The sequence below is a fragment of the Myotis myotis genome, unplaced genomic scaffold, assembly GCF_014108235.1.
Source record: "Myotis myotis isolate mMyoMyo1 unplaced genomic scaffold, mMyoMyo1.p scaffold_m19_p_18, whole genome shotgun sequence".
NCBI lineage: Eukaryota > Metazoa > Chordata > Mammalia > Chiroptera > Vespertilionidae > Myotis > Myotis myotis.
In genome coordinates, this window is record NW_023416322.1 from 19647669 (window position 1) to 19791847 (window position 144179).

The 144179-nt window shown below is 48.5% G+C and overlaps 1 protein-coding gene across 1 annotated transcript; it reads right to left on the bottom strand.

Moving 5' to 3' along the window:
* Window positions 1–24069: 24069 nt before the first annotated feature.
* LOC118673559 (voltage-dependent R-type calcium channel subunit alpha-1E) lies at window positions 24070–101435 on the bottom strand. The gene is made up of 40 exons (XM_036344540.1): window positions 101333–101435; window positions 96657–96710; window positions 96018–96107; window positions 94920–95129; window positions 94089–94201; window positions 92512–92624; window positions 92019–92150; window positions 91463–91535; window positions 90532–90649; window positions 88537–88604; window positions 87727–87824; window positions 83621–83677; window positions 81825–82478; window positions 81127–81431; window positions 79005–79161; window positions 77749–77878; window positions 77112–77171; window positions 76015–76121; window positions 69419–69430; window positions 67765–67861; window positions 65335–65495; window positions 64630–64767; window positions 63308–63509; window positions 62406–62570; window positions 61399–61509; window positions 57851–57934; window positions 57017–57142; window positions 53719–53784; window positions 49818–49909; window positions 49123–49288; window positions 44022–44149; window positions 39154–39250; window positions 37026–37131; window positions 36086–36193; window positions 35489–35589; window positions 35149–35255; window positions 31633–31744; window positions 27634–27814; window positions 26611–26801; window positions 24070–25146 (listed from the first exon to the last, which is right to left on the bottom strand). Exons 1-40 carry the CDS (start codon window positions 101400–101402, stop codon window positions 24616–24618), a joined length of 5691 nt encoding a protein of 1896 aa, XP_036200433.1. The 5' UTR covers window positions 101403–101435; the 3' UTR covers window positions 24070–24615.
* Window positions 101436–144179: the final 42744 nt, after the last annotated feature.

Below are 144179 nucleotides of genomic sequence, written 5' to 3' on the forward strand. Positions count from 1 at the left end.
CATAGAGTCCAGATGTAGCTCTTCTTAGTCCTTGCCTTATATGACATCTCTAGATCCTGCCTGGCACTTAATACAGTTTCTAGATTCTAGAAAGATCTCAAGAAGTGATTTCCACTTGGAATCAACTTTTATTTATTAAAAACATTATTTTTTTAATCCTCACTCAAGGATATTTTTTCCATTGATTTTTAGAGAGAGTGGAAGAGAAAGGAAAAGACAGAGAGAAATATCTATGTGAGAGAAACACATCGATTGGTTGCCTCCTGCATGTGTCCAACCAGGGCCAGCGTCAGGGAGGAGCCTACAACTGAGGTACGTGCCCTTGACCGGAATTGTACCTGGGGCCCTTCAGTCTGCAGGCTGATGCTCTATGCACTGAGCCAAGGGCTGGAATCAACTTTTAAATACACACACGCATTTGTGCTTTGGACCATATAGACCTCTACCCTACTTGTGCATTCCTTATGTACTGCCTTGCAGCTTTCACACAGAAAACAATGCAGTTCTTCAAAGCCATCTGCTCTCAGCAGTAACATTTGCTGCTGTGCAAGTTTAATCAAAGCAGGGGAGGCCACCGCTCCCCCCCCCCCCCCCCACACACACACCCCTGGCGCCCTGATTGTGCTGAATTTAGGAGGAAACGTGCTTTGTTTCTTATGGATATGAATACTTGCAGAGGAATATGCTTGGAGTGGTGATGCTGATCATTCCTGTTAAGCGCCACTGCTCCAGGCTGAGAGATGGCCAGGGAAGTCCAGGCAAATACAGATATGACCTGCCTTCCCCAGTAGCTTTCAGCTCAGACTAAATGATCAGAAATGAGGACTTTTAAAGGACAGTTTCAGGAGAGGTTATTTCCAGCTTTATTTATTAGCAGGCACTATTGACTTACCCATTTAGTTATTGTACACATTTACCAGGGCTGGGAATTGCTTTTCATTTCTGTCATTATCTCCTCCTCCTTGGTGCTCATCCAGGGCTGTATCCAAGGGTCTCTGCTGTCCTAATTTCTCAGGTTCACGGGGAAGGCTGATTAATCTCCAGGATGAAAGGGCTTTGGGGAACACCAGGATGGGTTTACTGCTCGTCACTAATGTAGGGAGTTACAGGCCCATGTCAAAACCTACTTCAAGGCACAAAACCCTATAGCTCACTTGTTCAGCCTAATTATTTTTAGCATCTGCAATATGTATCTAGAGGCCAATGAAAGGAAACCCTTGCTAACACATCTAAATAGTTCCTTTTTATATCTTCAAAACAGTGCTAAAGGGGATCAAAGGCAGGCTGGGATTAAAAGATAAGGGGCCTAAACCTACAGTTTGCAAACTCACCCTTTCACCTCCTCTTTGTCTTTGCCTATTCTTTCTTCTCTATTTACACTGTATATGAACTTTATACGAATGAGTCAAGATTGAAACTTTAGTTTATATGTAGAAATGGGTTAAGCAAAAGCCATGGTGAAAAAACAAGGACTGAGGCCAACCTCTTATAAAACAACTGGAAAACTAGGCAAAACATGTGTCTGATTCCGTTCAGGCCTCGATAACAAACTGACATAGACTAGGTGGCTTAGAACCAACAGCTCTGGAGGCTGGAGAGTCCGAGATCAAGGCGTCCACAGATTCAGTGTCTGGTGAGAACCCACTTCCTGATTCCCAGGTAGCAGTTTTCTCAGTGTCCTCGCTTGGAGGAAGGCGCATGGGCTCTCTGTGAGGTCTCTTTTCTGAGAGCATTAATCCCATTTATGAGGCTCCACCCTCATGGCCTAATCATCACCTGGAGCCCCCACCTCCAAACACCATCACTCTGGCATTAGATTTCAACAAATGAATTTGGGGGGAACACAAATCTGCAGTCTACAACGATTTGAAACAACCAGTTTCAGACACTGTACAATAGGTAGTATAGGACTGTGACCTCTAATAGCTCAGGAGAGAAATATTTAAGGGGAGCCCCAATAATCACCTTGGAGTTCTGCCTGGTGGCAACGTCTGGGCTGTGGGCATATATGGAGTGGGGTCAACCTAAGCAGGGCCCCATGGCCTCAAGGAAGTTAGGAGATAGAAAAGTAGAGCTCAAGGCAGTTAGGGTGGTTGGATGTTGTAGGGCAGCATTTCAGAGAAATGTGATGTGAGCAGAAACCTGAAAAAAGATCCTCATGAATCTTTGCTGAGGCCTGGGCTGCAGATTCACAGAGGAAGCTCTTCAAAGCCAGGCAAAGAACACCCAGAGAATCGTAATCAGAATAATCCCTAGAGCTCACACAGGTTGCTGAGATGTGCAAGCTGTGAGGAGGGGTTCAGACTATGACCAGCCAGCTTGGAGAGCCATTAGTGATCACACCAGGGCGTTGAGTGGAGATCCTAGGCTTTAGCAGAGGGGCTGTGCTATCCATCATACAATGAAGACTCCCCAAGATCTGCCTTAGAAAATTTTAAAGACAAAAGGCAGAAATCAGGTAAAAAGGAACAAAGAATATATAAGACAAATAGAAAGATTATAGATTTTCAACCACATAAAAAATTACATGGAGTATAAATGGTCCAAGTACCCCAACTGAAACAGAAATCATCAGATTTGATTTAAAAACAACAACAACAAGACCCAAGGACATATTTTTTTATAAGACACCTGTTTAAAATATAAAGACATGGATATGTTAGGGAGGAGGTAATATAAATCATACCTAAAGTTTTTCAGAAAATAGTGGGGGAGAGAATCTTCCCAATTCATTTTATAAAAAAGCATTAATCTTATTTCAAACCACTACAAAAAAGGAAACTATAGACCAATATTTCTCATGAACATAAATGTAAAAACCTTGATAAAATATTAGCTAATTGAACCCAGCAATTTGTAAAATCAGTCTAGCAATGTATAAAAGGAATCGATGCAACCCCAGCCATAATTATAGTAGGCTATTGTTGAGGAAATTGACAATCTAATTCTTATATTTATATGGAAACACAAAGGACTTAGAACAGCCACAATGATTTTGAAAAAGATAAAGAAAAGATAAAGTACTAGCAGCACTTAATTTCAAGATTTATTATAAAGCTACTGCAATCAAGACAGTGTGCTAATGGTGTAAATATGCACATACCGAATAATGGAGTATTATAAATGTTCCAGAAACAGACCCACATATATATGGTCAATTGATTTTTTTTTTTTTTTTTTTTTTACAAAGATCCAATATAATTTACTGGAAAAAGAATAGTTGATTTTGTTTTCGGGGGGCTTTTTTAAAAAAATGGGCGAAAAATGAACCTCAATCCTTAACTCAGTGCCATAAAGAAACAAAATATACAAAATGTTTGTCCTACAAGTAAACAGACGATCATTATGAGAGACAGGCAAGCTTCACCCATAGCCTTCTTGTATAGTAGGCACCATTATGGTCCTTCAGACATGCCCACTTCTAGTTCCTGGAAATGTGTTACTAGGTGACAGGATGTGACTTATAGTAAGAAATATGTATATATTTGGTCTCTGTCCCTGTTTCTGGCACAGAGCTACTAAAACCTTTGAAATGTCCTGAGTGAGGGGAGTCATAAAGGTGTCTTTTGTTAACAGGGGACTTTTGTAACTCCCCTAAGTAACCTAAGGACCTGGGCTGCTTGCTGGTGAACCCACCAAGAATAAAGGTTTAGAACTTCCAGCTCCATTCCCTGGTTTCCACGGAGGGAGAGGGACTGGAGGGTGAGTCCATCACTAATGGCCAGTGACTTAATCAAGCCTTCCTATGTCGTGAGGCCTTCAGACCCACCCTCCACCCCCAAGGGGAGTGTTTTGGAGCTTGGGATGATGAATACGCAGAGATTCAGGGAGAGTGGAGTGCTGGCGGAGGGCACTGGACCTCTGTACCTTCCCCCACACCTTGCCTGATGCATCTCTTCCATTGGGATGTTCCTACGTTCTATCCTTTTATAATAAACTGTAATAGTCTAGTAATCTAATAAAATGTTTTTCTGAGTTCTGTGAATTGTTCTTGCAAATTAATTGAACCCAAGGTAGGGGGCCTTTGGAAAAGCCCATCTATGTAGCCCATTGGATAGAAGCTCAGGTAACAACCCGAGACTGGCCATTGGTGTCTGAGGTAGGGAACGGGGCCGTCTTGGAGGACTGAGCCCTTCCCTTGTGGCATCTGTCATCATCTCTGGGTAGATAGTTCTAGTACAGCCGTGGGCAAACCATGGCCCGCATGCCGGATCCGGCCCGTTTGAAATGAATAAAACTAAAAAAAAAAAAAAGACTGTACCCTTTTATGTAATGATGTTTACTTTGAATTTATATTAGTTCACACAAACACTCCATCCATGCTTTCGTTCCGGCCCTCCAGTCCAGTTTAAGAACCCATTGTGGCCCTCGAGTCAAAAAGTTTGCCCACCCCTGTTAGTATAAATTCCCTCTGGCATTAGGGTTAACCTCACTGAATATAGCTGTTCTTTGCAGGCAGTGTAGCTTAACTATTTCTTGTGCAAAGGTTCTGAATGGCCAGCACCTTCCCAGGAATTGTCTAGAACAGCGGTTCTCAACGTGTGGGTCGCGACCCCTTTGGGAGTCGAACGACCCTTTCACAGGGGTCGCCTAAGACCATCGGGAAACACATATATAATTACATATTGTTTTTGTGATTAATCACTATGCTTTAATTATGTTCAATTTGTAACAATGAAATTGGGGGTCACCACAACACGAGGAACTGTATTAAAGGGTCGCGGCATTAGGAAGGTTGAGAACCACTGGTCTAGAATCTTTGTACTTAAAAAAGAAAATGTTTTTATTGATTTTTAGAGAGAGTGGAAGAGAGAGGGTTAGAGAGATAGAAACACCGATGAGAGAAAAACATCATAGATCAGCCACCTCCTGCACACTTCCTACTAACTAGACACAACCTGGACACATGCCCTGACCTGGAATCGAACTGGTGACCTCTTGGTTCATGAGTCGACACTCAACCACTGAGCCACTCCGGCCAGGCCCTTGTGTTTTGTTTTTTAATTTTAGTTAAGGAATGGCCTCAGCAGCTGTAACAAAGAAACCCCTAAAAAGAAGGACTCAAACACGTTACAGGTTTATATATTCCTTGTGCAACAGTCCAACGTCAGGCAGCCGGTCCGAGGCAGGTCGGGCAGTTCTATCATACAAGGTCACCCGGGAACCTGGTTCCTTCTCTCTTGCTGCTTCACCATCCTTTGCTGTGTTTTCTGTCCCCGCAAGTTCTGATCTGGCTCACCGCGCGCCCACCCCCCACCCCCCCAATGGCCTTGCAGCCCAATGAAAGAGGGAAGGAGAAAAAGTAGATGGCAAGCATTTCGTCACTTCAGCTTATGTTCCCGTGGTAACCACTTAGTCACAGGCCACATCTGAAGATTGGTTGGGAAATATTTTCTCTGGTTTGGTGGTTAGGTGACCTCTAAAAATGTCAGTGTGAGGGTGGGGGGAATTCTAGTCTTGAAAGAATAAGGGGGAATGAATACTGGGAAACAAGCATCAACATCTTGCACAGTTTCTACCATTCATCTGAAAATACTATCACTATATGCTAGGTCCCCATTGTGCCCAAATAAACAATGTTAAAATATCACAGTTACTACCCTACGTGAGGGAAGCTTGTATTCTGGTGGAGTGGATGGACAAACTATAGTTTTGTGTGAATATCTGACGTTGTTACAATAGGGAAACCGCCAGGTGCTATGGGAAGATATAGGAGAGATGTTCAACGCAGACTTGTGTCCTTCGGGGAGGTGTCCTGCTTCCGTTCTTCCCAGAGGCTGAGTAGGAAGCCGGGCAAAATACAGTCGGGACAATTTTTTCCAGGCGAAGAAAAGTGTGTGTTTATGTCCTGAGGTGAGAAACGTAGCACATGCTGCAATCCTGTGACCCTCTCAGATCACGTGAGGACATTCTAAGTGAACCCTTCATTTTTCTTAATAAAATACTTTTAGTGCCTGTTAGGAACTGAGTGCCCTTCTGGGCACGGGCAAACGGGAATGAGGGTTAGGGGACCTTGTTTTTAAGCCAGGAACTGCCGTCCCATAGCTGTGTGTGAATTTGGATATGTTACCTCTCCGGGCTTCTTTTCTTCTTTGTGTTCATTTAATAAGACTAGACTGTCTTGTTTTTCTTCCAAGTAAAATATTCAGTCGCCAATAATTTAACAGGGACTTTAATTCTAGCCACAGCCTCTCAACACATACTGACCTGCTAATAGGTTAGATGTACAAAAAATGCCCACGATTCATGTGATCATAGAGGGTTGTTCTGGTAGAAGGCCAGTATATATAAGACTAAATTATGTAAACAATAATTAGCAAGCATTGATGCAGAGCCAGGTCCTGTTCTAAATGCTTTGTACATTAATCTATTTAATTCTTATAAGAACCATAGGAAGCAGGAACTATTATTGTGCGGGTTTTATAGGGGGAATTGACTCTCCCGAGGTCAGTACATGGTGGAGCCAGATGTGAGCCCCACCAATTTGCCGCCACAGCCCCTGTTCTTAGCTTCCATGCAGAACTGGTAAAAGTAGAGCTAACTCTGACGAGGTAGGAAGAGAGTGTTTACTTGAGGGTTCAGCTATACTGGGCATGTTTTTGGCCTCACAGAGCCCACACAGATTTCTTATCAATAAAACGAGGGGCTGGTTCTTGAACATGAGTTCATGAAGAACTTGTACTTAAGGCCACCCAAGGTGCTTATAAAAGTGCAGAATATGGAGCCCCACCCAAAGCCTAGTGAGTCAGAATTTCTGGCGGTAGACCCCGGATTCTGCATGGTCAGTAAACAGCCCAGGGAATTCTGATGCACGCTGAAGTTTGAGAACTACTAGATCAGGGAGTTAGTAACACCCTTTCATCTGGGACATGTTCTCATGTAATAGTTCTTCCACTGTGGACAACCTGGAGTGTCCCTCAAGTACAGATTTGGTGCTGGATCTTACCCTTGGCCAAGAGGCCTAGGGTCACCAGCAGTTGGTTTGCCCAGGACCGAGGGATTGCCAAGATGCGGGCCTTTCAGGCAAACGGAAAAAGTCTCCAGGAGCCAGTCATACTGGTTATTTATTCCCCTGCGGAAAGCGACCAGTCTCCAGCCATGCCAGGCGCTCCTCTGTGCCAGCCACCAGTACGCAGCGAGTGAGCTGGTCATTCCCTGGCATCCTGTTAGCAAAGGGCCAGAGAAACTGTGTATCCCGCTGGCGCAGGGATCAGCCGGGAGACCTCCGTGGCCCGCTCTGCTGGCGTCCATTCTGGGCACCGTGAGTCAGTCCCGGGCGAGGCGGCAGGGGGCCTCCGCCGGCCGCTCCAGCCATCTGTACAGTGTGCGATAGTGAGCATGAGTCATCTCTTCCGCATCAGTGGCAACCCCCATGGGGAGTTCGACCTCCGCCTCCTTCTAGAGGAGCAGTTAACGAAGACTAACCTAATTCTGACAAAAATAGGCCTCGATTAGTGTGTGACTAACCACTGATTTTTCTAATTACAAAAGAACCTTTCTGTCCTGTTCGGTGGCTAGAGTGGGATGCTGCTTGGTAATGTTGTGCTTTGAATGTGTTAATCCTCCTCCTTCTCCTTTCCCTCCCCCTCTCCCTCCCCCTCTCCCTCCCCCTCTCCCTCCCCCTCTCCCTCCCCCTCTCCCTCCTCCACCACCTCCGCCTCCTCTTCTTCTTCTTCCTCCTCCTCCTCCTCTCCCCTCTCCTTCTCTTCCCTTCCCCTCCTTTCTCTGTCTCTCTCTCAAGGGAAAATATGCTGCTGGTGACCAATCACAGTGCCTGGAAAGCCTCTATTATTCGTTCATTGTGGCAGAGTAACTGCCTTTCAGAACTTCATTGCCCCAAGTTCGCACCACCACCTATCAGCTCAGATCCCAGTGGCAGCCCTGTTAAGGATGCATCACGGGCTGTCTCCGTGGGGAGCCAAGTGGTCCTGGGACCCCCTGGTAATCATCCACCCTCCAGTACCTGCCTGGGAAGGTTTACTCGAGCCCATGCAAGATGACTTATTTTAAATTAATTATAAGCAGCAGCAGTTATTTAAAACTGCAGAGACTGTTCACAATGCATTCATGAAGCCCCTCTCCTCCATTGTCCTCAGTGTCTCACAGTTACAAGCAAAGCAAAGGCAGATTCCATGTACTGGGAAAATAGGAGAGAAAGGGGAGCTCATAGGTCTGGGGCAGAGGTATAGCAGGGAAAGGGGATGCTAATACTCTCAGTGGGGACTTCAAGTAAAACTAGTGAGCCAGTTTCTTCTCTGCCATTAGCTTGCTTCTCCTGAGACAAACGTTTGGGGTGTATTTCACCTTATGGGTGAGATGTGCTCCTGAAAGCTGTTGATGAATCAGGTTGTAGTAAACTCGATCGAATTTTCAACACAGAAAGGGGCCACTATGGTATGAAGTTTTGATGAAGCAAAGATTGCTCTGCTGCCATACATGAAGCTTCTGCAATTTATCTCCACCCCTGGTTATTCTCACAGAGGATTTGCTTCTTAGAAAATGAGACACCGGCCTGATTTCTTTTGGTCCTTGTCTCGCCCTATGAGACATGCTCTAAAGAAACAATGTGACAGAGCTGTGTGTGCCATGGGGGGATCCGTGAAAGTTATCCTACTGAGGGTCCCTGGGACCCCGTGGAGCAGGAGACAGTGGGGGCAGGAAGGTACCTCTGAGGCACAGATATGCAGAGCTGCCGCTGCTCAAATGAATGACAGCTACCCTCTGGGGAGGGCTGAGCAATGGCCCCTACGTTGTCTACACCTGATCCCTGGAACTGTGACCGTCACCTTCCAGGGCAAAGGAGACTTTGTAGATGTGAGTTAATGACCTTGAGATGGAGACCGTCCCGGATTAAAAGCAGGCTGATGTGATCACAGCGTTTTTTTCTGTGAAGGATGAAGGAGAAGCCCTCCGGGGAAGGCAGGGGGACGCTGGAGGCAGAGGGTGGAGTGATGCCCTTTGGAAAGGGGAGGACAGGGCCACCAGCGGAGGAATGCAGGCGGCCCCTAACAGCTGAAGAAGGCAAGGAAGCACACTCCCCTCAGATGCTTCAAAGGGAACCAGCCCTGCTGATACCTGACTCCAGGCCAGTGAAGCTGCTTTTTATGGTTTCAAGCCACGTGCGTGTACAATTTCTTTTTCTGCAGTAGCAAAATGAAAGGACTTCACCATTTCAACCACCTGGCTTGCTCACTTGTCGGAAACCACAGATTTGACACAGCAGCCGATCATCTTGTCTTTTCCTCCTCTGAACAGACTTCTCAGTCCGTTCCCCTTCGTTCTGTCTCCGCTGTCACCGTCCTCGCCCAGGCCCATCACCTGCTCCTCCGCAGTGGGCTTCCTCCTTTGTATCTCCTTCTTCTCTCAGCCAAACCGTGTGTTTTGCAAATCAGACCCCATCATTCTTTTGTGTCCAACCACCTCCCTGGCTGCTCCCTGACCTCAGGATGAAGCCTGGGTATAGAGTCACAGGGCAGAGGGCTCCCTGGAGACCTGCCCGTGTTGGGTTGTGCAGCACAAACCTCAGGGATTTCCATGAGCTGGACTGTGTTGGGCTGGGAGGCAGTGGGCTTGCGAGTGATAAATGGGAGCTGTTCCCAGCCTGCGGGTTCTGCCTGCACAAGCCCCGTCACCACCCTGTGGTTTCAAGGTCGATGAGATGTGCCAGCTGAGATGCCCCTGGCACTTCTCCAGACTCACCTCCGTGGAGAACGGCTTCGGTTCCATGTCGATGAGTAGAACCTGGAGGAGACAGCGAAGCCTCCACCCATCTGGCGTGACCCTTTACACATGATCACCTGCAGCTGTGTACCCCGCGCGTGGGAATTCGGGGGCCAGAAGCTAGCATTGCCAGATGTCTTCGAGAATATTGCCATTTGTCTGTGGTGTACGCTATCTGGACTTTCTTCTTTATCCTCTGGGAGAGCACACATGGTTTGGCTTACTCATGCGATGCCCGGGTCTAGTCTTCTCATGATTTAATCCTTGCCATTTGCCAACAATGATTGTGTGAAGGCTCAACTCTGAACGTGGCTTATGAGCTCTCCATTGACATTCCAGCTTTACTCTCCATGTGCCCTTTTCCAGCTCTGCCCTTGAACTATAGAAAGCAACTTTCCCCCACACCTGTACCTGGCACTCTCTTTCCCATCCTCCTGGCCCAGCGAACCCCCAACATTCCTCAGGCCTCAGCTCAAATACCAGTTCTCTTGGGACGCCATTTCTGATGCCCCAGGTCACTCATAGGGGCTTCCATATCACCCCAAAAGAGCCCCACCCTCACAGGCATCACACTATGGTGCAATGGTTTGTTCCTTTTTTCTGTAATTGTCTTGTTTTAATTTTTTATTTTCCCATTACATTTGACATGTACAATAGTATATTAGTTTAAAGTGTACACCATAGTGATTAGGCACTTATACGACTTATGAAGTGAACACCCTGACATACATAGTTATTACAATATTATTGACTATATTCCCTACACTGTACTTTACATCCTCATGACTATTTTCATAACTGCCAATCTGTACTTTTTAATTCCTTCACCTTTTTCACCTATCCCTCCCACCCCTCCCATCTGGCAACCATCAATTTACTCTCTGTATCTATGAATTGGTTTCTGCTTAGTTTGTCCATTTTTTTTTTTTTTTAGATTCCACACATAAGTGCAATCATATGGTATTTGTCTTTCTCTATCTGGCTTATTTCACTTAGCATAATACCCTCTAGGTCCACCCATGTTGTCACAAATGGCAAGACTTCATTCTTTTTATGTCTGATTAATATTTCATTGCATAAAGGTACATCTTCTTTATCCAGTTGTCCATTGATGGACACTTAAGTTGCTGTCATATCTTGGCTATTGTAAATAATGCGGCAGTGAACAAAGGGGTGCATGTATCTTTTGAAATTAGTGTTTTGAATTTCTTCAGATGAATGGAATTGCTGGATTCTGTCATGGTTCTATGTTTATTTTTTTGAGCCACCATACTGTTTTCCACTGGCTGCACCAATCTGCAATTGCACCAACAGTGCCCGAGGGCTCCCTTTTCTTCACATCCTCACCTACACTTGGTTTGTTGATTTATTGATGATAGCGTTTCTGACAGGTGTGAGGTAGTATCTCATTGTGGTTTTAATTTGCGTTTCCCTGACAATTAGTGATATTGAGCATTTTTTCATAAGCCTATTGGCCATCTGTATGCCCTCTTGGCAGAAGTGTCTATTCAGGTCCTATGCCTGTTTTGTGAGTGAATTGTTTTGGCTTTTTTTGTTTGTTTGGGTGTTATTTGTTTGTTTTTTGTTTTTGGCGTTAAGTTGTATGAGTTCCTTATATATTTTAGATAGCAACCCCTTATTGGATGTATCATTGGTGAATATTTTCTCCTAGTCTGTGGGTTGTCTTTTCATTTTGTTGATGGTTTCCTTTGCTGTGCAAAACCATTTCAGTTTGATGTAGTCCCACTGTTTATTTTTTATGTTGTTTCCCTTGCCTGAGGAGACATACTAGCATCTAAAAAATGTTACTAAGAGCATTGTCACAAGGCTTACTGCCTATGGTTTTTTTCCTAGGATTTTTATGGTTTTGGGTCTTATATTTAAGTCTTTAATCTATTGTGAGTTTATTCTTGTATATGGTTTAAGGAAGTGATCCAGTTTCATTCTTATGTATCTGTGCAATTTTCCCAGCATTTATTGAAGAGACTATCCCTTGTCATAGAGATATTGACCGTATAGATGTGGGTTTGTTTTTGTTTTTGTGCTTTCTGTTCTATTCCATTGATCTGTGTGTCTATTTTTATGCCAATAATATTCTGTTTTGATCACTATAGCCCTATTGTATCATTTGCTATTAGGTAGCGTGATACCTCCAACTTTGTTCATCTTTCTCAAGATTGCTTTAGCTATTCAGGATCTTTAATTCCCATAAATGTTAGGATTATTTGTTCTAGTTATGTGGAGAATGCCATTGGTATTTTGACAGGGATTGCATTGAATCTGTAGATTGCTTTGGGTAGAATGGACATGTTAATGATGTTAATTCTCCCTTTCCCTGATCATGGTATAGCCTTCCATTTATTTGTATCTTCTTTCATCTCCTTGGTTAAATTTCTTCCTAGGTATTTTGTTGTTAATGCAGTTATAAGTGGGATTGTTCTCTTAATTTTCTTTCCAATAATTACAGGTGTATAACAATACAACCAATTTCCAAATAGTAATTTTTTTCCTGCTACTTTACTGAGCTCATTTATTAGTTCTAATAATTTTTTGGTGGAATCTTTAGGGTTCTCTATAGTATTATGTTGTATGCAAATAAAAAGTTTTACTTTTTTCTTTCCAATTTGGGTGCCTTTTATTTATTTTTCTTGTCTGATTGCTGTTGCTAGGACTTCCAATGCTATGTTGAATAAGAGTGGTGAAAGTGGACATCTCTGTGTTGTTCCTGATCATAAAGAAAAAAAAGCTTTCAGCTTTTCACTGTTGAGTATGTTAGCTGTGGGTTTGTCACATATGACCTTTATTATATTGAGGTATAATCCCTCTAGCCCCACTTTACTGAGAGTTTTTATCACAAATGGACATTTGCTTTTATCAAATGCTTTCTCTCTGAATCCTATCTATTAAAAGGGTAATATGCAAATTAACCATCACTCCATCACAAAGATGGTGGCGCCCATAGCCACAAGATGGCAGTGCCCAGTCCTCAGCCCCGCTAGAGTCCCCCAGTCCTGGGGGGGGGGGGGTGGCGGCTGCTGAGAGTGGGCAGCGTGAGCGGCCTGGCAGAAGGCCTCTGGGCAGCAGGCACAGAGCTGCCAGTGGTGGGGGGGAGGAACGCTTGTGTCGTTGCCCTCGTGATGAGGCGAGTGTTCTGTGCCCGGCCGCAGATGGGCCTCTGGGTCGCGGAGAGCCCCTGGGCAGCGGGCGCGGAGCAACCAGGCCCCACAGAGAGCTACTGGCACATAGATTCGTGCGCAGGGCTACTAGTCTATTGATAAGATCATATGATTTTTATTATTCATTTTATTCATGTGCTGCTTCATGTTAATTGATTTGTGGATATTAATCGACCTTGCATTCCAGGAATAAATTTCATTTGATCATGGTGTATAATCTTTTAAATATAATTACTGAATTTGGGTTGCTAATATTTTGTTGAGGATTTTCACATCTATGTTCATCAGGAATATTGACATAATTTTTTTTGATAGTGTCTTTGTCTGGTTTTGGTATCAGGGTAATGCTGGCCTTGTAAAATGAGTTTGGCAGATGTCCCTACTCTTTAATTTCTTGGAATAGTTTTGGAATAATTTATATCTTTAGTTGCAGGACTTGTGTTCAAGTAGTCTTCAGGCGGTTCCCAATGATGCTTGTTCTGTAATTTAGTTGTAATTTGGACGTGATCATGGGTGAAGGTGAGCACAGCATTTACCTACTGCCATCTTGACTGGAGGTGCTGCAATGGTTTAGTTGTTGTCTGTAGCTTCCATTAGGCTGGGGACAACTTAAGGCCACTACTCTACCATGTATGTAATCACATACATGGCACTGTGGTATGTGATTAATAAATACCTTTAATAAACAGATGAATAGATTCATCATAGAAATCAGGTTTTATTAAATGTCTGCTACATAATAGGCACCATGCCAGGTACTGTGTGTGTGTGTGTGTGTGTGTGTGTGTGTGTGTGTGTGTGTGAGAGAGAGAGAGAGAGAGAGAGAGAGAGAGAGAGAGAGAGAGAGAGAGGAGAGAGAGAGGGAGGGAGATATCTCATCCTAAATACAGCTATGCAAGGTTGGTCTTGTTATCCGAATTCTATAGTTAAGAAAACCAAAGGTTAGAGGCTAAGTGAGGTGGCTGGGCTCATTATTTGATGCATAGCTGGAATTTGGACCCAGGTCTACCTGCTGCTTATGTTAGTGTATTTACTGAGCTATATTTATATGAAACATCCTTTTCCCCTTTCCACCCCCTCCTAGCCATCCAATCTGTACGCCTACCCAAGTCAAGCCATCTGATCTGGAAACAGAGTAAACTAGTGTTTCCAACATACTGGAACTGGACCTGGATTCCGTCCCTCATTCCCAGGCCTGAAGAGTTTGATCTGCCACAGCTCTAACTTTTAAGTTCCTTTGATGCAGGTAGCTCTGTTTTGTGCCTGGTCTTTCCCTAATAGCTCTCAAGATTCTTGCACAGGCTATGAACAGGCTCTGGGGTAGTGCTGGGGATGTGAAGACTCAGCTTTGTTTGTGCCCCTTGAAGACAGAGGGTCCAGTGTCCATTAGATTCTCAAAGAAGTCTCTGGACGTGGTGAGCAAAGAGGCCTCCTGGGTGTTGCTCTGTTGTTTTCTTCCACTCTTCCTTTTTAGGTTGTGCTAGGGTTGCTGGGACCACCTCAAGAGCCTGCTATGGCTGTCCAGATTCACAGGAGTCCTTGGAAATTCATTTTAGATTTTTTCTAAATCTCAAATCCCTTCCCTGTGAAATAGACTGGGCCATTCTGCTGTCATTCTGGATCCTACGGTTGCTGTGTGTTGTTGAATCATTTAAATATCAGCAGATGGAGGCTATAGTTATTTTTATGTATACCAGTACATACGGTCTTGCATGCAGAGGCACGGGCCAGAGATCTGGGAGCAGTGAGGTATGGGAGTCCCTTCTCTGGATGGACTTACAGTGGTTGGCTTCAGTCTCACGGGGCTGCTATGCCTTTGTGGTGTCCTGAATATTTTTCCAGCGGTCTCCTGCAAAGCATTGCACAATTGATTCATGTTCAGAGCTGATACCTTATGAATGAATAGTTCTTTATTAAACAGCTAGGAATGGTCTTTTAAAAGAAATATTCTTGTTTTCTTTTAATGGAGCAACAATCAGGCCATTGATGCTGAATTTATGATTCACTTATGTGTGCCATTAATGTGTGAGTTGCTTGATATTTCAAATTGCCTTGAATATTGCTGTTCATATGTGTATAGTATTTTTTGATGCCGCCATTAACTTTATTGCTACTTTTACAATTACTATCGCTCACTAATGTTTCTTCCATTTTGTTAGTAAATGGATATGGAAATTAGAAGTAAAGAATAAGCACATTAGGGCTTGCTTCTGAGACAAGAGCGGAGGCACTATTTAAAAATAGATATATAATAACGATTTGGTTGCTTTTCAAAGCTAATTTATTCTCTTCCTTAGAAACCTGTCTGAGGATCAAATTGTCCTCTGGGTTTCACTAACAGAAGGGGAACACCCACTCTTCTGGTTAGAACGTGTCTCTAAATGTTCGTGTTCCGCGCATTTGGGGAATGTACTTTGTGATGATGGTGGCATTGATAGCGGGACCTGACTTTTATTGAATGCCTATAATGGGCAGACACTGGCTGTTCTCTTCATATGTGATAACCTGTTCACTCCATACAACCACCCCATGAGGTAGTCGCTACCATTGTTCCCATTTTAGATGAAGAACATTTTAGGTTCAGTGGCTTGCTCAAGGCACACAGTTAATGAATTGTGGTGCAGAATTGAATTCAGGTGGGTCTGAGCCCAGTTCTTGCATTTATAGCCTCATCTCTCTTCCTTCTCCTCGTTGCCTCTTATGTAGAGGCATATTCACCTGTGACTAGTCCCAATATTTTGTGTTTAAGGAACTGAAATCTTGTTTTTTGGTTTGAGAATTTTCCTAGATAATTAACAAAAGCATGTGGTATACAAGTAAAGACAAGTTTGTAATACCTAGAGGCAAGATTTCTGATTAAGGGACATGTTTTAGGGTAACCAATAGAGGCTCAGAATCATAATACAGAAACACCAGAGAAAAGATCATAGTGTTTATTTTTCTTTGTTTCCTAGTACCATTCCCCTGGGAAATACTATGGACCTAAGATCTAGATTAGAAGGAAACAAACAAACAAAAACCCCATCAATCAATGTAAAAATTCCTTACAGACCAACCTTTGCCGAAACCAACCAATTAGTCATCCCATAAAAGTGTGAAGTTAGGCAAAACTGTTCAAGTCTGCCTTTGCAACTCTAATGGTGATGGAAGGCATGGGAAAGAGAGTGTGATTGGGACATAACACAAAATCAGAACTGAACTAGATCTTAGAGATTTCCAATCCATAGTCTCCAAGAAATCTGACCATTTGACAACCCATTACTTTTTTTAGGTGGTTTTGATAAGAAAATTCTTACCCCCAAAAATCACATCTTAGGGCTTGAGAAGCCATCTTTGAAGTCAACTTGAGAAAAAAGGGAATTATCCTAAAATGCTGGTTTCTATTAATTTGATAAAATAATTATTCAGATTAAAATAAGAAACCCAACACTAGGACTAGAAGAAGACGTTTCCTCTGGGAGAATGAGACAGTAAGTTTTTCTCAGAATAGAGAATCAAAGGGACCAATGGATCCTTCTTGCCTTTTATTAAGGAAGCTATTATGGTTAAATGAGGACTGACAGAGGCAGAAGGAAAGAATGGACAGTATCTCCTGGAAAAGTCTTGGGAAGTCCATTCCTTTCCGAACTTGGCAGCTAGGCCGGTGCCCCATATTCCTTCTTGCCCTCAAGCGAGGAGGCTGGGATAGTTCTAGTTATGAAGCCCATGATCCATAAAGAGGTCCTGTGCCTATTTTAAACTCCACACCCAGAAAGAATATTTTTCTGATCTGAAAATCTGTTCAACTCTTTCAAGGAACAGGTTTGTTTGGAGCCTTTGTCCCCCCCCCCCCCCCCTTTCCTTCAAAACAAGGACACTTTCAATTCAAGAAATATTTCAGGGCTGGGATGTCCTTCAAACTTTGAGAAACTCGGGAATTCTTCAGAACTGGTTGGGCTGAGCAGATGTCAACCCACCCACCGCACTGCGGCACCTGCTGCCCACTGACCCCGAGTCCTGGCGAGGGCTCACCCTTTGTAGGGAGCAAACAAACCGAGTGAGTGAGGGCATCAGGTCAATTAATTCTTTACAACAAGGTTTTATTTATTCTCTTCTTTGACCCCCTCCCAAAATAACATTCAAGTTGTTCATCTTTCTTTTATTTTTAATGGTTTTCCTTTTGGATCCAAACGAGCATTTATATTACAGAATATCCATCTGGCCAACATGCAGTGCTGAGCTCTGGCTGTAGGAGAGATGCACCGATTCTCTGGGTGGGCCAGCACTGGCTGCTGTTCAAACATTGATGAAGGGCGCCAGGCTGGCTGCCCACGAGGACATGTCTCATGCACCTTGACTCACACTTTTTGCAGTGCAGGTGGCAGCGTTTTAACAGCCTGAGGAAGTGCACCCAGTACCCTCTTGATCCCATGTTACATGCTCATCCTTTACGAGCAAACCAAGGAGGGAATGGCCTGACCTTGGGTCCCAAAGGACAGAGCTTGGCCTGGACACCTGTCATCTACCCCCTTGCAATGTTGTCCTTCGAGGCTGTACCGGTGCACCTTGCAGAGTTAGAAATCTATTTTTTATAAAGCCCATCCCATGTCCCACTCATTGCCCCTCTCTTTTCCCATGGCGCTCACACCACTAGGAAGATCATTGACATCTCTCCGCTATTGGCACTACCATATTGAAGAGTTACTAAAGTCATAGAGATTGTCTTTGGGCTGCATTAAAGCAAAAATCTCTTTTCTCTCCACCTCCCAGATTTGGAATTCTTTTCAGGGATTAAGCCTCTGAGGCCCTTAAGTCCACTACCCTGGGTGAGTTAAACAGAAAGAACCCCTCTGAGTCCAGTATCATGCTAGCCCGTTGACTGTGACCTAATAAAGCAGAGGACCCCAGGCCACACACCTCCATGTCTTGCTCTTCCGGGGACTAGCTGCTATTTTCCAGCCCAACCTTGTCTTTGGTCTACAGCTTGTCTTCCTAGCCTCTACCCCAGTTGTCTCAGCTATGAAATGCCACACACGTTTAGTGCGATTTTTCTCCTCCATTTGTTTTTCTGGGCGAGTTCCAAATGTTGGATTCCATTTGCGTGGAGTTGGACTGCTCTCTAATGTCCTGCAAAGCATTGCACGATTTATTCCTGTTCAGAGCTGATACCTTATGACTGAATAGTTCTTTATTAACCACCTAGGAATGGTCTTTTAAGAGGGAGGTTCCTCTGCAATTGCAGCACTTAGGGTGGCTTTGTATAAATGTTGGCTTGGTCACAAAACTCCAGGATAGAAAAACACTAATTGACGTTTGGCCTGTGGGCTGAGTAGATATCCCCATTGGTAGCCATTAACATTCAATACCTATGTTTCTACTAAATCGGCTGTAGGCTGCTTAATGTTATGCAACTCCGTATCAAATGTAACAAAGAGCAGGACTGCTGTATACTTCAATTGGCAGTTAGATTACATTGTTTAGCCCTCATTTCATATCACCTTTATTTTTAAAAATTAACGGCACTTTGAAATTTTCGAGTGTGTTTTTCCTGCTCATCGCTTGTGAAGGATTCTAATAGACTAGCTTTGAGTGGCAGTTTCCATGTAATACAGACCATCTCTATAAGAAATCAGAAGACTGGAAAGAAAAGTGAGTCACCCAATTAGGTCAGATCTGGATTCGGCAGTTTTGTCTGATTTAGTCTGCTTTAGGCCCCCCTCTGAGCGAACCAAGGTGGAAGTGGCACTACCTGGTAAACATTTTGGAACCCGGCTCCAGAAGAGAGAGCGATCCATTCCTATCTCTGACAAGCTGGCAGAATGAGGGAGGGAGAGGCTTATTCGGATTTCCACCGTTGAGCAGGTCTTGGTGAAGAGCTTTCGTGTTAGCTTGTGGCTATTTGATTTAAGATCAGCTTACGTGTCCACAAAGAGAAGATAGTGGGAAGCTCTGAGCATGAAAACTCGGCTTTCTTCCTGGACTCAGAAAGAAAAAAGTCTGGATAGTTGTTCTGGTTAGAAAGCTAAGGAAGAAAAAGAGGGGAAATGGATAGAATGTGAAATTAAAGCAAATCCTGGATGTGGGTTCTCTTAACCATGAAGGTTCTTTAAAAAGTAAATGTTCATAGCAATGCTAAGAATTTTACAGGCTTTTTTCAAGTTGATTTCAAGTTGAGACTAAGGGCTTTAACTGATGAGTTATTAACTTAAAAATACTCGACACACCCATGAGCTAGCTACAAGTTTCCTAACCTAAGAAAGTAGAGATGGAATACCCTTGCTGGAGGCACAAGTGCCTATAGAAGGCTAGAATATAATTTTTTATTTTTGACTCCCAATAATTTTCACTTACCCAATTACTATACTGCTTTTAAATGGTTTGATCTTCTCATAAAGACACAAGCTGTGTATTTATTGGTTAAAGATGTCCTGAAAAATTCTGTATTCATTCTATTATTTCCTTGGAAGTTTTTCATTAATCTAGATTACATTTTAGGAGGAGAAGAGACAAAGAGATAGGGATAGAGAAACAGAGAGAAAAGGAGGAAGATAAAAAGAAAGCTCGAGAGAGAAGAGGAGGCTGGTGGTGTATAACCTGGGATTTTGACTCAGTTGGTACATCATTCAACTGGACAAGAATTAATTCCTAGAGACACTGCAGAGCACACATTTATCCTTCTGGGACCTTGTAGAGCAGCTCTATTACAAAAACCCAAATAAAAATAAACACACATCCCCTACCTCTTTTTACCTCATCTACTCAACTCCCAGAAATTAGAACTCAAACCTCAAAAACGTATTTACATAGTAGCATGGCTTATTATAAAATCGGTTTTTGCATTTTGAAGGTCAAGATACTAGCCCCCCTATTATTAGCTTGGGGCCCAGAGCAGAAGGAAGCAAGACTACAAAAATAGAAGGGGCAGCTTGGGGCACCAGCCTCACCTGCCATGCGACTACTAGACTCTGCTGTGAGTCCCACTCTCACTTCTCAACTGGCTTGAGTTCTGTGAGAGCAGCTTTCCAGGCCCTTTGGGTAGTGGGGACAACCTGTGAATCTATCATCTTTGGCTTAGAGTGATCTCTCTGGGATGCAGAAGCCACAGAGGGTCGGAGCAGGAAGGATGCAAGGGAAGAAAAAGGTAGCCATCAGAAACCAAAGATGGTTGTTTCTGTCCCTAGGCTTTTGTCCCCCCTAGTGGTACGTCCATATTCTATGACTGGGTGAGAAGCAGCTTGGGACCCCAGCAGTCTGTAGCCGAGCCTGTGACTGCAGCCAGCAGAGGAGCCATCGGCTGCTGCTCCGCTGGGTTAGGCCTTGCTACGGTGTACTAGGCAGTTCAGAGAGGAAAGGTCAAAAATCAAAAAAGACGAAGAGGTTAATCCAGGCAGTGCTTGTGAATGTGGGATCTCCTCATGGATCGGTTAGGTCCTAACTGCCGAGTTCATTTCCTTTGGTTTTTGTTGAGAGTCTCAGTGTGGATATATAGTTATCTGAACCTGGACCTGATTCTTTATGGGGCTTTTGAATGGAGTTAAACTGTTATGCCCTGACTGGCCCACTTTTTCCATCTTTTCTGCATCTTAATGTCCTCAGTGTCCCAGAGTCCAGGAGGGAAGGGCAGGTAGGATGTGTGTGTAGCAATGAGAGAGAGTCTACCCCAAGACATGGCAGTGCCTCTCCTCACTACCATTCTTTATGCCAGGCTTTTGAGGATCTCAAAACACAGCAGATGTAAAGCTGATAAAAATAGCAAAGTTCCTTAACCTTCAAGTCTCACAGATCCCTGCAAGGTGGGTTAGGTTAACTATCTGCCCTGCCCTGCCTTATTTTTTTAAAAAATACAACCTTATAATATTTACATCTAATATATTATAGGTAGGCTGAGAAATGGAAGCACCTCTCAACTTATCCCTGGCTCGACCCACTAAAGAAATACTCTGTCCAAAAACAAGACATCCAGAGCAAGCTTTAGAAATAGAATGTAATGAAAAATTGAGAACGTTCTTTAAAAAACCAAATTATTAAATTTTGTTCCATTATGCCAGAGACCTAATTTCCCTGCCGAGGGCTTTCATTGCGTCTGTGGACATTTCGCACACATTCCCCGTTCCTCCGAACAATCCAGCACCTTACACTATTTCGGATCACCTGGCGAGTTCCCACCTGCAATTCATGAGAATAAAGCATTGTCCAGTAGCAGTGAGGACAGCAGAGGCAGGTGAGCAAATAAGCTTGGATTGGGTAGATTGAGCCATTTTAGGAGCGGAGCCAGTGTTTGCATGCAGCAAAACAATGCTGGGATAGAGAACAGAGGGCACTTAGTTTACCACACTTTGTGGGGGGTTGGGGGGGGGAGTCAGGAAGGGAGATGCTGGTAGATTTATGGAATATGGGGGTCTTTCTTTTGTGGCCTCAGAGTCAAGGGAGGGCAAAAGTCAGAACATTTGGAGTTCAGCTTCAGAGAAATGTTCTCAGTGATCTCAGAACCCCACAAGGATACGAATTAGGGAAGCCCAGGATAGAAATACATTCTTCAGCTAGAAGGATGGACAGGCCACCACCCCTTTATGGTGCAGTAAATGTTTCCTGATCTTGGCTAAGAGGAAGCCTGGATCTGGCATCTAGAGTTCATCCCGTGTCTGGAGGCCTGCTGGGAGTCTGGGACACCCCCCCCCCCCCCTCTCTTTTTCTCATTCCCTCTCTCATTTTGAGGAGATGCTAAGGACTAATATTACAATGGAAACTTGGACATACAGCTGAAGGTTCTCTTGAAGGGACCTACAGTGCTCAATGTTATCACGCTGTGTATCTCCAACAGCAGCACTCGTCCTCTATTGCTTGCAATTCCTCAAGATGCTGCCCTAATTTCGAATCCAAATACAAGAATGGGTTTTTCGATCTGAAGGGGCCTCTTCCCAGGAAAGCGAAAAGGCAGAATCTGAGACCCTGAAATATCCTGGCCGATTATTTGAGGGAAGGTTGGAGTATATGTTCTTTCAGAGGCGGAAGGAAACTTTCATAAGAAGATTATGATCATGAGTCCTGTGACTTAGCTGAAAATTCTTTGATTTTTCTGGTATGGATAGAAGGGCGAATGCAGGCTAAGGGATCAGAAACCTGATTTCTTGGTCAGGGAAAGGTGAATAGAAGCGTTCCTAAGTTCACTGGAACTAGAAAAACCCAGGTGGTTGGTCAGGGGACTGTATCTGCGGTGCTTTCTGCCTCTTTATTCAGGACTCACGTGCCGGTGTGCATTTAAGGTGCCCAGGAGGCTCCCTGGCTAGCAAGTTTAGTGTTCGCAATGCTGTTTGCAGGCAGGGTCCATTCCCAGCAACTGCTCTGCCCACCCGAGTTTCCCCTACTACTGAGACGGCTCAAGGTATCACTTCAGTTCCCTTTCGCCAAACAATGCAATAGACTCATTGGCTCAGAATGGTAGTCCTGGTGTAGGCCTGGCCCACGGGAAAGCTGCATTTCCGAGGCAGAAGAAAGCGATTTTGTGCACACAAAGCCGCCCCAAGCAACACTTTGGCATGAAATGACGCTGAGCAGAGGAAACCTTTCGAACAACACAAGGCCCAGAATCAGTCTTATGTAACCATCATGCCTGTAGGGTCCTGTTTGCATCCCCAATTCCTCCTGGGCTCACGGGAGGAGTGGGAGAGGGTCTGAGCTGGGAAGGCCTTTCTCTCTGCCTCACTGGTCTCCCACCCTGGGATTACTTTGGTTTGGGGGCAGACGGTGGGCCATGAGGCTCCGCTAATATCTAGATGAGAAGGCAGGGCCACGATAAAGGAATCTGCAGCCTCAGGGGTGAATTTGGCTTCTCACAGCTGACGGGGCAATGCCTTACTTCTATTTCAACTGAAAAAAGAAAGGAAACAGAGGCTCCTTCTAAGAGAAATAAGTCACTGGCTGCTCCTTACCCAAGAGGCAAGTCTGAAATGGAGGAGTTTAGGGGTGCTTACCCACTGGATCTTGGTCCAGGGGCCTGCGTCTTCCTCTGGAGGGTTCTGAGCAGCAGGCTCCCTCTGCTCCTGGCTGAGAAAGGAGGGCCCTGCCTGCACCCCTCTGCAGGGGACCCTTCCACCCACTGTAAGGTGCTGGGGGACCCGGGAGGGCCTGAAGGTGACTGCATTTCCACTGATCAAGACAGCGATGCGTTCCACCAAACGGACGATTACACAGATTTGCCAAGTAAGGGCTCTATTTTCCTTGATGCTTCTGAGTTTCGGGGGTTAGGAAGGAGAGCCTGAGGCTGTCTTCTGCTCAGCTCTTACTCTGGGAGGGGGCACAGCACAGTCCTGGCCCAGAGAAATAGGGCCCCGGTCTGTCACACTGGGTGACAAGGCCCCATTAGAGTTTGTTTCACTAGAAGTTGCAGCCCAGGTCTCAGCTGAGGTATATTAACTAATCACCTTCACGTACCCTGACACACGGGCCCTCCACCATGAGGCAGACACAGGAGATCCCGGTAAAGTCTGACTCTTACCGATGCTTCTGTTTCAATGTGCTAGCCCAGTGGTTGGCAAACTGGCCCATTGAATGTGGCTCTTCCACAAAATACCACGTGCGGGCGTGCACATACAGTGCGATTGAAACTTCGTGGCCCATGCCACGGGGCCAAAGAGCCGCATGTGGCTCGCGAGCCGTGGTTTGCCGACCTCTGTGCTAGCCTTTCCCACCTCTATCGTAGTCCTTACTAGGCGTACCGTCTCCTCGGGGGAGTGGCAGGGAAGGCTGGGCCCAGAGGCCCACGGCCGCCAGCCAGGATGGGCTGGTCCTGCAGCAGCACTGTCCTCCACTCGGAATTACTTCTATTCTGGGTGGAAAACAGACTCTGCCTTGAGGCCGTTGGTGCTCCTGCCACATGGCCCTGCCCTCAGGGCTCCGTCTGACCAGCCTAAGGCCAGACCCGGTTCTCATCAGCTGGGGCCCTGGCCATACCACCCTTATCAGCGCCACAGGCATGTCTGTGGACCCTGGGGGACCTCCTTAGACCATCTTAACACTCAAAGCACCTACTATGCGTGATAGGCCTGCCGCCCCAGCACCGCTGCTCTGACCGCTCCTCCATGTGGGCTGCTGGGCTATGGCTTTGCTGGTCCAGACCAGCCCTGGCTGCTGCTGCCACAGCACCCTGTCCCCTCCACGCCACCCCTCCCTCCCCGCCCCACCCCTGGCATCCGATGCTCCTCAACTTAGTCTGTGCTTCTTTGGGGAAGCCAGCCCCAGGGTGACGCGTGAGATGCAATGGCCCCAGCGGATGGTGCTGGTGGAAAACAGACTCTGCCTTGAGGCCCTTGGTGAGGGAGGGAGGAGACTCCCTTCCTAGGGTCACCACAACCCCCCGCCCCCCCAGTTATGAGCCAGAAAGGCTTCCAGGCGTCGCAGGGCAATGGACATGGACACAGGCCAGCTCACTTCCTCCACGGCTTTTAGCAAAGTGGGAAGGGGCAGTGGAAGCAGAGCGATCCCGGTGTCCCCTCTCCAGGGGCCACCCTCCATGTTCTCTCGTCTTCTTTCCCCAGCAAAGAGGCAGAACTATGGCAGTGCCCATCTTGCAAAGGGAAGTAAAGCAATTTGGTGGGTTCGACTGGTTGCCGTTGGTCCTTTCCTCCTCTGATAAGCACACGGTCCTTCCCTCCTCCTCCCCCCCGGGCCGCACTGGCTTCCCAATTCGGTCTTGGTTTTCTCCGTGTGAGAGAAGAGCATGCATCGGAGGGGGGAGCAGCCTCTAGCATTTGTCGTCTTCTTCCGTGTCACTCAGGAGGTCGCTGACTGCTCCACACATCATGCCCGGCCCCGGGCCCCCACGCCTCCGCCGCCGATAGTGCCCGTTGGGCATCTGCCAGCTGTGTCGCAGGGGCGGGGCTGAGCCGATGGTGTTGGCACGGCCCAGGCTGGTGGCCACGGCCGCTTCGAAGGTGAGCGTCTCCTCCTCGCCGCAGTCCGAGGCTTGGGCGTCTTCGTGCAGGGCCAGGTAGGGCTCGGAGATGTAGCGCTGCGGGGAGGGGTGGCCGTGCGGGGGCCTGGAAGACTCGGGCAGGCCTGCGTCGTTGCTCTCCGGAGCCTGGGAGGTCAGCGGGGAGCCGCCCTCGCTCCCATCCGCCGGGGGAGAGATGCTTCCCGTGTGTCGAATCAGCGAGCTGTAGGACAGGAGGGGCCGAGGCTTCGGGGGGACGGGTGGGAGCTGCCGACGACTTCGTCTTGGGGTGCTGGTGTCAGAGATGGAGGGGATGGAGCTTTCACTCAAGGAGCCCGTGCCCTGTACAGCAGGAGAGACGTGGCAGGTGAGACTGGGCTGGGCACGCTCCCTGCTTGGGGCCCTGCTGAGGTCCCTAACCATCTCCAGAAAGCCCTGGAGAAGGGGTCTTGGCTGCTCCAAGTCACATCCATGCAGGGATGACAGGAGAGTGAGACACCAATACCATTCAGATTGGGGCCTGTCAGCTTGTGATACAGGTTGGGTTCGGTTTTCTGGGAGTCTTGCTAAACTACAGGTCCAGGCCCAGAAGATCTGGGGGAGCCTGAGACTGTGCATGTCTAACGGGCTCCCAGGTGCTGCTGTCCACGGCCCACGCACGCTGAGTAGCAAGGATTTGGAAGCTCTATGTACAGGCGTGGGCAAAGCAAAAGTAGGTTTCCAGCTGTGAGTACGTGGTGAAAGTTTAATTTTCCATACGAACAACTGTAAGCCTACTTTGCCGCCCCCCGCCCCCCATGTAAAAAGTGGCCCATTGATTGACAGACCTGCAAGTGTCGAGAGTAGCACGAATGCTCCTCTGGGAAGTGCATCTGAGGGAAGGGCATGCCTCCCTGTCCTCACTGTCTCCCTGAGGTTAACAGCAGCTTCTCTACACCAAGCATGTCAAACTCGCGGGCGGCGGGCCACATGCCTCGTTTATTTACACCCTCATCTGCTGGTTCAGGCCTGACCTGACCTGCTCAGGCATTCCCCAGGGTCCCTGGGCTCAGGTGTTAGTAAACGAACCTGCAGGACAGTTTCTCAAGGTGTGTGTGACCTAGGAGCCACCGCCTCCAGGTCTCCCGGGGAAGGGTCCCTCCCCGTGCAGAATCCCGGGCGGCGGGCCTCACTACCGGAGCAGCCGCCTCAAGGTGCCAGGCGTGTGCCGTTTTAACAAGCCACAGCGGATTCTCTTCTGCACAAAAAACTTGAAAACCACCGCTCTAGAAGCGCACTTCCCAGGTCCTAGCTGACTGTCCCACTGCTTCGAGGGGGCCTCCCATCCGGGCTCTGAGAACCTCGGGGAGAAGTGGGGTGCGAGTGAGGGGTGGTCGTGAGGAGGAAAGCAGGCCAGAGAATGGCTCTGGTAGTTATTTCTTAGGCACAGGCTGGTGTTTCTACAACAGGCCGGAAGGAGGCTGACAGCCAGGGAGATGAACTTGAATCACTGTTCCAACGCATACCAAGGCTCATGTGACGGATCCATGAGCATTTTCTGGCTAATGGACCATCCTTCGCCTCTAAATCTGGCTGAGACATTTGTGAACTTATTTGTTGGGACTCTGTACCTCAAGATTTTGAGGAGTGGAATGATCCCTAGACACCATTGTCTTTCTTGGGGGACGGTCTGCTTTCTGTGAATTCATATTAGAGCACACGGCATCTAGGTCTGTGTGGGTGCTGGGTGCCCCCCTTTTGGACCTAACGTCAATGACCACCCTTCCTGGTCTTTCTGCAGGGGCTCGGCTTCCTCTCCATGCTCACCTGTCTATTGGGCGTCTGTGACCTGCCCTCACTGGGCGACCTGGACTGGCGACGCTCTGGGGACTCCCAGTCGGCCTGGGTCCCTCGCTCCTCTGAGTTGCAGCGGGAGACATCGGGGGAGAGAAGATGCTTTCGTTCTTTCGATCGTCCCCGCTCTCTGCCCCCTGAGCGGTGGGTGTCAGACTTGTGGCCTGGGAAAGATGACAAAAGCAACTGATCACAACTCTGAAAAGAAAGTCTCGAAGCCTGGGACTGGGCGCCCAAGGCCCTGGCTTCTCCGGGCGTGTCAGCAGGTGATCTGAAAGGGAGACGGGAGAGAAAGGCCAGAGAATCACCCCTGGGCTACCAGGTGAGTGGGCAAGTTGCCACGGGAAGCCGTGCATGTCCAAGGATGTAATCATTTCTCTCCTGCTGCTCCTGTTGCAGCATAAAGCTACAACAGTTTAGAATCGTTGCCAACAAAAGGGTCCAGCAATCCTCTAGGTCCTGAACATGGGTGTGTAACTTTAGGGGTGAAGATGACCGCAGCAGAAGGAAATTAAGACGTTGCTATGAACTAAATACCCTGGTATTACGTCAGCTGTGCCATTGAGAATCCTTGGACTTCAGTTCTAGTCTCAAGCCTGCCGCTTACTGGCCCTATGATACAGGGAAGTCACTGCTTTTTAAATCTTTGTTCATTTAGCAAAATAAGAAAGCTCCAATACGCAAAACTATGCCGGGTAGCATTCTCTGGGTTGAAGTGGACTTGGTGCTTAAAGCCCAGCCCCTGAGGGGGTCTCTAATACATTCCCAAGGAGCCCCAAGCATTCTGCAGACCCTCTGAGAACCTCAATTCTATGACGTCTGCAAGGAAGAATCTCCCGGGCCTGTTTCAGGGTGTGCGTCAGATACGGGACCCCTTGGGTAAGGAGCACTCTTCCTTAACCCTCATCGCAATTCTCTTCCAGAGACCTCCAGTCCTTGCCAGAACCTGCCCATCCAGGCAGGAGCCCGAAAGGCGAACAGGCCAGACCTCCTTACCGGAGTCCGAGTTCAGCCGGTGGGCTGACAGCCGCAGGGAGGAGTGGTAACTCCGGCGCCGGGACTTGTAGGTGTTTTCACTGCTTCGCTCCATGGAGAATTCCTCCAACCACGAGGAATTTGAACGCTTGTCCCGAATAGTGGAAAACGAACGTCTCATGGAGCTGGGGTCTGTTACTACCTGGAAACAGGAGCCCCCCCGAGGAACACAGGTAGGGATTAACCACTGAATGGGTCTATAAGAAAGAAGTGGGACTGAGGTGGCTGAAGACTGCAAACTGTGACCACCCTTGAATCCCTCTTGCTTAGACCTTAGCTGGAGGAGGCTATGGTGGAAAATGTCTTTATGTTAGGTCTTTACATCACTGGTCCCGGGTCTCGCCTTTATGCTCAGGAGAGCAAGCGGCTGAGCGTACTGTGCAAGCTTCCCACAAAGCCACCTCCACAGGGACTCAGCCAGGACCTGCTCTGATCTTTGAGCCACTTTGAATATGTGAGGGCAATTGTCAAAGCGTCTGTGCTATGAAAGCAGCGTGGCTTGGGCTTGGGCGTTCGCCAGAGAAGGCCTGTCCTACAGCACCAGAACGTAGAAGACCTTGTCATGGAGCAGCTACTAGGAACATGTTGCTCTCCATCATCCATCCCACCTTCAACCTTAAACTTGGGCATTTTGCTTTGCTACAGCAGCTAAAAACAGATCCATGTCAACTTCTTGTCTCTGTCAAAACTTAATGTAAGACAGACAGACAGAAAAAAGAAGCCAGGAAAACAGACAAAGAAATGAGGCGTGGCCTGCACTGGTTAGGACAGACAGTCCTGACACAGAGCTGTGTGTGTTTAAGTAACTGCCTACATGCTTGAGGAGCCAGGAAAGGGAAAAGGAAGGAGAAACACACAGCAGAAATCCTGGGAAATATTTCTTGCATGGCTGGTTGAGTCTGGAGGATGTTGCGCCCATCTGGAGGGAATTTTGCTATCTAGGCTGTTGTGCTTAGGGCTCCATTGGAAGCACGTGTGGAGGAGCAGGTTGTAGAGAGAAGGCCCATAAGCCAGGATTTGCTCACAGGGAAGGGGTGAGGGCAAGTGCAAGGCTCACCTGGAAATATCAGATGTTTTTCCATAACCCACCAATTCAATACAGCCCAGGATGCCACTGCATATGGTAGGTGGTTGCTTTTTACCTGGGGATCCACAGTCAGGCGTGGCATAGAGGATGCCCTCCCCGATCCCGCATGCTCCTGGGTGTCCGGAGGAAGGTAGATGCCATGGTTAGAGGGCTGCACGCTTTTTAATTCACTAAACTCTGGCTCCTGGAAATAAACACAGCCAAGCTTGTGGGACTTGGTTCCATCTCATTGTTTCTCATTTCCAGTGGCTGATCCTGCCTCCTCCACACCAAGAATGGCTTTTAGAAGAGAGACTTGCATCTTTAAGGTCTGTTGTGTGTGTGTCTATATGTGCAGATATGTGGTATACCAGATGTCTCAAACGGTAAAGATCACTAAGCAATGCCTCAGATTTTATAGCTTTATATAAAAACATTATACTTTTTGAGAGTTGGTACTGTTGGGTTTATTCTTTTAACCTAAGAAGCTATTTATCAACGATATGGAAACCAGTATTCTAAAGAAAGTCAGAAAGATCTGATGTCAAATGTATTTTCTCAAACTTTAAAACACATGATCTTATTAGCAAAGAGTTTTCTTATGATTGGAATCATCTCAAAAAAAAAATGTGGTGGGTGGACATCTGCCAGAGATGCTCTAGACTGGTACAGTATATAATAGAAATATAATGCAGACCAATTATGTAATTTTAAATTTCCTAGTAACTACATTAAAAAAAACATGAAAATTAATATACTTATGTAACCCAATATATCCAAATATCCTCATGCCAATATATAATCAATGTAAAAAAAATGAGACATTTGACACTTTTTGGGTATCAAAGTCTTTGACATTGGTCTGCATTTTCCACTTGGATCACATCTCAGACCCTCAATCGTCACATGAGGGCAATGGCTATTGTACTGGACTGTGCCAATCTAGAGCATTAGGAGGTGGGAGTGACGATCTTTAAAGTCCTGTCCAACCCTGTTATGTTATTTTCCTGGTCAAAGAATGTCAGTTTGGCAAATGCACCTGCTCTAAAGAGATGGCTAGTGTCACTCCAGAGAGAGTGGAGCTGCCTCAGAAATTTTACTTGGCTCACCAAACAGAGCGACGTAGGAATATCTCAGACATCTGGAAATGATACCAGAAAAAAGCTATTTTTGGAAATGACACTCTAAAAACACTGGTGTCTGAGTAGGGCGCTGCTGAAAGTCAGCCTCCATGACCATTGGCTGAGTTGAGCGGTGTCTGTGGGAGGACTGCATCCCAGGACCTATGATATGTGCACTTGAGGAAGTCAGTGTATGCAGGACATGCTTTATATAGTACACAAGTCTGACTCGAAACACATGTGAGAACAACACTGCAGTCTACGAGTGTCAGAGGTGGTGCAACACACACATACACACGTCATGGCCACGCCTCAGCACGTAGAGCAGGGCCCCCGAGGGATGGGCAGGAGTACACAGTGGTGAGTGTGGAGCACAGGCTGACACCTGAATCACAGACACCGGTACTGACAATGAGATGAACACATATCCAAAAGTCCTGGCACTACGGCTCAGCCCCGGGGGAACCCGCAGAAATAAAGAAATCTCCCTGTGAAAAGAAAGGACACATTATTGAGATTTTCCCCACCAGACACATCACCAGGCAAGCCTTAAAATGCTGAGAGGCCCTTTTAAGGATCAAGCTATCGGTACCAATTAGTCCGGGGGCCTTGTGCTAATTCGCTCAGATAATTCCTCTAAGACTTCCCACCCATCTTGCCAAGAATACCCTCAGGCGCTCACATGCTGGGATCCCAGTCAGAGTGTGGTCTAGCTGTCTCCCCTACCCAACCATGTACACTCCCTGGACTCAGCAACCACAGAAGAATCACCCATTTGTTTGAGCTACTGAAATGTTCTGCTCCCTCTGACAGGTACCCATTCCATCAGACATGCAGGTCACTGTCCACCCACACCGTCCCCTCAGGATAGCTCAGGGGTACACAGGAGCAGTGGGGAGGGGTCGGGAGAGAAAAACACAGATGAATTATAATCCAAGTGGCATGGAACTCAGTACAAGCTTTCTACCTGGACTTTTGCAAATGTTGGGTTTTGTCTTTCTCTCTCCAGGCAATAACCACTTGAGCTGTAATTTTAATCTCGGCGGGAATTTCATGGCTGCTGAGCTAAGAATAATGGTAAGTCAAGTCTGTTATCTTTGGGAATAGCAGTTTAGGGTTTGCTAATATCAAAGCTGAAGTTTAACCTGTCCTCTCTTCTTCAAGCTTAGCTTGGACTCAGTAGGCTTCTTGGGAATTTCACCATTTATTGTAATGAAAAACTTTGGGCTCAGAAAAGTGATTTTAGGGACCTCTCGGAATGTATTTGACCCTCTAAAATGGTGGCCAATTGGTCTGAACCTGTAGAGGCAAGAGATTCTCACATCTCCTGCTGGACACTGTCTCTCTTGGACAGGCTACCCTGAATTCTCCAGGAGGTGGGGCATCCCTGACTATGCTAAGCTGCCCAGTGGGTGCCACTCATTCTATGACGATTTCTCCTAAAACTCCTTATCAAAGACAAGATTTTATGATGCTCCAAGGCATTAATGAATAGGGGTTGGCCTGAAGCAACATAAACTCCTCCAGCAGATAAGGGGCCCTTGAGATGGTAAAACCTAAGGAGGAAGCATTTGTCAGAGAACATGAGAAATTCCGCCATGAAACATGTCTCCATGTTTCCTGGGAGACAGCAGGAAACTCCCAGGGTCCTTGGTTGAGAGAACAGAAAGGGTTTTCCTGGTGGATTGTGGCTATGAAATCAAATTTGAAAAAGAGTGGGAGGGATCAGCAAACGAGGGAACTGTTTGGAAGTCTTGTGACTCATTCACTCACCAGAGCCTGCTCCTCCTGGAACTGTCCGTCATCGGCTGAGTCCATACACGCCAGCTGGAATATTTCCTGGGGGGAGAGCGGACTCATCGAAGGGTACCCACTCCGGCCACTCCTGAAAAGCAATGCCACGTTTAGAGGTAATGAGTGCATGAGCGAGAAACAGACATGCCATCGCCGCCACTACCAAGTCCCAGCCCCGGCAACACCCTTTACCAATACTCTTGGTGGGCTTTTAGCTTATAGGTGCCTGGCCCTAGAATAGAAACTCTTAAAAAAAACAAACAAACTACAAACACACACTGGAAAAGAGAAAGCACTGTTTTCAACCTGCATTTGGAACCCTTCCTCACTCGGCTGGTGACTCACATATCTGTGATGAATGACATCATTTGTCACACTCGGCCATATGGAAGACCAATGCTGGATTGTAAACCGGTTTCGGCTTGGTTTCTCCATTAGGCGGAAAAATGCCATACTTTAAACAGTGAACAGTCTGTTTAAATATTAAGCAGTCGCGGTCTTTTAAAAAAATTCCTCCATGCTCAGTAAGAACATGGCTTTATTGTGCCAACATCCCTGGCCAAACCAAACAATTCAGTGCCAGACACTGTGTCTGTTGGTTCCTGAGCTCAGTGGAAGGATTCCAGAGGGTGGGGAGGAGGTGACCTTGCCTGGGTTGATGGCTCTGTGGAAGAACGCTTAAGTGGTGATGTGAGAGAACACGACAAAGTCAGCCAAGTACTTAGAGGCTCTGAGTGAAGGGTATGGAAAGCTTCCTGTTACTAAACCATGTTTGGTCCCTGTAGATACTCTTAGCCAATGTGATCCACGGGGCTGGGTCAGGAGAGTCAGTCAATTGTCCTAAAATTTTGGCTGCTGCTGCCATAGATACCCTTTGACCTGCTCAAGAGTGAACTTCCTGATCCTGGGAGGAGGGGCAGCGAGCGGTCAGTGACTGGGCAGCTAGGAGAGAGAGATGAAGACCGTCATCTCGTAATTGTGCCTACTGTTAATGGCTCCGAGCCCTGAGCAAGGGCTGCCAGTTGCTTCAAAATATTCCATAGGTGCGACTTACTGGGATCACAGGATAAGGGATGAAGAGCAGCATTTTCACAACTGCTACAGAGCATCTGCTATTCAATGACTTAATGTCCATCGTCTTCTCCTGAGAACCGCTGGGAACAAGGTGAGCACTGCTGTTATAAGAAATAGGTCCCCCTTTGCCCTACAGAAAATAAATAATTTACCCATTGAGAGAATCCCCAATAGGTAGAGAGGACCCTTGGAATCACTGAACGACCTTGGAGTTGAATACTTTGACCTTCTCCTTCAAAAGCATTGTCTGCTTCTCGTCCTTAGGATCAAGTCCAGAATCCTGAACACGGCCTCTCGCATGATCTGGTCCTTACCTCCAAAGCCTTTGCTTAGCCCTTGCTCCCTGAATTCCAGACACACAGGACTTCGTTCATTGACTGTGGCAGGCTTCTTTCTGCTACAAGGCCTGAATACAGGCTGCCCCCTGAAAAACCTTTCCCTGGTATTTTTAATGCATCCTTCAAAATGCTTATCAAAAGTCACCCCCGTAAGGAAAAATGTTCTCTCTCCCACGTAACTGATCAGATCTCCCTCTCACGTGCACTCAGCTCACACTGCGTTTGTTTCTTCCTATCACTTCCCAGAACTGTGATTAATCACTGAAAATGGTTTTTTCTTTCCAATAATTCTGTTTCATGTCTGGTTTTCCACCAGATGCATGCTTAATGAGGGAGGAGCCTGTCTGTCAGTCACTGCTGTATCCTCTGAGCAGTCTCTACTTGAACAAGGCAAAGCTCTGGAAACACAGATGGTCCCGAGGAAGCAGCCGGCTGCTCCCCCAGTGTCCCCATCTCAGGAAATGTACCAACATCCACCAGAACCCGGGGACCATCCTTGACTCCTCCCTCTTCTTCCTCCACAGAGCACAGCAATCACCGAAGCCTCCATTACCTCTCAAGTCTGACCTTCTCTCCACAGTCATTACTAATTTACACCTTTGCAGTCACTTACTAAGTGGTGTCCTGTCTCTTGAACTGCTCTCCTCCAATCCCCTGAATCCATGCTGGAACCACGAATGATCTTTGTAAAGTGCAAATTGGATTATGTCACTCGCAGGCATTATCCTTGGATGAAACTGAACTTCTGGCTCCTGCTTGTGTGGCTCCTACGTCCTGGCCCTTGTCGCTCTCCAAGCTCAAAACCTGCCACCTCCATGAACTGTGCTCCACCTAACAGGCTGCATTCTTTAAATTGACCACATCTTGCCTCTCCTCTCTTGAAGAGCTGGCCTTCGAGTCTCACTTACCTGTTGCTTCTCAGGGAAGCCTCCTCCACCCTCAGAGTAGGCAGCCGCCTCCTCCACTTGCACAGCATCACAATAACTTGCCTTCTGCATTTTAACCGTTATCTTTCATTTCTTTCTCAGGATCTGTCTCTACAGGGACTGTGATTATATTGACCGCCACATCCCCAGTGCCTAAGCCAGCTTTGGAGTCACATAAATATTGGTTAAATCAATGAGGAAGAGAAGACAGAGTGATCCTATGATGGGAGGTAATTTGTACAGTGAATTGGTGTGGATAAGACAGATTGAATTGTGGGTGTGGGGGGGTCCCCTCCATTTCTAAGCCAAGAACCCTTGGAAAACACTAAATCCTTCCAATGAGGTGGTCTCACTCTGCCATCTTACCTCCTTCCTGCACAGATCAAAGAGCAACATCTGCTTGTTTTCTGCAGACAGGAGAATCCACACCCTGCTACCTCATCACATCAAATGTTTGCTAAAACGATTCATGGCCTTGGTCAGAATCTGGGCCTTTTCTTCCAGATGCGTTGAGTTGTGACCTCTGAAAATGATGCTTTTCAAAACCAGGTCCCCAATACCACAGGCAGAAAGAAATTAACGGCGTGAGAGGTTCTAAATGGCATTCTGACAGAGGTTGTGTAGTGATTACGGATTTCTTAAGAAGCAGGACTGGAGTAAATCCAATCACGAAAGCTCATTTACACTTCATGCCCTTTGCTACTTCAGTACATGCTTGACAGAAAGATAATGTTCCCATAAGATGTGTATGACCAAATTGGCGCCAAGGTTTCCAACTCAAAAGAGCTGGCAGATTCCTTAATTGAGTTTTGTCTCCATTGCCAATACAGAAAATAAAGAATTTTTTTTTTTTTGCCTGACCTAAGCTTCTTTTTGTTTATTTCGCATATAGTGTAGTGGGAAGATTCTAGAGTTAGAAGTAAATGACTTAATTCCTGTTTAGCTTTCTACTAGCCGTATGGCGTTGGGCCACTTACTTAACCTCTCTGGTGATGCTAACATACACCGTTCCTGCTCTTCTCTCCCCCGTCTTCTCAACCTCAGAGAAAGGCCCATTCAGCTCAGAGTTAGCATTATTCCCTCCACATTCCTGGGCCTGCATACTGGCACGTGTGACAGACACAAACAGGAGAGCCGTGCCCTCTGGCTTTACTCACAGGCCTGGAGCGGGGTCCTGCTGGAGGTAAGGCAGAGCTTTGGCATTGGCGATGATCTCCTGCGGCAGAGACGAGGGCTCCATGCGCTGGAACATGGGTGCATTTTTCTGTAGAAGAAGAAAGGAACTCAAATGATTATGGCAGAAAATGTGATATACTTGGATAAAATAGGAACATGGCTGATATCTTAATTGACTATTTTAACCTTTGACTCACTGGGTTTCTAATCCCCTGACCCTAGAAAGTTCCTGGACCCTGAACCCTAGGGATACACAGGTCTGTCCCTCAGGAGCCCTCATGTGACGCATGACCCACCCACCCTACTATCGTTGCCCTTCACCTGTTCCTCCAGCTGCTGCCTCTGCTTCTTCACCTTACTCTGCTTATAGTAGTCCATGATCATCATTGCTGCATAGATTTTGCCCACAGTCAGGTCAGAGGCTGAAAAACACAAATGGGGCATGGGAGGACCAAAGAGGAGGCAGATGGGGGGAGGGAGGACGCCTCAAGCTTTGTTCTCCACCCTCTGAAGCAGGTATGCGCCGGGCACTCTGCATGCAAAGTCAACAGGTCCCCACATGTCTTCTCAGGGAGCTTCCACAGCCGTCCAAGGAGGGAGAGACATTAGTAAGCATCACCGCCGCTGGTCTAGATTTCCATCTCCAATAGCACCCTTTCCCAATGGCATGAGGGCTGGATGCACAGTATTATGGGAAGGAGAGAGCTACACACCAAAAACTTTCACCTGAAACCACAGTGACCCCATTTGAGAAAATGTTTTCAATTAATAATGACAAAGGGGACTTAAGAAGTGAGGGCTTTTCGTTTCCTAAGGATAAAAGAACACGTTTCCCTTATCCCTTCGATCACTCTGTGTTCCCCTCAAAGATAAGGCCTTGGCATGCTGGGACTAGGGTACCCAGGGGAGATGCCATACCTTTGGGCATGGGCACAAGCAGATCTAGCATCTTCTGGGACAGGTGAGGCCAGATGGCCAGGGTCTCTTTCTGTAGCTCCGAGTCTAGCTGCTGCCTGTCAGCACCACCTGATAGAATAAGATAAACTATGAATAAAGAGCGCAGAGACAGAAAGAACAAGGAGGGAGTGGAGCTGCACCGGCATGGCACTGTGTATTCTCTGGGGACATCCCGGCTCTTAGTGGCAGTGGATCTTGCAATGCCGGGTCTTCCTGCTGAAGCAGCAGCACACAATGGGACTCCCATTCTCAGTAACTCAGGGACATCCTGCCCCAGAGATCTGAGGCCCCGAGACCACGGTCAGCTTCCTCTCGCACTGGAGCAGCCTCCCAGGTGCTCTGTGTATCAGAGGGGAAATGAAAAGAGCCACGCGGCGACCTCTCCTGCCTCATTACAGGGACATCAATTCTTCCAGCGACTCTGGTTGGAGTGACCTGGTTTTAAACAGGATTTGGATCAGGCAAGAGCAGGAGGGCTGGAGGCCCATTGGGAAGCAGTCAACCTTTTCTCTCCTAAGTCACTGAGTTAAAAATCAGAGGAAGCAAGGCCCGCCATGATAGCACCCGCCATGGAAGCCTTCCAAGGCGTGAAAGGTGCCACATAAGAAAAAAAGGCCACAATTAAAGCTCATTTGTTGAATAAACACGTGTGTCCAAAATGCTTACTATGTACCAGACACTGAGGCTCACATACTGTTAAAGCTGAAAGGAGCCTTAGCGATGAGCAACCGCTCATTTTGCCAGGAGGCAGCGGGCAACGTTGTAGTTATTGAACCTCAGGCGGACACTAGGACCCTAGTACTGGATTTCCTGGTCTCTGCATTGTTGGGGGGGGGGGGGGGGCAGTTCAGACATCTCTGCATGAGCCCCTCCAGAATCGCTGCTTCCTCGCTGGGCTCACCTTTGGCGATCTTGATGTCCAGAGCAGTCCGGATCAGAGCCATCAGGGTGGAGGTGAAGTGCACTGTCATGTCCTCCGCCACGGGCATGTTCATCAGGACCAACCTCTGTGGGTGAGAGAGAGAGAAACAGCAGGGGGAAGACGTATCAAAAGAAACCTTGGTGAGAGGGGAAGACAAGTGCAGAGGTCAAATGCAGAGACAAAAAAGAAGGGCAAGGATCCCACCTCTCCCGACCCTACTCTCCCTACTTCGCATTGGAGGCTCATTGCTGCTGTTTTGTGCCAACACCCCCCGCCCCAAATGATGCCAAAATCCAAGGGAAGGGGACTGGTCATTCTGTAGGACTCCCACAATCCTAAGAATGTCTTCCATAGGGACAGGAAGTGATTTCTAGGCTCAGGGAACGGAGTCAGCTCTGAGAAGGGGCTCCATTCCCTGTCAAGGTTGCTCTGTATTTCCGCGTGTCCTGTGAACACTCCCAAAGCTCAGACGGAAAGACAGTGAGGGGGAGATTTTGCTTTGCTTATCTGACCTGAAGAGACATCCTGATGCCCCCTTTTTGAGTCTTTAAGAGATGGAATTTGCCAGCACATGACTCAACATGCAGAAGTCCAGCTTATCCAATGGATGAGGTGGAGCAGGATGGGCAAGGGCAGAGACAAACACGGTCAGGTGAGAGGAGTGGGGCGCAGCGGAGAGAGCATGAGAGGGGGGTGAACGAGGCAGGAGCAGAGTGGGCAGGCCGTGTTCCCCTCGTCCAAAGGAAGGGATCACACTGAAATGGCCAAATCCACTTTCCAGAGAGTATCTTGCTTTAGGAATTCTTTCAATGTTTCCTCTAATCCCAACACGCCTTCTCTTACCAAGCTTCATCCCCAAACTTCGAAGAACTCAGGGCCACATTCTGCCATCCGGCATTTTGGAATGTGGCCATTGTGAGCTAGAAGGATGCCAGCCCCTCAGCTGGGCACGAGGAGCCATGTGCTGGGGTGGATGAGGGTCCCTAAGGGCTCCGTTCCAATGAGATCCTCTCTGGGCTGCTACCACTTGGAGAAGGAGAAGGTCCACCAGCCTAGCAGGGAGGGATGTGTCTCTTCCCAAGGCGGGGCCTCTAAGACTCCATGGGGACATTTCATGCAATGTGATTCCACAGACACGATGTCTCAGAGGCTCAAGCCAGTTTCTTGTTTGAATCTGAGTTTCATCTCTCTCCACTTCCTTAAGCATCTAGAAAAGTGGCAACATCGCTGTGGAGCCCCAGGCGCATGAAAGGGCTCAGCGTTCTGGGTCAGTCTCAACACCGAAGGGGAATTAGAAGTAACTATTCCTAATTGTGGAGGAAACAAACTCAGGCCACAAAGCTATGAGTTCCAGAAGGGCAGGTGATTCCCAAAGGACAATGCTGCTCTATGCAAACCAGGGGCGATCCCTCCACAACTGCAGGGCCGGGCCCCCAAACTCAGTCATGCCCAGAAGGGAAATCTAATCCTCAAGGCAACTGGGCCCTCGGTCCCCCATCCCATTGTGTCGCCCAGAGAAGTGGGCGGGGCTGGTGGGCAAAGGGAGCGGCATCCCGTGTCGGGGGTCCTGGGGTAGTCAGGTGTCTCCTTCATGTGACCTAGAAGGAACCAGGCCGCAGCCCCTTTCCACATCAGGGAGGAAGAACTTGGTTAAAAGTTTTCCTCTCTCCTGCAACATTTCTCTTTGAACCATGTTGAGAGCCATTTCTGCACTATTTCCTTAACTTCTCTGATGGAAGGTGCTCCTTTTCTATCTGCTCGGACAGCTGTGTGGGTAGGTGTCCTGTAGGCCACCACTCTGCCTCCTCTTAAAAGCAAACACACTACTCAATGCTCCCCTTGTAGGAAGCCACTCACAGGAAGCCACGCACTTGTCGTCAAACACAGATGACACGGAACAAAGCCCACGGTGAACAGCACTGCAAACCACCCGCTGTGTCATTTCGGGACGGCATCCTTCCGTGGACCTTCCTGACCCTTCCGTCTCATCACCTTTTTCCCTCCCCCGCCTCCCGAGCCCCGCTGCCTCCCCACGGCCTGGCCTCCCCACAGCTGGACCCCATGGTCTGTAGGTCCCTAGCCCAGAACAAAGGAAGGGGTGGTCTACCTTATAGGCCACTTTGGAGGGACATCTCTTGCCGAGGCCTAGCGGTGGTGACATGAGAGTCAGCATTTCATACATCTCAGTGTAATGGATGCGGCCACTGCTCAGGGAGGGGCGGCAGGTGGCAGGGAAAGGAAGTGGGGGAAGGATGCAGACGGGGGGTGGGGTGGGGGGGGAGGAGAACAGGCATTCCCAGAAGAGCCAACACAGACAGACCATACGGAACACGAGAGGAAAACAAAACGGAACGGACAAACAGGAAAAGAATAGGAAACCTGTTAATCAAGGCAAATCGTACAGGTGACTCCATCCTGGTGCGGGTTTATATCAGCCCCACACAGACCCGGGAACGCTAGTGGCACCGCCACGGGACTCGCCTGTCCGCTCCTCCTGGCCTAGCATTACCCTACTCCCCTGGCCACGCCTTCGTCCCGTACAACACAAGCCTGTCTCCATTCCCAGGGCTGTGTGCGCGTGGTATAAACCGGATAGACGGCGCTCCGGCCGTGGGTCAGAGTTTCCCGGCCTTCTCTCCTGCTCCGAACCCACGGGCGGGGCGCTGTGTATCCCTCTGTGCTGGGTGTGCAGCGGAGGCGGCGCCGTGGCAGTGGTGGCTGTGGCTGCTGCCGGGGTCGCCGTTGCTTCCACCTGGCCCTGTGGGGGGAGTGCCCTTGTCTCGCCAGCATGTCCAGGGCGATGGCACGCTGGAGGCAGAAGGACAAAGCCAGGTGGAGGAAGAGCACCTGCATGCCATGCTGCCCTCCCACTCTCCCGTCATGCGGCAGCAGGTGGCACCAGGGTCAAGTTTAAAGAGTCTCAGCAGAGGCAGCTGTTGGGCCTCCCGGGTACGGGAATCACTGCGTCACCATCCCCAGCCAGCTCCTGCCCGTCGCCCGGGGCCTCACCTTCCTGGGCCTCACCTTCCTGGGCCTACATCCTCTTCCAGCCTCCCCTCTGGGCTGTGCTGTGCCCCAGGGAGCCCCGCTCCCCTCCGCACCCAGCGAGGCTTCCTTATCTAGCGGGCTAGGCCTTGGATGCAGCTGGGCAGAGCCACTGGGATGTGAGCTCCCAGGGTCTTGCAGAGGGAGGTCCTGGATGCCCCTGAACATGTATGTCCTTAGCTTCACAAACAATAGACCTCCCCCCAACGCCCGCCCCTTGACAGTATATGGCAGGACATGTGCTCAGGAACCCACTGTCCTCTACTGTGACCTTCCTGGCCCCTCTGAGCTACTGAATTCTTCCACACGCCCCAAAGCGATCCCTGTTGACCTCCTCTCACCTCTTGCCCTAATTCTTCATTGTTTCTCACCTCCTCTCCTTCCTACAGCTTTTATAACTGTCCAGGCGCCAGAGGGCCGGCAGAGGTAGGGTGACTGGAATCACACCTGGGGACATTATATATGGGACCATGATGCTACTTTGCTAAAAGGAGGCGTGTCTGTCTCCAATGAGGGGAGACCAGAACTCTGCTTTTTAAAAAAGGTTTCTGCCTTCTCTGGTTAAATGTGCAGATTACAGGGGAGCGGGAAGAGTGTGTGTGTCCACCCACCAATGAGTGCATGGAGGTGAAGAAGAAAGTGAGAGGTCAAAACGGCCTTCATTATTAAGCCCTCAGCTCTTCCTTTTCCTGCGTCCCCTCCCCTCCAACCGTGCCCTTTTCCCCAATGTGACAGCTGCTGGTTCTGGGAGGGTTGGACCTCTTTAAACTCAAAGGAAAGCAACATGAAGGTTCCCTGAGGTGGCGCGGTGGTGGGTGGGGGTGGAGCGGAACAGAGAGGGGGGTCCGGGTGGCACCCCATCGTCAGGCGTGGCTGGGGACTGGGAGGCAAACCTTGCAAGCCACCCTGTAGGGGCAGTTCTCTCCCAGGCCCAGAGGCGGCGAGATGACCCGCACTAATTTGTACATATCCTTATACGGGATCCTGCCACTGAAAAGGAAGCAGAAGTGGGTTAATAGGGCACTCAGAGAAGGCGGGAAAGAAACGACAGCTCAGCCACGGAGGGCGTGGCCGGAAGAGGAAGAGCAGCTCTCCTTTCCGGGGCCGGGCACAGCCGGGCCAGGAGACGGATGCACCAAAGAGGCACCACCTTGCAACCTGCACTGCCCCCAATTTCCCAGGGCAATCGAGCCCGACCAGTGCCCAACGGGACTGCCTCCTGGCCAAGGGCACCCCGGGATACCTATCCATGTGGCCCACACCTGGCCAGATGCAGGAAATGGGCCCTGGCTCGAGCGAGGCCTGGAGGAGCACAGCCTGCCGCTTCACCACTGCTCTGGCTGCTGTCAAGCGCGGCTGCCGTGAAGTGGACGATGGCAGAACTGTTTGTTTTTCACAGTCACGGCCAACAGCCAGCTCCTCAGGCCCACGTGTCGGTGGCGAGGAAGTCCGCGTCTTTCTGCAGACTGCGAGACACACGTTGCCCATTAGCTAATTAGCGAGGAGCACAGTTGGCACGAGGGACGCTGCAAAGGGCTGTGCTGCTCTCTCTGGCAGATTTGTCTTGAGCTGGGCAAGCTCCCTCCCCTCCCCCCGCCCCTCGGGGAGCCTGCCCAGAGCGGTGCTCAGACAACAGCCCTGTCCCCTGCTCCACGTCACTGCCCAGCTCGCAGGCAGCTCGGTCTGATCCCGTCAGAATTCCAGGAACTATGAGACCTGTCTTACCAGCCCCCGTCCCCACGAGCCTGCTGCAGAGTTATGCTTCCTGTAAAAAGCTCAGAATCAACAGTTGATTCGTTTTCAGTGGCTAAAGCATCTGGTCCGTAGGCCAGGACAAGAAAGCAACAGCCAGGGGTCTGGACACATCCTGGTGTGATCAGCGGCTCTGCCTCCGAGTGCCAGGCCTCCCAGCAGCCGTGTGGAGACCTGGCCTTCGCCCCAGCTCCGTTCTTTCTGCCGGGTCTTGATTTTGGTGTTGATTCATCCTCCTCTTCCAAAGAGCAGCTTGTCAGTCCTTGAGAGGAAGTTAATCTGTCCATCTGTTTTTCTTACTGTGGATGGTTGGTTCTGCTATCTAGAGGCTGATGGTCTCTGGAACCCGTAGCAGCCTTCTCTTTGAAGACACTGACTCACTATCTTTGTCAGTCCCTTCACCCTCACCTCATAGACAAGGCCAATGAAACTCTAACCAGAACACATCAACGCCATGAATCTCAAAGCAGACAGAAGAGGTTTGCTTTTTCCTGTTTGCTCTCTCACAGCTCATGCATCTAAGTCTCAGGAGTAGTCCTCATGGCAGTGTTTCTTCCCAGCAGCTGGAATGAGTCAGGAGGGGCAGGTTTATGGCATCTGGGTCACAAGATCATGTGAATCCACAGGGAGCTGGGGTTTCTGAGAGCCAAGGCCGGCTGAGGGAGGCCAGGTGGGCAGTGACTGCCTTTGCTAATGGCTCAGGCTCCCAATCCGATGGCCATCCATGCTTTACAGATCGATAGTCCACACTTTCCAGTCACTTTCCTACATGGTTATTGCCAATGATAGTAACAGTTATGCACAACCAGCCTTCGAGGTTGGTATCATTATCACCATTTTACAGGTGAGGACACTCAGAGTGGGTAAGGGCCTTGTCCAAGGTCATGGAGCTGACAGATGCAGGCCTGGCTGCATTCCCCTCCAACACCCCGCCCTGGGCTTTCTAATCAGCCGACTACTAGAAAGTAAGCCCGGAAGGTAAAAGCCACCGCTCAGCGATTGGAACAGGAATGGACTTAGAGAACGCTGTGCCCGAAGTCACTACTAATTGCTGAGGGGAAGAGGACTTCTGAGTCACAGTTCTAACCTGTAACACAGTGGCCCAAGTTCAACAGCCTCGGGGAAGGACAGATCTGGGGAAGAGTCTCAGATGGGGAAGGGGTTCCAGGTGGAAGCAACATGGCCCGTTCCTGCAAAGGATGGCATTCCTTGTGGTATTTTCAGAGAGGGGCCCAGAAAGGATAGACTGGTGAGATTAAGTCCCCAAAGCGAAGATGACATGGGACAGGAAAGAGCCTGGGGAGAGAGCACTCACAGGACTCTCACCCGTCTTCAGCCACGAGGACCCAAAGGTTGCCCTTGAACTCTAAAGCAGGGATGGGTAAACCTTTTCTATAAAGGCTCACAGAGGAAATAGTATTGAATTTGAGGGCTATACAGTCTCTGTCATAACCACTCAAGCCTGCCTTGTAGTGTGACAGCAGCCTCGGGCAACCCACAAACAAGTGAGCATGGCTGTGCTCCAATATCACATTGTGAAACGGCATTGGGCCCCATCTAGACCCTGGGCAGGCATCGTCAACCCTGCTCTAAAGCCAGAGGGCATGACATCGCCGAAGAACTACTGGACAGTGAAAGAGAATGGTAGGTATCCCCACAAATCCCAACATTTAACTCAGTTTCATGCAATAGAATCCACAAGGGATCAGTCGGAAGGGCAACCTGCTTGCTTTTGTGTATACCTTCCGTTTTCTCACACTGGACCTTTTGAAAGTGATGAGAGGCATGAATCACTCCTGTCACTGACTGTGGTGGCCAGACGTCTGATTGGCCCAGAAAACCCTGGTCAACCCCGGTGATGACTCAACCATTAGGCAGGAAAAGAAGCTCCTCTGGGGATTGAACCCAAACACTCTGAGGAACCGACAGCGTGATGAGATTGGCAAAGAAAGGGACAGCCTGTCACCGAAGGAAAGAGAGGGAAAGGGACAGAGAAAAGCTACGTCTGATACCAGAGCCACGCTGAGGACCCGGCCTCTCCAACGGGCCACAGCCAAGAGGAGTGCCCTCTCCTCCTGTAACAGGCAAGCATTGGGTGGCTCTAATGCCAACCTCTTCTTTGAGAACTTGGCAGCCCCTCATACAGGCCCCAGTGGGATGGCCGAGCAGCCTACTCACCATGCAGCTCTGTCGTATTCTGCCCAGACGCGGACAAACTCATCCAAGTGGTGAGGCCCCAGGATGGACGAGTCCCGAGTCAGGTACTCGAAGTTGTCCATGATGACGGCCACGAACAGGTTAAGCATCTGGAGGGCACGAGGGGAGGGAAGAAAAGTTAGGGGAACCCGAAAGCAGAAAAACAGGCTTCAAGGCCAATCGACAATTCCAAAGTTTGTAAGGCTGAAGGCCCCGGCCAAAGCCTGTTGATCTTGCTAAATGCTTTGCATTTGCGTTATCTGTGCCACACAATTCGTTGTGCGAACAGCATTATTTCAGTTTTCTATTTGCAAAGCATTGTTATCTGTTCCATTTGTTTAACTGTTATTGTAGCGCGAGGGAGCAGCAGCGACAACATGCTCCAAGGCTGGAGAAAGCCAAGGCCTGACGCCCACTCTCCCTTCCTGCCCCTCCCCACCCCTGCTCCACCAAAGAAGTCAACAGAACTGGTGAGACCTCTCAGAGCCCACACCATGGCTTACTGCGTGCCGACTTGAAGCTATTCTTGGCTCTTGAGTGGCTTCCAAGACCCTGTTCTCCTATTTGCTTACTCAACAACATTTATTGTCTATCCCCTGTATTCCAAACAGACACCCAGGTGCAGGGGGTGGGGGTAAGGAAGTTCCGATTTTACCCCGGGGATCTAGTCCCATGCCTAACACACTGCTTAAAGCACGTGGACACTCTCTAGAGGTTGTCACTTGAGTATTCTTAAAGACTTAGTATTTAGTCAAGACTGCGACGTATTGCAAATATACAAACGTTACAGATTTTTGCCAAGAGCTAGGAAAGCAGCATCTGCAGGTGACAGTGGTAACAGAATTTGAATTTCATAAAATTTTCATGCTATGAAATATTATTCATCTTTGATTGTTTTTCTCTACCATTTAAGAATGAAAAAGCTATTGTGTTTTACAAATGCAGGTGGTAAATCGGGTTTGGCCCATGGGCTGCAGTATGCCTACCCCTGGTCTAGATTAGGCAGCTGGCAACAGGAATTACTGAAGGGGGGCAAACGAGGAGAGAGACCAGGGGACAGCTGTGTGCAGAGAGGACCCTCAGGAGCAGTGTTGAGGGGTAGCCATCCCTGAACCAAGCCAGTGGCAGGACAGCAGCCTAAACTGGACAGTTCAAGGAAGGGGAAGGGACAGGACTATATGGCCACAGTGAACAGCACTTGTTTTGTTGATTCCTGGCTGCCTAGCACCCGTTGACTGTATGTCTGCTCTTTTGGGGACCCACCCCTTGCCTATTCCTAGTTCATCTGGTTCAGTGGGGCACTCCCCTTGGGACCCAGCCTTAGCCAGTCATTGGATCCCATTCCTCTGGGCCACGGTGACTGGTGGTCCAATCAAGGCCAGTGAAAGGGTACTGAACCTTCAGGGCAAACACTTGTGCTTCCCTGTTGGTCTTGAACATGCAGGGACTGCTGCTGTGGTCTCGGAGCCTCAGGCTGGGCTGTTTGAGGAAAGAACTCCCATGGAAGAGCCCGGAGCAAGTGAGCTACGCTACACATACAGTGGAATACTGCTCAGCCGTAAATAGGAAGAACATTTACCCTTGGTGACAGCATGGGTCGACCTGAACAGCATTGCGTTAAGTGAAATAGGCCAGTCAGAGAAAGACAAATACTTATGATTTCACTCATATGTACAACTTAATGAACAAACTGAACTACCAAGCAAAAGATAGACAGACTCAGAGAGAGCAGGATGACAGCTCTGGTGGGGAAGGGGCTGTTGGGTGATGGTGAAGGGATTGAACAAAAAAGAATAAACTCATGGACATGGACAACAGAGTGGTGATTGCAGGGGTGGGTGGGTGGTGAGGCTGGGAGAGGGCAGAGAGGGGATAAATTGTGATGAAAAAATAAAATCGAAAAAAAGAAAAAGCTCTATAAATAGAAAAAGAAACTGACTCTGGTGATGCCTTCGGAGCCCCAGATCAAGCTGGCCCAAGCCCCCTGCCCCAGGACTCCTCATTGCCACATGCCTATAAAATTCCTTTCTGCTTCTGCCCATGTAGCCAGGCTCAGAGTCACTTGCAAGAGAAAGAGTCCTGCCTGAGACCAGTGGGCTGTGGGGGTAAGGGAACATGAGTCTCTGTTGCTGATTCCCAGGTTAAGTGGCTGGGTGGGTGCATGGAGGAGCGGTTATGCAGGTGGGGGTAACAGGATAAGGAAGTAGTCTACAGGAGGGACCTGTTAGAGTCTTCTCTGCAACACACAGAGAGACTGCTGGCACATCCTACTACGCAGCCTTCCTCCCTCCTTCCTCCCCACCCTCCCTCCCTCCCTCCCTCCACATAGAATGTACTAGTAAGTGGACGACTGAAGGTTTAGCCTCAAGAGGATGAGGGACAGCCCTGGAGGTAAAGGAGCAGAAAGTCTGGAGTGCTAACCACTATGGAGCCACCATCATGAGTCTGCACTGCCTCCCTCCAGATTTGCTGGTGCTCGAGGGAAAGAAACATCCCTCTGGATTAAGCCACGGTTACTCAGTTGTCTCATGCAGTTGTGTCTGATCCTAGCAAGGCCTCTGTCTGCCTCTGAGACTGGAGCCACAGTGAATATATATGCAATGGCTGCGTGGGTTACAGAGGGTTTTCCACGTATCCACACATCTTTTACACTCCTTTCTTGGTACCCATTATTCATGGTAACAAACACTCTTAGGTATTTATTATTGCTTTACGTTTGCCTATAGTCTTGTATAATGGTGTGCACATTCACACCTATTCTTTGTTTTAATGCTTGCCCTATGTTTCCATGTGGCAGCTTTCATCGTATCAGCCCTTCCAGGACCCAGCGCTTCCCACACACACTGGCATCCTTGGCTCTAAGCGCACTGCCTGGCACATCCCGCCCACCCGTACATCCCTCCGGGTGACTGCGTGGGGCTGAGAAGCTGTGCGACTCGCCCAAGGTCACAAAGTCACTCTCCTGCGGGGCTGAGATTTGAAAGCGGATCCTCTCAGACTGAACACAGCATGAATTTAAAAATAACAGTAGCGTGAATTATGCAGCACCCTCCATCTCAAAATTCTACCAGAACCTTTATAGTCGCTAATGAATTTTCCAGTTATATCTCTGGTTTCTTTTAAATATTTATTATTAAACATTTACACCACGTAGGATAAAACTGTGATGTCTACATGTCCTTCTACAGGCCCCATTTCACCCCATCTAAGCGCTGAGACCCCTGTATGCTTTTCAGCCTTCGACGGCAGGGGATGGAGGGACAGCTTTACCCCAGTGCCTAACCTTTTAATAACACTCAGTACAAACGTGCTGACCATGTGAATGAATCAACTTATAAAACACTGGAGGCACAGAGAGAAAGGATTTACTGGGGGTTACAACAGATTCAACATGAAGTTCACTGCTCTATTCACCGAGCTCTACTCCACCCAGGAAACCGCCCACCTTTCCAGGGCATTGCTTTAGTTTTTGGTTCTGGTACAGCCAGGGCCTCACCTTTTAATGACCACTCAGTACAAATATTCTGAATATGTGAATGAATCAACTTTAAAACTCCAATATCATTCAAAATTGCTTTTCAGTTATTTTCATTAGACGTTCCACTTCCATATTCCTAAATGGGATACTGTTTTGTTTTTCTTTTTAAAATCTCCCGCAGGGAGTTTACTGCAACACATGCATCTGCTCACTAAATAACACTCTTATCAAGTCCTTTTCCCTCCCGTCCCACAGAAGCTACAGTAGCAGCAAAGCCCAGAACTCAATGTGGGCTACTACCATGGCAGTTAGTTCACTCTCTGTCCATCCTCTCCCAGTCCCCCTCGGTCTAGCTGCAAGCCACTTCCCCACACCTGAGAGATGGACAGGTGGCAAGTCCCCCGAGGATCATGTTAGAGGCAGAAATGGCTGGATGAGAGACAATTCATTCACTTTGGGATGTCCGGCCATGAAACTGCCCACTTGCCCAGGGAACTGCTTGAGCTTTTGATTCTTGTACAGTCAGTGGCATTAGCACCGAAGCTGGGCTAAGGGATGTCAGGGTGGCCACAAACACAGGACTGGCCGTCACTGATTTAGCAGGGGCACCTCAGTCATCATCCTGTTTATCCCCACTGGTCAGATTATGCAGCACAGAGATTTCTGGATGCAAGAATGAAGGGGCACTTGGGCCCCTCACTATTTTGTAAGCAGGTGTGCTCCACAGATATCACTCAATATTCACTAATACCTGAAGCGATTAGATCCTCTCATGTCAAGCTGGCCACTGTCACTAAACATCCATCTACCTATCTATCTAGCTATCTACCTATATATATAAAAGTCAAGCAACCAGAACAACTGTAATGACCAGAATGACCAGTCGCTATGACACACACTGCGGTGGCCAACTGGCTGGATCGGGGCCCCAGTGGCCCCCCAAATCTCCTGAGGCCCCTCCCCCCAGCCAACCTCCCCCCGATCGCCCCCCCCCCAATCAGGGGTGGGGCCAGCAGGCCAACCTCCTGCGGCACCCCCCTCCCCAGCTGGCCCAGCCTCGATCGGCCCCCATTGGGGCAAGCCAGCCGAACTCTACCTGTGCACTGGGCCTCTAGTCATGACGTAAGAGAATTGCATCCATTATACTGTAGATTGTCACCACTCTACTCTTATTAATGCTATCACCTTATATTTTCAAGGTACCTTTTCTCAAACAGTTCAAAGGTCTCCAGAGAGAGAGAGAGAAGATGTTCTTGGCCTCATTTATAAAACATCCGAGGTACAAAAGAGAAAGGATTTACTGTGGGTTACAACAGATTCGACATGAAGTTTACTGTTCAATTCACTGACCTCTATCCCACCCTCCAACCCTTCCCATAGCCATCCTTCCTGGGGAAGCAGCAAACATCTTTTCAACCATGGATAGCCCCCGACCCGGGAGTCCGATAAGCACCGTGGCCTCCAAGAGTTCTCTTGAGAAAACCCTGGCTCTCAGCGTGGGCTGGAGCGTGTGTGACCATCCACCGAAGGAAACATCTCCTGACTGTTTATCAAGGTTGGGAAGGGCTGGGCCACATTTCGGGTTAAGGGCACAAGGCTACTCACCAAGAAGGAGCAGAAGAAGATGAAGGAGACAAAGTAAACGTAGGCCAGATCGGTGCCGCAGCGTTCATTCTCGTTCTGCCCGGAGGGCGCCGTGGTGTCGGGCTCACAGCCTTTCTCCCCGAGGCACGACAGCATTATCTCCTGCCAGGCCTCGCCTGTGGCACTCCTGAGCCCAGAAGACATTTTGGTGATTAGTTGCAGGTCTGCATGTCCTGTCCTCTCCTTGGCCTTCTCTCCCAATTCACCCACCCCTTCCTCTTGCCGTAGGCCCAACAGCTTTGCCTAGTAACCGTGGCTCTCATGCTTTCCATGCAGAGATGGAGAGCGCCAATGAGTCTCTCTCGGGTTCTGCCACCTCATCCACTGCTTCCCTGTTTTTGGAAGAATCTCTGCTGATCGTGATGGGACTTCCTGGGACCCCACACACCCGGCCATCCAAGGTTTCAGGCCTTAGCTGGAATTTGACCTGCAAGAAACTGTCCTCGCCTTCCCCCTCTCAGAGTCCCAAAGGACAAGCTGAAGCTGCAATTTGCAAATTCACTACTGAGTTAGAGATGACCCCCTGCTGCCCCCACGCCACTGCCATCCCGCTAGGAGCGGAGCAAGGGCAGTGAAGAGGCACAGGCAGTGGAAGGGAAGACCAGCTCCGTCCCCTCGGTGGAGGGCTAGGCTACAATAGTTCCGCATCCAGGCACCTGAAGAGCAGCATGAGGGACCCAAAGAAACTCCGGAAGTTGTTGTGCCGGTTGATGTGACTCTCCTCATCCAACTTTATGTTTCCAAATACCTGGAGAGAAAAGAACAGAAGGCAATGAGCACGGCGGAGCTGTGAGAGGCACCCAGCGCATGGACATGACATGCAGGGCTGGCACATCCACACGCGTGGCTCCTCCTGATGGCCTTGCCCTGAAGCAGACAACTCACACCCAGACAGGCTGGTGGGCCCCGTGCCCAAACCCGATAAGCAGGAGGGAAAAGAAGACCGTAGAAGGCAAGATCTGGGAAATCTTCCACCTGTCTGTCGTTCCTCCCACACCTAATTTGGTCTTTTTATTTCCATGGCACCTGTCACCATGGCACTCACCGTGTGCCTGCCACAGACATCACCCCATCGCGGAGTCTCTGCCTGTCCGGGTAGTGCTGATGGGGGCATCCGGATCTGCAGGTGTGACTGTGGCTTGGGAAGATGCTGCCCTCAAGCGCACAAGCAGTTTAGGTCAGAGAGGGGCACTGCTGTCTTCCTTGGCTGTGTTCCTACCCAGAGAGTCCATCTGTCTGTAAACTACCGTCCCCGAGGATGGGCTCACACAAAGCAAGTCCAGGCCAGAGGGATGAAGAAAGCCAGGACAATGGGCGCTCGGAAGAGGAAGACGGCAACAGGTTTGGGCAGATCTGGCTACGGAGTGAGTTTACTAATCTGCCCTTGGTCGCTGGGCTTGGTCACTAGGCAAATTCACATGAAAAAAGAGGTTAAAATCCAGAGCACGTCATCTGCAGACACCGAATGAGGATGAGCTCTCCAACACACTGTGCCCTGAGCCACGGTCACCCAAGGTCTCTTCAGAGGAGAAGGTGCCCTTCCATAGGCACTTTCCTCCCCAGCTGCGCTTCCGACATCAGGGTCTGGTCTCGCAAATCACCGTTTGCACAACTGAAGGCTCACGGGTCGCTTTCCCAGCCATTTGGGACAAATTTCAGCCTGTATCTAACATCTTTCCATTTATCTAATAGCTGCTGAATGCAACATATTCCCCCCATAACAGCTTTCAGAATGTGCCATTGAGGAACAAGCTCTCCCCCCAGCTACTTTGCTCGGATAACTCCCACTGACACCTGCTTTGGGAATGTGTTCTCAACATTGCTTCTCAAAACCCAAATACTACTTGTCTCTCAGGGAGAATGGAGGGGGCAGGCCAGGCAGGACTGGGGAAGTGGGAAGGAGGAAGATGAGAAGGTAGAGAACCCCCAAACAGACAAATAGCAGCCCTGAAAAAATCCCGAACAATCCAATCTCATTCTGGATGCCCCAGGAGGAAGCTGTCAGGCCCCCTCGCCTGTGTTCGCATCTCCTTCTCTCTCCTCTCTCTCGTCCTCCTGGCTCAGAATCCACAGTTTATCCCTGATTCACCACATACACCGACCTTGTGTACTTTCTCCCTTCTCCAATCATGACCTGGTTAGAGGGCAGGCCAAGAATTTGCATGAGGTATGTGTATAAACTTATACTGAATGTTCTCCAAGAAAATTTTCAAGCCAAATCGTGTATTTATCGTGAAAGTGGCCTTTCAAATTGTTTCCACTTTATTTTTTTTGCTTTTCACTCAGTCCTTGTCACTAACCCAAATCTCGTATATCAAATGGGTACAGAGCAGAAAGAAGGGATGCTGAGACCATCAGAAACTGACTGAACATATAGGCTTATGTCCTTTCACTTGGACTCACAGAATTGTAGAACCAGGCAGGACCTGTGAAGCTGTGTATCCAACTCCTCTACGGGACTGCTGAGGGTGTTAAGCCCAGAGAGGTTTGGTCACTTGACCAAGTTTGCACAGCTGGCCAGCGGTGGAGCTGAGGCTGGAAGCCTCGCCTCTAAGGACCTGCAGCCCAGAGCGCTTTTCCATACCCAGCAAGTTACTCCTTCCTTCCATGTTCAGATTCCTCTGCAAACTCTCTTCTCCCAAGATGACTTTGAAAGTTCAGAGTAACAGTCCTTCCCATAGAGACATCTTGTTGCGTTTACCTCTCTAATGCTCTGTCTACTGTCCTTCTGCCTTTGTTTGTAAGGATCCCTTTGCTTTGTTATGACAATATGAGATGCAATCTTTCTAGTTAAGAGCTTTGCATCTCTCTCTTGCGTGTATGTACATACGTGTGCATGCATACACACACGAAGAGAGAGGGTAAGGACATACATTTAGCACAGTGCCTGCCACACTCAGGAAGTTGAGTAATGGTGAACACTACCGCATTATCACCATTTTCAGTAGTATTAATAACGAGTTAGTATGGGAGATGGTGTAATTCTAGTTTATTTTGTTTGAAAATGAAAAAGGCGGTAAGAACTATTTTTCAGCATAAGCCAAAAAGAATGTAATTTTATCAAGTTCCATTTGGCTGTTCAAGAAGATTTTAATTCGAGATCCAAATATTCGGAAGTTCCAAAGGACTTAATAGAAGTCTTCAAGGCAATCTTCAAGGTCGCTGGGAGTTAGCTTCTACCACGCCCCGGACTTCACCGTTAAACCCCTGCTGACGTGTCCTCCATGAAGAAGATCTCATTACTTCTCAGCCAAGTCTCACACTTTCTGACACTTGGCTTCTATCATATAAACTCTCCAGTAATGGGGTTAGAAGATGAATGAAATCCAAAAGCGCAGGCGCGAGAGAGGAGTAAAAGGAGAGAGCCTTTCAGAGGGGCTCCGGAGGGGGCTGCTGACTGGCAGGCCTGGGAGACGTGGCCAGCGGCTCCTGGTGGCAGGTGCTGTGGAGAGGACAGCGGGCACCGTCCAAAGGGGGCCAGCCTGCCTGACTGCAGGGGGCTGCCACTCGGCTGAAGTTCTGTGCTGGGGCTCAGTCTCCCCGCCTCCAAGTCAGAGAGTTAGCCTCCCCGAGACAAGCAGAGAGCCTGTGTCCCCAGCCGGGTAGGTCCATGGGCTGCTGCTGTGTGTTTTCGGCAGGAGCCCACACACCCTAAATGACAGTTGCCTGTGAGAGACCTTTGGGCCTCTTCCGCTCAACGGGCCTTTGGCAACTGTAGGGATATCCAGGGTGGGAACCTGAGCTCCACTTCCCAATTCCCAAACCGGGAAGGATGTGTAACCAGCCAGCTGCACGGCCCTTTGAGAACTAGCTGGAATGTGGCCCTTGGCTCTAGAGCAGTGGTTCTCATCCTTCTGGCCCTTTAAATACAGTTCCTCATGTTGTGACCCAACCATAAAATTATTTTCATTGCTACTTCCTAACTGTAATGTTGCTACTGTTCTGAATCGTAATGTAAATATCTGATATGCAGGATGGTCTTAGGCGACCCCTGTGAAAGGGTCGTTCGACCGCCAAAGGGGTCGCGACCCACAGGTTGAGAACGCTGGTCTAGGGTTTGGCATGCTGCCAAGAACCTGGCAAACTGTTCCCCGGGGTGAGTTTCAGGTTGTAAATCTCAGTCATTCAGGATTTTACTCAGCCATATTCTGTGTCACTGTATACAGGAGATCAGCCTTTGACCTTTAAGGCCTGGCTCCCATACCCGAGACCCTGAGCAGTGGATCAGCATGAGCCCTGCCCCCTCCTTAGTCTCCTGGGCACCCTCTGGCCAAGAACACAGGTGCCACCTTTGCTGTGGTTTTGTTGTTGGAATCCAGCTGCTGTAAGTCATCACTATGGTCTCACAAACTCAGATGAAGCCCCTGTAACAGACCACCCTGCCTACCTGGGCAACCTGAGTGGGGAAGCCTGCACCTGGGAAATTCCCAAGGTCACATGGCAACAAGACCTTGGGAGCGTGCCCCTTTAACGCAGCCCCAGTCCTGAGTGCTCAGTGACCCAGAGACAGTCTGGGCACCACCTCCCTGACTAGGCCCCGTGCGTGCCCCCACTCACCTGCATTCCAATGATGGCATAGATGAAGAACAGCATGGCAATCAAAAGGCAGACGTAGGGCAGGGCCTGGAAGGAAAGCAGAGATATGACCAGGAGTTCAAAGGCAGGCAGCTCCCAGGCTCAACGGCCGGCAGTCACTGGCAGTACAAGGAGTCTTGTCTGGAGGCTGACGTATGCAGACTCTCTGGGGCTGTGTCCCCTGGGCCTGTCCTGTTTCGGGGTGCCATACTTTGCAGATGTCCACATCCTCTGATAGAGATGGGAGCTGTTGGCCACAGGGAGGCTCAGAACTTACCTTCTGTCCAGAATATTCCCTCGCCTGGAGTGTGGCTGGGATCTCCAGGGAGAGCTGGGAAAATTCCTGGGCCTGGGGCTCATCCCACTTTGCACAACAGAATATTAATAATGTGGGCCATTGTGATGCAAATTACACAACCAGCATCCTGCCCTGGCTCCAATCCTAGTGTTACCCTTTCCCATTCCCCCACTCAATGCGAAGCCCATGAGAAGAATCTATAAACAAACTCAAATGCTGGGGTCTCGGTTGTTTGTCAGTTCCTAGAAGGCTCCTTCATCCTCTGAGAAAACATCTTTTCTCAAAGTTTTAGGTTCCTGATATTCCCATACGTGTCCTGTAAAATCCCCAAACGCCTTTTAGGTGTCAGCCACCACCAAGCCCTGTCCAAAATCAGGCGGCACAAAGTTCCACACCGGGCAAGCGAACTGCCGATGAGGGATGACATCTCAGTTACTGGGGTGAAGGGGGCCAGGGAAGGAAATGTAAGGCAGGAGACTGCCCTGGGTGGCTGGGCGCATGCGCACAGGGCAGTTGGGTTCGGGGGCCAGGGTGGGCACTGTAATTCTGCGGTGATCTCAGTGCTGACGTGCAAATCCCTCCTTTATCGTCCAGGAAGCTCCCCAAAAGGCGGCACAACTAACTGTGCGTCTCCACTCTATCTTGAGTGTGGACAGTGCAGATCCCAGGGGATCAATTCCAGGCTTTCAGCCGGCAGGAGCCGCAGGGCTCACCAACAGATCTCACCGCATGGAGAGCCCTGGGAGACTCTGATAATGTGAGTAAAGGGTAAAAGTTGGTGGGAGAACCCGCTCTCCAATGAGTGATGACTCCAGAGATCTGTGGGTTGCATTTCGAGGGGCCATGGGAGACTCCCTCTGCTCAAAGGAGAGAGTAGGAAGGCAGGTTGCTTGCCACCTTGGTGTGCTACCTTCTCCCAACTTCTATGTTCACCTCCTGCCCTTATTCTACCTTCTCTCCTCCAAGGGCTCCAGGCCCTAGTTCATCTCTCCCTTCCTACAGCTTTGGAGAGAGGACTGAAGATTCATTCTGATCTCTTCTTTATCACCTCATAAATGCCAACGCAGTAGTGCAGACCTGGGCTGAGCTCAGGGCTGGGAGGGTGGGGACAGGCAGTGCCATGCTGTTTTATATTGTGTGGCCCCTGCTGTGTATTTGCAGAGGCAGCCTTTGTTTGCCAACGTTGGGAAAACAACTTTTAAGCCTGTCCCAGGACTGTTCCAAAAAGGAATCACCTACCCGTCACAGTGTCACCTGTCTTCACCAGTCTGTGTATTCACCGAAATAAGCCAACCATTTGGCCATCAATTTTTGACAGGCCTTTTCTTTGCCCTACATGGTGATCACGATAATATGACAGGCTGACACATAGTTCTTAAGAGACTCAAGAACAAATGATAGCTTGTTGGGGTGGCTTCTAGAGAAAAAGGTTTAAGAGCATCTGGTTTCAAATTCTAAATCTGAATTCACCCGAGACTCGTAGTAAATTCTCACTAAGGTTTTAGATTTCCCCTCTGCCAGTTAGCTTTGGAAACGTGGTTTTCCAAAGGCCTCCGTGGGAGCTATCACATCAAACAGTTACTCTGGATACAGTAAGAATGTCAAAGGTTGCTCCGAGGAGCCTGAGTGAACGTCCTTACGACTGGCCTCACATCTCACACCTCAAGCCCGTGGGTCCTGGATGGAGAAGTGAATCAATGATGAGAGTGAAGGATGAGAAACTGAAAACTCTTTATCACAGCTTGGACTTAAAAGATAAGTGTGGGCAAAAGAGGGTTTATAGTTGCACTGTGACATCCTCTTGAGTTAATAAAGCTATTGTAAATAATCATAACCTGCATGTCTTTTTCCACACAAACAACTGTAAACCTAATTTTGCCCACCCCATATATAAATAATTAAAACAAAGAAGACAATTCTGTGATTTCTTATCTTTCAATCATTAAATAGCATCAAATTCATTTTTAAAACACAGTCATGGAAAAGCTTGTTTTTGTATAAGAGGAAAATAGTAGGCATTTGAGTAATATTTAGGCCCCCAGAACCTTAAAAATAACTAATTTTGGCCCCGGCTGGTTTGGCTCAGTGGATAGAGCGTCGGCCTGCAGGCTGAAAGGTCCCAGGTTTGATTCTAATCAAGGGTACATGCCCCGGCTGCGGGCCCGATCCCCAGTATGGGGTGTGCAGGGGGCACCCGATCAGTGATTCTCTCGCATCATTGATGTTTCTATCTCTCTCTCCCTCTATCTCCCTCTATCTTCTCTCTCTGAAATCAACAAAAATATATATTTTTAAAAAGCTTCCCTTTAAAAAACAACAACAGCTAATTATGGTATTTGCTAGAGCCTGAAGATATTTAAATAGGTTTGGGAACTTCTTTTACTGGAAGTCTCTGCCATTAAAGTGGGTCTCAGGTATTGGTATTCCACTTAATCACACATACACCTCTGTACGTTCCAAAGATGCTCCCCGTGCTACCCTTGCCAGGCATCCTGTCGGTATACAGGACACAGAGGCAATCGTGAGCACGCCACACACCCAGTGGCTCAGGAAACACGCTGATGAAGACGTGCTGGGACTCGTCTTGCTGTAAAAGAGACCTCAAGGAGTCCTGTTCTGTGAGATAAGGCCACTGTCACGTTCCTGAAAATGCAGAGGGTAAGTGACTACGGTGGCTGGCTCTATACATGGACAAGGTTTTGGAATGCCTCCTCAGATAAGCTCCCTGCCTCAGTGGACAGAAGAGATAATTGAGTTACAAAGTTGAGGTGTTTTTCTAGAATGAGATGCTATCCGGTCAGACATAAGCTGCCTGCTGTGCGGCCAAGCTGTACTGTGTGTATCTACTGCTCCTGACACCCCCCCGTTCCACCAGCATCAGAGGTGAAGGGACTTGTGTAATGACGCTGTGCTGCCTGGCTGTGCTGTCGGCCCTGACAGGGCCACCCCGACCCTCGGAGAGGAGGAGCGGGTGCCTCTCACCTTGAAGGACTGCACGAAGGTCCAGAGCAAAATCCGGATGGTGTAGCCCTGACGCAGAAGCTTGATGAGGCGGGCGGCGCGGAAGAGCTTCAGGAAGCTCATATTGAAGCCGCTGGTGTTCACCAGCTGGAGGACCGAAAGGAAACACAGAATTAGTGGCATTAGAGTCATTTAGAAAACAGGAGCACTAGTTAGTATTTACGTATTTACCCCTCATTCAGATAATAAAATTGGACATGGATTCTGTCTTTCGTGCTTAACCCATCTCTGGCTGATGGGCCAGTGAGGACCATCTCTCCCAGCCTCCCCAGGCCTGCCGTCTATTCCCAGGAAGAAGGTGGGGGTGGGGTGGGGGGGAAGTACCCTGGAGGGTGCCCTGTGTTAGACAGAAACAACCTGCTCATCTTCTGTAAGTGGTCCTAACTCTGCACTTAGATGCTCAACGAACTGATCTCCTCCAACATTCTAAGAGAGCTCCTATGAGCTCTCCAAGTCTTCTTTAGGATGAAAAGTTTAGGGAAACGATTTGGGTCTAACAACTTTGGGGGCAAAAATCCTAGACACCAGGTCTCTTCTGGTACTCTCTCTATCCATTCCACTCACTCCAGGAGATGTCTGCTATGTGAGTCACGCAAATGAAACAAGGCTTCCGGGAGATCCGGGGCCCTCCGATGTTGGCATTTTCTGGCTAGAGCTCAGGAGTGAGGAAGTGAACCCCCACTCAGAGGGCTACAGGTTTGGTTTGATGCGTTTAAAACAGACTGAACGTGCGGAGGGCTTTTTTAGATGCTACTTCAGGGTCAAGCTTAAAGACCAGCTCTACGAGCCATGCACCTTGCTGTCCGTCAGAACGATTTCTGTGATGCTGCCGATCACGGTGATGAAGTCGAAGATATTCCAGGTGTCTCGGAAATAGTTCTGCCAAGAGAATTCAGTGATGGGGGCATCAGAAAAAGGAGGGACAGAAAACCAGGAAGAAGAGAAAAACTGGGGGAAAGATAACTTTCATTACATAACTTTGTCACTTGGAATGGAAACTTGTTAATTTATGTACAAGTTCATCCTATCATTGGCTTCAGTTTCCTATTTCTCACCAGAAATGCTATGTCTCCTTTACTAATTTGGGAATTTCTCATTCAGGAAGCAGTCTCATCACTATTTGAAGACCTTGTTATTGAAGGTGTCACGGAAAAGCTCATATGTAAGGAAGAGATTTGTGGCCGAGAACATCATAAATCCCAGAAAAGAAAGATCATTGTCACCTACAAGACAATCAAATTATTTACAATATTATTTCAAGGATTTCTACAACTATAACTCTATCCATCTTGTATCACGTGACCCTATAAATATACAGTTCTGACTTTCCATTATTAATAAAAGCCACAGAGATGTCCTAAGTGACTAGAGATGAAAGATGTGCCAAAATCCCCTCTAACTCCATTGAGCCTTTCAGACCAATGGCTGATTTGCAATAGGATGATCAGACTTGGTTTCCCCTCTCTTCCTCTGCTCTGTTACTCCTTTCGAGGAGGTGTAATGAAATAAAGTACAAGGAAGCAGTAATAAAGTGAGTGGGTTGAAGGAGATGGAGGAGAGACAAAGAAAATCCACCAATCAGGTAACACTCTGCCTAAAAGTGGATTATGCGGCCGTTTCCAGGGCTCAGGTGAGCAAAGACCTTGGACTGTGTTCCTTAAAAGACACAGGACACACAGGTCTCCCAATGTCACCTGCTTGCCCACAGCTCTCTCATAGCACTATAGAAGCGCACCCCCTCCCATCCTTACGGCTGGCATCAGTGAGTCCTTGCTGTGTGCGCCAGATACTGGGCCAGGCCCTTGGCATTCATTCGATTCATCTATTCCTCCTATGGAGTCTACAGGTAGATAGTGATACCTATGTTCATTCAGCACTGAGTGGTAGGGTTGGTAAGAACAGTGGGGAGAGACAAAGATAGGGAAGGAGTGTGGGGAGATGAGCTACGTATAATGAACACCTACTCAGGACTGGAAGCCTTAGATGCCTTGGGCATACTGCCTAATTGGATACACACAACAAATATCTGAGGCTGCAAGGTAGCTATTGTTATCCTCATTTTATGAATGAGCAAAACGAGGCTTTTCCGATTCCCAAGTCCTATGTACCTGCCAGGCATACAGAGAAACTGGAGCACACAGCCTCATAATCACACTTTCCATGGCGAATACCTACTCCTTCATAACTGCAGCCGAGGTGAGTCTCCAAGTTCCTCCTATCCCCACCCTGGGGCAGCTGCCTAGTACTGGGATCTCGCCCCATAGAGCAGAGAGAATACAAAGCCGGGTCTCAGAGGACAGAAGACCTGGATTCCAGGCGAGGATGCTTTCCGACAGTATGGTAGAGCGCCCACAGTGTAGTCAGAATAGTACGTTACGGTGGACAGAGTGTGGGCTTCCCAGTCAGCCAGACCCGGGTCTGAATGCTGGCTCTGCCCTGTAGGATCCCTGGACAAAGCACTCGATCTGCCTGAGCCCTGGCCCACCCATAAGGAAGACCACTGCCCATCGGCTAGAGCTGCTATGAAGCTGAAATGAATAATATGTCAAGTATTTGGTACTTAATAGACAACCAGTATATGTTCATTCTCTCCCTCTTTTTCTTCCTTTTTTGTCCCCATTACACTTTCCAATTCTACTGCCTTTAATTGTGTAATCCTCAAAAGAACTACACAATTTTTCTGACCTCCCATTTCCTCATTTAAATGAACAACAATAATGCTAATGATGCTATCTGCCGTGGCTATTTCAGTCACTGAGAAGACCTGACACGGTGCATGTTAGGGTATTGAACACCTAGCCGTGGTCGGCAAACTGCGGCTCGCGAGCCACATGCAGCTCTTTGGCTCCTTGAGTGTGGCTCTTCCTAAGCCTTAGGAGTACCCTAATTAAGTTACTTACAATGTACCTACCTATATAGTTTAAGTTTAAAAAAATTGGCTCTCAAAAGAAATTTCAATCGTTGTACTGTTGATATTTGGCTCTGTTGACTAATGAGTTTGCCAACCCTGACCTAGAGCACTCTATCAACGTAAAGATGTGCCTGGAACTAGTGGTGCTTTTCATAGTGTGGAGAGGCCTCGAAACCTTGAATGACAAAGTCTGTATCCAGCATTTACCGTAATTAGACACGTAATTGGGGACTTAAGTCACAGGTGACACCAACGCCACATGCAAGTAATCAAGATGCACAGGGAGACCTCCCTCGTTGCGGTACCACTTCTCTATCACCCCGCTCACCCCGCACTCAGGGCTAGACTGTATTATCCAGGCATGTTTGTTGGTGGTGGTTTCTTTTCACTCTTTTATTTCTCCAAGTCTCAAGTCTCAAAACACTCAAAAGAAAGTGAGGCAAACAACAATGCGGCCACCTGCAATGGGTTTCCTTCCACTCTCCTCCCCAAGCCATCCAATTAATGACTTTTCAAAGGGCCTTAACAGAGCAAAGGCAACCCCACAATCAGCACTCGCAAGGGAAGTTTCCCTTCTTGCAGAGAAACCCGGACACACGTCTCGTTTGGAATGGAAGCTCACATGAAATCAGGGGGAAACAGCTGTCGAGTGGGTTTCCCTGCAGCCCACTGGTCTCCCTGTAAACGCTGAAGCAAGGGGGCAGGGGCTGAGAGGACTCTCTTGTCTACAGGACATTGAGGCACTGGGCTAGGTTCGCTTAACGCTCTGGAGAGCAGATGCAAGAATGTGCCGATTATAATGAGTAGTTGAAAAGTCAAAGGAGGACTCATACCAGAAAAACTCATCCCAACCCTTCCCAAACCCAGTTCCAGAATACACACACCTCTCTCTCCCGCCCACACACATACACACTTCAAAGGTCATTAGCTTTTATAAGCTTAATAAACATTTTTGTTGGCAGAAATTACTCTTCGTGTGACTAAGGGGAGGAGGCACATTAGGTAAAACCTATTATCAACTATGTTTGAGGCTAAGAGGGACAGCTATTTTCCCATTTGAGTTATAAAATTTTATGCCTTTTACAGTAAATGAGCACTCCAGGTTTATTAGTTCAGTCCTTGCTTTGCTCCCTAGCAACAGATAAATCGCTAAATCGCAGTGCTAGTGAGACCACTGACTGTCACCCCTCGACCACTCGGAATCGGACAGGACCAGAGCTGACGGCTGGATGAGTGTGGCGCTCTCCTATCCTTTGCCCTTTCTCCCAACCCACCATCGCCTTGTCTCCACGGCAGTTTACTGAGCAGCTAGTGGAAAGGAGCCCACCATCAGGTGGGTAGGTACACGAACCGTGTTTGAGTAGTGGCACCCACCCTCCTTCCCACAAAGGCCAGGGAGCCAAATGGGCTGAGGATACATGCCATCACGTACCAAGAAGCCAAACGCGATGATCTTCAGGACACATTCCAAGGAAAACACCATGGTGAAGGCGATATTCAGGTACTTCAGGGCCAGCTCATAAGTACAGGGCGCAGAGTAGTACTGCCAGGAAGAGAAAAGAGGAGAGAAAGAACCAACCCTTAAAGTGAGAGGGGTACTCTGTGTCCCCGAGGCTGGCCATCTCCCACCCCTGCCCTCGGGTGAGAGGCTCCCCACCGCTCACTTTCTGCTGAAGTGTGTTCCCAGGAGGCCCACGCGACCTCCATACGTAGCTCTATTCTTCCTCTCATACCCTTGATTGTGGACTGGACCCCTGGTAGCGGGGTGTGCGGGAGGCAGCCAATTGATGTTTCACTCACATCCACATTTCTCTCTCTCTCTCTTTCTCTCTCTCTCTCTCTCTCTCTCTCTCACCCCCCCCCCCACCCCCCACCATTCCTGGCATTCTGGCACATGGCGCAGGAGAGACTGACATGGAATTATGCAGAGAAGACTTACATATTCCATAGGGAAGATTTACATATTCCATAGGGAAGAACGAAATAAAACTGAGGGAAACACAGACCCTCCCCCAAGGCTACTTATTAGCAAAAGCCAGTCTTCTCAAGATGAAGGTGGGCAGGACAGAAACCTTTTCCAGAGTTAAAACTTGCCCATTTAGTATTAAACAAGGTCAAACCTCTCCCAACACTCCGTTAGAACCCTGTGATCACCTACATCTCCGCAAATTTCCACCCTTGTCTGAAGCTCATTGCCATCACAACCTCTGGTCTTGGGAACTACTGGGAAGCTGCTATGTTTCACTGTATTTTGCCCCAAAGACTCAGAGGCTGGGCTATTGATGGAGAGAAGATCAAAAAGAGAATCCACGACGGAAAAGTAGGTAAGGAACCTCACACTGGGAAGGTGGGGTGTCTTGGGTGAACACGCAATTGCTCCGTGAGGGAAGAGTCCCCGAGGTTCGCCTGCCCCAGTGCCTCCGGCCACCACCCTCTCACCTTCATCATCAGCACGATGGTGTTCAAGGCGATCATGGCCATGATGGTGTACTCAAAGGACGGAGACACCACGAAGTGCCAGACGCGGTACTGGAAGGTGTGCCTGTTCTGCGGCATGTAGCGGGTGAGCGGCTTGGCGCTGATGGCGAAGTCGATACACGCCCTCTGCAGGGAAGTCGTGATTGGTTATTGGCCCAAGCCCCAAGCCCCCAAGCCTTGCACATTCGTGGCTCTGTTAGGTGGCTAGAAGAAGAGGACAGCGTATAAAACGCAGGGTGGCACAAGCAGATGTAAAAATGGCAAGAGGGATTGTCTGGACAACACTGTAGGTGACGTGTCACCTTAAATGAATACACAGAACTGTGGGGCCCTGTCACATGGGGTAAGGACTTCATGGTTATTAATAATGTCCTTTTCACATGGCGTGTGGCGAAGATGCTTAGGCAGGAAGCCTTATCTGATGCCCTCAGTCAGAAGGCAAAATCTCTCTATGCGTTCCCATAGCACTTGATGCACTTCCCTTATAGTCCCAGTTTCTAGTTCAGTTCCATTATAAAACAACAAACCCTACAATCTACCAGAACTATGCTTGTTACTAGAAAAGCAGTTGTAAATGAGCCATATCCCCTTCCTTTAGAGCAAACATGCGTCGCAGAGCAACACAGCCAGGTGGCCAGGTGTCTTAATCACCCCCCACCGTACAGCACACTTCTGGACTCTGCACGGCATCTATAGGCCTTCCACAGAGCGGATGCTCAAAAAAGTTTACTTAACGACCGAGTAATTTCCCCACCTTCTCCCTATAAATATTAAGTTAAGGAAACTGCCTTCCTTCCCAACACTGCTGGTCTGAGTCCCTTTCTGGTGCCCTGCCTGCCCACGCTGCAGACCACCTGACCTACCTCGTTCTTCTCCAGGCTGCACTCCTCCATCATCTTGTCCCCTTGCTCCTGGAAGGTGATGATGATGAGAGCCACGAAGATGTTGACAAAGAAGAAAGGGAAGACCACAAAGTAGACCACGTAAAAGATGGACATCTCCATGCGGTTGCTGCGGCTCGGGCCTCGGTCTTCCTCCGTCACATCGACAGAATGCTGCAAAACCCTGTGGGGACAGGATGAGGGGGCACAGATGGTGGGTGGCCGTCTCAGCCGCTGCTCTGACTCAAGGCTTCAGTAGGAGATATGCCACCGATTATATTTTCTTGTCTGGCCCCCTTGACTGTGCAGAACCTCCATTAATATATTTGGGGTCTATAATAACCAAGTTGGTGGGGATTCAGTGACCCTCAACCCACTGCTTTTCTAGCCCGCTCCATCAGGCATCCAACTTCTAAGCAACAGTGACATTATTTGATAGTGTAGGTTGTCATATTCAATACCAAGAGACTCCTGATTTCCACTTGGCATTTTGCTGCCAACTAGAGCATGCTGCTTCCAGAAAGGGGCATCTTAGTAACTGCCAAGTCTCTGAGAAGCCACTGTACAGCTATGGGTAGCATAAAAACCTGTTCTTTCCTGGCCGGTGTGGCTCAGTTGGTTGGGCATCGACCCACGCACCAAAAAGTTGCCTGTTCAATTCCTGGTGAGGGCACATGCCTGGATTGTGGACTGGACCCCTGGTAGGGGGTGTGCAGGAGGCGGCCAATTGATGTTTCACTCACAGCCACATTTCTTTCTCTCTCTTTCTCTCTCTCTCTCTCTCTCTCTCTCTCTCTCTCTCTCTCTCTCCCTTCCTCTCTTAAAAACAATAAAAAAATCTTTTGGAAAAAAAGAAACGACATTGTTGTCTTCTTTAGAAGAGGTGTGATCACAGAAAGTGTCTCTGTGTTCTGCCAGCTCATCCCTAAAATCCTCAAATCCTCAGGTGTAGGGCGAGGTTGGAGGTGAAATCTGTTTAAAACAACTCCCAGGGACTCTTGTAAGGGATAGAAAGCTGTTCAAAACTTAATTGCTCTATAAGAGTACAATGGGTCCACTCAACTCCTCAGTACTTGGCTAAAACATTGAAAGTTTCAAATATTTCCCAGACATTGTCATCTCCCTCTCAATTCTTGCCTTAAGGATTCCCATTCTTCCTCTCTCCTGCCTCTCTCACCCACTCAGAGCCACTTACTCTCCCTGGTATAATAACTAAGGGTTACCCTGGTTCATCTTGAATCGGCTTCTCAAAGGCAACCACATGGTCCCACCCCAGCTCACAGACAAGCAAGCTCGTCACTCACTGAGGCCATCCTTCCCCCGTGGAGACAGTGAAGAGGGTCAGTAGAGCCCAGATGATGTTGTCGTAGTGGAATTCATGGCGCTTCCATTCCCGACCTTTCACCTCCATCTTGTTTTTCTCGTGATCTACGTAGTTGCCTCTAAAATCAGTGCAGAAATGAAACAGAGCCCCTTCACTATAGCTCACAGGGAGTCAGGGAATTCTATGGACGTCAGTGATGCAGGGCAACTGATCAGCGCACAGATGCAATGAAAAAGGAATTTTATTCAAGGCAGTGTACCACTGTGGAATAAAAATGGGATTTGGTGCCCAACAGACATAGAAGATTGATTCCGAATCCTTTCAGTAACTTAAACTTTCAGAACCGCAGCTCCACATCTAGAAGATGCAAATAAAACCTATCTCAAAAGGTGGTTATAAAGATTTAAGAATTATATATATATATATATATATATATATATATATATATATATATATACACACACACACACACATATGGTAGAATGCCAGGTACCATGTCGGATACAAAAAAGATTCTATATACTCAATAAAAGTTTAGCAACCTCCCATTTTGCCTTTTTCTAAAAGAGAAATGTGAAGGGTATGAGAGAAAGAATAGAGCTATGTATGGAGGTCGTGTGGGCCTCCTGGGAACACACTTCAGCAGAAAGTGAGCGGTGGGGACGGGATGCATGGTGGCACTTACATGCACTCCTTCTCTGTGTCCTTGGAACTGTCCGTGCAATAAAAGAACTTTCCCTTGAAGAGCTGAACGGCGATAACAGCAAAGATGAACATGAAGAGCTTGTAGACAATGAGGATGTTGAAGACGTTCTTCAATGAGGTCACCACGCAGTCAAAGACAGCCTGTGCACAGAAGAGCCCGGGGTGTGAGTCCCGGAAGGGCCTGCGCGTTTGCCTAGAGCTGAGCCAGCCCACTGAGAAGGTGCCTCAGGAGACATCGCCTTGCTAAGCAGTGACACTCATGGGATTCAGAGCTGGCTTCCAAGCTGGTCACGACTACAAGGACCCACCACCTGAGAAGGGGACACATGCTCTGAATCTGACAGCGACCCCAGAGCAAGAGAGACAGATGCATCGGGCAATGGAGGAATTCCTTTGAGGAACCCCATTAGGTGTACTCTATTTGGTGGGAAGACAGAAATTTATTGCAGAAAGGGATCTTTGGGTTCGTTCAGCCCATTTCAGCCATTAAATAGCTTGTTCCCTGATCGTGCATGTATTTGGTGACATTCTTAGATTTGATTTGTATACTGAATATGTCCTTTTCTCTTTACCTTTCTAAATGGGTTGGAATGAAATAAACTATCATCTTTGTCCATTTTAATGCAAGTTTGCTCCGATTACATTCAACCCTTCACATAAATGTTCTCCAGTTGAAAGCTGGGATAAAGATGTCATAGGTGGTATGGGAAGGGATGGACAGCCACCCTGGGGTGGACATGGAAGACCAGGTGCGCCAACGCAGGATATTCAGTTAAAGGGGCACTGGATTCCTCTTGGGAGAAGCCGCTCTAAGTCCGAAGCCATGAGAAGGAACTTGGACCTCAACACATTGCAAGCCATTTTTAGGTTATTTTCTAGGTTTTTAGGTTTAGCTCACTGGAGAGTCTGGTGCACGGTGGCATCGCATCTCTGCAGTCGCTCTTCGCAGGGCGGGTGAACACTGCTGGTGTAATTAGTTCAACACTGCAGGGACTGTGAGTGACATGCAGCCTGTGGAACCGTCAGAGCCATCCACATCTCCCTCGGTGACCGAGCGACAGAGAGAGGAGCCAGCTCTTCTTCATTAAACGGAATTAGCCAAGGGTGGGGTCGCCCTCCAGTCTGTTAACTAATCGCATCACGCCACCTGTCCCCTCCCCAGGACCCCACATAGGGTGGAAGAGATGAGACACAAGACGGCAGCTACCAAGAGAGGTCAGGGCCCAGGTCTCCCGGCCAAATCTGGTTGGCGTGGGACAGAAGGGAACGAATGCCTGTGGGCACTGACCCAGTCCAGGCCCAGTGCTGGGCCCTTCACCAGGTGGAGGGCTGTAACAAGCAGCACGTGAAAGACTGCCCGGCACTGTGGGAGGTGCCTCCTCCTGGCGGGAAGGCAGGGCCAGGGAAAGCAGGCAGTGAGGGCACTTCCTGTGGGGCATGAGCCTCCTGGGAACCTGTGCAGGTGACCAGGGCCCTGGGCTCTAAGAGGAAGCCGTGGCCCTGCCAGGTAGGGGGCTTTCAGAAGTGACTTCCCTGCTGTCCCAGCCTTTGATAAATCCAGCTGGTTTTGCTGCCTCTGCAGAGCCGGAGGGCGGAAAGGGAAACAGTGTGCTGAGGGCAGCATGGGGGAGGCAGAGGGGTTGGTGGGGAATATTCTAGAATATGTGAACCTAATGAGGAAGGGGAACTAGGAAGCAGGGTTGGCTGTCATTCACAGGAATTCAGGAGACAACTTTTCTCCCAGGAAACTTCCGCTTCCATAGCAGCCATGGATGTGTGTGGGAGAGGCAGGTTCAACATGTAGCAAACAGGACTGGACTGGGGAAGCACACCCCGAGGTCAGGAAGAATCCGGGAGGGCACCTGTCAGGAGCAGCAGAACCAGATGACCTGCCTGTGCAGGCAAACACAGCTCCTGGCAACAGGAAGACCCTAACTCACCCTAGCTCACTTCCCCGTTTCTTCTCTGCTTCTGCCACAAATGCCTCTGTTCTTGGGCAAGCGACTGACCTATCAGCGCCTCAAAAACAGGAAGGGCCAGTGCCAGAGTCTGTCCTGCTCCAGAACCTCAAGGAGGGAAACACCCTGGTTACCTGGCCTGACCCAGCGTGGAGACCGCAGACAGCGGCCCCGCTGCTTCCATCTGGGGAGGCTCCGGGACAGTCACACGGTTTTTCCTGAATGACAAGCCACAACCAGAGTGTATAAACTATCGCCTGAGGCCGAATGCAAGAGGCAAAAGCCCCTTCATAGATTTCCTGGGATGCTGCCAGGTAGATGAAAAGAACCTAGGTCCCCATGTGCGCAACAGGACTATTCCCAGATACAATTCTACAAGAGCAAGCCAACCGTGGCTGCAGAGAGAGGATGGGCAAAGGGGACTTGTTGGGAAGAAACTCAGAGAGCATTACCTTGAGCTTGGGCAGGCGCTTGATGGTCTTCAGAGGCCTCAGCACGCGGAGCACCCGCAGGGACTTGATGGTCTTGATGTCCCGCCCCTTGTTGGTTCTGCAGGGGAAAGACCCCCGGGGAAGCCCAGGACGGGGAGAAATGAAAGTGACATTCACATTTCTGCATTAACCACGGAGTAAAGGGGGAGAGGTAGGCCAAAGGCCAGGACTCGGGTCCTTCTGGGAGACGCCACAAAACATGCATTGGGAAACTTTTCAAGGCACTCCCCAGTGTGCACACTCTCATATGCACACACACATAAGTATCCTCACATAGAGGCACACACGCACACACACAGAGGCATCCATGCACACATGTTAATGACCACTTCCTCTCCCTATCAGCCAGTGGAATGTTGCTAAGTAGCTCACTGGCAAAACGAACAAGGAAGAGAACTTGACTAGGGAACATGATGGTCACACACTGTGGGTCCCCGCGGTGCCCAGGCTACTGCTTCTGCAGTGGTAGACTCGCCGATGACATTGGTTAAAGGAATTAGTACCCCATGGTTGAGAGCAAGTCTCCTTAGGGGACTTGACCTCGCCCTGTCTTTGGCTCTAGGTTTGTCACCTCAGCAGAGCTTGTCAGCTCAGGGGAGAGCAGGGTGAGGAAGGCTGGTGGGGACCTGACACCCTTGCTGTGCTGGGCTGCCTATTCCAGAGACGGCATGTCATGCAGGCTTCTTGCCAGGACCTTGGCTCACACCCCAGTGATCCGTATGGCTGGCTCTTCCCGCAGTCCCCGCCCCCCCGTTTCAGATGCTGTGCGCCCAGCACAGACTGCAGAGAGCCCGCGCTGGGAGAAGCCCAGACTGCAGTGCCTGCCCACCTCCATCCTCCCCCACAGCCAATGGCCCACCCTCTGCAGCCTCTTGGCAACGTTTGCTCCTTACAGATACATTTCTTTTTAGCTTGAATGAAGTGAATAAATCAACCTGCAATTTCTCTCTCCACCCTGCTCATCCCCTGAGATCTTTGCATTCAATTCAAACAACTGCAGTTTGTAAAACACGCAGACGGTGCAGATGACTCTCAGCAGTGAGCTCAGGCTCTGCTTCTTCCCTCGCGTGGGCCCACACGACCATCACACCAACCTCCTGAGCAATGGGTCCCAGAACATCCGATGGGCCCTTCCTGTCACACCCACCCCCAATAGGGAGGTACGTCCATCCCAGGTCAGGTCGGAGACATTTGATGTAATTCAAGAAATGCTGGCTATGCTCAGATTGTAAATTTAAAGACCCTCTTAAAGGTTATAGGCCATGACCGACAAGTCACTTTTAGTCAACCCTGGCGGTGAACATAGATAACCCAAACATGTCACATCGATAAGGTCATTTGCATGCAGGGGCTTTGTACATTTTATAAACTTTTTTACTGTATCAGGGTCATCTATCTACCTATCTAATAAAGGCAAAGCCAAATCCATATTCAAACCAATCAGAAGGGCCACGTCCCAAGAAGGCTTGGCGACTCCTTTCAGAGGAAACTCACCGCTCACGTAAACGCACTGTGCCTTCCTTCACCAGCCACGCTTCCCTCCCAAACACGCTTTCTCCCGCCTCCCACCCAGGCCCGAGTTCTCCCTTCAAAGAAAATTGAGAATAATATTTACCCCAAAGCGTTTCTATGGAGGATCCGAGCAGAAAGCAGTTTCAAAAAGAGAGAGAAAAGGGGATGGGGAGAAAGAAGATCAGAAACTTCATGGACAAAGGGAACCTTACAAGACAGGAAACCGGAGGCGCACAGGCCTGTGAGGTCCCGCTCACAGACTCTCGGCCTTGACACCCGCCAAACCCACAGGCTTTGTGAAAGGCAGGCCAGCACCCACGTGCTCCCCACCCCCTCCCACTTGCCAAAGGCAGAGGGTGCGGCTGCCTCCATCATCGTACGTTATTCCGCTGAGCCTAGAGTAACTGAAGTTTTAAATGCGGGCTTTTATTTCCATCTCTTTAGTCATCTTTAGACAAACACTGTTTCCAGTGAATTTATAAGAAGCCAGCTGGAGGAATTACACCTGTTCTAGGCCAGAGTTCACCTCTCTCGAAGGGCATTCAAGTCATCCTGCCATATTTATGCTCATGAAGGACTTCATTCAAACAGGGGTCATGTGACCAAAGTATGAGGGGCACTCTGTCATCTTTAAAAAGCACAGATGGGCGACACCATAAAACTGCCTCGAAATATGGGGAAGGCGTGGTCTATCAGGGTCCCCGTGTCACACGTAGGGATGCCTTTTGATAAATGAAATGACCAATTGTCCATCGTGAGCTGTTTACTGTACAACTTGAAAAAAAAATCATCTGAGCTCTACTGGTGAGGTGTAACAACACCTTGGCACATACCCAGGTTGCAATAGATGTTTCACACACCAATGTTTCTCTCTCTCTCCCTTCTCCCGCTAAAATTAATTTTAAAAACATATCAAAAAAAGGGTGAGAGCATAAATGTAAAATATTTGAGGTGAAATCATGAGAGCTAGCTTTTTACATGTTTCTTCCTGGCTAGAGTCTGAGCTAAGCACTTGCAGTGCAACTCTTTATTTGGACGCCCTAATAACTGTAGGGCGTAGGTGTTACTATCCCTGTTTTACAGAAGAGATTCGGAGAGGCTGAGTGAGCGCCCGGCCTTGGCAGGGCGAGCTGGGCTGTGGTGCTGGGAGCTCTTGCTCTGCACCAGGCCTCTGCACCAGCAGGCTCTGCTCTGGGCTCCGTCAAACAGCACACCGGATTCCAGGCCGGAACAGACCCCCGAGGTCCTCTTAACTGCGAGGCACCGGCGGCCGGGAGATGGGCCTTGCATAAGATGACCCGGAGAGTGAGCTGCAGTACCTCATGACCTGGCCTGCTGCTATGAGGCAGTGCCTAGAATTCAGGCTTTGGTTCTTAGTTGCTGGTTGCAGTGAAGACAATTTCTCTTAAATTTTTTTAATGTGCCACAAACCTATGTTATACCACCATATACCACAAAAACTTCTAAATACCATTTTACTCAGTAAATAGTCCCGTATTCAAAATTATATTAATTTCACTGCAAATGGCAAATGGATACTAACTTGGGAAGTAAACCCAAGGCCTCCTAAACCTTAAATCCATCATGGGATAATCTCCAAATGTTAAGCGGGCAGAGATAATACCTTCCCCTAAATGGCAACAGCACCTTCTCACCCAGGATACCAGGTTGGTCAGTCAAGTATCCCTTTATGCATTCATACAGCAGCATTGGTGGAGTCCTTGACATACGTCAGCGACTCTTTCTAGGTGCTGGATACACAGTTGTGAACAAAACAAACAAGGTCCCTCCCCTCTTGAAACACCCAGTCTAGCAGGGAAGACAGGCCTCAAGTCAACAAGCAAATAAATCAAAGTGTAACTGTACGCTCAATGCTATGGAAAACTGGAATCATTTGATTGAAAAGTTTACGAAAACAACAACATAGGACATAGGTCACCCTCCCCCCCTCCCCAGCCCCCCTGCCGGCTGCATTCGTCTTAAGCAAAAGCTATGCGTAGGGGAACCTTCCGTATCTCCAAAGTGAGAGAACAGAGTGGGATCAATGGCCGGGCAGGTGGTCAAGGGTCCCTCACTCCAGGCGCTCACTTGTGCCTGACCAGGTCCTTAACCCCAAGACCTTTACATCCAGAAGCATCTGTTGACGAATGAGTTTGCCGACCACAGGGCTAGGCCAAAGGACCTTTCCCAAACCCACGCATGTAAGAATTATCCAAGCTGATGTCCAAGTCAGCAAGACCGCACAGGAGAGGTCTTATCAAACTAGCAGCACAAACTCTTCCAGCACTTTGAGGCACTTTAATTCATGTGCTTTTTTTATACATCATTTAAATATAACCATCCAATAATCCTTTGCTAGTCGTTGCTATTAAATATATAATCAGATTTATTTTTTTTTTTTTACACTGCCTAGCTAATGAGTGAAATTTTACCAGGTTTAAAAATGGACTCTAATGTTAAAGTCTGAGGATAATTTCACAGGCAAGGACACCCTGGTCCCACTTTAATTGGGACTTAATTGGGCCACACGATCTTCCATTTACTTCCCACTTACTTGGTAAGCTCCCGGCAGCTCTCCAGAAAATAACGCCATGTTTCTCTTATGTCTCATCAGTAAAAGATGAGACTTTTCTAGCTCAGTTGCCAAGTGCCCTCCAGATCCTTCATGCGTAATCACTCATCACTTACTGCAATCTTGCCCTTCAGCTTCCAGTCCCCTGTCCTCGAAGAACATGCTCTCACGTGGATTTCTGCTAGAACCCAACTCTCCTTGCACCGGGGACAGAGTGGGGGTGTCGTGTCCTGGAGAGCCTTCCCTCCTTAGGTGGCATGGCTTTCTGTCCCCCCAACAAACCCAGGACAGAACAGCAGGGGGTCTGAGGGCATGTCTTGCATTAGGAATAGACGGGTTTGCTGAGGGGAAGGCGAGGGCAGGGGCCGTGCTGGGAGGAGCCCTGAACCTTGCTAAAGTGTCTGGGCTATTATTTGATAGGCAAAATAACTACCATGTATTACCCACTTTCTAAATGCTCGGCACTATATTGAACACTGAATGCATTTCACCTTATTTAATTCTCACAAGATCAAAAAACAGTTATTTTTAATTTCCACGTACAGATGAGCAAGTGGATGTCCAGAGAGTGAAGGCAGCTAACCGTGAAGAGGGCTGAGATTCAGACCTAAGGCTACCTGACTCTCAATCCTATGTTTTTATTTCTGATGTCGCAATGCCTTTCCACATGGAAACCACTGGAGGCTTTTAGCCAAAGAAGGAAACAGGTAAGGAACCAGCGGTTCCCGAGCTCAAACACTGAGCTGTCTGCTCTAGCATCCTTCATCAGACCGGGGCCGATGAGGCCTCATGGAAGAGCCAGGTACAGACAGAAAAGCAAGATGGACAAGGACAGAGTTGCCTTCTCCATCAGGCACACAGGCCTTGTCCATCTCCAGGCAGAGGCAGAAGCAGCTGGAGGCCGAGGACAGAGCCACACCAAGCCACTGCTTGGAGCTGACAGGGGTAATGGCTTGGAACTAACTAGAATATCTGAGACAGAGGGGAGCATCATGTTATGGAGAAAGCCCTGAACTTGAAATAAAATTTAAAAAATCAATTGTTTAAGAACTGGCTTTGGGATGCACAAGTCAAACAGTCAAACCTCAGGCGATCCATTTCTCAAGGGTAAAACAGGCCTGTCCGGGACAAATGACGTACAGAGGTGAAGCGCTCTGAACTCCAAGCCCCATGGAAACGAGGAGGCAGCTCTCGCCTCTGCACTGGCAGCGCTCGTCTCTGAAGAGGGAGCTCCAAGGCCAGCACTTTGACCTCGTCACTGCTCAGCTGTGGCCAAGTGGGAGGGTCCCTCTTCTTCCTGACCCATCCCTCAGCATTTCGGGGTCACCCATGAGCTCTACATCCTCTGCTTCTTTCTTTGCTCTGGGACCAGAGCCTGGCTCTATGCTAACTGGTTAGTGCAGAATTCTTTCCTTCTTGCATGTGGACCTCAACAAGCTCCCTGAACACACTCATGTTGGCCTCTGCACATTTCTCCTTGGCAAACACAGCACCATACTCTCACTGGAAGGCATTTTAGTCCAAGCTCGGAGCCGCGGCAGGAGACAGCAGAGCGGCGGACCGTCTCCTCGCAATTTTGTTATTCAATCTGGTCAGTCTAGTGACCTGATGTCTTGGCTCTTAGCCTTCACATTCTAAACACCCCAAACCTTCTCATCGGCTGATCTTTCTAAGAAGGTCTAGGTACTGGCTGAAGTCCAGCCAGATACACCCCCTCACACATACCAGCTGGAGACTAATTCATAATGCTAGGCTGTGCCTCTGCCAGTGTGGATTAAGCAGATGGCTGGCGGGTCACATGATCAGAGCTGACACTTCCCCTCATGACCTCCTCTGACCTGAATTATTCTAAAACTACTTTCAAATGTGAGGACAGTGTGAGTGGTTTTTCCTAATCCAGCAGGACCTGGCTCTCCCATGGCTGGGAAGGTTCTGTGCGGGGGGCTAACATCTGGGTCCCGGTATCCATATTGTCGGTTACCACATGGATGGGGCCGTGCTCCCTGATGGGTCCATTTCGTTCTGCTTGGTTCTGGGTCTCTTGGAACAACATCTTTCTATCTGTTCACTGCTGAGATGCCATTTATGATCAACCATCTCCCAAATCTGGGCTTGTTAAGCAAGAGAAAATGGGCATTCACACCCATGGCCTCCATATGATGACGGTCTCCAAGCCCACTTCCCAGAGGGTCCTCCAACAGCACATGTCACAGAGGACACATGCATTCTGGGACTCAATGCCAAGAGCAGGTAGCCTGGGAACTTCTCTCTCTCTTTCAGGCACTCGCTCCATGTGGCTCTCACTTTGTCCCTCCCTCCACCCTCCCAAGGCAGCCAGAGTATAATACAGCCCTGGGCATCCCAAGAGTCCATGGGCATTAATCATCTGTGGTGTCCCTGCCTGGCGCAAAGTCAGGTAAAGTCTCTCCGAGGGGGCTCTTCAAGTTGGAGTCTCGCGGAACAGCATCTTTCTCTCCGCTCACTGCTGGAAATTTCCAATTCCAGCTCAGCCGCCAGCCTAAGTCCAGTTAATGGGCTACCTGACGGCTAAATTTAATTTTAATCCTTCATTTGCTTCCCCAGAACAATGGAGCTGGACGACCTGTCTCGCTCAGTGGTAAATGGGTCTTCTTTTGCATGAAGCAGAACTCTGTCCACTCTTTTGTCCCCTCTACAAGATTAATGTGTACTCAGAGCTTCCTTTGGGAGACCCCCCCTTTCAGTTCTTTCTTGGGGTGCTGCCAAGAAAGAAGCCAAAAAGGCAAAGCTTGAGGTTTGAGGGGGGCTGCCTTGGATGCAGCCAGGTGTCAGGTGAGATGATGGTTCTAATGTTCCTATGCTCTGCTGACCGTGAGCATAGACTCGCATTTCAGTTCTAAATGGTTATTCCTTTCCCAGGTGCCTCCCTTCACGCCTTCCCAAACACAAGCTCCCAAAGCTACACCAGCACCCGAGTACCAGATCCTGGGGCTCCTCAAGGGCCCTTCCAGATCTAAAATCGCCTGAGCCTGTGTAAGTCATTGAACAAAGTCAGAACCAGCTCTGCCGCTGCGGCGAGCTCTGCGTGCCTTCCACAGACCTTATCCATCTTAGGGCCCCGTGTCGGTGTCAGGAGAGTGACATGCTTCAGTGAGAAGAATGTAATAAAAGCCAGTGTGGGAATTCCGGGTCCTGCTGGCATCAAGAGGCAGACTGACTCATGCTCCTTCCTGGCCCAGGACTGAGGAAGGAAAGGCCAAATGCGGCTGCAATCCAGCTCCCCTGCGTGGTAGGGAGTCCTGACCTCCCCTCGCACCCGGCGACGATGGCACGCAGCAACGGGAAGCTCTGGCACCAGCTGCCACAGAGCCTGCATCATGAGTCTGACTGATGCCCAGGCCCAAGTCAGGGGAGGGGGAGGTGGGAGCAGAATCACTACTTTTCTTTTAAACTATTTGCATTGACAAGCCATTATAAGTGGCGAGTTTACGATTTAGCATCCAGTGCAGGACAGCTCACCTGGCAACCTGACTTGAGCTAGGCAAGCAGCGTGTAGAGCAACGGGAATGAAGAGTGAGGGCCTGGGGTGGAGTGTAGGGTCACACACAGGGTCCTGTCCTCTCCTGTGTCCCCTCCTGAGGCGCTGTCCCCGCCCCCTGCCTGTCCGAAGCCTTTCACTGAACACTGAGGACCTGACACCCGAGGGCCAGGCAGCACCGCACCATCATGCAGGAGCCCAGAAGGCTCACAAACTCAACCTGGCGCAGTGGCCACATGACTTCCCTACGAGGCAGCTGAGTCTGGAGGTGGGGGTGCCTCCGGGAGAGATGAAAGGTCCCAGCTGAGGAAATCTCCCAGAACTGCCTCTTTGTTTGAGAGAACCGAGCAATGAAAGGGTCCAGCAGCCATGCCGGGCTCCCTCCCTGAGCCCATGGAGGCACCGCCCACACAGGGGAGCCCCTGCCCACATTTAATTATCTCCAGGAAAGGAGCACCAGGCCTCGGACCGCTCCCTAGAGACTCTCCCTGCTCCTCCTCCACCAGCCCTGGCACTCAGGGCGCTGCTGTCCCTGGAGATGGCCTCCCCTGGGCCAGGGTCTCAGGAGGGAGGGAGGGAAGGTAATCCAACAGGAGAGAGAGTTACTTACGCCAAAGCAAAGGCCACCAGCGCACCAACCACCACCACGAAGTCCAGGATGTTCCACAGGTCTCGGAAGTAGGACCCGTCCTGCAGAATCAAGCCCTGGTCGATCATCTGGAGAAGGAGTGAACAGCCACTGATGAGGTGGAGGGGCAGGCAATGTGTGCCCTGAGCTCTGGGCTCCCCAGGCAATGCCTCCACGGCCATCGCCCCTACAACCAACCCCACGTGGGGCCTAAAGAGCAGAGGACTGGCTCTCTTCATATAACTGAAGCCCGAGGTCCCGTCCCATAGCCACCAGGGCTCAACTAGGCCCCTCAGCTGGCACAGAGCCCTGACACGTCCCTCCTTTCCTTATGGCTCATCTATCGGGCAATGACACACATACACACAGATGGGAAAGATCCCAGATGGGTGAGGCTGGGAACGAGAGAAATGTGGGTGTCAGGGTGATGGGGAACAGACCAGAGGCAGTGAGTGCAGCTGGGACTAAACAGAATCCAGGAAAACCCGACCCTACCTAACCCTTTGCCTTGGCACATACCCAGGCTCAAGCCAGTGAGCGCTGGGGAGGCGACTGCTGTCCCCAGTGTCTGCACTCCCACTGCCTCCTGGGAGTGGGCCTGGCTCCTGCTCCGGCCACACCCACAGGGCTGCCACCCTGTCCCCCCCCCCCCCCCCGCCCCCAACAGCCCACCTCAGTCACATCCTGCCAAGAGGGGCTTCATCAGGATCCTGGGGCTGGAGGAGGGGTTTGCAGAGACCAGACCAGTACTGAGGTTCTGTCACTGGCCAGTAGGTGACAGCATTGGGGAAGGTCACTAAGCTAGAGGAGCAAACAGGTGACCTATCCCAACCCCACCAGGTTTCCTCTAGAGCAGTGGTTCTCAACCTTCTGGCCCTTTAAATACAGTTCCTCATGTTGTGACCCAACCATAAAATTATTTTCGTTGCTACTTCCTAACTGTCATGTTGCTACTGTTCTGAATCGTAATGTAAATATCTGATATGCAGGATGGTCTTAGGCGACCTGTGAAAGGGTCGTTCGTCCGCCAAAGGGGTCGCGACCCACAGGTTGAGAACTGCTGCTCTAGAGACTCTTACCTTTATAACCATCTCAAAGGTGAACACACCCGTGAAAACATAGTCAAAGTACCGCAGGACCTGGAAGACACATACCGTGCAGGGGAGGAGGTTACGCGTGGTCACCCGGCCACACACACTCCCGCCTGCCCACGGAGACATCCCTGCCCGCCCACCCAACGCCCACTCATTTCCACCGCAGAACAGAAGCTTGGAATTGCAACCACTAGCTGGGTGCAGAGAAAAGAGGAGCCACGGGTCCGGTTGGAGCCACATGACATGGGGGCCAGTCCTAGGCCCTTCCCTCCCTGTGGCCAGAACTTATTTTCTTGGGTCTCAACTGCCCCACAAACCTTCCCCACAATTCTGGCTCAGGATCTGAAATCCTTGTCAGTTCCCATCCTCCCTGCCCCTCTCCTACCTCCTGACATACACCCTGGGGAACCCAGGCTGTGCTCAACTTCACCCCCATGTCCTATGCCAGATTCCACATCCAAGCCCATGGGTGGCTGCAGAGACCCCCTTGATAGCCCTGTGGGCTCCAGTGGGCCTCACTCCTTCCTCACTCCCCAGGAGCCTTCCTCAGGCCACCTCTGATGCTGGGATGGGGCAGGTACCAGGACGCTGGGGAGGTTGGCGAAGGGCCCCGTGCACCCACTCTGTTGCGCTCCGAGTTGGTCAGGACCGGGTCCTCGGCCGCCAGGGCGATGCTGCTGGCCGCAATCACCAGGAGAATGCACATCTCAAAGTAGCGCAAGTTCACGATGTAGTGACAGGCCCTGCGGATCCTGCGGGTGGATGAGCCTTGAGCCGGCGCCTCCCTCTGTCCCCATCGTGCCTCCCCACCCCCGCACACAGGCACAACGGCCTCTTCCAGACAGCCAGGCCCTGGCCAGAGGAAGCCTTGGGAAGAGCAATTTAATTTCTCAGGCACCACCCTTGATTTAAAGCCCCAGAGGGGGAAGGTAATCAGATTGGCTGGAGGCTGCTGTACACAAGCCAAGACGCATTATCTGCAAGCACGTCAGCCGTGGGGCGCAGCCAGCATCAGAATACACACACTCGGGGGGCCCTCCACTGTATCTCAATGTATAGAAACTGGGGCAGAGCAAGCAGATCAGAAGAACCAAGGAACATAAAAATAGACCTTGATTCTAAGCTTCTTGATGAAAGCAGCAACAGGTTTTCATGAGTTCCAGGCATTCTGATTACAGAGACTATATCCCATGGACTGCATTCTGGCCCTGGGTGACCTGACAGTCCTTAGCCCAGGTTCCTGTCTTCCCTGATGCTTGCCGGGACCCTGCCCACGTGGCCACGGAAAGCCTGCCTGTCTTGTCTTCCTAGCCTCAGAAGCTGGCCTACAGGTATACCTTGCTCAGGTAAAGGGCAGAAGAAAGCTTGCCTTTCAAAATCCCATTTTTCCTGAGTCCAACCTTCCGAACTCTTCTCTGCCAACCCCACCTCATGCCCCTAAACACACCCACTTCAAAATCCATAGGGATTCTGGATTAAGCAGTGGGATCAATACTCGTAACTGCCAATGGATGACCCAATCATTACAGGCACCGTCTCAGCTATGGGCCATTTGGTAACACATCCCAAATAGACTTCCTCCTCCCTTCCCTCCACTGACCGAAGAAAAGGTGAGTGTCCTTTCCTCATGACATTTGCCATGCTTTCCTGTCTTAAATTACTCCCTAGACTATGGGCACAGAATTCAGAGGATGTTCAGTTCCATGACCCATCTCCACCCGTGAGCACCCTGGATGCTGCATGTCTCTGGTGGCTGTATCCCACTGGGAAGGACCAGGAAGAGGACTGGGCCCTCATCCCTCCATCTCCCCATTGCCCTGCCCTGGCCCAAACTCTGCCTGTACACCTGGATGGATGGGGGAGATGGGAGGGACTTACGGGTTGGTGGTGCTGAAGATAAACATGGAGCTGTGGGGCACCATGGCTTTGCCCGTCTCACGCTTCTCCTTCTTCTGCTTCTTCTCCTCTTCCTCCTCCTCCTCTTTGATCTCTGCCTCCTTCAAGGGACTGGCTTCGCCATCAGTCTTGTTGCTGACTGCAAGGGGAACATGTGGATGTCCTCAGAAACCTTGTCACATGCGAGAATGGAGCCCTTGGTGATCCACCGGGGATGGGATGGAGGCGCTGGGAAGGGGCCTCGGGAAGGTGCAGAGGGCAGTGCCCTGCCCACATGCAGTGTTTGTTAGTTACACAGAGTCCAGCGCTTTCTCTCCTCCTAGCTTTACCCTAATTTTATGTGGTATAGCCTTTGCCATATAAATCATTCATTCTTACCACATTTCTCTGGGTAACGGAAGGTTGGTTTATGTTGTAAAGTTTACAGTTTATTTATCTAATATCTGGATTCTTTGTATTTATTCACTTATTGAATTTTCACATCAATAGCTACTGAATGGCATGCATTATTATTCCCATTATACAGATGGGAAAAGTGAAGTTGAGGGAAGTCAAGTACCTATCTTCAGGTCCTACAGCCAATATAGGTTCCGGTCTAAAATTCTATATCCTTTCAAGATGAAACCACACTGCAATGGAAGATTTTTAGAAACCATTCCTCTGTTTGTAGCTGCCTTCCTGGCTGTGCTTTTTCCAGTCATGATTAATGCAGAGATGAGAGTGCAATATTCATGCGAATGTGGGTGCAAGACTACATCCAGGATAGAGAGGGTGAAGGGACCAGGACTGAATGGAGCTCTTGGGACCACTACTCCCTGTTTTATACTCGTGTCACAGTGGGGTTGGGGCAGAGGGGTTGAGGCTATCAAGTAGGCCACGGGCATCCCGTCAACCTCCCCCACCGATCCCTTCAGTGGGTGACTCTACCCTGGAACCTTATGTGAGCAGCAAAACTCTGAGGGTCCGCCCCTTCTGGGACCTTCTATGAAATAAGTCATCCAAACTATCCAAAAGCCTTCTGATAACATGCTCTTACCTATCACCAAAGCCAGGGACTGGCGCCAGAATGGGAACAAAGAGAGGGTCCAACTTCCTTACTGATTCTCATAGAAGAGGGGCCTACATACTTATTTATTGGAACATAAAATTAAACAGACCCCAAAAGAGGTTGGGAGTCTGAGATCCTGAGACATGAACTGGCTGAGCCCAGGAGTCCCGGGCCTGGGAGATGTCACTTGCCCAAGCAGCACTGGCATTGTCAGTGTAGAGAAGGTGAAGGGATAGAGACGTAACAGAGTAAGCAAGAAACGCCAGACTGTCCTATTAAGAGAGGAAATGGTGGAGCAAGTCGGGGAGGGAGAAAAGCAAGGGTAGAATCCTGTGGTCACAATTCAGTGACCATGGGATTAGGTCTGGAATGGGGGTGGGGTTAGGACAGAGATAGGGTGCCGGTTTAGTGCTTTCTTGCCATTTCCCTTTAAGGGCTCCTAGATTAACAACATCCTTTGTTAATCTCTCCAGGGAACTGGATAGAAAGGGACTAAAACTTTGGAGGAGAAAAACAGTAGATAAGAGTAATAGATTCATAAAATGTTAGTACAGAGACCTCAGAATCACCAGTGTTCTCACTTCATAGGTGACAAACAGGCCTGAAGCGGGACAGAGGCGTTCTGGAGGCCATGCGCTAGGCTGAGCCAGGCCACAGAGCCTTCCTGCCACCCCTGCCCCATCCGAGGCCCCCTATTTGTCCAGGTGGCAGAGCATCTTGGAAGTCCTGGAAACGCCCATCAAATGTTGATACAAGTCAAGGAGCTGAATCTAGATCTGGGTCCAGACTCACACGTGATCTTTCCAAAGACTCTAGGGTGGTCACAGGGCTTAAGGACATCTTATGGCCTAAAGTTAAGATTGAGAAAATTCTAACTTATTTTTCCTGCACATCGGGTAAAAACTGTCCTGTTTTTCACTTGTTGAGGAATGATTTTATCCTGCTGGTGGGGTTTTCCATGCAGCTTTCCTGGGGTGACTCTGGAGCCACGACTCCCCCCAACAACTCCCCCCAGACCAGGTGGCAGGGGTGACGGGGACAGGACTGTGTCCTCACTGTGCACCATGGTCGAGTCCACCAGGGGGTCCACGTCGGGGATGGCGACAGTGACGCTGGTGCTCTCGGTGGCGGCCTTGTCCGTGTTGGCCGTGACGCAGGAGAGGTCGGGCTCGCTCTGGCTGACCCGGCCCACGTTCAGCTGCACGTCCCCCAGCAGGGCTTGCTCGCTGCTGCCCTCAGGCTCCTGCTCCGTCAGCACCTTCCCCTCTTCTGGTTCTGTGTTCGGCGGGACGAGGGGGGTGTCAGCCTCATCGAGGGCTCCTGCCAGCCCAGAGCCTCGGGGCACCATCAGACTGTTGGTCCTGTCAAGACAGAGGAGGACACAGTTGGGGCTCAGATCTGAAGATGCTGTTTCAAAGCGGGGAGAGGTGAGGGGAGGCCGAGGAGCCCTGCTGGGGAACATGGGGCCTCTGCTGCCTCCCACCCCAACGGGCAGAAAGAAGCTAAGACCCAGGGGCCTCGCCTCCATCTCATTTCCATCCACCTGCCCATGACCCACTCCTGATGGGCGGTACCCTGGAACAGAGGCTGGTTTTCAGGGGGACAGAGCCCACTGCCCATCATAGTTGCACATACCCTGTACCAGGTGCACTAGCACCACCCCCACTGGACAAAATGAGGCTCAGAGGCTTATACTGAAGGGTCCCCAACACCAGTCGCGCCACGTGCCTCCGGGTGCTCCTGGGACTTGTTACCTCCTCAAGTCCTGGGCTCTCTCTTCTTCCTGGATTGTGGGCTCCTTGCCCCCATGGCCGCCCCTGGGCTCGCGGTCCTTCTCCCCCTCGGTGGGCACGCCGTCATCCAGGCCCCGCTCCTGGCTGGCCGACCGGCTCTGGGAGGCGGAGGAGGGCTCCTTGCCTTCCGTTCTGACTCGGCGGTGCCGGCTACGCCGCTGGCTCTGCCTGTGCCTGGCCCGGTCCTCAAAGGTCACCACCGCCTCCCCTCCCCCAGCCTCCTGCTGGGTGGGGTCACAGTTCCCATGGCAGGGCCTGGCCAGCCACGGCGGCTCCCGTTTGCCCAGTGGCAAGGGGCTCCTCTGGTGGTCCAGGGCACTGGAGAGGTCCCCTGCGTCCCCCTTGAGGGACCCCCCGCGGCTGATGCGCTCCTCCTCACACTTCTCCAGGCCCAGGCCCAGGGCCAGCCCCTCCAGGGGCCGGGATCTCCGGTAGAGGCTGGGGTGGGCGTTGAGCGGGTTGAGGGGGCTCAGTGGGTTGAGGGGGTTGAGCGGGTTCATGGGCGGGGCCTCCTCCTTGTTGAGGGCCTCCTGGCTGGACATCTGCATGTGCCGCCTCAGCTGGCTGGTGCGCTGCTCCCACACCGACATGTGGTGGCGGCGCCTCCGCTCCCGCCTGGCGAAGGGGAAAGGGGGAAGGCCGCGGTCAGAACCCCACGGCTGCCGGCCAAAGAGGGCAGCCCTCAGCGGCCACGGGGAAAGGGCAGGACACACGGTGCGAGGGGCACACGGGAGAGCCCAGGACCTGCAGACGGGAAGCACAGAGAGACGCAAGGAGCAGAGGGGGCCACGCAGCAGCGGGTCCTGGGGCCACAGCCTCCCAGCTCATGGGCTTCCCACTCGGTTTCCCTGCTCTGCAGCCGCTGGGGGAGCGGGTGGGGGTGGGGTCAGCCCAGGACCCAGTTCCCTGTCCCCGGGGCCTGCAGGGCCGAAGTACAAAGGTGACTAGGTCTGCACTCCCTGCTCCAATTTGCTTTCAGGGCAACAACCTTCTCCTACTCTGTGCCTGCCACTGGCCCCTAGTTCCAGGCAGAGACCCCCTTCCACCTGCTCTCCTCTCCTCTCCCTCAGATAAGCCTGGGGTTGCCAGGGCAGAGCAGTGCAAAGGTCAGAGTCCATCGAAGGGTGACCACGGGGACGAGCAGACCTATGTTACATAACGTCTTGGCGTCACCCTCACCAAAGCAGAGTGTTGGGGTCTCTTCCAAACCTCGGAGGACTGTGTGTGCAAAGACCACCAGCAGCTCACCCTCAGAATGGCCGGGGAGCACTTCGGCTCCGGGCCGAGAGGAGCATTTGCGTGGCAGTGAGAACGCACCAACATGACACACAGGCGAGCACACGGGGCCCCACACGGCGGAAGGGTAGCCACCTACGCCTTCCCCACACGTGCCTGTGCGTGCACAGCTACACACTGTTAAGGGGACGCTCGCAGGTGCCCACACACGCCCTCACCGAGGCCCCTGCGTGGCTGCACACAACTGCCTACGTGAAAGGCACAGCCACGCCGGCACAGGCCCGCTCACAGGCCACACAGAGAGCGAACAACGCGCAGGGTCACAGACCTTAGACACACAGAGACAAGCACGTGTCGAAAGGGGCAGCGGGGCATGTCCACAAACCATGTGCATGGAACACACACGCACACACCACTGACGTGCACACCCGGCACCACTTTGTCCACGGCAAGGACAGAGACACGGTGTCCCCGCACCCGCATATGACCACTCACAAACACGCAAACCGGCCCACACATACAGGTGGCTGCTGCGTGGCTCCCACATCGACATGTGGTGTCTTCTCCTTCTGTCTCTTCTGGGGAAGAAAAACGGACAGGTTCAGTTCACCCCGACCTCTGGAGCCACCACACGCCCCACAGCCACCAGCAGGTTTCCGGGGAGAGGGATGGTCCCCAGTGCGCCCACACGCTCTCCGCACGCCCGCTGCCCGCTGCACACGCCCAACCACGCACTCTCCGAGGGAGCGGCTTGATTCCTTGCCACGTGCAAACACGTGACCTAGGTTTTGAAGCGTACGAACGGACGCCAAGGATCCGTTTCCATTTCATGGAGCAGACTGCTTCAGATGCTCAACCGTCACGCCCACTGGCACTCACACCACAACCTAAAGAGCCTTCAGAGACCTGTTACGGAGACAGATCTCTGGATGAAGAGCTGTATTTCCCCCGTCATTTCTAGATGGGCCCAGCACAGTCACATGGGTGTGAGTTCCCCACTCATCACTCCAATCCCTCAAAACGTGCGGTGAGCAAGGGCTCTGCCACGCACACCTTCGAGGCCACAGAAATAGCCCACGGCCAAAGGCAGGCCCACCCCTCCACGGCCGCCATCCACATCCTCTAGGATGCGAGTGGTGACCCCGCATTTGTGCAACGCAGTGACCCTGGCCAGAGGCCTTGAAGGTTTGGTCTGTTTAGCTGGGTAAAGCCCAGTATTAACCTTCTTGGCCTTGCACAGTGAAAACTCTCTTACACACACACACACACACACACACACACACACACACACACATACACTTGCTGTGCCCTTTCAATCGGTCAATGGAAGGTCAGAGAGGCAGGGTGTGGGCACCCCCCTCCAGGGCAGACAGGACTCCTGGGAAAATGAGACCGCCAGCTCCGCTGAACGCTCGGTGGAGGAAGCACATCTGGGACACCTGTGGAGAGAGCCCGGCAGACGGGCCGTCTGGCCCAACGGACCCTGCCTGGACCTGAAGGTTGGCAAATGCTGCTCCTTTCCTGATAAAAGTGACACCCACACATGGAGAACATGCTGGACAAACTAGTCCCGCCCCACGGCCACCCCTGTGTCTGCTGAAGAGGCTGGTCCTCCGTGGGGCTGGGGAGCAGGCAGCTGGGCTGAGCGTCCCTCAGTGCCTGGCGGAGGAGCGACACACATGCGCACCCACGGGATGGACGCAGTCATCACTGTGCCGGCACCGGCGAGCTCCCCGACTGAATGCACCCCTCGGCTTCGCCAGCTGCGATGCGAGGAGGCACACGTGGGGCGGCGGTACCGAGAGGCATGGGTGGCAGATAGAAATAAGGGCCCACACTTGACACAGGCCTCATGCAAACCCACCACGAAAAGCACATTCTGGCATCTAACTGCACATTCTCACATATTCAAACACTGGAGGCAGAGGCACGTGTAAGAGTGTAAGTGCACGAAGAATCCCCTCTTGCGTACGCATGCCTGAGCACACTCAAGTGCACGCACACACATGCACGCACCAGGCAGAAGAGAAACCCAATTGCCGAATCCCACACAAATCAGACACACACTTCAAAGCCCTCTTTACTTCTCCACTCACATATGAGTAGATCCACTTCCTGCCCCATCAGAATCATTAACGTACCTTCATTCCCCAAATCATACCGAGAAGCATCCACGTATCTCCAACCCATGCATCTGTGACCTCACACGCAGCCCACAATTATCCCGTGGACCAGGAAGGCCAGTGAGCGTTCTTCCTCTTCCAGAAATGGGACACAGGATCAGAGATCCTGAAGGATCTCACCACGGTCACAGAACATATGAGTGGCAGGACTACAGCCAGCACCCAGGCCATTTGGTTTGTCACCATGCTCTTTCCCTGTCGCTCCAGGGACAGCCACATTCTTGCTTTCACTCCCGAGGGGTGTGCACACACCTGACGGACGTAGCGCTGCCAGTGGCACCCACCTCACACACTTGTCCCGCATCCAGAGTCTGGAACTCTGCCCGTCCTGGGCGGTCACAGCACTTTCTTCCACTGCACTGTGCCCGGTACACACACGGCTCAACACCTACAGGCCCTGCTACCGGCAGTTCATTCATTCTTTCATTCCATCAAGTGTAGGTTTCTACTCTGGGCTGAGCACCTTCCCAACTCAGGGCTCCAAACCCACTCTCCCCGCAGGCTTCCTCATCTCAGCAAACAGAACCACCCACTGACTTCTCTTCTAAGCTTCAAACTCATGGAACCAACTGCCTTACCCAGCGGCATGTTTGGCTACCTGTGTATTTTTCTCCCAAACTCATGAGCTCAGGGAAGGTGGATTAGAAACCACTCAAGATCCAGAGATAATTTTTCGGACGGGGGGTAGGGTTGGGGGCAGTTTTTTCCCCACTCACAGAGGAGGGGCCCAGAGCCAGATCTTCGTGGTTTTGAAAGGTCAGGGCAAGATGATGGCCATGCAGGGAAGGGAGGGCTCCACAGGTAACCCTGGCATACCTCTGCCAGGTGAGGCTCCTCATTCGAGAGCCTTGTACATGAGCACTGGCCAAAAAGGGCTTCTTCCTCACTAGCTTCAAGGAGTCGATGATAGGGTCTGGTGCCACCCCTGGGGATCTCCGGCCCTCTCCATAGATACCCCAGGGCTACTCACACAGTCCTCAGGCAACTAGCAGCTACAGGAGTGCCATGGTTCTGCAGCCACAGCTCGGCCTCTCCTCCAACAGCATCCTCCAGCCCCACACAGGAAGTCAGCCCCACCCAGGGCCTAGCCCTCTGCCCCCAGCTCCACCAGCCGCCACAGGCCCAGGTTGGATCCTTAAAAGTGTCTCCTCACTGATTACTTCATCACCTTTCATTCATTCCCTGGACTCAGTGCCCAGGGGCCACTCAGCTAGACTCAGTTCCCATGAGCCACTCAAACTGCTCCTGCAAAGCTCACTTACAACTTCCATGTTGCCAGTCCCTTTGCTGTCCTCATCTCGCGTGATCTTTCAACAGTATTTCACACCGCTGTTCGCCCTCCTTCCTGAAGGGTGTCCTTCTCTAGTCTCCAGGGCACCATGCTTCCTGGTTCCTTCGCCCCACCTCCTGGAAGCTCCCCGTCAGGCACAGGTGGGCTCTGGGCCTCTGTCCTCAGCTTGTCCCTTCTCCATCTGGACTCTCCCAGATCGTTACTGCTAACCCCGACTTCTCTCCTAAGCTTCAGATGCCTATTCAACATCTCCCCTTGGATGTCTTGTAAGGATCTCAAATTCAGTGTGGTCCAAATGAGCCTGGGCGCTCCATCGTTCTCCAGAGTATCGTACACACAGCCGCCACCTCCCCACTTGCTGAAGCCTCACGCCTTAGACCTTGGGAGAAATGCTTCCTCTCCTCTTACTCATCCACCCCGTCACATTTAACCCAGCATTAGTTCACGCTATTGGGTCACCCTCCAAAACAGAGACTGAATGGGATGACCTTCCACCTTCTCCGTTGCCACCACCCTGCTTTGAGACCCTGTTATCTTTCACCTACTTTCAGAGTCAACTTTCTGTGTCCCTGCCTCCCCTCTTGGCCCCTACAATCCATTCTCCACAAAGCAGAGTGACCTTTTAAAAGTATGAATCATGTCCCATCCATCCTTCCACTTTAAACGCTCCCAGGGCTGCAACGAGAATACAAGCTGAAATCCTTCACCTGGGCCTTCGGGACCTGGCTCCTGCCCACCATGCTGACCTTGTCTCCTTTGATCCCTTCTCATTCCTTCCACACCAGCCAACTGCTGGAGCTGCTCTGCCCTCAAATGTCACAAGACACTTTACGCACATTTAGGTCTCCGCTTAAATGTCACCTCTTCTGAGAGCCCCTCCCAGACTGCCCGAAGGTACTCCACCCGGCTCCTGTTCCTCTGCCCGACTGCCCTGTTTCATGTGTTTTACAGCAGTTACCACTATTGAAAAGTATCTGTGTGTTTATTATCAATCCGACCTCGCTCACTGCAATAAATGCTCCACGAGAAGAGAGACTGTCGTGCTCACTGCTGTGTTCACAGGGCACCTCCTGGCGTGGAGTAGGTGCCCTGGGATAACCAGTGGGTTTTGAATGGAGTGCAGGGGACAGTGAGGTGAGGACTGCCGACTCACTCGATAGAAGGCATGTTGGGTGCGGACATCGGGCTGACCTCCTTGGCCTTCTGCAGCGCGTGCTTCTGGTTGAAAGCCTCCTCTTCTTCCTGCTCATCCTAGACACAAAGAAGACACGGCTGTGCCTGGGACCCCCACGAAGAAGAGGTGGCTCCCTGGGCTCTCCTGAGAAGCTCTGGAGAGCAGGAGGGGTGAGGAGCGCAAGGGGAGAGGTGAAACAAGGCAGAATGAGGGAGACTGGCTGAGAGACCACAGATGGCCAAGCTGCCGGGACTCCGTTGCCCTGGCATGGCCGCAACTCTGGTCTCCTCCCTGCCCCATAGGCTGCCCAGGAGAGCCGTGGAAGTCAAGGCCATGGCTCAGCCCTCAGTGGAGCTGGCCACGCTGTAGAAGTCACAGGCCAGAGCTGACACTTGCCAGGTGTTCTGTCTGGAAGTGAGGGAAGGGCCTCGTTCCCTCACTTCCAGACAGAAGCCTGAAGTGCAGCACCCAGGCTGTGCCTTCCACCGTGCCTTCTTCCCTGCAGAGCTAAGTGTTCCCAGGATTGAGTGTTTTCTTTATTCTTCATGTTACAATCCTGCTAAGGGCCTCCTTGAGGGTCCAAGTTCTAAGCTATTATTTTCTCTATCTCACGGGAGACCCAGGCTGGTCTGAGGCTCACCAAACTCAAAGAGAGTGAACCAGGCTTCCCTCAGGGCTCTCCATCTGTCCAGGAGCTCCCGGGAGGGGCCAGACACGCAGACTCCTGGAGGCACCCCAAAGGCATCCAATGGCACTAGAACCATCGCATCCCCAGAGAGCAATGCTTACCTTGGTCAGCTCCTGGGCGTTGGCCAGATTGTCCACAGCGATGGCCAAGAACACGTTCAGCAGCGTGTCTGGGGTGACGCGTTAAGGATGGACAAGTAAGAAAAGCAAGAGGCTTCAAAGCAAGGCTGAGAGGGCATCTCCACGTCTTTCCTGCTGGGGACACTGGGGTCTACCCCAAAGAGTCACTTAAGCAGGGACTGTGGGAGGGGAGGGCAGAGATACTGCGCAACCCTGTTAGGAGAATATGTCTTCCCTCCTTCCACATATCATCTCTTTGTTCAGGACAAAGAAATACATGAATGGAGTGAGAAGGCCTTTAAGCAGCTGTGATGTCTATCACAGCAATATCAAACAGAGAGTCAATGAACACAAGATGGGTAGGGAACTCAACGTAGGAGCTCATCTCCCCTTTCTGGGAGGCTGAAACTGGAGCCCGCCTACACTAGCCATCCTAAACGATTCTTAAAGATGAAAAGAAATGAGAACCCACATCCCATCGCTGACCAGCTCTCAGTAATGGGGTGCTAACTTATTTCTCCTGTTCTTCTCGTCCTGCACAGCTTCTGTATTTCATTTAGCAAAATGTCACAGAGCTCACCAAGATCATTATGGAACCCATTTTTATTCTGCACGCTAACCTCTCAAGTCCCAAATTTCCAACTGTGTTTGAGGCCCGTGTGTTCTGGGACAAAGAACTGGTTCCAGAAAGTCCAGGTCTGACTGCCCTCAGAGTAAAAAGAAAAAAAAAACCACCAAAAAAACACACAAAAAACCAAAACAAGGCCACTGTGACAAATCGGCCTTCCATTTCTGTGACTCATTGCACAGCTTTCTTCTTACGGGCTCTTTTTGGTCTAGAGTTGGCTTTGGCCCTTATCAGTTTTCAGGGCAGAAAACCAAAAGGGGCGTCTTTTCTCTGTGAGATTATAGAAGATGCAGAACCACAGCTGTATCACAGCAGCTCCTCGTTTTTACTCTACCAACCCCAATTCAAGGCAAGTCGCACTCCCCCAAAACAGCTAATGATCGTGTAGAAGTCTGTAGTTTACCAGGTGCATTCAAATAAATTACCTCATTTACTATTCACAACGAACAAAGAAGACAGGCATAGGTATTCTAATTTCACATGTGGAAACTAGAAGCTCAGAAAGATGGAGTGCCTTTCCCAAGGCCACACAGCTGGATGCAGAGTTGCTGGGATTAAAACCGAATCTTCCTGGATCTAGATCCTGTGACCAGACCTGGGTTTTGGAATGCGATGACCTTGGTTTCTACTTTCCCTTTACAGTTGAGTAATAGTTTGATCTTTGTTATTTCTCCTATGTCTTACAAAGTAAGGATTAGATGAACCAGTGCCAGTAAAGCACTTAGTACACACAGAGACTCACAAATAGCACAGAAGCAGTCAATGTTAGATGTGCTTAGCTATAGTAGCATTAATCATAATGCTAGTGTTTTAGAGATCTTACTATGGGGCAGGCTCTGTTCTATGGTAACATGAAATTAACTCATGAGTATTATAATCTGCCCACTGTTTCAGCCTACAACGATCTCTGCCCTCTCTTCTTTCCCCAGCTCATAGTAGCTCCAATCATTCAACACAATAGCCTCATTTGGATGCTATTCTTTTTCTTCATTTTTATTCCCTTTACCCAATTAGCGTACAAATTCCTTAAGGTCAGAATCCTTGTTTCTCTTAGTATACGGAGCAATGTCTGGTTTCCTCTTAGTATACAGAGCAATGTTCCCACCCCCCCACCCATCCCTGCCCCACTCCAGTTCTACCACCATCACCACCTTCCTCCCCACCTCCTCCACACCACCACCACCACCACCTCCACCTCCACCTCCACCTCCACCTCCACCACCAACCTCCTCCTCCTTCACCATCACTACCACAACACCCCCCCCCTTTCTTCCATCTCCCCCTCCCCTCCTCAAAAGCCTGACTGGGCAGGCAGGCGGCACAAAGAGGAGCATGTTTAAAAAGGATACAGTTTCCAAACAAGGTGAGCACAATGAAATAGATGGCTGACCACATGCCTGAGCTGACCCCACCCTGGGAGCGGATCCCATTGTACATCACCTCATTCCAGTCCTCGCCTGTCAGGATCTACGCAAAGCAAACAACAGGCAAGTCAGAGACCTGGGCTGGTTGAGAAAATGGGGGAAAGTCTGGGCCTGAGTCTTTTCCACCTACCCCCTTGCTTGGCCATCCTGCCAGGGAGGGGGGAAAATGTCACTCCCATGGATAATCCTAAACTTTCTTCTGTTATGGAAGAGAATTTTAGGCATTGAAAATAGAGAAAGAGCATTAAAAGGGAAGATTTATTCCTCAAACTACAGAGTCCCTCCCCACCACCCCCACTTTGCCAGGCCCATAGGAATCACTCAGACCAGGCAGTCTGGTCATTCCCCACCTGTCACCAGAGCTGCCAAGAGGCAATTCCTGAGACAGCATCATTATGGGAAAGAGCTGCCTGGGCACCAGTTCCGGAAACCTGGATTCTGGTTCAGCCTCAGATTCTGGCTAAATAGCGTTTTTCTTAGGTCTAAGACATTACTGATTTTTAATTTCCCCCATTATTCCAAATTTATTTTGGTGGGGGCTAATCATACTTCATTAAATGATCACATATGTTAGATGATGTTTCCGGTTTCAGAACACCATAAATGCGATAGCTTTTTTACTGTCTTTGACTCGAGACCTCATATGTAGGGAGGAGGCCAATGAGGCCATCATGAGGGGGCTCTTCTCTTATTGGTAAGAACAGAGCAACCAAAATCCTAGGAATTACTGTGGTGATGATTCCTCAACAAGCAAGACACCCAGCTGCCTGGGAGGGGCCTGGAGGGGCAGAGTGGGATTCTCCTAACCCTTTCACCTTGCGATGTGCGCCCAGGAACCTGCCAGTTGGCCTCATACCTGGAATACAGTCATGATGGCTGCAGGGAAAGTGTCAAAGTTTGCCGAAGGAGTCCCATCATTAAAGTTAAACCTGAGAAGGGAATCCAGAGAGAATGGAATGAAAATTCTTACACACCAAGGTTTCCCTTCCCAAGATTATGCCATTTTCATCACTTCTTTCCCCTTTCTCCACGTCCCCCTTTCCTACATTCCCCCCACTCCATGTCCCTAGTAGAGATGGTATTAGAGACTATGGCTGAAGGACTGCGCTCTGTGAAGGGTGTGTCTTTGAAGGGCGTGGGTACTGAGATGGAGTTTGGGCAGAGCCTGAGGTTCAGGGCCCTGGGCTGGACATTTCAGAGAGAGCTCCAGAGGAAGGGTCTCTGAAGCAAGAACCCTGTACAATGTGAAAAGGTTACAAGCAGAGACGCCTGTTCCACAACACGCACAGTGGTTGACATGGGCCAGGGACAGGAGCAAACAAGATGGGAACATGGTGATTGAATGAGTGACCCCGGCGCTCCCAGGCTGAGGTTGTAAGGCTCCTTTGGATGGAAAGCTAGTTGGTGCTTACCTGCCTCCAAACAGCTGCATTCCTAGGAGAGCAAAGACCACGATGAAGAGGAAGAGGAGGAAGAGCAAACTGATGATAGACTTCATGGAACTCATCAAGGAGACCACCAAATTCCGTAGGGATGCCCAGTACCTACAAAACGCAGACGACATGACAGCGGTGAGCAGTGAATACCACATTATCCCCAAGTCAGCTGGACATCTGCCTGGTGGTCTATGAATGAGCTGCATTTTTAATCCTTGTAGGAAGGACAGATGGTAGCAACAGTGTGGCTCCCCTTGGGAATGTAGCATGGGACTTGGCATCATAGATGTTTCTTCTGGTTCGATCTTTGGAGAAGGAGGAGGAGGAGCTGAAGAATGGAGTGGGGGGATGAGATAAGGAAGGGGAAGATCTGGTAAGGGGGATGAGGAATGGGAGGACATATAATAAGGCAGAGAGAAGCTTCCACTCTCCAAGGTAGTTGGGAAGGGTCCAGATTCTGGTCACTTACTTGGTTATTTTAAATATTCTTAGAAGCCGGAGAGCTCGCAAGACACTGATTCCAAAAGATGTTCCAGGTCTGAAGATGGCCCAGACCACTTCAAAGATACTGCCCACTGTGACCTAAAGAACCAAACCCAGCCACAGTACCAGGAGGAGGAAGAGAGGAGAGGAACATTCTGGTAGTCGGCAATCAACAGTACTCATTGGGCTGTGGAGAAATTAAAACTCTCCCCTCCCCACCCCCTTGCTAACTTTAATCCTGCAGACTGTGGGCTGGTTTACTGACTGCTGTTGTCCTTGGTGAAAACTACAAGTGATCAATTCTGCACAAAACTGACAGCCGTAACTGTCTTACATTGTAACACTTTGAGCAGACAGACAAAAGAGTCGTCCTCAAAGCAAGGAACCAAACTTGAAGTAATACAGGTTGCATTCCAATATAAAAATCTCAGGGAGGGCCCACATTCTCTCATTGTTCTAGAATTTAATGCTCACAAGAACGGTTTAGTCATGTGTAGACTATCTGTCAGTCCCTCAGGCCCCACACAGCCTAATGTGAAGGTGCTACTGGGTGGCAGAGAATCTGACTGCTGTAGGAAGCAGCCATGTCAAATTAAAAACAACTTGTTTTTTGTTTTAATTATGCACCTAGTGATTGTCCACTATATAGTCTCTACATTGCATGAGGAGAAATAACTGATAAATTCATCCTCACAGCAATTCTGAATATATGTAGATAAAGAAACTAAGATTATAATGGTCTTTCACTGGCTGGGATGCCTGAAAACTGCCCGTACCCAAAAACATATGTTCCATGTTAAAATGCAGATTGGCAAGTGCTCAAAATCCTTAGCACATAACTGAAAATTTGGCAGAAAAAGAAATAGGTTTGGCAGAAAGAGAAGTGGATCAGGAACCCAAAGTTTTGGGACCCAGCACTGCTGCTAATGGGCGATGTGAACTGGGGACACGTGTCCTCTGGGAATGGGCAGGCTAACTCCTGACACGCAATCTAGTGGACAAGGTTGCTGAAAGCCATGGAGGACCACAGAGTATGTGAAAGCACCTGAATCCTGTTAGAAACGTGCAGTTATATATCCATATTATCTAGCAAGTGGACAGTGGACGACATTTCTAACGTATGTGTGTGTGTGTGTGCGTGCGAATCCATGTGCATGACTATGAGGGTATATTTAGATAATTTTCCCAACTGCAACTGAACCCAAATATATAAGCTCATCTTTGTTACTGAACTACCTTCTGGAATCAAGTTTTTTCTCTCCCTTCTCAGGCATTCCCCAGGATACTAAGTGATTTAAAACTCTAGCTTTGTCAAATTCACTGAGCTGTACACTTAAGGGTGCCCTCTATGGTGTGTGTTACACTGCCATGAAAACATTAAAAATAAAGCTTAAAACCAACCAACTAACCTAGTGTGGCAAGGATTCACTCACTCCTGCCCCCGTTAGCTAACCTTATCTGGTCCCCTGGTATACTTTCTGATTTCAGTGCTTCATGCTGGGCAAGAGAGGAGCTGCTTGTCCCACCCGTGGCTTATCGACAGGAGGGCTCCCGAGCACTTACCCCAAAATCAAAGCAGTTGAAGGAAGAGTGGAAATAAAGGCGAGGCCCCATGCCGTACATCTTCAGGGACATCTCCAAGAGGAAGAGTCCCAGAAACAGAAATTCTGCATAGTCTGAAAGCATCAAAAGCAGGAGCATTTGTTCCCCAGATGGCGGGCTCCCACACTCCCGAACCCCAAAACTCCACCTGCAGAGGTGCCCTTCACATGAGCAGGACCCACACAAGTAAGGAGGGTCATGACCAGGGCAGGTCAGTACCAGGCAACACCTAATGATGTCAGAATTCGCTCTCACCCAGCAGCAGCCCCAGGTGCTCCCCAGGTCGGCTTTGCTCTCCATCAACAGGTGGGTTTGCCACTGCCCTTTAAATGGTAGGTGGCTCCCCAGAAAGACGGGGCTTTACCATGGCTTCGATGTGAGAGCCAGAAGGGTCCCCCACACGCCCAGTCGTGGCAGCCTCCTGGAGCCCCACTCACACACAGTGGCAGCCTTACCCAGAGCTGACTAACCCTTACGTCCCCTTTTTGGTGTATTCGAGGTGCCCGTTGCCCTGAGCTTCCTCCCTACACCGCTGATCCTCTTTAAAATACTAAGTGAAGGCCTTACACCACCCGAATTGCAATGCCATCTGTTGACTCCTCAGCAAAGATTTGTTTATCTGATTCAATAACGAATGACAGATTGGAATGGTCCCTTGGAGACAGCCCTGGCCTCCCTCACAACGTGAAGGGGGAGAACTCTGGGCGGACAGAAAGAAGCACTGCCGGGCCCAGCACAATCCTGGCTCTCTGACACTTGCAGCTGGAGAGCCCGCAGTCACGGGTCACTCACAGAGGAAGTGGGTGAGCCACTGGGGCTGGTTGTGATGGACGATGGCCACGCAGGCGGTGTTGAGAGCCACCAGGCTCAGCACAATCCAGTAAAACACCTGGGATTTCACCATGTGGCGGACAGAGATGCGCAGAAGCCTTTCCTTGTGCCGGAAATAGGAGGCCCCGTCCACCTTTGCGCTTTTGATGCTGGCTCGGGCGAGGGGTGTGCCTGTGGGGGAGAAGGAGGGAGGGAGAAGGAGGCTGCAAAAACGATCACCCTCTGTGGCGAGGGGGACAGTGTTGGTCCCCCAGCTGGGTGGCCACCATGCTGCAGGTCTGGGGACACCCGTGATAAGGAGTCTCCACAGTAGAGATCCCTGCTTTTCCTCTGGGCACGCTCAGTCCTAGAAAGGATTCCCTGGGTCGGAGGACACAAGGCATATATACCTGGTATCTTAAAGCGAATCAGATCATGTTTATGTTTGGGCTTCTCTCTGGCCTTTCCTTTTCAATATCCTTCGGGGGCTGGAATCATTCTGCTGCCTCTGTGATCTTTCTGCCACGGGCAGCCGAACGCAGCAGTGAGCTCTGTACGCCTCTTCTGCTTTTAAGAATGAAGACCCCTCCCTTTTTCTTGAGGAAATATCTGCCATCTGCCAGCATTTCTACGAGAATCTGGGACTGAACACGTCATGCTGTAGGGTTCTCAGTAGGAATTTGTTTAAATATCACATGGACGATGGGACGGCAGGAGGTGGGTGCTACTGGGGTTAAGAAGGTTCTCAAATGGGGGTTACTAGGAGCAACAGGCCCTCAGCTCCTTTGAACGTATCTAAGTGGGTTTTCATGATCCTGCAGGAGAGACCGGCTGATGGACACATGGGCACACGTGAAGAATCTGGGCTGGATTTTTCTAAGCCCATGTTTCATGTGAACAGGGTCCCCGCGTCCATTTTTTTCTAAGTCATTGTAGATTAGATTCCCACACCTTCTCTAATTACAACCCTGGGTTCTGGATTCTTTGGGTTCCCTTCCTCCTCGTGGTGCTTCTCAAAAGACAGGCTCTTTGTTTTGATGGGAGATTCAGAGAGGGGAAGACCTAACTGGTCCCACTCACCCACGGAGGAGATATCCACACAGTGCTCGTCGCTGGAGTCTCGAGTCATGACCTCCGTGCGGCTGCGTTTGATGGTGGCCCTTCGAAGCACTGTGCCAGGATAGGGGAGGCAGGTGAGGACACGCATAACCGGGTCATTCTGCTCAAAACTGAGGATTGTCGGCCAGAGGCCTCTGGGACCCAGGCGACTGCCCTTAAACAGCTGAGCCAGGGTCACAGAAGTCGCAAACGTCTATAGAGACAAGACTCCCGTGCTGAGAGGCACCTATCTGTGCTGGCTCCTCACCAGCGAGGCAATTCCTGGGAATGAAAGTGGTCCCAAGAGGATCTCCACTGATGTTCAAAGAAGATCCTTTATATGCCATGGATTGCATGATGGGCTTTTTATTGCACATTATCAATGACACACCCCGGAACCAAAGTAACTCTTGGATTTGGCTTTCATCATGTTAAAAAGCATTTAAAAATTTGTGACTCAATTCCCTTCCTTTTAAAGCATGAAGGATTTTATGACAGAGAGACTTCGGTTTCAAATCCCAGAGCGCCCTTCTTTTATTTCTCTCTCCTCTTTGGATCAAGAGACCACCATGCAAAAGAGGGGGCCATGCCAGTGGAGTGAGGAGTTGGTTGGAGCCTTACCTTCCAAGGCTGATGTGCCAGCATTTTTATTTTCTTCAGCAAGCATGACTTCCTCTACATGGAAACAAATGGTTTAGTCAATTATCTGTAAATGGCAAATTATCTTGCAAAATGAAATCCCTCAGGGAGGGCTTGGGCTCCAGGGCAACAGAGAAGGAACAAAGGGTTCACAGTCCGTAGCAGGCGTCAGCAAGAGAAAGCCGCCAAGGTCACGGAGAGAGCGCCCCAGACACATCAGAACAGAAGGATGTTTTGGGTGCGTGGGCGCTTGGGGAAGATGGTAAAATCCAGCTCTGTGTCTGACATGCTCCTTCAGGAGGATGCTCATGAGGGGAGAGTTGACCTTTTTAACTAAAACCCCCTTAAGTTGATAGAAATGAGAACTTCTGTTTCTGGTTTTTCTTCTTCCCAGGTTATTGTCTTTCCTAACTCCTTAAGCCTTCTCCAGCAATGGGAGCTTCCTTAGTTCCTCTTGTCTGCAACTTCACATCTACCAGCTCATTCAGGAGGCGAGGCCACGCTTTGGGCGTTGGCCTGTCTACTTCGTGAGGAGCAGCACTCAGGGAGAGGAGCAGGGCTGGAGGGCTGGCTTCCTCCCACCCCACCACCCACCACTCCATCCTGCTTTCATTGGGCAGAGCTTGAGCTGACCACGCTTGGGCCCATCATGAACGTGTCCTTGTGATATTGGATTTTGTTCACGATCTATTCCTGACACAGAACTCTTAAAACCCTTGGAATTTACTGTCTTCTGTACACTAATGAGATGATTCATTGTGGGGGAGGCCTAGTCACCAGAATGGGGGCTGGTAACTAGAAAAACCAACCCCAGGATTAGAGGGTTATAACTTTCAGCCCTATCCCTCTCCCACCTCCTGGGAAGGGAGAGGGGCTAGAGCAGGGGTGGGCAAACTTTTTGACTCGAGGGCCACAATGGGTTCTTAAACTGGACCGGAGGGCCGGAACAAAAGCATGGATGGAGTGTTTGTGTGAACTAATATAAATTCAAAGTAAACATCATTACATAAAAGGGTATGGTCTTTTTTTTTTTTTTTAGTTTTATTCATTTCAAACGGGCCGGATCCGGCCTGCGGGCCGTTAGTTTGCCCACGGCTGGGCTAGAGATTACGGATAACAATGGCTGATGAATTAACCAGTCATGCCAATGGGATGGAACCTTTATAAAACCTACACATCAGGGAGCTCCTGGGCTGGTGGCCACGCCAAGATCCTGAGAGGATGCCATGTCTGGAGAGAGGACGGCAGTGCTGTGCAGCCCCAACCTCTGCCCCTCACCTTGGTCTGTATGTTTCTTCATTTTGGCTGTTCCTGAGTTGTATTCTTTATAATAAGCTGGTAGTAATTATCGTTTTTCCTGAGCTCCAGAAGTTGTTCTAGTGAATTATCAAACCCGGACCCCTCTGAATTTGTCGTCAGTGGGGCAGAAATGCAGGTCATTGGGGGCCTCTGCTTGTGGCTGGTCCCTAACCTGTGGGGTGTGCATGAACTCCAGGCGGTACTCAGTGTCAGAATGGAACTGAATTGTTGAGTATCCGACAGGTGTCGAAGAATGGCAGGACTGACTGGTGTTGGAACAACATATTTGGTTGTTGGTGTTTGGAAAAGCACCACACAGTCCCTTGGCCTCCCCTAGGGCAGCCCTGTACTCCCCATTGGCAAGATCCTATTTTCTATACTTGTTAGAATAAGCCTCACCAGCATCCCTCCAAACCTGCCAACAAAATAGCCCCTGTCTGGTGGAACTCGGAGTCCCCTATTTGGCCCCACCCTCACTTGGCCTATAATAGACCGGTTTGGAGACTTAAGTAGCCATTGCCTAGGATTCCGGCTGCTGGGGAAAGCTTGCAGCAGGCCCTATTAAAGGATGGTTTATAATTTAAGCTCCTGTAACAAGTTCAAGGGCAAGCAGAAAAGGGTGAAGTCATTACCACAATTCCACCTGCATAAAAAATTGAGAGCGTATAATGAATGTATTTCCCAGGGAGGGGGCATTTTGAAGCTCAGGGGGATGGCCATTCTACCAAGTCCTAATGTTTAACTTCCTCTTTTGAGTACAGCCTCCAGCGAAATTCTAAGTTAGCATTTTGAGTGTTATTGGTGGAATGCTCCTTGATGCAGACAAAGAGGGTTTTAAAGTCATTGGGCTGTACAGTTTGAGAGCACCCTTTTAAAATAGGTACTTGTTAGCCCTAGCTGGTTTGGCTCAGCGGATAGAGCGTCGGCTTGAGGACTGAAGGGTCTCAGGTTCAATTCCGGTCAAGGGCACATGCCTAGGTTGCCGGCTCGATCCCCACTGGGGGGCATGTAGGAGTGGCCGATCAATGATTCTCTCTCATCATTGATGTTTCTATCTCTCTCTCCCTCTTCCTTCCTCTCTGAAATCAATAAAAATATTAAAAATAAATAAATAAAATAGGTGCTTGTTAAAACACCTCATAGCAACCTGAATGACCCGAGCCAGAAGCTTGGCTGTGTACAGTGCCTGGACCTTGGGGTGGGCAGATCTGAGGACCCCCAAACAGAGGGGGGGTGTGGAGCTGTGGAGCATCTCTGGGAAGCGCTGGAGGGCTCTGGATGTGCTGAAACCCCCCCTCCCCCAATGCCTTTTGCCAAGTTTGCTTTCGAACTTGAGAGTGCCTTTCCAGGGAAATGTAACCCATATGTCTCTGATTCACTGCCGTTCCATGTGTAAAGGGAAGGGCCAGGAAGCACAGGTTGACGTCGCAGTGCGTCTTTTTTCTTAGAAGGAGGAGAGAGCTGGCTGTGCTGTGCCAACTGGAAGAAAGTGCAGCCTTGCGATCCTGCATGGATTTGCAAAGCAGAGCCACAGAGAGCAGCATCCTGGGCGTGCACCTGACCCTGAGTGCGGCCAGGGCCAGGGCCGGAAGGTCCTTTCCCAGTTCTGCCGCCCACCCACTCGCTAGGGTGGTCTGTCAGATGGCAACTCCGCCCAGGAAGCCAGTGGCAGTGGGGATTCAAGCTGCCTGACTGGCCTGGCAGCAGATCTGCTCAGTAAGGCCGAGTTACCATTCTGGGAAGAGGAGAGGGTTATTCACGTTCACGCTCACACAAGGGTCTCCCAGGAGAAAGCACAAGTGCAGTCCACACGCCTGGGCATGGCTCAGCTTCCAGAGGAGGCAAAGGGATGCAGCGAGTCCCAAAGAGGGTGACTGCTATCTGGCTTTGAAGTAGTAGTTTCAGTCACACTCTCTCTCACCCCTGATAGATCATCCAACACTGACTCCGGAGCAGAGAGAGAGCTTTGTGTGCTGGTGGCGGAGTGAGTGTCATGGCGTCATTCCAAAGCTCGTCTAGAAGAATAAGGCTCGGGCAACTAAGCAGCAAATCAGATTCCAATTTTTGCCCCGGGAGGCCTCACGGTTGTGCTATGCTTTCTACTGGGAATAGAGAAAAGGTGCTGACTGTCATGTATAATTTTCGATTAAAAAATGTCCTCTTTGCTCAGGAAGAGAATGAAGATAAATAGGACCAATGCAATCCAGCCTGTAAAATAGCAAGGCAAGCACATGCAGCCTTTTTACTGACAGAGACGGGGTGACTGATGTCTCTCCTACGCAGCTGAGCCACAGTCCAACTGGAATCTGGTGGCTCCGTGAGTTAAGACAACCGTGGTGGGTTTGGGCCTACGCTCAGGGCGGGGCAAGAATCATTCCTGATGCGGAGCCAAGACGGGGGAACTGGTGACAGCTCGGGGAATAGGCAAAACCAGTTCTCACCATCACCTGTGCCCCGGCTGACTGTGATGGCCTCACCATTGGTCCTATTATCTGTTCTCGAACCAGCCACCAAGTGCTCCTTCAACATCTTCAATCAGAGCACGTCCCTCCTCTGTTCAAAACCCTCCAGTGGTTCCTGCCTCACTCGCCCTGACAATGCCGGTCATGCCCGATCACTGCCCTCTCCCCCTGTGATTGCCCTCATCCTGTCTCCTGAACCCCTCCCCTTGCTCACCCCCCTCCTGGCTGCTCCCACTTTACAGCCTTGGCATCGGCATATTCCTCCCTCAGATCGTCCTGTGGCTCGCCCCCTCATCTCCTTCAAATGTCCGCCAAACAGATCTACCCTGACACCTCTATTTAAAGCTGTGACTTCCCCTACGCCCCATGGCCCTACCTGAATTTGTTGTCAGTGGGGTAGACATGTAGGTCAGTGGATCTTATCACCTTCTGACAAGTTGCTTATGTATAATTTTGTTCACTGTCGCCTTCCCCGCCTAGAGGGTAGTGAGCTCCAGGAGAGGAGAGTGCTGGCTCACTGCTGTACCAGGAGCCTGGAACAGGACCCGGCAGCAAGGCAGCAACACTACCCATCCATGGAATGAATGGGTTATTGTTAGCAGTAGCAGCAGCACAAACGTTACCGGCCCAAACTCAGCTCCAGGATTGGATTATGCTACCATTTCCTCAGTGCGCCTTGCTACCATGCCCGTCTCATGAAGGTGTTTAATAGAAGAACAGGGACTGTCAGACGCCAGATAAAGGAAAGTGGGACCTGCAGGGAACCTCAAAGCAAATGAGGCATCTAGAGCCTCTCTCTGCTCCGATCCAGGCTGCCCCTGGGCAGGGAGGTACTGGGAGGTCCCCGCCGCCCATGCAGCCCGCCACCGGCCGTCCCGTCCCGCCTGCCAGCCTTACCCGCTTTGTCGATCCAGGCGCGGTACCCGTTCAGCTCCCGCTCAATCTGCTGCTGGCGTCGCAGCTTCATGAAAGCCCTCCGGTTCTCCACTCTCTCTCTCTCTTTGGCAAATTCCCTGTGGACAAGGAGGATGAGATGCACTAAGTTCAGGCAGTGCCATGACTAAGAGAAAGAGTGATGTGAGGAGGAGAGAGAGATTGAGCAGGTGCCTCTGGGCACCCCCTTTCCCCTTCCCTTGGTCCCAGCTGCATCCATGACATCCTTAAAAAGTTGTTCAGAAACTCACCTCATTCAGCCCCATGCAGAAACCTTCCCAGATCCGGTTTATACCCATCAGCACTAACACCCTCTGCTTGCTTGCTCGGAAAGGTGTTTCCTTAGCCACGTGACGAACCAGGCCTCAAAATGCTATACCTGCCGCGTCCCCAGCTACAACAGAGGCCCTTAACCCTGCGAGGGGCATGGCTACTCTTTATGCTTTTAACTACAATAATGATTAATGTATATGGACCACTTATTAGGCCAGCCCTGTATGAAACTTTTCATACCCATTAACTCCTTTAATCCCCATTTAAGCCGTCCTATGAGAAAAACACTATTAAAATTCTTGTCTAACAGAGAAAGAAACAAGGCTTAGAGAAGAAAGTAACTTGCTGGGATCTGAACTCTAACCAGCGTGCTGTGCCTCCTCTGGGGTCCTGTATCCTGAGGCGCTCGATAATGGCTGTCCCTGAAGACCAATGATACCGATGCCCTGAAGGGCTGCCATGCTGTTTGAAGATGGCTGGCAGCGAGTAAGTGAGAAAAGGAACATGAGAAGGGCACCTGGACTCTAGGAGGAAGACAGTAGGGAGGTGGGGTGGAGCTGGTGGGGAGATGATGGGACAGAGGGAAAGCCAAGGTGAGAAGACACAGCCCACTGCCAGGGGCCCACAGCCACTCTGTGGCACAAGACAACAAAGACTAAAGCCCCATGGGCAATGGAGAAAGAAGAGGAATGAGTGCTGCCTGGCAGACAGGGAGATGGTTTAATTCAATGGGGAGCAAATAGGGATCAAGAAAAATTCATGAGCTAGTGGGCCCCTCCAGAAACCACCTCCACCACTGTCCTCCACATCACCAAACCCCTTCCAGGCGAGAATGCCCCTCGCTAGAACAGCACCTCCCAGTCACCGCTCCGGCACTCCCCCACTGCCCTGGACGCTGTCAAGGGCTCCCCATCAACAAAGAGGTGCCCCTTGAAGATGGAGAGGTCCAGCACCCATCATGGGTCCTGCCAGCTTCTCCCTCCTGTCCAGTTACTAAAACATGAGCCAGGAGCTGAGGGTCATACTCCTGGCCCTGTGCAGGGGAGTGGGAGGGGCCTCATCCGGTCCTTCCTATAAAGATAGAGATGGATTCCTTGGCACCAACACCTTATAATGATCACAGTGAGGCTGAGGGCAGGGGCATGTGGCACATACCCAGGGGAGGAGATATTCTCCTGGGCTTGGCTGTGGGTCCAGTGGGTTCTACCAAGGGTGTTGTGGGGAACAGAAAGGGAGGGGGTCAAAATGAAGAGTGCAGGGCCAGTGAGTGACAAGGTAACAATTCAGGCCCTGGGGCATCCCCTTTCCCCACCTTCATTCATGGGTTTCAGCATGGGGCTGGCGTCGCCACCGATCAAAGTTCTTACCTTCGGCTCTTTTCCTTCTTTGTATCCCTCCTTCCCAATTAGTGCCGACTTCCAGTTGGTTCTGTCTTCAGAAGGACACCAGATCCACCTCCCTCTTCATCCTCACCGCCTTGGTCCAGGACCCCATTCTCTCCTGCCTGGGCCATTACAGTAGCACCTACCTGGTCTCTCCACCACCTGCCTCTCTCCCCTTCATTTCCTCCATCTCACAGCTATTGGTTATTTTTCTACAACATGATCACTTCCAAACCTAAAACAATAACTATAGGGAGCAATATGTGTGGAACACTTTCTAATTTTCAAGCACCTCTGTATATCTTCCTCATTGAATCTTCACAACCCGTCTGAGAAGAAGGCAGAACATGTATTTTCATCCTCCGGGGAAAAGCTAAACCGCTTGTTCACGTTTAAGCAACAAAGCCAGGACTAGAGCCCAGAGTTGTCTGCCCTATGAGCCGGGGCTCCTCACGCCCTGCCTATCTGCCCGGTGGCGTATCTGTATGTCCCTTCTTTATCTTTCATATGGATGTGTCCTAATTTTTCAGCTATGCTCTGGGGGAATTCAGGGAGGTTTCAAGCAAGACCTTGAAAAGGGGGACTTGAAGCAGGCTGTGACCAGAGGAACACAACAATCCTTGAGCATCTGGGGTGAGATCACCAACATCTCCATGTTCCAGCTCAGAAACGGTATCCAAGGAGGAGTTAAGCGGCCCTTTGAGGGGGCAAGTGTCCAAGGAACCATGACCCTCAGATCTTCTAAATTCCATCTTCTCTCTGTTCTAATCCCTTCCCCTCCACACCTCCTCCTCCTGCTGCTAAATGAGGTACACACAGCTAACATGGCCTCCAGTCTTTCACAGTCTCATCTGGACCTTTCTTTCCAAGCCTCACCTTCCATCATTCCTCTCTACCCCATGCGCTCCGGCTGTCCCCCTCAGTCATGCTCCCACTGCAGCAACTTCTCTCTGCTCCCGAAAAGGCAGTGCAGGCTTGTAAGGCTTGGTTCCCACTGCTTCTCTGCCTGGAACCCCTTCTTTTCTGCACCTGAGTCTGTTAAAATCCTTCCTCAAGGCCAGGCTGACATGTCACCTCTTCTGTTTAGTGCTCTTCTCCCCTAACCTCTCCTTAGTCTTCCGGCCTCCCTTCTACCTTTCTTCTATGTCTTTACAGCCCATCATACAGCCGGAGCTTTACTGTGCTGGGCTACGCAGGAGACTCTCTACTTTACTAATATGTGAGCTTTTTGTGAAAATGTTATGTCTTTCTTAACTTTGTGGTGTCCTCTGGACTAGGCTAGACCTGGCACATAGTATATGTTCAATATATATCTATATATTTTTTTTAAATTAAAAATTAAATTAATTAAATTAAAAATATCCAGATAGACTTGGTGAGCATACTGATCACTCTGCCCTGGGTCCCAAAGGCCTAAACCAGCGGTTCTCAACCTGTAGGTCGCGACCCCTTTGGCGGTCGAACGACCCTTTCACAGGGGCCGCCTAAGACCATCCTGCATATCAGATATTTACATTACGATTCATAATAGTAGCAACATTACAGTTACATGAAGTACATGTAATCCCATTACATTACATTACATGAAGTAGCAACGAAAATAATTTTATGGTGGGGTCACAACATGAGGAACTGTATTTAAAGGGCCAGAAGGTTGAGAACCACCGGCCTAAACGAAGGCACACTCCCTCTCTGCACTGACCCAAAGCGTGCAGGTGAATCTGTGGGAACTCCCGGACACTGCCACTAAAATCTGTTTCCCTTTGGCTCCACGAAAATCTGTGGCATTAGCCCATCAACTACGCGGTGTGTCACCTCTCACTGGCCCCCGGAGTGGCCCTGCAGCTTGATTTCCGGGGGGTGAGGCCAACAAACCCAGGCTAAGCTCCCCGTGTACTTGGAAGTTTCCTGGCTCCGGGCCTCACCAGCTGGCTTCCCTGCTCTCCTCTGTCATCTTGTCATCGCAGGCCCCCGTTTCCTCCCACCCTCCCACCTGGCATCTTCGCTGGGCTCACAGGCCCGGAGCCCAACAAATCTGGCCTGGGCTTTTTAAGAATCCTCTTGCCTGAAGGAAGGAAACAAAGAATGTGCACCAGTGGGGACAGTTCCTCGCAGCTAGTGCACCTCGGTGGAGGAAGGACCGTGCTGGAGGGAGGGGTGTGTGTGCGCTCTATATTGTTTATGGAGTGGCCCTCTTCCGTTTTTCCAATGGGATCCTAGGAGAGAAGTCTGGCACCAGTGTCTTTCGTGACATTTCTCCCTCCCTCCCTTGCTGTCATCACTGTTTGTGCCCATGGCTCATCGCCCGACTGGTCTGCGGGCTCCATGAGACCATGCAGAGCCTATATGGCATCACATTGCAACAAAGACCTATGAAGATGAATCCAAGGTCTACTATTATAGCAGACTCCATAGGTTATGGAAATAACATGTTAAGAACCGCTAATCTCCATAGAACACATTTGTGAGTTTTTAAGTTTACAAATCACTTTCATGTAAATTAGTGCACTTTTATTTACAAAAACCTTGGGAGATTCAAAAGGTTCTTGTCCAAGATCAACCAATTAGCCAGAATTCAATCTAACGTGGACCAATCCATTTCAGGTTCAGTGCTGTTTTCACAAGGTCTCAGTTGTCTTCTATGCTATCTAGACATCAACCTTTAAAATCCACAAAAGGGATGTAGTTTCAGCCCAAGGTTGTGGAAAATAAGGATATAAAATCTAGAGTGTTTGTTTTTCTAAAAGACTGTGTTTTTAATAGAGAAGCAGTATGAGAATCCATTGCTCTGTGTTGGATTAATAAAGACCTAGTGTAAAAGTCATAGCTTTGGTCAAGCTAGAGATGCACTGCTTGGTTTTTGTATCCCTACCACAGTCACCATTTATTTATACACATACTGCATTCTAGGGAGAACAGGGATAAGCAGGATTCAGTGCCATTACCTGCCAAAAATAACTGACCATTCGCCCTAAGCGGTTTGGCTCAGTGGCTAGAGCATCGGCCTGCGGACTGAAGGGTCCCAGGTTTGATTCTGGTCAAGGGCATGTACCTTGGTTGCGGGCACATCCCCAGTAGGGGGTGTGCAGGAGGCGGCTGATCGATGTTTCTCTCTCATCGATGTTTCTAACTCTCTATCCCTCTCCCTTCCTCTCTGTAAAAAAAATCAATATATTAAAAAAGCCGAAACCGGTTTGGCTCAGTGGCTAGAGCGTTGGCCTGTGGACTCAAGGGTCCCAGGTTCGATTCCGGTCAAGGGCATGTACCTGGGTTGCGGGCACATCCCCAGTGGGGGATATGCAGGAGGCAGCTGGTCGATGTTTCTCTCTCATCGATGTTTCTAGCTCTCTATCTCTCTCCCTTCCTCTCTGTAAGAAATCAATAAAATATATATATATATAAAATATATATATATGTGTGTGTGTGTGTGTATATATATATATATATATATATACATATAGCATGCATATATATATATATATATATATATATATATATATATATATATATATAGCGGTTCTTAATATATATATATTAAAAAACAACAACTGACCATTCTAACCTAGAGTCAACATACCCACCACTCTCATGAGTAGATACATGGCCTGACCCAAGAAAGGAAAGCATGTTCCCCACACTGTTCCCTCCTCTCCCTCTTCCCAGAGGTCCTGAGTACTCTCTCCTCTTCCCAGAGGATCCTGCGGGTTATTCAGATGATAATGGTTTTGCAAAGATAAAGCATATGACCGTTACTGTACTTAGTCATCCAGGTGACCACTGCCAAACTTTCTACTGAAATGTACCTTGAAGAGAGGCCCTACATACATCTCAGTTTATCCAGCTCCCTTGGACCTAGCAACAGGAAATTTAATAGGAAACAGTGTGGCTGACAGTAGAAGAGCATTCATGTCCCCTAAGTCCTCTTGGCATTGGCCTATGGCTGAGGGTGAGAGGATGGTAATCTCAGCTCCTTTTCGTTGGCTCCATCCAGTGCTTCCACCCCCATGGATGCGACGGAACGCAAGGTGGGATGCACCTGGACTCCAGAATTCCAAACAAAGGGAACAGAGATAAGTCCCCATATGCTCAAGCAGAAATACTACCAGATCTATTCTCAGAACTATGCATCCAGGTGACATTTGCTGTTAGTAACCTGGACAGTAATCTCGGACTTTGTTTCCTCACCAGTCACTGTAGATGTTAGAAGGATGCAACAACCCCCTGCTCATAACCAGGGGCAGGAATAAATCTGATTTATTCTGGGAGTCCTGACTGCATGCTTGTAAGACATTGTATAATGAAAAGGCAATGGAAGAAATGGAAGAAAATATTCATAAATCATATGTCTAAAGAAGGGGTTGATATCCAAAATGTATAAAGAACTCATACAACTCAACAGAAAAAAAAAAATCTATTAAAAAATGGGCAGAGGAACTGAATAGACGTTTTTCCAAAGAAGAATATAGTTGGTACATGAAAAATGCTACACATCACTAATTATGAGGGAAATGCAAATCAAAACCACAATGAGATATCACTTCACACCTATTAGAATGGCTACTATCAAAAAGACAAGAGATAACAAGTACTGGTGAGGATGTGGAGAAAGGGAACCCTTGGTGGGAGTATAAATTGGTCCAGTCACCAATAGAAAATAGTACGGAGCTCCTCAAAAAATTAAAACAGAACTTCCATATGATCCAGCAATCCCACTTCTGGGTATATATCTGAAGAAAACAAAGACACCAATTCAAAAAGAGATCTGCATCCCTATGTTCAATGCACCATTATTTAAATAGCCAAGACACAGAAACAACCTAAATGTCCATTGATGGGTAAACAGGGAAAGATGATACTATTCAGCCATAAAAAAAGGAAATCCTGCTATTTGCGACAAGGATGCACCTTGAAGCCATTATGAAATAAGTCGGATAGATAAAAACAAGTATTGTATGCTCTTATTTATATATGGGATCTTAAAAAAACAAACAAACACACTGAACTCATTGAAACAGAGAACAGACTGGTGGCTGCTAGAGGTGATGGTGGGAAATGGGTAAAGATGGTCAAACGGTACAAATTTCCAGTTATAAGATGAATAAGGTCTGTGAATGTAATGTGGAACATGGTAACTATAGTTGATAGCACCGTTAAATAGTATACATATATCAAATCATCATGCTGTATACCTTAAATTAACACAAGCTACATGCTGATTATAAATCAATAAAACTGTGTGGGTGTGGGGGGGGGGGGGCGGGGGGGATACAAATTGTGTTGCATTGTAGATACTTTCTACCCAATCTGTTATCCCTATTTTTGGCTGCTTCTTCCTGCCCGGGAAGATAGCCTGCAGTTCCCCTCATGACACTGCTCTCATACAGAGAAAAGGAAGAGGAGTTGGAGTTGAGATAGAGGAGCCTCTATTCTGGTTGTCACATACATACGTATGCAAGGTTTGGGTTGTTAAATTTTAAATAACAATTGTGGGAACTTAGGACGTGACTGATCTCCGTGTATTGCACGGTTAAGTTCAATTTTCTTCTATCATCCTAGTTAGGGAATTTACATTTGTGACCACTTTGGTTTTCCAGCAGTTTACATGAGAGGCATAACTGGAAAAAAAAAATCAACCATTGATACATAACCCATTCCGTATTTTCCATCATTAGATGAAGTGTTAAAATTATATAGATACTCGCAGACAAGGTATAACACCATGAGTGACTGTGGGTGTGTTTGCTGGGAGGTTGGGGAGGTGGAGTTGTTTTTTTAAGTCATATTTACTTTAAGATTAAAGTTCATTGGTATTTACAGAACTAAGGGACCTGTAATAGAGCCACTGCCACATCCGCATGCTGAGAAATGAACGTGACTGGTTTTAGTCCACAGAGTGATGGGAGGATTTTGGTCATTCACATATTTAGAAGGTATCATGAGGTGACTAAATTTCGGGGGTTAGAAGTGAGGTCTGCAGCCTGAAATTCCCACCTTATGTCTCCGCAGTCACACCCCCTGCCCCCTCCTCGGGCGGGGGTGGGGGGCAGCTACCTTCTACAATGATGTAGTGAGGAAGGTGTACTGGTAGGTCTGCTTTGACAAGAGACGCTCTGTGGTAGGGCTAGTTGGCTCCCTTTGGCCTCTAGCTCCAGACCCCTCCTCCTGATTCAATGCACAGGGGGGAGCTCTGTTTACTGATGCGGAGGCCTCGCTGCTGTCATGGCAACCAAAAGGAAGACAAAGCCTGCCAGGATGGGTTGCCTGTGTGACTCAAAGATCTGTTTACTCACACTCCTGTACACACTTGTACGCTTCATCACACACACATTGGTGTGAATACACACATGCTTACACTGGCACCGGAGGCATATGTAGACAGACTCTGCCAGGCATACAAATGGCCACACTGTCACATCCCTCCCTATTAATCTTCAGAGCCCATATTTCCAAAGTGCTTCACTGCCCCCAAGGGAGCCTTGCCGCCAGTCTTCGTGTAAGATGCCTGCTTCAGGAAGGGGGAATTTGGGTTAGACATCAAGAAAAGCCTCTCCAACCCTATAGGCTCTAAAACAGGGAGACTAGGGGAAGTCACGAGATGGTTGTGGGCTGCTGGTAGTTTAATTCAGTCTCATTGGGAATCGGGCTGGAGGGTGGGGGGGTAAAAGAGCTTTGCAGAGTTCATATGAACCTGGGAAACATTTTCTCCCACTTTTTTCAGAGGAGTAAACACAGCTCAGCAGGCAAACACCTTCCTGAAGGTCACACACTTCGGCTGTGTTACACTTATTTACCCCTCATCCCTTGACTTGTTCCAGAAAGGGTTTAAGGAGACTTAGGATGTCAATAAAGCACCCAGTCCTCTAAAGGCCACCCAGTATTGACTCGCTTAAGCAGGATATCGGGGCATCCAGGACGGCGAGAGGCGCATGAACTCAGGCAATGCATTCAACAGTCACTCTTCCCTAGAGGTCATGGGCGTGAGAGGGCTCCTCCGATGAGCAGAAATCCCTCCCCTGAGGCAGTGAAGGCCAGTGACTGCCCTTCCACAGGGTGCTGTCTCCCATCCCACTCCCCCACCCTATTCCTAGAGCAACGGAAGAGAGGCTATCGGTTCTCAGACCAGAATATCAGGGGAGGAGGGCCTGGAAAATCACCTCTCCCAGCCTCGCCTTTTAGAGGCACGGAAACCAGGGCACAGAGAGGGCGTGTGGGCCCGAGGCCTAGGGCGTGGTGGCTGACCTGGAGCAGCACTTCATCTCGGGGTTCCAAAGCCAGTGCCATTGCCCATCCTCATGACATTTCAGTCAGGAGAACTCAGAGGCAGATTCTTTTAGGATGGGGGGGGGGGGGGCGGAGAAGGGGGGGAAATGCATGGTCTTTTTCTCCTTCTCCCTCTTCTTGACATTGAGGTCTCATTTATTTGAGTCGGTGCAGGGGAAGGCCTGGCAAGTAACATAAAGGAGATAATGAAGGAGCTGGACTACGTTTCCAATTTTGCTTTTTAACCTTGGAGTTGGTGTAATCCAGACTGTTAGAGCACATGACTAAAAGCTCTGAAACGGGACTGAACTGGGTTCGAATCCTGGCTCCGTTAGGGTGGGATCTGGGGCAAGTTCTTAACCTCCCTGAGTGTCAGTTTCCTCATTTGTCAAACAGGCAGGGACACCGGACAGTCTCAGTGTTGTGAGGCCTGAATCAAAGAATAGATAACAAGTGCAAAGTGTAGTCTTGAGGACAGAGTAGGTATTCCAAGTGCCTATTTGAAATATCACTGACACGCCTGAGAATGTATAATAATACACACAACCTATGATCAAGGCCTTCATATACACATATATGTTTATTCTGCCTCCAAAATACAACTTATTGAGTGCCTACTAGTACTATGTGGTTGGCACTGTTTGAGAACATGAGATGACAGTAGCAAACAGAGTCATCCTAGACTCTCTCCAGCACCCTCCCTTCCTTCTTCTCCCCTGCCGGCTGTGCTAGAAAGGTGTTAACAGATTTTCAGCAAAATGTAATGAAGAAATTGCTGCAAATAAAATTCAAAACAAAAAAAGTCCTCATGTCATCTTAAACGCTGCCCTATTTCATTCCAACTATTCTACCTTTCCTTCCATTAGCGGAGATGGGCAAGAAAGAGCCTGTACTAGGAACACGAAGAAATCTGGGCTCAGCCGGTGTGGCTCAGTGGTTGAGCATTAACCTATGAATCAGGAGGTCATGGTTCAATTCCTGGTCAGAACACATGCCCCGACTGCCGGCTTGATCCCCAGTAGGGGGCATGCAGGAGACAGCCCTCTCTCTCTCCTTCTCCCACCCTCTCTGAAATCAATATTTTTAAAAAAATTAAAGAAAGAAGGGAACCAGGACTGCCCTTTTATCTCCATTTGGCAAACTGGAAAAAAAAATAAAGCTGAAAGAATCCATGTGACTATTGAAAGACACAGAGTTATAAAATGGAATTCAGACCGACCTACTGTTTAATGACCCCCCACTCTGTGCCACCTCGCGTTAGCGCACAGACACCATCAAGGCCCAAATTCCTGTGCACGCGTCTCTCTCTCGCTCTTTATGTGTATAATAGTGTACGTTTCAGTCACAATATTTCAGTGGGTTCAAAGCCCTGTGGTGCAGGAAGAATGAGCCATGGGGAGTAAGAGCATTTGGTATTCTTCCTTCTCCCCCAACGCCGCCCCCCACAGCACCCTAATTACAGCATGAAAGAGGCATCTTGACAGAGAACAAATGGCTGAGTTCTTTTAGGAGACACTTTCTGCGCTCCTCGGAGAAGCTGCTGCAAACGGTTGCCCCCCCCACCCCCCAAAAAAAATTTGGAGGCGCCTGAGAAGTGGGTGCGGCTGTGTTCAAGGGAATGACTGAGAGTTTATTATCCGCTTCCTACCATGTAGGCACTTTTCTTTTGTATAAAGCTTTGAATTTCCCAGAAGCCTTTGTTCGACATCCCCAGATAATTTAAACATTAAAAGATTCCTCTCAGGAAGGTACTAGTAAAATCTTCCTGGTTGAGTATCAAAAAGATTCTCCTTAGTTAAAACAAGCCTCTTTTTCTCCTTCGGGACGGACAAGCAGAACCAAACACCCAAAGCTGACCGATGGGAATGGTGGATAGTGAGGAGAGGAGCTGGGAGCCGAAGGGAACATGGGCAGAGAGAAGCTGATGAGGAGTCCGGAGGGAAGAAAGTGCGGAGACTTGGTGTGGGTTAAGGCACCGTGTGTGAGCTTACCACACAGTAGGGCTAGCTGGGCCTTTCCACTCAGGACCCTTTGAAATGTCTCCTAGTGGGTCACATAGGGGTTTTCATTCACACACCCATTCATTCACATCTTCAGGGCAGAGCAGAAAGCTGTCAAACTTAGTTCCATTTCTCAGATGAAAAATCAAGGCTTAGCACAGCAACTCTGCTTGGCCCAAAAGACTCAGGCCCCTACAAGCAGCAGCTGTACCTCCGCTACTCACGCTCCTTGTAACGGGCCACGTGTCAGTCACCCTGTTATGCTGGAAAGTCTGCGAGGGCAGGGACTGTGTTGAGTTGTCCTTGTTCAGTGCTGCACCCATAGTCCCAGCAGAGACTGCCCACTCAACAAACGTTTAAGCTGCAGCCCACGGGACAGAGAGCAGTTTCGGGTTTGGGAACGAGAGAGTACAGGCCCAGTGGGTGAGTGTGACTGCCATCGGCCCTGGGTCTCAGTCCTGAAGACGTGTGGATCCGGCTTGTACAGACTCAACGGAGGATGGGAGGTAGTGGATCTTTCGATTCTAGCTTATTCTTCCGGGGAGGCTTCTCCTCTTAGGATTCCCTAGTTTGCTTCTTCTCAATCTCCTTTGCTTCTCTAAACATCGGCTTTCCCAGAGCCCAGGTCTAGGGTCTCTCCTCTAGCCATTCTCCCTACAGGTAATCTACACAGGCCCGTGGACTCAACCTCACCTCTCCACGAAAGGCCACCAAATTTACATCTTCAGTCCCAACTCATCAATTAGCTCCAAACCCATTTACTCTAACTGTCTACCTGATGTCAGCTGCTTGGACGCCAAACAGGCATCTCAAATGTAACATGGCTGAAACAGAATTTCTCCCCCACGCTGCTCTTCCTCTTGTCTCTCTCACCTCAGTCAATAATACCACCCATGCTTGGAGTCCGTGTCAAGTCTTTTTTTTCTCTCACTGCAACTCCAATCCAACCCATAAGCAATTCATAGCAATCTTTGCTCCAACTCCACTGCTATCACCTGAGTCTCTTGCCTGGATGCTTCCTACCTTCATGAGTCCCTATAACCTTCTTAACTCACTTTTTATTTTCACATTTGTCCCAATCTCCCTATTCCCCTCATAGAAGGAAAACGAGGGGTGACTTTTAAAATATAAAATGAATTATATTATCCACCCCCTCTCTGCTTAAGACACTCCCCTGGCATCCCAAAGTTAAAATCCAAGCTCTTTATGGGAGGCTACGAGACCCTAGGTGGGTCTGGCCATGTTCTATCTTTCTGACTTCAGGGTGGTGGTGGTGGTGGTGGTGGGGTTCCTGATCCCAGAATCAAATCTAAGAATTCCCACTGCCTGTCACACTCTATACTATAACCTGCTCTATTTTATTAATAACTTGAGGCCTGATGCACGAAATTCGTACAAGAGTAGGCCTTCCTTTCCCTGGCTGCCGGCACCGGCTTCCCTCTGGCACTCAGGACCCGGGCTTCCCTCGCAGCCCCGGCTTTGTCTGGAAGGACATCGAGTCTAATTAGCACATTATGCTTTTATTCTTATAGATGTTTGTTGCTAAAAGATTATCTTATTCAACTACTTGGTTTTTTGACTTTTCACCATTACATCTCTGGTGCTCAGAATAGGGCCTGGTGCGTAAGAGGAACTCAACAACTATGTGTTGGATGAATGACAAAAGATAACAGAATGCTCAGAACATGTATTCTTTTCTCTGGAGGTTACCTTGCGTCATGAGCCACGTAGACCCCGTCTACTGGTAGCGTGGTCAATCTCTCTGCTGCCAAGAATTAATTCTCAACCAAGTCAACCTAAGCACGAGCTCAGCATCTTTTTCTGGACACGTGATACGAGCTTTCAAAACCACACCATGGCTACAAAGCACCATCACAGCAGGGACTGCTTCAGGACAGTCAGCTTGACTATTTCCTGCTGCATTTGAGACCTTCTCCCGTTGGCTCCCTTCCGTTGATGGTTACCATCTTTTATCCAGAAGTCTTTCTTAAATGGAGGCTATTTAATAAATCACCAACTTGTTTACTCATTAACATGCAATTATTCCCTCATTGAAAATGTCAATGTCTATTAGAGACAAATACTATGAAAGCGGGTGATGTACAAGCAAAGATACCTTCCTGCAAGGCCGGCAGGCGGTGGCCAGGAGTGCGCAGGACTCCTGTAGGCCACACACTTCCCAATGAGGACTCAGTAACAAACACACAGCCAAAGTAACAGAATGTCAGGAAAGGTAACTACCCATGTGATATAGCAAAAAAAAGAATGGTATTTGGACTCGATACACACAACGGTGCATCACAGACCACAGGCAAGTCATTTAACCTCTCTGAGACTTGATTTCCTAATAAGTGACCTTGATTAAAACACCAACCTCAATGAGCTGTTGTGCCAATGGGCTCAGAAGGGCAAAGGCATGGATTGCAGTACCTAGCATGCTAAATCTTAAACAGATACGTGTTAATTCTGAACCTGAAGCCCCAAAGTGGCTGGTTCTCTTGAACTCCAAAGCACTGTGAGTGAATGCCTCTCCCTATTTTACACCTTTGGGATATTAACTCAAAACAGCTATTTGGTTCAAAGATCATATAAATCAACAGCAGAAAGGGAGGAATACCGGTGACATTTAGAGAGGAGGAAAGTACATGTTTTGACAAAGTCTATGTTACCAAACATTTAAAGACTATTGGACTACTTCTCCATTCTGACTGCTCACCTCATGGATTTCTGAGTAACTCTGCCACCTATAGAAGAAACCATTTTTCCACAGGGCTTTCTGATGAAGATTTACTTCAGAGAAGACTTTATAGAGTTTGGAACGTTCTGGGACATGTGTGCAAATGAATGCATTAGGGAGAGGCCTGCCAACTTGAACCATAACCCCCACTGCAACATAACTAAGACCTTCCCTCCCCAAGTCCACCCTTATGAATTTATGGCCATTGGTAGATACGTTCCTCACAGAGCAGTGGTAGTCAAAGCGTGGTCCATGGGCTAATGCCCATCTGCGTTGTTACTAGTTCATAAGATAAATTCAGGAATTGAAAGTGCATAGTAACTTTTATAGCAATTTAATAGATGTTTTATATCTATGGAATATAGGAATAAAAATTGGGGCTTAGATTTTACATCTCTTTGTATTTATTTCATTTTTATGTTAACTCATATTTCTTGCGAGTGCATTTCATAAATGTTTCACTCTAGACACAGATAGTTGAAGGCGCAGTGTCTGAACAAAACCATTTCTTCGTGGCTAGATGTGGGACTGAGATCATCATACTAATTACCATTATTTCGTCTTTATGAAATGTCCCAGCAACTCTGCTAAATGTTTTATAAGCACTACCTTATTTAACTTCCATAAAAATACATAATGTCATTCTCATTTTTAAAATGAGGCCCAAGGATGCTAACCCACCTGTCCAAGGTCATAAAATGAAGCAGTGACAGAACCAATATTCTTCTGACCACAAATTGGTCTAGAGAAGCAAATTAGAAGCCAGGAGCCCTGAGCTAGTTTATTATATTGGTAGAACTTGGCCTCATCTCCATGTAATTTTCCCTTCTCAATTGCTGTGTCCTCCTGCTCTATCTTCGGCTTTCCTTCTTTTTCATCCTTTCCTTTTCCGTCTTCCTTTCTGTCTCTCATCCCTGAGGATGGATACAACCTAAAGAACAGGACCTGAGCCCTGGTCCGTGGTGCTCAGTGGTTAGAGTGTCAGCCCATGCACCGGGTCTCAGGTTTGATTCTGGTCAAGGGCACATACCAGGGTTGCAGGTTTGATCCCCGGGGAGCATTTGGGAGACAACCAATGGATGTGTCTCTCTTACATTGATGTTTTTTTCTCTCTCCTTCCCCCTCCCTTGCATCCTTCTACTTTCTCTAAAAGTCAATGGAATAAATATGCTCGGGCGAGACTAACGGGCGGGGGCGGTGGGGGCGGTGGGAGAGAGAGAGAGAGAGAATGAATGAATTGGAGAATAGGCCCTGAGGTCACAAAAGCCCCTGAACTCTGTGACAGGAGGTCCCCGCCCTGCCCTGCTCTGTGCAGTGGAGGAAAGGAAGTCATAGGAGGCATTAAATTCATATTATCATCGTGTACCGAGAGTCGGAAATTTACATTGTCCTTTTATTAAGAGAAATGGATTCTCTTTAAAAGCACCAATTTTCAATAGCAGAAATAATAGCCATATCCTTTTGCAAGTCAACATGTTCTGCTAATAAACACTGATCATTTTGTATAGCCCTTGTGCAGCCCAATATTCAATGAATTCTAAGTATAAGTTAAAATATTATTCCTTCCTAAATTTTCATTCTTACCTGAAAATACTTTTTATCTGAAAACATTATTTGTACATACACATGGCTACATCCACAGACCTGAAAAGGTGCACGCACACATCTGAGTATACACATATGTACATGTAGAGCCAGAGCCCACTTATACTAGTAGGAAGGCTGACGCCTAAAGACATAAGCCATGCCTACATCCCCCCACCCCCCCACCAAGTGTGAACTACTCCTGTGAGTGACGCTCACTATTTTATCCCCTTGGGATATTAACTCAAAACAGATATTTGGTTCCAAGATAATATAAATCAACAGCAGAAAGGAAGGAATATTGGTGACATTAAGAGAGGAGAAAAGTACATCTTTTGAAAAAGTCTATGTTACCAAACTATTTGTAGTAATAATGCTTCCTACCTGGACAACTAGTAAATACAGGCTTTATTTCTGAACGGGTAACTAGACAGGACTTGGCTAAATAATTCTACTAAAGTATAAAATGAGGTAGTCACTACAGTGCTATAACTGAATTTCCAGCAAATGCTGCTCAGAAAACTGAGAAGTTAAAGAACTGACTTCTACTCCTGGAAGAATGATGCACTAGTGTTCTGAAATCCCTTTTACAAAAAACTCCCAGATGCCTGATAAACCCAACAAGCTCCAGCTACCAGGAAGGCAACAAATCTCCACAGTTAACAAAACCACGAACACAGATATGTTTTATATAAACACCTTCTCCCAGTCTGTGGCTTATCTACATTTTATTAATGCTGTCTTCTGATGAACAGAATATTTTTAATTTTGACAAAGGGCAACTTATCAATTGTTTTGTTTCATTGTTGGTGCCCTTTTGTATCTTTCTAAGAAATGTTTGACTACCCCAAATCCTCAGAGATTTGCAAATTAATATTTATCTATGGAGAGACAGAAGTCTGGATTCACTTTTCCCCTATACCAATATCCAGTTGATTAGTATGACTAAAAAAGCACTCCTTTCTCCTTTGAACCAACTTTGTACCTTTGTCAAAATCAACCAACTGTCTTTCTGAGGGGTTAATTATTCTGTTCTACTCCCCTATTGTCCATCCTTACACCAATACCATATCATCTTAATTACAGTAGCTTTATAGTAACTCTTAAAATCAAGTAGCCGAAACCGGTTTGGCTCAGTGGATGGGGCGTCGGCCTGCGGACTGAAGGGTCCCGGGTTCGATTCCAGTCGGGGGCATGTGCCTGGGTTGCGGTCACATCCCCAGTGGGAGGTGTGCGGGAGGCGGCTGATCGGTGTTTCTCTCTCATCGATGTTTCTGGCTCTCTATCTCTCTCCCTTCCTCTCTGTGAAAAATCAATAAAATATATTTTAAAAAAATAAAATAAAATAAAATCAAGTAGTGAAAGTCCTATACCTTTTTTCTCCTTTTCTAGATTTGTTCTGGCTTCTTTAAAATGTTTGCATTTCTGTATCAATTTTTGAATCACCTTGCCTATTTCTTCAAATTAGTCTACTGGAATTTTTAAAGGGATTATATTGCACCTATATTTTGAGTTAGGAATAATAGATACATATTTTGTAAAATATATTTTTTATTGATTTCAGAGAGGAAGGGAAAGGGATGAGATAGAAACATCAATGATGAGAGAGAATCATTGGTCAGCTGCCTCCTGCATGTCTCCTACTGGGGATTGAGCCCACTACCTGGGCCTGTGTCCTGACAAGAATTGAACTGTGACCTCCTGGTTCATGGGTCAATGCTTAGCCACTAAGCCGTACCAGCTGGGTTGGAAAATGGATATCTTAATGATAGTAAGTCTTTCAATCCATAAAGATGGTATGTCTCTCCATTTTTTAAAGCACTTCTTTATTTCAGCAATGTTCTGTAGTTTTTGGCATAGAGGTCTTATAGACCTTTTGTCAGATTTATTCCTAGACATTTGATTTTTTGTTACTTTTTATAATTTTAAAATTCATTTAACTTGAAACTGATCATTGCAAGTATATGTGACCCAATTAACTTTTTGTATATTAACCAGATAGCCTGGGACCTTGCTAACTGGCTTATTAGTGCTAGTAGTTTATAGATTCTATTGTTAGAGTTTCAAAATATATGATCATATGATCTGTGAAAAAAAATACAGTTTTACTTCTTCCTTTCCAATCTCTGTGCCTTTTATTTCTTTTTCTTGACTATTAAAATGGCTCAATATACAGAACAATGTTAAATAAAAATAAGAATGGTAAAAGTAAAGGTTCTTTCCCATTTCCAGAGCATAGGAGAACAGGGATATTTCACCATTAAGTATTATGCAAGCTTAGGTTTTTTTTAGATGCCCTTTTATCATACTGAGAAAGTTCCCTCTATCATTAGTTTACTATTTTTATTAAAGGGAGTTTGGGATTATGTGAAATTCATTTTGTACATCTATGAAGCTGTCATATGCTTTTTCCCTCTTATATTCTTAACGTGACATATTTCATTGATTGATTTTTCAAATGCTAAACCAACCTTGCGTTCATGAATTGAACATCACTTGGTTGTGATGTATTATCCTTTATATCCTGCCAGATTTGATTGATATTTTGTTAAGGAATTTTGCATCTGTGTTCATGATGGATATTGTTCTATAAATTTCTTTTCCTATGACATATTTGTCAGGATTAAGTATTGGGGTTATGCTTGTCACATCAAATGAGTTGGGAAGTGTTCTATCTGCCTCTATCGTCTAAAGGAGCTCATGAAGGATTGATATTAGGTTTGGTAGAGTTGGCTGGTGAAATCATGTAGCCTGGAGTTTTTTGTTTGTTGGTGGGAAGTTTTTAAATTTCTTTAGTAGATATAAGCTTTATTTAGGTTTTCCATTTCTTGTATAAGTTTTGGCAATTCATGTTCTCAAGAAACTGGCCATTTATCTAACTTGAATTTATAGGCATAAAATTATTCATACTATACCCTTATTATCTAATTTCTGTAGGATCTGTAGTGATAATGCCCTTTTCATTCCTAATTTTGATAATTTGTGTTTTCTCTCTTCCTTTGAAATTTAAATTTCAAAGGTAAATTACACAGCAGAGCAGATAGCATTGATGAAAATGTCAGTGAACTATGAAGTTTTCTGTGTTTTTTTAATGCAGCACAATGAAATAAAAAGATGGAAAAAATGAAAGCGAGGTTAGTAGAAATGTTGGATAGGATGAAGGACTTAAATACATAGTTCCATAAAAGGAGAGGCAATTGAATGAGGAGAGGAAATATTTGAAAGATAATACCTAAATTTCCTTAACCTGAAATATGTCATGTTAAGAATATAAAAGGGAAAAAGCATATGACAGCTTCATAGATGTACAAAATGAATTTCACATAATCCCAAACTCCCTTTAATAAAAATAGTAAACTAATGATAGAGGGAACTTTCTCAGTATGATAAAAGGGCATCTAATATATATATATATATATATATATATATATATATATATATATATGTATATATATATATATATATATATGTATATATATATATATATATATATATATATATATTAGAAGCCTGGTGCACAAATTTGTACACGGTGGGGTCCCTCGGCCTGGCTGCCAATTGGTGCTCACCAGCCAGGGGGAGGAACTGCAGAAGGTTGGCCAGCTGTGGGAGGTTGGCTGTGGGAGTGCACTGACCACCAGGGGGCAGCTCCTGCATTGAGTGTCTGCCCCCTGGTGGTCAGTGTGCATCAGAGCAACCGGTTGCTCGGTTGACCTGTTGTAACGGTCACTTAGGCTTTTATATATATAGATATATAGATATATAGATATATAGATATTAAGCATGGTACATCTAAAAACAGGATACAGGAATGGATTAGAAAACTGTGGTACATATACACAATGGAATACTATGCTACGGTAGAAAAAAAGGAACTCTTGCCTTTTGCAACAGCATGGATGGAACTGGAGAGCATTATGCTAAGTGAAATAAGCCAGTCAGAGAAAGATAAATACCACATGATCTCACTCATTTGTGGATTATAGAGAACAACATAGACTGATGAAAAGGGACAGACCCAAAGACTGAGAAACAGCAATCAGGCTATCAATCCCCAGAAGGAAAGTAGGGGAGGGCGGGGGTAAGGGGAAGAGATCAACCGAAGGACTTGTATACATGTATATAAGCCAAACCAATGGACATGGACAACAGGGGGATGGGAGCATGAGAGTGCGGGGCGGGGGGGGGGGCAGGTTGGGGTTAATGGCGGGGATGAGGACACATTTGTAATACCTTAACTAATAATAAAAAAATAAAAAATAATAAATAAATAAATAAATAAATAAATAAAAAATAAAAACGGGATACAGAAAAAGAAATCCATAACTAGAACCATTAGAGTAAAACTATATGACACCAAAGATAAAAGTCTTTAAAAGAGCCTAAGAAATAAGGAAAAACTGATTACTTCTGAAGGAATGACAATTAGATCTCATCAGCAACGACAAAAGCCAGGATATAGAAATTATATCTATAGAATGATGAAACAAAATAATTGCCACTTTGAATGATATACCCTGACAAACTAACTTTTAAGAATGTGGTCAAAATAAAGTTACTTTCAGATAAATAAAAACTGAAGGCATTTACATTGCAAAAGAAACCTCTGGAGAATGTACTTTAGAAGGAAGGAAAACAATCTAAAAAGACAAGTCTAAGATGTAAGAAAGAATGGTAAAGAAAATGTGGTAGACATATGAGTACACCTAATAAAATATATTTGTTTAAAATACTAAAGATTATGTATCTATTACAGGGTTCAAAATATAAATTAGAACTACAAACCAGGGTAGTATAAATTATATTTTATATTTCATGGTAGCTATATTATGTCTTTAAATTTCATTAATTTTAAAAATGTCTGGAAAAAAATTAAGAGAGAAAAATAGAATGCTAACTTCAAATGTGACAGAGGGCGTAAGTAGAATAAGTGAAAAAAAAACCACAACAAATAAAAAGCCATGATTCTCACCCCAGCCGGTTTGGCTCAGTGGATAGTGTGCCGGCCTGCAGACCAAAGGGTCCCAGGTTTGATTCCAATCAAGGGCACACACCTCAGCTGCAGGCTCCTCCCTAGCCCGGGCCCTGGTCAGTGTGAGTGCAGGAGGCAACCAATCAATGTATTTCTCTCACATCAATATTTCTTTCTTTCCCTCTCTCTCCCACTCTCTCTAAAAAATCAATGGAAAAATATCCTTGAGTGAGAAAAAAAAAAAAGCCATGATTCTCTGATGATAAGACTGTCTGTGTGTTAAAAGCCCCAAAGAATCTACATATAATTTAATATAATTATCAGAGTATAATAGCAATGAATAAAAACACCGATATACAGAAATCATTAGAAACTAGATACCAGAACAATTAATAGTAATAATAAAATAATAAATTATAATAAACATCATGAGGTCCCCAGAAATAAGTCTAACAAAAGGTGTGGAAGGCCTTTCTGGAATTACGAAATTATACTGAAAGATATTAAAGAAGGTACAAATACATTAGGACATCCAGATGTTCATGGCTGGACTTAATATTGTAAATGTCAGTTCTCCCAAAATTGTGCTAACAGAATACAAAGCATTCAATACAGATCTCAAGAGAAGTTGTTTTGAAACCTGATAAGGATGTTATACTTCCCACTCCATTCCATGATTTACTGTGTAGGGACACTTATACAGGTAGTAAAACTGATGAAAAGCAAAGCATTACCCTTGAGGGGCAGGGGTGACACGGTTGAGAAATGCCCACTGGGCTTCACGGCTCCTATGGGGCTTCACTGAGGGGCCCCAGAGACTCTTTTGATGTATGTGTGCACTACATACATCGTATATAAAAATTAGATATTTTTTCTTTTGTACAAAGAAAATATTTCAGACACAAGGGTTTTTGTAAATCAATGAACCATGAGTCATGAAAAGACACTACTTCCTCGTTATGAGGGAGTCTGGGTACCTTGAATATTAAGGAAAAACAGGATTGGACTGGAGGGAGAAGAGCTGTCTGGTCCCCACTCTGACCTGTCCTAGCCACGGGATTCGGGGAAGTCGCCGATCAGCCTTGGTTTCCTACTTTACAAAACAGGGACGATAATTTCTCTAGAACTTACATTAGGGACACAAGAATAAAACCTATACAAAGGTGTTCTGGCAACGACACTAAGCCAGAGTACTATCAGAAATGACTATAGAGACCCTAAAAACACAAACAGGAGGTAATTTTCTTCCAGTTCAAGAGACTCAGCTGCTTTCTTTACAGTTGCCCCAACACCCCTTCTTTCAAAAATGTCTAAGAGCAGCCAGAAACCACCTTAATGTTCTCCCCTAGCAAGCGCAGGAGGAACCTCGGGGGGCTCAGACCCACTGCCTTGGGTGCACATAACCACTTTCCCTATGGGCCAAGCTCCAGGCTGAGGAGTGGGCTTGGGGAGCCGGCGGAACACGGTGAGGACCCCCAGCCATTTACCTGTAAGTAACACCCCTGACCTCCAGAGCATAAGGAAGCACAGATTCCAGAGCTCATGTAAGGAACCTGAAAGGGCAGGACGGAACAGAGGGAAATTCCAGTAGAGGATGGTGAGGTTGGCAGGAAATGCCATCTGTCCTTTCCCCTGTCTTGAGCCTGGTGCCCCATTATCTCCAGGGTCCCAGCGCCCATCTCACTACTGGGGGTTCGATGGTGCACTTGTCCCTTCACCGGGAGGTCTTCCATGCCCCACCAGCCAGCTCTCTTGAAATCTGTGAATTGAGAGGAGCTACTGAACCTCCCTCTCTGTCTTTGTTCCCCATCACATTCCTCTTGCCACCGAGACAACGAAAGACACACCTACAGCACCAGCAGGCATAGCAATAAGAATTAGCACCACAAGTCACCCGGGATCCCCACCTCCCTTTGAGGTGAACTGGAAGAAATTTTAATGGAGAATCTCTGGAGAATTCTCTTTGCTCCTCACCCACGAGCCTGCTTCCAGAACACCTCCACACAGGGGAACTCATCACCCGAAAGTCCTGCTAGCATCGCCACCTTGGCCTGTCCTCCAAACACATCCTCTCATATGACGAGGGCCTTGTAACTGCTACTAGCGGCAATCCAAGCTGCCGTGTCTGGGTTGCAGTAAGTATTACAAAGGGCTCATCATCTTGCTTCCAGCCATAGCCCATCAGCCATCGCTTGGAAACCTGGGGTCTTATTGACGTCCAAGGCTCAGTACTTGATCTAATTAGGGGACCAAAACTGTGGTCCTGGCACCAAATCAGGAGAGAGAGATAACAAGGATGGAAGTCAAATATCAAGTGATCATCTGATAAGGGTGAGTAGACAAGGAGCACTGAATAGGGGCCAAGGGTCCTGGATTCAAGCCCTACATGCCACCCACCGCCTTGGGTGTCTCCGGAAAATTCGTGGGGTGGGGGTGGCTCTACCTCAGCTGTGAAAGGTTCCCTAAGGGCCGTGCCAGCCTGAGCACTCCAGGGTTCTAATGCAATGCAGCCCTATGTTAGTCACAGGGAGCTGACTGCTCCCAGGAAGAGACATTCAGAGAACCTGGACGCAGGGGATGAAGAATATGAAGGAAAAAGCCATGTTATACAGAATGTGAAGCAATCAGGCTAGAGAATCGGTAAGCTTTGGGAAACCAGGGTAATGACACTATGGCATGTAGGTCAATTCTTCTAAAAAGTTTTGTAGACAGACTCAGAGTGTTTCTCTTAAACACAGGTTTATTCACGCTTCTGCCACAGAACGTACCACAGCGCTGGGCTCCTAGGAGGGACCACATATGTTTATGGAATGACTACGACCGGGACTGAGAACATCTGCTAAAGACGGGTTTTCTGATCTGAAGTTTACAACTGGAAACATGTGCCCAAAACATGACCGTGTGGAACATGATGAGAAAGAGCTGGGACCCTGTCAGGAATCCGAGTCAGTGGGGAAAAGGTAACTGGCCTCCAAGGAGGACGGTGCCGTGGGCTGCGGTTGGGAGCACACAGCCGGCACTGGGTTAGTATCCGCAGGCCAGCTCGTTCCCCTGGGACCCGTCCAAGGCCTTCAGAACACAGCACTGACTGACTGGAGGGGTGCAGTCTGTGGCTGCAAAACAGCTTGTCGTGGGGACGACATGAAATAACGGACGTAAAAAATAAACTGAAAAGTCCCAAGTGGGCTATATGCCACCCAGCCAGGCAAAGAAACATTTTCTTTGTCAACACGCACCTGGGGGAGGGGGAAAGTCTTGGGTTGTTCACCAAATTCTCAAATTAGCATCTATTATGCACCAGACATGGTGTTAAGTGTGACATAACATTATTTGTTGTAAGTGTAATACTTGCCATGCTTGTAAGGGTACCTCACTTTACAGTTTGCAGAATATTTACATACCGAGGATCTCAAGAGTAACTCAATCGTTACAATACATTCAGCCCCAAAGCCATATGGGCCCCTTCTAAGTCAAAGTGTCAAATTGCAAATTAGAAATGACCTGTTTAGCATGATACTTAAAAGGCCAAACCAAAACCAAACCCTTCTGTTTAGGGAGGAAAATCCATCTTGAATGGCATGTGGTATTATCACCAAAGGAGGAAGAAAGAAACCAAATCAGCAAACCTAGTGAAGAATAGAGGCAGAAAATCTGATAAGAAACAGTCTGTTAAACCCAAGCACGGGACACCATTCTGTAATAGACCAAAAAATTACAAGCTGAAATTCAGTAGCAAGTGATGGGGAGTAAGAACTCAGGAGGCTGAGGTTTGGGTACCAACTCAAAGAGGGTACCGCCTGTTTGTGGGGCTGTGAGGACTGTTCCGCCCCCCCCCCCAAATCATTTCCACACAGAATCTCATCCAGTGCCACTGCGTAAAATGCCCCTTGCCAGATTGGAAAATACAGAGATGTGTAAGACCACTCCTGTACTCATGTAAATCCAGTCTTCCCAGGGGACAGACAATAAATATGGCAGATACTATAAACGGGACATGGACGAAATAGGGAGAGAGAGAGGCTCAGATTCTTTGGGAGGAGCCAGGGAAGGTCCAGGAAGAGTCCATAGTGTCTCGAAGGATGAGTGAAGAATCAATGGTGACACCAGCCGCTGGGACAACGCAGGCTGGGTGGTGGGATTTATTCCAAAGGATAATGAGGGCTCAGGAGTGGACATTCTGAGTCTACGATGCCACGGAACACTATGGGGGGTGTCTTGCCCTCCTTGGCGCTTCAGTTTCCTCATCTGTGAGGAGTAGGACCAACTACAAGATGGTTTCTGAGAGTCAACTGTCTTGAAGCCCTTGACATGCTTAAAACTATTCTGTGTCACATCCTTTCGTGAAGATGGCTAAAAAAAACAACAAACCTGAGAAGGTTTACTACCTACTGATCACATGGAGTCCTGCGTCAGAACTTGATTACGGAAGCCATCCATTCAAAAGGCACAGTCTGAGCCCTGGCTGGGTGGCTCAGTTAGTTGGAGCATTGTCCCGTCCACCAAAAAGGTTGCAGGTTCAATTCCCAGTCAGGGCACATACCTAAGCTGTAGGTTTGATCCCTAATTGAGGCACATATGGGAGGCAACTGATTAATGTTTCTCTTTCTCCCTCCCTCCCTCCCTCCCTCCCTGCCTCCCTCCCTCCCTCCTTCCCTCCCTCCCTCTCTCTTTTCATCTCTCTCTAAAATCAATAAACCTATCCTTCAGTGAGGATAAAAAAAAAAAAAAAAAAAGGCAAGGTCTGCACTGACTCTGTGGGATAGTGGGGTAGCCATAATGCTGTTCACATTAGTTTGGGCTTTCTGCCTTCTCTGAGGTTGGATATGGTCACATGACTTTCAGAGCTCTGATCTGCCCCTGCCACAGCATGAGAAAGTGAGGCTGGTGTACAGTGGGTGGTGGGCAGAGAGAGAGTAGGAGGTGATGAGGTCAGAGAGTGCTCCATCAGCCCCGGTTCTAGAAAAAGTACAATAATGACTTGGCATAGAGCCCCCAGCCAACTGGATGATGGGCACGTAACATGAGCAAAAAATAAAGCAACCCGGTTAGGTAGGTATTATTATCTTCTTTTTTATAAACTGGAAAGCTGAGTTAATGAGATGAAATAACTTACTCACAGCTAGTAGGAGGTAGACCAGGATTCAAATCCCTGTCTGGCTCTGTTCAAATACAACCCCATTCCCCAAGGACTTGATGTAATTTACTTTATTCTGTGGGTTGAAGGAAATGTTCAAAGGTTTTTACATAAGGGAACAACACGAATAGGTCTATTTTTAGGAAAATAGCTGTGTTTGTACCAAAGAGGAAGATGAGAAGGGGACCTGTTTGTTAGGCTCTGGTAGGAATCCAGGCATGACAAGATCAAGGGCTTTGAAAATGAGGAGGAGGATGGATAGGCCAACGGACATTCCACAGAATAAAAAGAAATTTGTAGACCAGAAAAGGAAGAGCCAGAAATTCCCAAGGCCCCCAAGATGGCTAAGTGGGCGTGTTAGTAGAGAGAGGAGGTGTTTGGTATCGGAAGTTCATTTGGGTTTGCAATGTGATGAGCTTCAAGTAATTCATTCAAATCTACCACAGGGCTGAAAACATGGCTTTGCAGCACAGGAGAGAGGTGAACGTTTGGGGATGTGGATACGAGGCTCATAAGGACAAGGAAGGCTTGAATGAGACCTTCCTGGGAAGAGCAGGACTATAACGCTTTGAAGGGTTCCTTGTGGGCAACCATCGTTTCACCAGGATCTAGGGACAAAGAAACCAACTAAGACAGTGAGGTAGACATTGCTGATATCCACTCCCACCCAATTCCCCTCGACTTCCAGGCCCTCAGAAGATGCTCTACTTCCCCTTGGACTTTAGGCAAGGACATGTGACTGTTCTGACCAATGAAATTCAAGCAGAATCGGTAGGTGACACTTTCATACCAAAGCACTGGTCAGGCAGTCTCTGAGCAGCATCTATGATGAGCAAATGTGACCTTGCAGCTTGAACAAACAAACTTGTTTTAAGCTACTGAGATTTGGGGGTTGTTTGTTTCAGCAACATAGTCTAATGTACGCTAATTCATACTGAGGGGGAGTGGACAGGAAGTGAAAAAGAAAAAGAAACCGAATGGAAGAGGGACGATCTTCAATGAAGTTGTTAACGTTTTCAAATTCTCTAAAGACGTTAAAGAGCTTCGTGACCGAAGCGACTGTTGATTTGGCCACGTGGGTTCCCTGGGCTAGCTGAGGACGGCACAGGGCTGTGGTGGAGTTTGCTATTGCGTGGACCTGTGTCTGGAAAAGCGTAGAAACCACGGTCAGGCGGCTTTCGTGTTTTGGCTCTTCATTCCTGGAGGCAGGGAGGCTGAGAAGCAGGGTCAGCGGGGCTGGGGTGCATGGGAATTAGAGAGCGCGGCTGGTGGGACACGCGGTTCCTTGACTCTCCGTGGCCCTGCTGGTTGGCAGCCTACACATTTCTCACTGGGACAGTTTTCACTCCCTCAAGCCCATTGGGCTGTCATATCCTTGGCTTGTGCACTCACCCCAAATCACATCTTTAACCCGATGGTTGGAGGTTCATGTGTCACAGCACACCAGATCTGGCTCCCTGAACAATGCCCTGCCCACCTTCACAAGAAGGCCATAGAAACCACTCGAAAGCCCACTCTGCCCAGGGAGTATCTCCAGGGCCATGTCCCAGTGCCCACTGGCTGTCCCCCCCTCCTACACTCTGGTTTCTCCAGCTGTATTCTGACACCTGTCTTCTGTTTAGTTACTTAGCGCATCAGCCCTCTCTCTGACTTTGATCCCCTGAGCATGGATTGGTCAATTTTGCACACGGCTCGGGCAAGCAGTAGGTGGTCTGCCTATGCTAAGCTCCTCAGGCCGCTGCGCAGTCAGGCCTGCTCTTTGCCCAGCCACTGACAGGGCTTTGAGCAGCCCCTCTTAGAACCCTGACTCCTGATGGGTGTCGTGCCTTGAGAGAGTGGTCAAGGGCTCAGTCTGTCTCCCCCAGACAAAGCCAGTCCCAAGGGACAGTGGAAGTTCTGCAAAAGTACACTTTCCCTCCCCTTCCCCCCATTTCCCTGTTAACATGTTCACCTCCTTCCCACACTTACATTGGGTTCTCTGGCATTACACCTCGAGCCTCCCCTAGCTTTCCCAGGACACGTGGCCCCCTGAATTTCCTTTCCTCCAATAGGTGCCGTTGCTCTGTCCATTTTCCAAGGGCCAGCAGAGTATAGGACCAAGAACACGAGCTTTGAATTAAGAGAGACCTGGGTTCAAATCCTAGTCCCTCCATTTACTGGCTGGGGATCATTTAATCTCCCACAGTCCACATTTCCCTGCCTGTAACATGAGAAGAACACAGCCCAGCCCATCCTACTGAGTTGTGAGGATTAATTAGATAATACATGGAAACTTTCCTACTATCATGTGGTTAGTCAATGTGCTTTGTTAACTTCCCTCTCTTTCCCACCCCCCAGATTCCTTCATCTTTTACAACTTCATGCCCTAACTATTAAAATGAGTCTGTCCTGCCTCTCACCTAGGGCTCTGTTATTCTAAGATGCTAATAAATGAATCGTGCAAAGGGTGTTAAAGGAGCATGAAAGGGAATGTGTCCCTTTCACCATATATCATATTTTTAGTCATTTCCAGGCTCTTACAAAGCCTCAATTCAAAGATATAATGAATAACAGGAAAATTATGTTTCACAGGAGACTAGTTAAGGAGGTTCTTAATAATAGCTATATATTATTGAATATCTATTACATGCCAGGCACTGTGCTAAGTTCACTGTATTCATTATCTTATTTAACTGACACATGCAAAAAACCTCTATGAAATATTATGACCCTGCTTTACAGATTGGAGAAATGAAGCTTAGAGAGGTTGCGAAACTGGCCCATGGTCAGACAGCTAGTTATACGAAGAGCTAGGATTCAAGCTGGAGCCTTCTACTCCCAAACCACCATGCTAGACTGCCTCCCCCTTTAGGTGAGAGGCCCTTCTCAAGTCTTCAAATCAAGTGTTGCCTTCTTAGTCTGTATTTACCCCCAAAACCGTGAAACGCTCATGCCTGTCCAGTGTGTCACTGACCATACATGTTACAGATGTAACAACACACTCTAAGGAAATCCCTAACGTGCAGTAAACACTTTATAAACAACAGCTGCTGTTATTACTATAATCATTACACAGAACCTGTTGCTACTGCTCCCAGATAGAGGTGTGCTTATAGCAAATGGTGACTTTATTGTTTTTGATTTTTTCGTTTTTCTAAAACACAAAGGCCTTTCTTTTGAAGTTATGTGTATCCTGATGTCCAATCTCAAATCTCAAAGCCATGGTCTGGGTGGAAGAAATGCTCTCCCAGTCCTCTTTGAGCATCAGCCTAACCCAGCTGTTGAAATGAATAAAACTAAAAAAAAAAAAAAAAGACCGCACCCTTTTATGTAATGACGTTTACTTTGAATTTATATTAGTTCACACAAACACTCCATCCATGCTTTTGTTCCGGCCCTCCGGTCCAGTTTAAGAACCCATTGTGGCCCTCGAGTCAAAAAGTTTGCCCACCCCTGGCCTAACCTAACTGCCCTGCCAGGCCTGCCTGCCCACAGTTAAGAGTGGCCGACAGAGGGATGATAGCCTTGGTCCTCATGCAGACGCAGCTCGGGACATGTCCACAATTTCATCTTCCTAAAATACCGCCTCCTGCGTGGTCATCCTGTATCCTCTCTCCAGTACCCACAGTAACTCGCCTGCAGCATCAGCCCGAGTCCCCTCTCTTGTGAAACCCTCTATAATCTGGCCAGAACCAACAAAGCCAACCTTGTTTGCACTGCTCTCAAATGCAATGCCCTCTCTACCCGCCTAATAAATTCAGGCTTGCCTCAAAGCTGCTCCTCCCACCTAAAATGTCCTCCCCTAACCCCACTCCCAGACATCCCTTCCTTATCTAAATCCTAGCCACCTTTCACAGCCCAGATCAAATCCCACCTCCTCTGCAAAGCTGCTCTTACAACGGAAGCCACAGTGACATCCCAGTGGCAGAATGCTCACTGCAGTAATGGCCAACGTTAAAGAGTGGCAGGCTTTAGCTTCCTGGGGCGGAAATAAGCCCCTGAGAGAAAGAACCAGTTCTCACACTTCTTTTGCAGTCTCCCATTTGGGGTGATGAGACAGTCACACACGAATCAAGTGAGCTATAAAGAATTTCTGTTTGCCACTACTCTTTCCCAACTGACCTTCAATATAAATGTCTAAAGTATATGCACTAGAATTTCTAGATTCCTTGGATGTGACAAAAATCACATCTGGTTTGACTGTACTGTATCACTTACAATTTTAAAGGGAAAAATGACTTTCTCATCAAGCATAACAATGCCTTGGGGATCAATGTATTTACCCGCCTCCTGATTATGGAACCAAGTGAGAGATAAACAAGATCTACTGGAGTCTGACAGATGAAGACAGAAACATCAGCTTCACTTCTGATGAAGCCCACTGGACACCATGGCTTTCGCTTTAAGACAGGGTGGCATGTTGAGCCACCCTGTCATGGGCATAAGCAAGTGGCCCAGGCCTGCCCCTTTACAGGGTACTGTCCCTGTAAGCTCAGAGCAAAAAGGAGGAGAGGATGCATACACCTGGAGGCCAGACCGATTCCAAGCATGAGAAAGGCTGAGAGAGTTCTAAGCTTCCCACTTAGGAGTCAGGAGGAGTGGGTGAAGGGTGAGGAGAGAAGCCTCATGTTTTCCAGAGGAAGTTCCTCCACATGGAAAAAGAGGTTCCCCTCACTAATACATGGTCCTAAAAATACTGTTATGCAAATAATATTAAAATATATTAAAAATTAAAATATGGTAAAATGTTATGCAAATAATAATTGAACTGGATAATAGCTGAAAGGGGCTAGAAAGTCAGTAGATTAGGCTTTGCTAAGCCAAAGAACTCGCGCAAAGATTTGTTTCTTTGAGTACAGCTGCTTTCTCCTCAGGGGTATTAGTTCGCCTGCACACCTGTATAGGTAATCTGTTGACCTTGACATGGATTACTGCCAAACAGCCCATTGGTGGCATCTAGCCAGAGTATCCTATATAAAAAGAGCCTAATATGCTAAGTGTCTGATGGTTCGTTGGACTGTTCGACCAGTTGCTATGACATGCACTGACCACCAAGGGGGTGAAGCTCTGACCAGTAGGTTAGTTTGCTGCTGAGGTCCAGCGGATCAGGACTGGGCAAGATGGACAGGATACACCCTGGGGCCCTCCCATGGCCCCTCCCCAGCCCCGATTGTGCACTGGTGGGGTCCCTTGGCCTGGCCTGTGCCCTCTTGCAATCCGGGACTCCTGAGAGAATTTCAGAAAGCTGGTTTCGACCCGATCCCCGCAGGCACCGGCCTTCTGGTATATAATAAGGAGGGCCTGACACTTCCATTTGAGTCAAGTACTCTTTCATTCATTCAACAGACATCTATTGAGTAATGCCTGTGTACCAGCTCCTGTGCTTGGCAGTGGAGATATAATAGTGCACAAGCCCAGTGGGCACCAATATCAAGCAAGCACAAGGTGGCAGCAGGGTCCCCAAATTCACCCAGTTCTATGAACAAGTGTGTGAACTCATGGATTGGTTCAAAATGCTGTAAGATAAATGCCGATTCTGTGAGAGAAGAATATGTATTGCAACGTTTACAGCTATTCTAATGAGGAGAAACACGAATGATCTCTGAACCAGGACAGAGAGCACTGAGGGATTTCTTCATTAGGCACCTCCTGGAAGAGTGCACAGTTCTGAGATGCCTGGGGTGCATTTCCAATTTGCGCGTGGTAGACGAACCAACCATGACCGATGAATCCCCTGGGCCCACACATGCATGCGTCTCAAGGCTGCCTTCTCTTGTCTGCAGCCCACACTGCACCGGGCACTTGCCCGCGGAGCCGAGCTTTGAAGTTCTGATCAGGGCCCCGTAACGGGGACTTTATGTTCTAAACTGTTGCCGTACGAGCGATGCTGTGCACACTGTCACTTGGGGAACAATGGAACCCACTGAAAGGGGTGACGCTGGTTACCAGCAAGGGGGACAGGTGCCAGGGAAAAAAGGAAGGAGGAACAGCAGGAAGGAAGCCTGGCTTCCGGAGGCTTCTCCCTACACGAGGCTCCATGCTTCACACAACACAGTTTCCTTTGTCAGAATCTCCTAGCTGCGCTTTGTCCAGAGCCCAGGAGGTGGCGAGAAGCTTTCTGGCCCCAAACCGCAATCTCTGCCCGGGTCAGCCAGGAGCAAGCAGCTGCCACAGTCCGGTCCCCAGAGAGTGGCAAGAAGTGCTCACTGCCTCCTCACACGTGTCCTTTGTTTCACGATCACCATTTCATTATTTGTATTATTTTAATTCCTTCCTTCTGGGCTCCCCCTGCCTTCCCATGTGAAACTAGTTCAGAGATGCCACTTTTGGAGCTCATTACGTTGTCATGGCAACTGGAATTTTCAAAGTTTAATTCTCCTGCTCATCTCCCCTCCACAAACTCCCCTTTCCCGATTCCCATCTCCTGCCACATATATGTTTTTCTCAAGAAACAAAAACCTGGGAGAAAATAAGATCAACGTCACCGCCAGGTAAATGTTTTGTCACATGCTCCCTATTTCAGCACAGCACGTCCCTACTGGGTATTTGAAATTGCGCCTATTCTCGCTGTTTCCAATTAATATTCTTAGACTCCAAATCATGATGCTTGGGAGCAAGGCCTTGAGTAACTGCCCTCAGTGTGCCACCTCCCCCTCCGAGAAGCAGAGAGATCCCTCCCTGCTTACATAAACCCCGCACTTGCTGCGTCTGAGTTCTCATTTGTTAGCCCTGAACACAGCATTTAGAACAGCGACTATAGAGGGAGAGTAAAAACGCCTCAGATGCACCTCACAGGGGCTTTCTGGAGATCACAGGACCCAAAAGGAAATCCCCAAAGAAAATTTACTAAATTAATTTAATTATAACATTAACCTTTGTGATAAAAAACAAACAAACAAAAAACAACGGGTGGAGATAGAGAGGGAGAAGAGACCAAAACGGGAAAGAGAGAGCCTGGACTTCCACACTGAATGTCAGCCACCGCAGAAAGGCTGGCCCTGGCTCCCAGGGGCGTCGCTCACCCATGGGACAGAGCCTTGGGCTCGGGCATGCTGAGCGGGGATCTGCAGGTTATTTGGTCCACGCAGCTCTAACGGGGTTGGCACCCTGGGACCCCTGCTCTGGGGTCCAGGTGACCCAAGAGATAGAGTGGTCCTCTCTCCTGAGGACAGCCTTGTGCCTCTACTGCTCTTCCCACTGGGGACAGGGAAAATGATGAGGGCCGAGGGGGGTGTGAAACTGATACATACGGCCTGACCCAGATTATGGAGACAGTATCCAGAGGCTCCAAGATACAACGACTCTTAGGCTACTGAGATCCAGTATATTTAATTTACAGACCTACTGAGTTTGAGATTAGGCTCTTGTGCCATCAAACATGATGGATGAGAATTTTAATTGGGACTCTGCTTACTTATTACATCCTTCATCGATGGGAAACACAAGGACATCCCCAACTGCTTACGTCATAACATGCCCAGACTCTCACCTTGCTTACACTGGCCCTTAACAGGATTCGCTGTGTAGATGGGGGACTGCACAGCGATAAAGGGTATACTGTCCTTCACAGGGAGGAGGAGGAGCAAAGGGCGGGAAGGCTGGGCAGGACAAGGGCACATGGATAAAACGGAACGGCGGGCGTGCTGGGGAGTGGAGAAGGCAGAAAAGAAATGGGGAAGGACTTAGAGTTGGTAGGGCGGTGCCACGTGTGGACTGCTGAATGGGGCAGGGAGGGGGAACCGGCTGCCGGAGAGGGGTAAGGTTGCATTGACCGAAACTCTCAGGACTCTGGTTGGCCCTATGGAGTGTCCTGCCCAGCCCTTGGCTTCTAAGCAGCATGCCCATGCCCGAGCACCTGTCTCCTGGCCCGAGAGGGAGCCCTCCTTCTGGGCAGTGGACCACCTGCTCTGCCAGTCCACTCCCTACCTGCCCTCACCCTGCTCCTTTCAACTTACCTGGACACTAACGTCAGAAAGACCGTTCCTGGCACGTAGTAGATGCTCAACAAATAGGCTCACCTCATATCCACTCACACCACCTCCGAGCTGGCCTGACGGTGCAGGGGACAGGCCAAAGACCCTCTGCCAGGTGTGGAAGCTCCTGCAAGTGCCCACATCATTCTGTTCCTCTGTCTCAGGGATATCTCCACTCCCCCAGGCACTTGCTCAGTCCACAAGCGGGGCAGCCCCAGAGGGTCATCACCCAAGGAGGAACTGGACTTCGTGGAGATCGCATATAGGTATAGACCCCGCTTGCCCAGTCTTCTGTGGAGCAATGCCGGGGCACGTTCTCTGTGGTTCCTGGGAGGGTTCCCAGTGGATTGAGTCTCAAGCATCCACAGGAACCCATCAATCAACACATACTCTCTGGCTTTTTCTCCTTCTCTCAGTTTCCCCTCTCTCCCTCTCACAGCTAGGGGTCACTTCCCAATTAAACTACCCACATCCAATCCTTCCCTTAGGGCTCTCTTTCAGGGAAACCCAGATCAAAGCCCTAGATGTGAACCAGTCAGTCCCATCCAATCATCCCCCCACCCCTTTCCGGCAGAAGGATGGAGAAAAGAGAGGGGTGACCTTCAACTTGAGGAGAGCAAAGGTGTGTGGGCTCAAATACAAAATGCCTCCTACTTTTCAAATTTTGCCCAGAGCAAATCCTGACTCTGTGGACAAGAAATCCCTAGAACGAGGGCTAAGTTATGGTTACCTTGTCTGTAAAAATGGCCAGCAGAGCCCAACCTAGACACAGCTACTTGCTACTGCTTCTGAGGCTCGTGCTGAGAAAAGGGGCCAGGAACGAGCGGCTCAATGAGCACCACACTTCCTCTCGGGGGCAGACAATCTGGGACACAACTTGGCCTGGAGGTTCCCTCTGACCGTTTTAGACTCTTTTCTTCCTATTCAGAGGTGAAGGCAGAGGGAATGTAGAAGGTGGAGATGCCAATGAAAGCCAAGTCCTGGATTCCAGCTCATTATCTCTGGAAAGAATATGAAGTTGCTTAATCCACTGGTGAACCTCTCACTTCTGGTCAACGTGGAGCCACCCTTTGTAAGGCCACCAAGTGAGGAACAGGTGGTGGCCCACGTGGGTTCATCAACTCACTCGAGACGCCGTTGCTTGGTTACCTGTTGCAGCCCCGTTGGTTGCGAAGTGACATTTTCAGAACAACGGACACTTTCCACTAGGGAAAAACACACAGCATTTCTCCTGTGGGAAACAGCTGTGTCAGCTGGGAAAAGGACATCCACGCACTTGACCCAGAGGTCAGGCCCGTGCAGACTGTCAGGGTCTGGTAGCTATTCCCTCTGTTATGATGTTTTTTATCCTAAGGCAAGAGTCAGAGCTACTATTCAAAGCCTGTTCATTTTCTTCCTGGCATTTACCATTAATGTTAATACTGTGTTATTTGCTTGCTTAATTGCGTGTTTTCTGTCTGAGCCATTAGCATATGAAGCTCGTGAGAACGGGGGGCCACATCCTCTCATTCACTCTCAGAGTGTCCAACATACAGGTGCTTAGCAACCATCGGCTGACAAAATATTTTAATAAATGATCACAAGTATTTCTTCTACTTAACTTCCTCTACTTAAAAAAAAAATTATCTTGTGTCTTCTCCCCTCAATTCTTGGTCCCAGAAAGCTGCTGGCTGAGTATGGATGTCTGGTAGTAAGATACTCGCTCTCTCATATAATATTTGATCATTGGGTAGCTTGGTCTAAAGGAAGAGTAGTGTGGTAAGATGGGACCAGGTGATGGCGGAGATACTTCTCCATATACAGCACAGAAGGTCATGGGGAAGAGAGTAGGGAAGGATAACACCCCATTTTACTGACATTCCAGTCAACTCTGGTGAGGGCTAGGGGCCTCCTCTGGTTTGGTCAACTTCAGCTTATAGACCAGCGGTTCTCAACCTGTGAGTCTCGACCCCTTTGGGGGTTGAACGACCCTTTCACAGGGGTCACCTAAGACCATCGAAAAACACATATACAATTACATATTGTTTTTGTGATTAATCACTATGCTTTAATTATGTTCAATTTGTAACAATGAAATTGGGGGGTCACCACAACATGAGTAACTGTATTAAAGGGTCGCGGCATTAGGAAGGTTGAGAACCACTGTTATAGACTGATCAGCTAGTAAGTAGATTAGTGATCAAGTTCAGTTTAATATGGCTAAGAGTAAGGGGCCCTTTTAGCAGATTGTGGGGTCCCTCCTGTTCCCCCAAAGGCTCTCAGTAGCTGTGCATCTCCTGGGTTCTCTGTGGAGCACGGCTTCCCAGCGCTCTCCCTGCCTATCAGAGTTTTCTTCTTCGACAGGAAAGAGTAATTTCAATATTTTCACTAAATGAGAAATATTTTGGGATGCGATGATAATTAAGTATTGAGAATGTAGTGATGCACTTGACATCGAGGGGGAAATAAAGAACTTTTAATTCCACGCACCTCTAACAGCCTCGGAGCTGAACAGCTAGAGGTGCCGCGCACCCAGTGTACAACCACGCTGTAAAGACTGTGATTATCAACCGGGGAAATTGGAAGGTATTATTTCAGCCACCTCTGAGTGCACGTGTCTGCAAGTGCACAGAAAACATGTCTAATTATAGGGGCTACAGGCTATATGCTAGGAATGAAGTGAGGCTCTAACTATTATGAATTTCCATGTGGTGGAATCAATTGCTTTGAGATTCCACTGACCAGAAAGAGAAACACAGGTTCAAGCAAAAGAACTTTTCTCCTCACCTTGAAAAGCCTAGGACTGTGGTATAAGCACTAAAGTGAAATGAGCATATGGGATACATTACAACAGAAAAAAAAAAAAAAAGCCAAGTAAAGGCCCTTCAAATAGCAATGATTGATTACAGTGGGTCACGCCTGTCCCACTGATAATGACAATGTTCCCTCTTTCTCCCTGTAATAGAGAAGGTCTGAGCATAGTTCCTAGACTCAACCCTTGACCCCAGCAAAAGAATGAACCTGTGCCCAGCTCTTCAGCCAGTATTAAACGTGGGCTTCGGGAAATTATACCCATTGGAAACAATGCTCAAAATCTCAGGAAAATCTCTGATGAATAAAGACATGCCACATATTGAAAGATGGCCTTTGATTCATTCAGTAGGAGGTTATCTACTGGGAGCCACTGTGGGGCTGTTAATTATGCTTGCTACGTCCTGGGAAAGGGAAGGTGAACCTACCATGGTACCTGCCTTCATCATCTATGAAAAGGGCAGTGAGCTCCACAAATAAATGAGACAAGTGCTCTAATGGAAGATTATATACAGTGCAAGGAGAACGCAGATGAGGAAACGTAAGGAGGATTTGACCTTGAAAGATGAGCCAGAGTTCTTCTGTCAAAGAGGCAGGTATGTAGAGGAGGTTAATGGGGTTATTTCTAGGCAATAGGAACAACAAAAAAAAGGAGATGTGTGTACCTGGGAAATCCAGGAATGGAGTGTGTGGTGGGCTAAAGGAGAGGCTACGTGGGGTTGAGGCTGGAAAGGTAGGCTGAGCTGAGCTTTGAGAGGTTATATAAGACAAGGACCACTAATTCAGATTCTTTAATAAAATGATGATGAGAGAAGGTAGCAGTTGAAGCTGTGTTTGTGATTATTCTGCTTGTTTTAAAGTCTTCAACTGTTAAAAATTTAATCTATATTCATCATTTCTACCCACCAAATGTTGTTTTTTTGTTACTTTGCTTTTTCTGAGAATTTACTGGTCTATAATATTTAAAAGAATGTGATTCATTGAGTAACCACCAGTCTATATTACTTATAGTCTTAAAATTTCAACATAAATTTATGATACTTATTAATTTTCATTACACATTATTATTTAATGTTTTAAGCTAGGATGTAGAAAAACCAGAACTCTTATATATTGCTGGCATATATGTAAAATGGTACAGCTGCTCTGGAAAATAGACGGCGGTGTCTTATAAGCCTAAACATACACATACCATATGACCCAGCAACTGTATTCTTGGCATTTAGCTCAGCAGGGAAAAATACAAATAACTTACATTCACACAGAAACCTATACACAACTGTTGAGAGCAATTTTATCTGTAATAGCTCAAAAATGAAAACATCCCAAATGTCCTCCAAGGGGTGCCTGGTTAAACCAACTGTGGTACATCCACACTACAGAATAGGACTCAGAAATAAAAAGCAAATAGAAGTAAACAGGAATGACTTGGATGGATTTCAAGGGAATTATGCCGAGTGAAAAAGAAAAGTCCATTCCAAAAGGTTACATACCATATAATTCCATTTATATAAGATTCTTTTGGGGGAGGTTATTAATCCTCACCCAAGGATATTTTTCCCATTGATTTTTAGAGAGAGTGGAGGGAGGGGGTGAGAGAGAGAGAGAGATAGAGAAAGAGGGAAAGAGGGAGAGAAACATCGATGTGAGAGAAACACATTGATTAATTGCCTCCTGCATGTGCCCGACTGGAGCTGGGGATCAAACCTGCAACTCAGGCACATGCCCTAGACTGGGAATAGAACCCGTGACCCTTCAGTGTGCCAGCTGATTCTCTAACCACTAAGCAACACCAGCCAGGGCTATATAAGATTCTTAAAATAACAAAGGTAGAGACATAGAACAGATGAGTGGTTACCCGGGACTGTGGCATGCGGGTGGAGAAAAGTGAGTGTGACTTATAAAGAGGTAGCACAAGGGAGTCCTGTGATGGACCAGTTCTGTATCTCTATTGTGGTGGTAGTTCCACAATTCTACAATAAAACTGCATGGAACCACACACACACGAATGCAAAACTGGTGAAATCTGAATATGCTCTGTGGAGTGTACCAATGCCCATTTCCTAGCTGTAGTATTGCGTTGTAGCTATGCAGAATGTGATCACTGAGGAAGCCAGGTGAAGAGTATATGAGATCACCCTAAACTTTTTTCTTTGGCAACTTCCTGCAACTCTATAGTTATTTCAAAATAAAGAAACTTTAAAAAAAGCCATCCATGTCCTTACACATTGTCAACTTCAATAGCTATTTTTTAGTCATCTTTGTAGTGGGCCCCTATGACTCACTCAGCACTTGGGGTTTGCTCATTCCCTTTTGAAACCCTGTGCTTCTTTGTCCTCGAGACGTGATGCTTTCCTGATATCCTTTTGACCAGTCTAGATCTTTTAACTCTGTAGTGGTCAGTGTTTCTAGAATTCTCTATTGCTGGCTGTTTTTTCCACATGCCCTCCATGGACAACCTTACCTATTTTGGTCATTTTCTCTATCAAGTACTGACAGTGTCACTTCTTTTCTCCCTCTGTTCTTAAAACACAAATTGTTGGCTGATCCCATCTACTTGTTTGGCCCCCCTGAACCTCAAACTCTCTCTGAAATGGAACACAACTCTCTCCCAGAACAGGAGCTGTCTGTATTCCTTCGTCTATTCCTCATCTCTGTAAATGGGACCAAAGATCTCCAAGACATTCACAACTGAATCTGGGATCTACTAGTATGCTAGAACGGTCCCCCCTCACCCATTACAGCCAGTCATTCATCACGTCCTATTTTACCACCTAAAGTATTCGCCTGTTTCCCCCTTACCTTTTAGCTATGGGTGCCTGATATCCTCATTTCCTGTCCCCCAACGAAAGCTTTGTGAGAGTCTCATTACAAATCAATCCCATTTTATCACCTTTCCTAATCCTCTACGTGCTCAACTTAAAATTCAAAACTAACTCTCATAGTTTTCTATGTGACCCCCACGGTCACACAGCTCACCCAGGAAAGGGCAGGGACATCACCACACGTGTTTCACACGGAATCTGCATGCAGGACTGGAAGCTCTACGTGTCTTGGCCGCCTCCAACGTCCCTTCATCTCCATCAAGATCTGCTGTCCTGGATGCCAGGTAGTTTCCTTCCAAAAAAAGGCACGGGGACTATATGGAAGCTGTGTTCAAGAGCATTGATATTCGGCCCTGGCAGACCGCAGTCCCCATTCGGAACCTGCTGCTTAATAGCTTTGTGAGCCTGAGCAAATTACCAAGCCTCCTTGTCACGGCGATCCTATTTATAACAACAAGACAGTGATACTCCTTAGCGTCATCGTGAGGATTAAAGGAGCCCCGTATGTCATGGGATTGGCAGTGTTTGGCACACGGCACAGTCGCAAGTGAATTACACATTTAAAAAATTTTAACCTAAAACGAACCCTACTCTACACCTGTGAACTAGCCAAATGGTAGAAGTGTGTTTTGCTTTCTCAAACTCCATCCCAAACCTAATCGCCTTTGCTCAAAACCTTTGTCCTGTGTTCTTCCCTAGCCACCTCGTGGCTCGATTCAGCGATTTAGCAGGAATCCAGGAGCCTTTTGTCTTCCTTCCATCCCCACTACACTCTCAGAAACACCCACTAGTCACCAAGTCATGCAGACCCCTTCCCACCAACACTGCCCGGATGCGGCCCATCCTCTCCACCACCACTCCGAGGTTCTCCTGCAGGCCTCACTGCTTCTCTGCCTCTCTCCTCAGCTGCTGCTCCTCAAGTTTCTCCCTGCCTCCAGCCTTGCCTCTCTTTATACTTTCTCCAGGGTGATCACCTTCCAGTGCAAACTGGTCATCTTCCGAGCTTAAACTTGAGCTCCCCCGACGCCCCAAGCTTCTGGGATCAGGTTCAAAGTCGTTAGCTTAGCCCAGCGGTTCTCAACCTGTGGGTCGCGAGCCCTTTGGGGGTTGAACGACCCTTTCACAGGGGTCGCCTAAGACCATCGAAAAACACATATTGAATATATAATTACATATTGTTTTTGTGATTAATCACTATGCTTTAATTATGTTCAATCTGTAACAACGAAAATACATCCTGCATATCAAATACTTACATTACGATTCATAACAGTAGCAAAATTACAGTTATGAAGTAGCAACGAAAATAATTTTATGGTTGGGGGGTCACCACAACATGAGGAACTGTATTAAAGGGTCGCGGCATTAGGAAGGTTGAGAACCACTGGCTTAGCCCAAATGAAGGGCCCTCTACTTCGTCTCCTCTACTTCGTCTCCTCTACTTCCCTTAGTGTGCTTCTCCCATTGCTCCCGGCGCATTTGTAAGCAATCCCTGGCCTGGCTGTCCCCGCCCCAGTTTGGGGACAGTGCTAATGCACCCAGGCCTACCTCCTTCGCTCTAGAAGCCCTGGGCACAGCAGGTCGAGGTGGGGGGACACTCAGGGCCTTTCTGTCTGTGTGAGCCTCCTGGCCGTAGCACCTGCCCTCCTTCAGGACCTGCCTGTGCAGCGCTGGTTTGTGTTCATGGAGACAGGAAGCTCTGCTTCGCCTCAAACCTAAGCTAATGGTTTTCATCAAATCGCACTTCCTCTGAGACACATAAAAACGCTGCAGTGCCCCATCCACACTTACTTCCTCCTTAGATCACTGCAGCCGATGAACACACCTCACAGCCTTCCTTTACCTCCAGCCCTGGGGCTGGTGCCAGTGGGCCATGGCTGCCAATGCCTCCTCTCACCTGGACTCTTCTCCTCACCTGCCTAACACGGGGGCACCTCCCTCCATTGCCATCCCTCTGCTTTAGGAAAGCCTTGGTAGTGACATTCCAACGGCCCGCAGCTCCCTGGGAACACGTCCTCTAGAGACAAAACCTTCAGAGCTAGTCCCTGGCTTTCTAGTGCAACTCCCAACCACGCCCTCACTCCAAAGAGAGAGCCACATCCCCCCAGCGGCCTGTGAAACCAGACCAAGCGGAGAGCCCGTGCCCCTCCCACTCCTGTACACAGATCCTCCAGATCCTCCACAGACACCAGCGAAAACCTTCCCCATCTGCGTCGAGCATCAGAACGTGGAAAAGAAACCTGGACGGAAATATTTCAGTCCCGGCCCGTAAGGCGCCTATTGTTAACATTCCTGTAAATGTCAGCATTTACTCGCACCAGCTGCTGCCAGCTGCTGCCTTCGCTTCCTAGCCTCCCCACAAGTGCTAAGGAGGCAAATGTCACTTCGGCTCTGCTTCCTCTCCCAACCCGAGGAGGCCACTCCCTGTCAGAGAGCTGACGGCCTCACGACTGGTTCAAACCAAAATGACAGGCTGCTACCCAGCCGACCGCCACCAGACCTAAGAGGTGGAGGAAACCCAGGTCAGTGTTCTCAAAGGCCATAAGAGCGAATGGCTGTTCCATGCCAGACCCTGCGTATGAGGGAGAATTGCTATCCCATTTCACAGAGGAGGAAGCGGGCTCAGAGCTAGCAAGGGGCAGCGTTAGGCTCTCCTCCATGACTGCCCGGCGCTTCTCCCAAGCTGCCCCTCTTTCCCTCCGGAGAAGGATGTAGGAGGATGAAGAGGTGCAATTCCACACCAAGCGCATCCATCAGAGTGGACACAGGCAGGCTCAGGGCTTGTCCTGCGGGGCAGAGCTCTGTCGCCTTTCCCTGCTCTGAGAACCCACCCTGGAATCTTATCTGGAACACCAAGGACGTGTTAGCACAGCACCTGTGTTCTCGCTCTCCAAACAGTAAGAATCTGACTTGAATTCTCTAAACTAAAACGTGGACAGACTTAAGAAATGAGTAACAATCAAGAACAGAGGGCCCAGCCCTCGCTGGTTTGACTTAATGAATAGAGCGTTGGCCTGCGGACTGAAGAGTCCCGGGTTTGATTCCGGTCAAGGGCATATGCCCGGGTTGCAGCCCAGCCAGTGTGGGTCAGTTGGATGAGCATCAGTCCATGCACTAAGTCACTGGTTTGATTCCAGGTCAAGGCACATGCGTGTAGGCTGGATCCCTAGTAGGGGGCGCGCAGGAGGCCGCCGATAGACGTTTTAGTCCAGACGTGGGCAAACTATGGCCCGCGAGCAGCCCGTTTGAAATGAATAAAACTAAAAAAAAAAAAAAAAAGACCGTACCCTTTTATGTAATGATGTTTACTTTGAATTTATATTAGTTCACACAAACACTCCATCCATGCTTTTGTTCCGGCCCTCTGGTCCAGTTTAAGAACCCATTGTGGCCCTCGAGTCAAAAAGTTTGCCCACCCCTGTTTTAGTCTCTCATTGATGTTTCTCTCTCTCCCTCTCCTTTCCTCTCTCTCTAAAATAAATAAAAACACATTTTTAAAAATAGAAAAAAGAATAGCGGATAAGATCACACCAACCAGAGATGATCTTCCCAGTAGAAATACAAGAAGAAGAAGTGTGTGGTCAGGCCCCTGCCGTAAGCAGTCGCTGAGGGCAGTTTTGGAGTTTACGGTACAGGCTTGTGGAGAGAATTACCTAGAGCACGAAGAGTGTCAATAATGCTCAGCAAAAAATAAATATCACATGATCTCACTCATTTATGGAATATAATGAACAACATAAAGTGATGAACGAAAACAGATCCAGAGACAGAAGCATCGATCAGACCGCCAAACCTCACAGGGAAGGCAGGGGAGGGTGGGGAGGGGGAGAGATCAACCAAAGAACTTGTATGCATGCATATAAGCCTAACCAATGGACACAGACACCGGGGGGGGGGGGGGG

What these genes read in the sequence shown, in the direction of transcription:
- LOC118673559 (XM_036344540.1), bottom strand. Translation starts at nt 101,402, where the DNA reads ATGAAGCTGCGACGCCAGCAGCAGATTGAGCGGGAGCTGAACGGGTAC. An exon ending in GCTCACCTTGTTTGGAAACT is followed by an intron (nt 88,605 to 90,531) that starts GTATCCTTTTTA and finishes GCGTCACCCCAG; the next exon opens with ACACGCTGCTGAACGTGTTC. An exon ending in GACACAGAGAAGGAGTGCAT is followed by an intron (nt 64,768 to 65,334) that starts GTAAGTGCCACC and finishes CACTGATTTTAG; the next exon opens with AGGCAACTACGTAGATCACG.